The sequence below is a fragment of the Dromaius novaehollandiae genome, chromosome Z, assembly GCF_036370855.1.
Source record: "Dromaius novaehollandiae isolate bDroNov1 chromosome Z, bDroNov1.hap1, whole genome shotgun sequence".
NCBI classification, from domain to species: Eukaryota; Metazoa; Chordata; class Aves; order Casuariiformes; family Dromaiidae; genus Dromaius; species Dromaius novaehollandiae.
Window position 1 is genome coordinate 64309552 of NC_088132.1, and position 144179 is coordinate 64453730.

A 144179-nucleotide genomic window follows, 5' to 3' on the forward strand; every position below is an offset into this window, starting at 1 on the left:
AAGGTTACAGAGGGAGGAGTGAAAACGCAAGTAGTATGTACATAGATAAAGCTAGTAATGATTTCCCTCAAACAGTATGGCTTAAGCATAGCAAGGGCTTAGATGAGGTTTAAAAGTAGCTTCAGAGTAACTAATCACTGCAGTATAATGCAGTATCCAAGCCACGTGGTAAGCTCGGGGGGGCGACTAATGCTCCCATTCCTTTGTATGAGAAAACTTGCCCAAATCCTTAAATCCACTTAAGTCCACACATCAGGCTAGATTATAGGTGTGGTAGGTGTGGATACGAAAAGTTCTATGCTCAGCCTTAAGCTAGACTATTTGAAATACTAAGAGCTTCTTTGCCTTTTTTTTTTTTTTTTTTTTTTTTTTTTTTTTGGTGCTTTCTATCAGGAGAATAGATGCTAATCCTAGAAGTAATACAGTGCTTTTCAGGGTCCAACAACTTAAGTACCAGTTCTGTCAAAGCAGTGCAACTGCCTAGGCCCAATGTCCTTGTGCAATAGCTAGCACAACAAAGCTTCAGGTAAAGAAAGGATTTATTTTTTTTTAATTAGTTTGCTTAGTGCAAGGTGATATAAATCTGAATAGCAAAAGAAGTAATTTGTCAAGTAGTTCAGTGAGATTTGCTTCCCCTCCTCCAGGACAGCTAAGAGTGTGTGTAGGGGGGTGTTAAATGATAGTTGCTATAACAAGCAAAAAGAAACTATCTACCCAAAACTCTTTGCTTACAAGCAGTACCTCACTTTTTCTAGTGGTTGAGCAGAAAGATCAAAGTTAAGTGCTGGGGCAGAGAGGGAAAACAAAAACTTTAATGAGCAACCCCATCTAGCCCTTTCTTGTTTTGAGACAGCTAATGGTTAGCCATGCAATGTTAGAGGCTTTAAATAGCTTTAGTATCTGTAATTCAAAATGTCAAATCCCCACTCAGTAGTGACTTAACCACCTATATTTTCATTAAAAGAATCCCAGGACATAATCACATCTTCCTCTGAAAAGGTTCTCAGCCTCTGAAGTCTGTATGATACTTAGCTATTCTGTAAGTCTGAGTTGTGTCCAACTGTTGTGTCCAAGGCAAAGACTAGACCTTAACTCCAGTTTGCTAAAGCACTTTTTATTAGTTTCCTGGATTTTTTTTTTTTTTTTCATCTCTGAAGAAAAAACATAAGTGAAAAGTAATTTAGAGTTTCTAGCAAATCTTGGCCTGCTGATATGGAAGGAAGCCAGGGTGCCTCACCAGAAACATGCTCTCCTGGTGCCTTGGTGCTGTGCTGAAGTCTTGGGCCCCTTCCTGCCCAGTTGGTCTTTTTCCCCTGCAGCTGGTCCTTATCCCCACTGCCTGCTTTGCCTCAGTTCTAGCACATGTCTGACTACTATGCAAACAGATTTGATTCAGTATATTAACTTGGCAGAAAAAAACCCTCAGCTTCCTGTTGGTGTGGTTATTGAATTGGCTGTGCAGTCAGGTGAGCTCCAGAGATAGCACAGGGAAGGAATGTGCAGGCAAGGAGCACTACCCACAGGCAACTAGGAGCTCTCGGGTAACTACTGCTTCACCTGTATGCACCAAATGAAAGCATCCTGAGGAATCACAGTGAGTCAAATTAGCAACTCTCAGCCATCAACTATAGACTTCTTGCTTGCCTGTTCTTTCTGACCCCTTTAGGAGCTGTTTCAACTCACTTGAAACATCAGAACAAGGAAAAAAGTTTTGATTTTTGTTGTTGTTACCACGTTAGCAAGTCAGACTAGCTCACCATAGGGGCTGACGAGCAGTCACATGGGAAGCCATAACAGCTTTGAGAGCAAGGAGGAGGAGAGAAGGATAAGTGTAATAGCATTTACACACATCCACATACACTTCAATCACTCTTCGTGTTGGAGCCATGGGAGTTGCTCGAGTACCTGGGGAAGTGTGGCCCCAGTGCTTACACAAGTGCCAGTTATATTTTATTTTTATATATATATGTATATGTATATATATAAATATCTATATATACAAAATATATATACATTATATATAAAATATATTGTATATAAAAGAATATATATACAGCCTTCAGTAGCGCAACCGCTTTTTTTCCAGTGCCTGCCAAACTGAGTTTCGGTACCCCTGCGTCTAAAGCAGTGGAACATGGTTTGCCCTGCTCACACACACTCCGCTGACACACGCAGTGGTGACGTTTCAGAAAGGTTAAGAATGAATCTCAGAAGAAAGGTGGCCACTGAGCTGCAAGCAATTGCCTCCCAGCCCAGTCCTCCACAATGAGCTCTCATCACGGGAACTCCCCACACAGTCCCACTCAGACAGGGATTTGAAACACGAGTAGAGTAAGGCAGGAAAACTGACAAAGGATTTTTCATGTCCAGCTACTCTAAATCATACTCATGGCTGTACACTAGAGATCAAAAATCTCATCAGTACTTTTTCAACCCAGGTAAATTAATACTAATACTGGGCTGAGCTGTACTTCCATACTTTGGCTCTTCTCTCTATACAGTTCCAAGGGGCATCTCCCCTTTTCTCCCAGCTGCCTGAGGTACTTTCACCAGACACCAATGTTCTGCTCTGGCTTGTATTAAACTATTATTCATCCTTTCTGTAGGCAATTCTGTTAGTGCCAGCATTTAACTAAACTGCCCCTCTGTCACATTTGTTCCCTACTCACCTCACTTTGTCAACTGTCTTTTTCTCTCTGCACCTAAGCAGGCTGCGAGTGGGCTTACAAATATTGGAAACTCATAACTTTGTGCAAGCTCCTTGGCTGCTGTGACCCACCTCAAAGGGGGCTGAGTTCTGGGACCTTTGGGGTTCCCTTTCAGACTCAGCGCACCTTGTGCCTCTTCAGGGTTAGCAGGCTGGCCAAAAAGTTGTCTCCTCTGTTCTATAGTAACCTTTCACTAGCTTGATTAGAATTTGCTTTTTATAAGTGGTTTTCCAATTCTTGTGCTGACACTTTGCAGCTCCTTCCTACAGCAGCCACCTCCCCCCCTTCCTGAGACAGGTCCTCTCTCAGGTCTTTCCAGGAAATCTCCAGCACTCCTGCTGGGTTTGTTAGCTCATCTCTTGATTCTTCAAGCACCTCTGAATCAACAGGGATTCCAGTTAACAACTTACCTCCTGGAGAATTACAGTCCACTGTTACTACCACCTTTGCCTTTTGTGAGCTAAGCAGCCAGTCAAAAGTCAGGGCCTCACCGACCAATTTTCTTCAAAACAGACTGATGAGAGCAGCTGGGTGTCTCTTGATGCAATTATCTTATTTATTCCAAAGTCTGATTTCACCATCTGAACAACAGCAGCTTCCAAACAACAGTTTCCAAATCAATACTGTACCGTTAAGGGCTCCATCCTTCTATTCCTGCTATGGATGGCACATGCATGGCACGTTGAGTCAGCCGGACAAACACCCACCCACAGGGTGGCAAGCTGCACTCCAGCCACTGGGGTTGCAGGTGAGGAACCCCACCCACCCACAGCACCATGACTGCCAGGACATTTACCACCAAGGTAAGGAGTGAGCTTGGTTAAATACAGAAAAAAATAAGCCTAAAACTCTCCACACAGTGGTGAACCTTTCCCTTTCCCCACACACACTCGGTCTTGCTCCTATGGTGGTGTCACCTCTCTGAACTTCCTCTCTGAATTGCTTTCATCCTTTTAACAGGGTGAGGAAATGGATACTTGGCCATTATTAAACTGGTTTAGTTTATTACATTCACAAAAATAAGAAGCTAGCTTGTCCTCCCTCAACAAACTGAGTTACAAAGTAAGTGCAAGAAACCAACACCTGAACTAAGCAAGTAGTGCTACAAAACAAGCTAACTGCAGTTTTTAATGCAGTAAGGATTCAAAAACTAACAAACTGGTATAACCATTAAGCACATCTGTAGTTATTTAAACTAAAAAAGACATAGGTGGAAAGACAGCAAGAATGAATCTGATATAGGTTTAGGTAAGCGTTAGAAGACGACATAATTAGAACTGGGGTTCCAACTGCAGTATGTGAAAAATCCAGATGCAAACTACATCTCTCTGTAGACATCAAACTAGGTGATCGGCTAGATAAAAATCTGCTTACAGAGTCTGCCAAGCTTCAGTGGCACACAGAACAGAATTCCTGCAGGATCATATGCTCTGTACAAAGCAATGGTTACTGCCAACAACCTGTCTCAAGGAAAGTTGTACAAAAAGAAGTACCTGCTCACTGAAGTTCCCAAAACCGAGTTAGGGAGCATGACAAGATGTTTTACGTATAAACCCTGAACAGATCTTGAATTCTAAGTATAATGAAAAAAGCACTCCACTCCAACAAATAAATGATAAAAGAACTGTATTTGTATTGGCAAAGTGGACTGGAGGCCTTTCATGTGTGCCATCAGTGGAAGAAAATCCAGTAGTGTCTACTTCACTCACCAGAGCTAGCTAAAAAAAGTAGTGCCAGTGCTATCCTAGTCCCTTCCTTCCTTCCTAAGGAGGGAATCTGAATCAAAAACAATGACATTTAGACCAGCCGACTGAAGATTCCCCTCCACACATTGAAGTAACTGCTTAAAAAAACCAAACAGAACAAAACCTCTTCAAAAGTTGGTTTCTTCTTCCCAAAAGAAAAGGTGACAAAACCAAAAAGAAGTGCCTACGATTCTGTCCTTCTGATAGTACTAACTGAAGCTGGATGAATGAAAATTGAATGGGAGCACAATGCCAACAAATGATCAAAAACATTCTCAGATAAAATAGATTCCTTCTCTGGAACATCCACAGAATCACAGAACGGTTGACGTTGGAAGAGACCTCTGGAGATCATCTAGTCCAAGCCCCCTGCTCAAGCTGGGTCATCTAGAGTAGGCTGCTCATGACCGTGTCCAGACGGCTTTTGATCATCTCCAAGGAAGGAGACTCCACAACCTCTCTAGACAACCTCTTCCAGCGCTCAGTTACCCTCACAGTAAAGAATTTTCTCCTCATGTCCAGATGCAACTTCCCATGTTTCAGTTTGTGCCCGTTGCCTCTCGTCCTATCGCTGGGCACCACTGTAGAGTCTGGCCCTATCCTCTTTACACCCTCTCTTCAGATATTATACACATTGGTAAGATCCCTCCTCAGTCTTCTCTTCTCCAGGCTGAACAGTCCCAGCTCTCAGTATTTCCTCATATGAGAGATGCTCCAGTCCCTTAAACATCTTAATGGCCCTTTGATGGACTCTTCCCAGTAGCTCTGTATCTCTCTTACACTGGGGAACCCAGAACAGGACACATCTCATTTTAACTAATCAAATCTTAATTTGTCACACTGCATGCACATCACTTCTTAAAATCAAAATAAACTGTGTTGTATGGGTGGAAGACTTACAGATGGGCTCAGATCTTCAAAGGCATTTAGAAGTCTAACATCTCACAAAATCAACTGGAGACTGGTGCCTAAATGCTCTCATTGAAGGTCAATGCATCACAACTGGCATTAAATCTAAACATTAATTATCTCCTGAACTACTAAAGTATTTTAACACATGTGCAGACTGTAAGTTCACATCTGGTAGAAGGACCTTACAGATTCAGCACAGAAGCAAATGAAACTGTCCTCCATTTTAGCTCAGTTTGATTTTTCTTTCCGTTGTCTACCATTAAATGTACAGGCAATATAGAATTAGTTCAGTCAGTCTGTATTTTTAGGGAATTACAATGAAAATTCTCAGGCAAATCATCTTTGAAGACAGATACTGTCTTTATTGTTCATTCTTCTGTGCAGTCCCAATGTCATGCTTCTTGCTATTTGGAAGTACCACCTGACTGTACCTCTTCCTCCTACCAGCTTTTGGCTTTCTATAGCCAGCAGCAGACAGAAATCAATTGCTGTTGTCAGTCCCAGGCCAGGTCCTGCTTCCCTTCATGTTGGATCAGTCCCTAAGGCAGGCTGCTGGGCTTCAGGATTTCAGCAAGGAGAAACCAGTCCCATGTGTCTTGTTTGCGATACACAGCCTGCATTTCAGCACTGTAATCCTCTACTACTGTGTGGCATTCACATCCAGGAGAGCACAACCATGCTTAATAAATTAGTTGTAAACATAGGTACCTCAGTTGTCAGACAGGAGTATACTTTCAAATCTGGTCACTTTAAAATGATTAACAAATGTATAAGGGAGATAGCTATAGCAATCCATGCCTTTGCATGACAGCATCTCAGCCTAGAGAAATGGCAATAGCACCGGCCAGCTGAAACTTGCATGTTGAAACTAGTATCCACCACCCACCCATAAACCTTGACTAATATGCAAGCAAAACAAAAGCCACAGTAACTTTTATTGCTTTGTTACCTCCTTGAGCTAAGCAACACTGCAGGCACCCTGACAAACAGTCTTCTCTTCAGAGATCAAGAGATGCTCAATAAGCTCCTCCCAGAAGGAGCTAAGGGGAAAAGGCTCTGGAGAGAAGGGACCTTCCGAGTGGTGGAGGATCAGTGTCCTCTTCAGTGGATTGGAGATCACCACCTGCTCTGATCTGTTATCACAGTGAAGACACAATAAGAACTGTCACTAGAAGTGTCTCCAGCATCTCCATAAAGCTTGTACAGCCTGTGCTGAGCCCCATGCCATGGTGCCATAGCTCTGCTGTTCAAATTTGCCTGAAAGAGCTGGCCTTCTCTGGCTGAGGACTTCCAGATGAGTATGAAAGACAAGCTGCAGGTATGGAAGTAGACCAATAAAGGTGCTGAAAAGCTTTGTCTTCTGCAAAGGGGACTAGCTGCTTCTGCAGCTAAGGCCCCCTTGCCTCCCTGGTCACCACCAGTTTGGTTAGAAGACACCACTTCCCATTCCTCTTCTCTTGTGAGCTTACGCCAACCTCAAATTCATTCAGAGGCTTGCTTAGACTTCTGCAGCAAAGACATGGATTATTTTTATTTCCCAAGAAAGCTGTTTAGCCTGACCCAAAGATTGACAAGCTGCCTCTTGTTTACTTTGTGAAAACAGTTTGCAGACAGCATCAAGAATTAATGTAGGAATGCCTGGCTCTGCTTATGCCAGTAACTCATTAAAAAATACATAACATTTGTTTGGCATCACTTCCTCTAGTTACTCTGTAACATGAAGTTCTCCCTCTCTGAGAATAAAAGCTATGAAAGATGACACATGCCAGGAAACTTCAGCTGAACCACAGAAATTAGGGTTGGAAGGGACCTCAGGATATAATATAGTCCTTCCTCCTGCCCCAAGAAAGAGATAGGTAAAGTAAATGGCTTAAGTCAGCCTGTTTGTGACAGTGCACCATGCAGGTACGTCAGAAGTGCATACTGACACTCCTCCAGAAGGCTTCATACAAGATTCGGGCAACTGGGTACATTGAAATACTTTCTAAAAGAGAGAAGATAACAAAGGGAATGGAACCAACTCCAAGGAAAACTCAAACAGGAACTAACAATCACCATAAAATGCTGAAGATCACCTGAGGAATACATAACTAAAGGGGGGTGATTTTTACAAATTATGTCCATTGTAAGCATGAGAATGAAACGGCAAAAGATTAAAACTGAGTCACAGTTATGGACAACTAAACAAACCAGAAGATGAAATGACATGTCTAGAACTTACATTTTAACTCTATGAGCTGTTGTATGGACAGCTGAAAACCAGTAAATTTTAAATAATACTGGGCAGCTGAGAACGTAATGATGCCGCTGAGAACATAATGATGTAAACAGCTTAAACCTTCACCTCTGCATCAAATGTGGAGTATTTGCAGAGAAATACAAGCCTGCAGCTCACCTTCTAAATGGCAAAGCACAGCTCTCCATTATACTAAGATGCTTACAAAGCTTGAAGTACATACACAATTAATTTATTTTAATAAAACAGATTTCTCCAGTCCCTCAACCTATTAATTCAGTTGACAACAGTGAAGTAATTGGAGAAAAGTTCTTCTCCTTGCTTGATGTCTCTGAGAGTAACAAGCACTACACACCTCAGGTGGCTGTAGGAAAAAAAAAAGAAAAGCAAAACATGGGAAAGTGAACAATTAGATTTCACTTTTAATTTCTTAAATTATTCATACCAAAGAGCTAAAACAATGACTCCATCTAGATTATTTCTGAGAGTAACATGCATAAGAGGCAAGCCATGCAGCCTGTGAAAACAATGTTGATATAGAGATTGCAAATGTAAGTAAAAACGGTATCATTACCAAAAAAAAGCACAGCCCACGTGCGTACGGGCAAATAATGTTTCCACTCATACAGCTATTCAGAAATGAAATGGACTAGTCAAGACACGGGAAAAAGACACTAATACTGTCAGGATAAGAGGCTACAGGAAGGTTAATGGAGCAGAAACCTTTCTTCCAAACATGCCTACCCACAGGTGCTGGTTGGCTAAACCCACTCTTAGCCAAACAACATCCAGAAAGACAATTCTGAACTGAAATCAGTCTCCTGCTGTAATGTACACTGACGGGTGACTTCTCCATAAACGTTATGCTAACATTCGCGGCTAGCAAAGTTTTTTGTATGACCAATTTAGGAATACCTTCCTCTTCAAGTTTCACAAATAAATGAGCATGTGCTAAAGCTGGAAGATGTGATCTAGGGAGGAGGGTACACTCTTCTGATGATGCTGGATGTGAAAGTGAAGAACACCATCACCCCAGACAGTCCCCACTATTCAGAAATGTAGTGCTCCCCCATTTTGAAACAAATCAAACAAGAAGATTAGCAAGGACTACAAGCTCCTTTACAAGAGAGAAAAAGATTTATAAATTAGATTACCAAAGTTATTAGAACTCTAAACATCAAGATGAGCAGCTAGAAGCTATCTACATTTGAAATATATAGTGAAAAACACTATTATGGTAATAAAAGTAAAATATAAGTAGTGATTTACAGGATTCACAAATCACACTGTAGTGCAACCATGGCTTGTAAAACTGTCTTCTGATCTATGCTGATGTCATTTGTGAAGCTGTAGAAAAAAGGAACAAAAAGAAATAGGGAGTCCTGTAATTTGCTTAAAATGGGTCACCCTGAAGAGCTAACACTTTTCCTTACATATGCACACTTTCAGGTAACTCATCTTTATATAGGAAAACTTTCCTCTTCAACCATGTTGGTCTTCATATACAGCATACTTTTCACCATGCAAATCTATGAACTCTTTGATTCACTGCTAACCTCTGCATGTCATGGCTGTAGAGGATGTTCGGAAGATACTGTTTCAGTTCTACTGGAAAAGATCCTGGCACATCAAACTCCTGATAACAGACATTGGCTGCTTTTTCTAGGAAAAAGAAAAAAAATGACTCTATGATACTAGAGATTTAGAGATGTGTAAAAAGATCAAATATACTGCTGCAAAAGTAGCACCTGCTTCATCAGGCCTGAAAACCATGCTGAAGTTACTTGTAAGTTTGATTGTAAGTTTTAAAAAAAATAGTAAAAATAGTTATCCTGGTGTCAATTTTCATGGTGGCAAAAGGTGTCATAAAGACAGCCAGGGAGAAAAGCACCATCCATCCAGCAGAGACAGGGGAGTTTTCTTTACATGGACTTTGGACCAGGAAGAAACAGTTACATGGGACAGAACTTTGTCTCCATTCCTGTCAGCAGCTGGTTCAGTATTCCAGCTGCCTTCCCTGATGCTAATTTGGGGCAGGATATTATGAGTGTAATATAGGCTCTGCAAGCCACTTACAGGCTAGGTTTGGTAGCCATTAAACTTTCAATATTTCACAGCCATACCCATGAGCCACTTACTCCCCTAAACCTCAGGACCAACATATTTTGTGAGGAGGAAGAAATAAATAGTTCCTCTCTTCATGTCCCACAGCTATGCCATAACAAGTTTCCTACATTTTGTGTGGACGCTGTTTATTTCTTAAAGAAGTCTAAAAAATGTCATAATGCAAACTTAGCAGTGTACATGTTGTTTTGCATATGGCTTTCTCAAGAAGCCTATAGGAACGACACTGCAACTCTGTGGACCACCTCAGTCCTTCCCTAGATATCCTTTCCCATTGTCTCACATTTTGGGATGAGTCCCTCTTATTCTGCAGACCAGCAGGGTGACATCTTGGGGAGTCAGTGAGAAAAACACAAGGATATTTGAAGAGCTGCTGCACTGAAGGATTCTACCACCCAACTGTTTTAAGAAGCCACAGAAATTCTTTATCCCATAACAGTGGTTTTTTTTTAAAAAAAAAACAGCCAAACAGCAGTTTTGCCCCCTGACATCAGTTTCTGACTCTCCATCTCACTCCCAAAGTAATTTATACCCATAAAGTCAAACTCAAGTCTGGGAAATCTACCTGGCAACTTACCATGTGAGCAGTTGTTAACATACTGTCCCACCGCCAGTGGGTTTTGCAGGGCAGCCGTGAGCCATGTCACATCACTCATTTGAAATGGGCCAAGTTGATCTCTCCTGCTGCAAGACCTGGAATGACCCACAGCATTAACTTGAATCACTGTTCCTTCCCTTGACAGGTGATCTGTACTTCTACCTGAAGAAACAGCCATGGTAGCTTGGTAAAGTTACAGCTGTCCAATCCACTGGTGGATACAATTATACTTGAAAAAAATCTTCATGATACTTTAAAAAATACAGTAAAACCTTCCATCAGTGTGTGGTTTCTATCTGACTCTACTGGAGAAGCCAGCATGAAAACACCATGTACAACATCAGAAATCTGTATCAAACATTACCATTATGGAACTGTCAACACATCTTGTTCACCTCTAGAGGTGTGAAGACTCATTGCAATACCAATTTCAAATTCATACCAAGAGTTCAAAACAGGTACAGATAGGCCCTCATTACACTTTTTGCTTTTTATTCATAAGATTTTAGTTGTTACATTTGCACTCTACACATTACATTTGCTACACATCACATTTCAATGGGAGCTAGAACAGTCATGTACATGGCAGCCTTAGGCTTGCTGTGAAAGCTTACTGCTTCCACATTATGTGCTGTTCATCTCTAGACCAGTGCCAGAGTTGCCAGACTGACCCTTTAGGTGTTAGCAAGTCCATACAGAGGCTTTTTTTCTTAGGAAAAAAAAAAGCTCAGAAATATTTTGAAAATGGTATGTCACATTCCACTCCTATTAAAACTATTTTTTTCTACAAAAGACAGTCTCTGTACATTGGTTTTCATCAGAAAGCATCCTGTTGTATTTACAGATGGAGATACAAGTGCTGGGCTGTTTGTATTACAACATGAGACACACAGAAATGGATGATATTCACAGAAACGTATCCCAATTTAGGGTCAAACAGCATTATTAGTACCACCTTTTAAAATATCAGCTGAGTGACATTCCCCTGTTTCTTTTGAGGACTTACCTGTACACTGCTCTGGATAGTCCTTTGTCATTCCCATCAATAAGAACACCATCTATGCACCTAAAAATAAAGGGATTGCCAAGGGACTGGAAAAAGATGGGTTCATACTTTCTGTACACTGTACCTGTTACAAGACAGATATGATTATTTCAGAAGAAAGTAAGTTAAACTGTCAGAATAGGTTTACCCAAAGGAGACAGAGTGGGTAGAAGAAAACTCTTTTTGCTTCTTTACTACTACTGTGTGAGAAAACACTTTGCAAAGTGCACAGAGACAGCAAAGATCCCCTCACCTCCTCCCCCTCCAAATCAGAGGTTTTGACTGATACAAGAGAGGGAAAATGCCAAAACAAGGAGGAGAACAGGCAAACCATTTCAGCAGAATATGCTCCAAATATCTGGACAGGATTTAACCTGGCCTGGCTGGGTTCAAAGCGCAGACTGAACAAGTCAGAGGGAGAGGCTGGCTTGCAATTTTTCATGACATTGTAGCATCCTTCATACCCATTACCTCTTCAGCAACCCTCTGCAGAAAACCTGGGTTGAAATCTTGCAAGGAGCTAGGTGGAGAAGGCCCTGCTGGCAGGCTACACTTGCTGCCAAACAACAGGCAGGACAGCACAGACCTGTTATCTCCACAGGGTCCCTCCCACAGCCAGCAGCCCTGCAGTTTCTTTCCTACCCCTGAAAAAGGAAGGCATTTCAGCAGCTCATCCTCTTGTTATGTTAGATTTTCTGGCAGGAATGATATGCTCTCAGTGAGTCGATATTCACTTTTAATGTGTGTCTGAAGAGGGCTGCAGGGTTGCAAGTTAATTCCCTGTGATTTTTAGTTGATATTTGCTCAGTTTACAAGTCAAAGCTAACAGCCAGATACTCAAATGCTCAGACTGGTCCTAACCCTGTCCCACTGGCAAAAGCTACAGGGACCACATATGGTGGATGATTCTGTTGACAAAATGAAACAGAAACAAATCCAAAGCATTTCAACGGAGCTGTACTAGCTCAGCCATACTGACAGAATTATAAATCCCTTTAAGCAATATAAGCAAGTAGAGTTCCAAGAAATAAGGAGAAGGAACAGAGAAGTGCTGATCTGCCAAACATACTTTAGGGAGGAGAGTTTCACTGAATAAGAGTTTTACTTTCATTCTCTAATCTGTATTTCTGTGCTTTGAAAAAATTGGTAATCTGACTGCTGATCTGTATGGAGACCTCAAAACCCCAGTTTTGCAAGCATTTCCCCAAAAGAGAAATCCCAAAGAATCAAACTGTTTTCTTCATCTCTGCAAAATTACTCCTGCGCATTTGTTTAAGGAATCTGGATCAATTTTCAATCAGCTAAAAATCACACCTTGAGTATTCAAAGGTTTGTAAAAAACAAAACAACCTCCCCCCACCAGAATATTGCTTTCCTTATTTTGAAAATAACTCTAGTCAGTTTATACACAGAAATATTCACCATAACTTGTGATTTTGTTAAAGAATGACAGAAATAAAACCTGTAAAATAAAAACTGGTGTGGAACTTTGGCAGTACAATTAGATGGTTGGAAAACACACCTAACTTATTCAGAAATAAGAATAACATTTCATTACCAGGATACATAGACACAACGGTCCCTTTTGGCACAAAACCCTTGGTAACAAAGACTCCAGTTCCAGCAGAAACCAGTGAACTTCGGTCTCGAGTAATACTGAACCCCAGTGTATTAAACAGAACTTCCTCTGGACTAAACATGTGTTGACTCTCGTGGTTACATGATTTTACTTTTGATCTCTCCAGCTCAACAGTCAGTAGTTCCAGATATTTACATTTAATTTCAGGAAGTAAGGCCAAGATACGTGTTTGTCTACTAAAGTCATTTACAAACAGAGCTTTAAATACTTTCAGTAGTGTTGCAAAGACATCTTCATCAGTGATAATTTTGTCTTGGGAGTTTTCTGGAACATATCGGAGGGTCCTGTAAAGAAAATAAACATTTTAAGATGACATTTTTCCTGAAAGAAATATAAGAGAGATGTTTTACAGGAGCAAAGAAAAAGTTATCTGTGCGATTGCTTTAAGCAAATCAAAACCGTAGAGAAGATAGTTTCATACCTTTCCACCTACAAAACCACCATCTGATGTATTTACAGCAACAGATAAGCTGGTTAAACACCACTGAGATCTTAGTGACTGTCTTATCAAACATTCATTATAGTTTCAGTGAAAATTAGCAATAATTTTTATACTGATTAGGGGAATTTTAATTTAAGCTACATATAATGATATTCTAGCCATTTAAATTCAAATTAGAACTATCTTTTACCTTTAAAAAGAGACCAGACATATCATCCCGTTGTAAAAAAAATAATAATAAAAATATCCATCTGGCTACTTCCAGCATTGGTTTTAATGTTAAACACTATTATAAATTATCCAATTTTTATGCGAAGTGACACAGAAAACTGAAACAGTTTTTCAAAGAAACTAAGCCCTAGTGAAAAACTAAACAGACTGTGTTGCTGCGGACCCTCCAATTATTTAAAAAAAAAAAAAAAAAAAAAAACCACACACAAGAGGAATTAACTCAGGGTCCTCGACAACCTTCAGTAAAGAAAGGCCCCGCACCGGGGGTGCGCAGCGGCTTCGCACTCAGCGGCGCTGCGGGGCCGGGGCCGCCTGCGGGCCGCGCCGCTCCCTCCCGCCCGCCGCCGCCGCGCAGGGCCGCGCCCCCCGCCCGCCCGCCCGCAGCGGGCCCGGCCGCCTCACCTGCGCTTGCGGCGGAGGTTGAGCGCGACCCAGGGCACGAAGCGGTACTTGTAGGAGTCCCAGCGCCGCCGCAGGGCGCGGAGCATGGCGCGGCGGCGCAGCCAACCGCCGCCCCGGCGTGCAGGGGGCGGGCGCTGCGCAGACGTCGGCCGCGGCTCGCAGGCAGCCGGGGCGGCGGCTGCAGCCTTCCCTAGCGGCTCGGCCGCGGCCCCCGCCTTTGCCTACGCGTTGCTAAACGCGCCGCAGCGGCGCGTGACACCGGGCCCCGCCGCGCAAGATGGCGGCGGCGCCGCTGCCCGCTCACCGAGTGCCGTGTCAGGTAAACGACAGCCGCGTCCGACCTGCGCCAGCCGCGGGCACAAGCAGGCAGCTGCTTTTCCCTCGCTCGATTTCTCCTCAGGACTGCAGGACCCGTAGCAGCGGGGCTGTGGGGTGCTGGAAATACGCTGCAGCCTTTCCAGTTGAGCCAGGAGTCCCACACACCGTACATGTACTGTGTCATGGGTATTGACTGCAACGGTCTTCCTAAATACACTCAGGTATCTTTGGAGGTTTACCTTTCTAAGGCCCAAGACCTGCTTGGTGCTCTTATGAGCAAGGTATTTCATTCTGCTAAATGCCCCCAAATTATTCTTTACACATTACAAGTCGAGGACCTGTTACAAGCTCTCAAGCTCAAGAACAGCCTTATCACCGCCTTCGCCGCTGCCCCGCACAGACTGTTGTAATCGTCTTCTACTTGCAAGCAAGGAGCACCAAAGAGTCAGACAGCTGCTCCGTCCACACACTCCTAGCTGCGGCACAAGCCCTGGCACCAGGGCACAGTAGCACAGAACAGCATTTCATCAGGACAGAAAGTCAGGACTGTCAGACAGAAAGTAGAGACGTAGTGTTTCACTATTACATTGGAAGCAGCTCTACAGCAACCTTCAAATTGGTTTAAAACAGCCCTTGGTATACTCTCTCATACACCCACTAACTGTTTACGTGAATACTGACTTCAGTGATTAGCTGAACTCCAAGTTTGCCCTTCCTGTAGGCAACAATGGATTAACATACTTTAATTTGATTTAAAAACTGAGCACCCTCCTTCCACTACTAACTTCCAATACTAACTTCAGGCATGGGCTCCACAGCGCAAAATGGGGCAGAATTACCATAGAAAGAACATGACAGCAGTGGCATAGGTACTAGCCAACTCCCTAGTTATTTATACTTCCATGTAGCAATAAATACACCTGTACTTGTACTGCGCATCATTTTAAAGGCCAAAGGTACATATTCAGTTCCTCTGAAAAGATGCAAATGTAGAAGATACTATTTTTCCTGGAGTGATGGATAAAGATACATTGCTTATATTATGGATGAAATAGGTAGGATGATATCCTCACTGAATGAGAGGGTAGAGAAACAAATCAAGTCCTGTGCCTTAAAAACATAACCCTGCAAGCTGCACAGCCAGTGAAGTCTTGTATTCTGTAGCTATGTGACCATCTTAATGTTCAGGTTCAGTAAAATGTGAAAGCTCTTCCACTCCCCCCACCCCCCAAAATCCAAGACAAAATGCACTCTTTTCTGTAATTAAGGTGCTCCTAGTAACTTTCTCTTTTTCCCCTCCCTCTTATGCTTAAGGATTTGAACTCACACTGCAACAGCAGGAATTTCTTTTTTTTGGGGGGGGGGGGGGAAGACAGACTGATTTGGTCTCCCTTCTCTACTAAGGTATCAACTTTCATAAAACTTGTATCTTTGGATACTGATCCTAGTTTGCAATTTTAGTTAGAAACTGCCAAGGAAGTTAGAAGTTACTGGAAAAATAAGACAGAACATGACAGCATGCATTTGACTTTCTTAGGAAACCAGTTTAAAAATTAATCATAAGGGGCTTGCATTTGAGAATTGGTTTGGGGGTGAACAGAGAAAGCAAGCCTTAAGTTACTGTCGAGGTTTATTTTCCTATATCTGGATCTGAACTTTTGCCAAGGGTTCAAAATTTTGAGAGTCAGGCCCACCAAAGTGGTAAGGCAAGCAAGAAGACTCACTTCTAGCATGAGCCTTGGAAGTATTTATAAATTGCTTCTTGATTTACTGCATATTCACTTTACTGCTATCCTTGGTCTTGCACATCTTTTCCAAGAAAGGGAACTGAACAACAACGTACTACAAACTGAATTCAGGGGAATAAAAGGAAACAGCACAGTATGTCAGACTGAGCCTCAGCCCTAGGCTGGGTGAAAGTGCTTTCCTGCCATCTTCTGGACTTTCTTGGTAATGACATGGAAAAAAGGTCAACTTGCAACTGAAATTCTAAATTTATGCAGCTATGTATTAAAGTTTTAATGAGAAAATAACATGCACTTATGCCACAAGATATGCAAGAGAACACTGTATCGTGGCTCTTAAAAGAACAACTGTCATATTTGTGATTCAGCTCATTTAGGAACAGTGAGAGGAAAATTTAATTAGGGAAAGACTGTGTTCACTTTTGAGAGAGTGTAAGGGCAAAATAACCATGTACCCGAGTTAACCACTTGGGATGTGTAAAGAGGAAATACATTACCCTCATGACATTCCAGTGAGCTCTGAAAGCAAAAGTTCTTCTCCACAAGAACCAGCAGAGATGACACACTGTCAAACCAACCTATAACCACCAGATAGAACACTGAATGGGGTTATTCCCACCACAGATATCAACATGAGCACAACTCACTGTCTGCCTGTAGAAGAACAGAGTGTTTCCTTTGCAAACTAAGCCATTTAGTTCCCTAAGTATGCATCCTTGACACCTACTGCCAACTGCAGGGGACAGGTGATCTCTGCCTTCCCTTGTTCCTAAAAAGGAGCCATTACAGCAACCACCAACAAGCAACATTCTAACTATCACAGTATTGTAAAATTCAAGAGTTCTACAGTAGATTAAATGAAGGAAAAATATCTCACTTGATTTATCTTTTATTTAACCCTTGTCATATATTTTTCCTAAATTCCTGTTAATGTATTTTCAGCTTTTAAAAATTGGATATTAGAGCTTAATTAAAGACTGCTGCTGCCAAGTTTTACTGCTGAACTGATACATTAATCTGTATTTACAGAAAATCACATGAGTAACGGAACATATAAAAGAGACCGTTCCTTCAAAGTGTGGAGTTCAGTACAAAACAGACTGCAGAATGCTTAAGCTTAATTTTCAACTTTAAAATGTAGAAAAATTCAAGCGAAAGACAAGCAACTGAAAGAAGTCCTACCTTTGCTATACATTTTGGATTACCTGAATATGAGAAAGGTTTGTTATGATTGCTACTTAAATCAGAAACAATAGAATCACTTCACTAAAAAACATAAAACAGCACATTAACTTCCAAGACATACCTTAATGGCTCCAGAACTGGTGTAAACCAAATCCACTCACCTGACTTGGCAATGAATAACTAAACTTCTGTAGCAATGCAGAACTTAATCATTTAATGTTTGATCTAAAGACATAAGCAAAATAAGGTTCATAGAGAATTATTCTACCAGAAATTCCTATCTTTATTATCAATTTTTTTTTTTTTTAGTCTTTGTTGCAACCCTTTATCTCGGCCATCTTAGGTATACTAAGAAAGAAATACATCAGCTTATATTCATATGGATCATTTCATATTAGACACTAAATTTTACTGTATCAAGTGTCGCATATGAAGTGTGTAAAAAACAATGAAGTGTACCAGAAATACTTTATTCACATTGGTAAATTGAAAATATTTACATTACAAACAAAGAACATTTTTTTTCCAAAAACTTTTATTTACTATAAAGACAAAACCACCAAAATAGGTACAAATTATACTATATAAAATTGGTTCAATGGGGTAAAAACTTTTAATTAAAATATCTTGATATATTTAAAATAACAAAGGATACAATGAAGCCAAATTTCTTAACCCAGAGATTTCTGTAAAATTTGCTTGCACAGTAAGGTGCTAATAGAAGTTAGCCCTTAAGCCCTGGAAGTCTTAGGAATCAGTCACATAGCAAATATAATTTCATTGTGAAAGTGAACTTTGGTAGAAGAAACTCTATAGGACACCTGAGGTAGTAGAAACTGGAATAAACAGCAGTAGACGTTATTTACAACTTAAGTACCAAATAACATTAAGAACACAAAAAATAATTACACAATACAATTTTCAGTCCAGCTTTGATCCAAAGAAAATAAGAATATTACATCACATCTGCATTTTAAAAACACCACAATTACCAGCAAGCTGAGGGAAACGCAAACAAACTCAAACAAAATGCATTTGGACATCTAGAGGCAGTTTGAGTTTGAAATGTGGTAGGCATGGTGATCTACAAAGTAATACTGATTAGCTGAGGTTCATCAGTTTATACAGTTTACATTTCTGCCAGAAACAGTATTAATCTGACAACTGATCTTCCAGTACATGAATTGGCAAGAGTGCATCCTTTAAAGCTTGCACGTAAGAAAGACTTGGAAACAATCTTATTAGAATGAGAAATTCTAAAGTGGTCAAAAAAGTCAAGTACAAAACAGTTAGAGCTACCAAACTTCACATTTCGGTATTATCTTTTTAACTCTTCAAAGTCTGCCAATCTTCCAAAACAAAGGAATGTAAAATTTCCAAAAGAAATACACATTCACAACTAATGACACTGCTTTTTATTAGTATGAGCACTATCATTCCTGTAAACTTATCTTTAAGATGTTTTACTTCCAATTTGTATTGTACATTTTTAATGTACTATAGCTTATTTAGCTTGTCCTGAGTCTTTGAAAATAACCAATTCTATTTCAGTCCAACAATTCAACTGGCTTCTGAAGAGTTAAAACATGAACAGTATTTTTTTTTAAATGGATTAAACACAATCAGTACTTGATTTAAAAAGATCCCCCCTCTTAAGCAAAAGAAAAGCTGCCATTTTCCTTCAGAATTACATGCATCAGAATCTAAAAACCTGCCTTTAAAATCATTTAAAAACTGTATTTCTTTTTTTTTTAAAAAAAAGACACTTGCTAAAAAACACGAGTTTTGTACTACAGGTGAAGCTTTACTTCACATTTTACTTTATCTTGGTTTTGAAGTCCAAGCATATTTCTTGTTAAAATAAATACCTTTCTTATGGTAATACTTTTAACATTTTCAAATTAAATGATCGCTAGTGGCTACAGTAAATAGATGATGTATGGCAGAAGGAAAACAGCAGGTAAAATTTGTTATCAGTGGAGAACATGACCTCAATTTTGTTGCACAAAGAATGAGATATACTCATAGTTGGCACCTGGTCCCACTGAAGTACAGGAGAAAGCCTCCTGTAAACTTTAATGGGAGCTGGTTTTGGGTGCTTTGACATGGAACTTGTCTACATATTTTGCCAGAAGAAACTGCTATATGAAAAGAAGGCTCAACATTTAACACGATTCAGATTGTAAGTTGTTTTATGCATAACAATCTTAGTTTCTTCTGTGTTTTTTTTTTTTTTTTTTAAATAACCTGCACTAGCAGAGCTTGAAACACTGACCTGAAGGTGGCCTCTTATTTTATTCCAGATTTCAAGCAAACCTTTTTCAAAACTCGTGTGTCAGCAAGATGTTCAGTGACACCGTTTGCACCTTTTTATAAAGGTTATTTTACAAGATCACCTTTCCCTGAACATTAAAAATACAATGAAAATACAAACCTTAATTTCAAAAGAAATTACATGGCCAGCAGTAAATGCACAGTGAACCACAACAGCCTCCTCTTACTTTAATGAAGGCAAAATGTTTTTAAGGTATCTATCAATGCTTTGTTATCCAGAAAACTTACTTTGTATAATGAAAAGGGACAGATACAAAACTTTCTTTTAACCAGTGCTGAAAACCCACTGTAATTGCAGAACCCTCTGCTTACATCTACATGATGTGAAATGGAACAGTGATTGCTATATTAAAATAGATCCTGAGCCCCTCAGCTGCTAATATTGCTGAAAAAGTGCTCCAAATAAAATAAAAATCACTTATCTGCTAAATAATCTTGCAGATTTAAAGAAACCTAGAGCCGGATGTTTAAAAAAGGCACAGTTTATGTTTTTCTGCTCAAGTTGTGAAATGTTACATACAGAGCTTAGGTAAAGATCTCGATTTGTCAATCACATACTTAGGTAGGGTCCTCCACTGGCCTTAAGTCCTTGATGCATCATTAAGGCCAGCAGAGTAATACAAGCTGCTGTGCTTAAGTGCACTGAAAGACAGGTATTGTATATTCAGTAGCATCTTCTTCAGTATATCAGCCTTTTACATAATTAGCTACCACGTAGTACGGAAGACTGGGTGTTTCAGCAGCTCCCTTGATGGGGGTCTGTCCTGAGGTTGAAGTTCTAAACACCGAAGAGTCACATCTCTTAAACCAGGAGACAGATGTGAAGGGATTGATGGAGCAGTAGTTGCACTAGCAATCTGAACAAATGGCAAATAGGATTTAGAAGTCAGTACTTCTTAAGAACCATCAAAATACGTCTCAGCAAGCTGATAGTTTTCAGCTAACCTCAGTTATACTATGAGCTTTTATTGACATATGGTATCTCCTACTGCAGTTTCTCTGCACATTGCATTATTGCTTCTGTTTTACAAAATTTACTTTTGGGGTCTTAAGTTCCCTTTATGCCTCTTTCCTCAATAACATATGCTCTCTCCTGCTTTTCATGGTCTCCATCTCTCTCCTTGCACTTTTCTCAAAGTTTTTTTTCTACAGCAAGATTATGCTGTAAACATCTGCTGAGCAGACCACAAGAAATACTGTTATGCCACACTTAGGTGTATTCTTTAGTCTACTACTTGACATCAGCCTTAAGTGGCATAATGCAAGCAAGCATGGAGATACATTAAGTTAAGGGATATTATGTTACGGTACGTTAAGCTGAGTATGCTCTCTTTCACTGTCTTCACTATATTTCTGCTACCAAAGTGCAGTCTTTCTCAGACGGAAGCGGCTCACTCTAAATTGATTTTGTTTTGCTCTACATCAAATTAAGAAAGATGATGCTTTATTGGGAACGCTAGGCTTTATTGGGAACACTAGGCTGACACCACCAGATTCACTCAGACACAGAATAGAGACACTTAAATCTCTTTCACAAGTGATTTGTAGTAAATTAGAACATTTGAAAATTGCTGTGCTATATCTGTTTTGTCAAAGTATTTTCTTCATTCATTCCTACTGTTCAATTAGATTTTTAAAAATAAATGTACCCAATTGATTTTAGTAAGAAACATGAATGCCAAAAACAGGTGAAAATACAATATTTATGTGGCATGTCATAATGATAAAACTCTTACAGCAAAATCTGAATACTAAATATCAGGTTTCACCAAAGGACATTCCCCATTAGGAAGTACAAATATACATATAAATGCTTTATGCCACTAGGAAACAGATCACTTCTCTTAGGCTCCCCTATTTTACAGGATTGCTCAGAGTCAGCATCAACTTCATTCCTATCTGTCTTTTTTTTTTTTTTTTTTCCCTGTTACATTATGTATTCATATCTTAAAAAACCTTTTCTGGAAATTATTGTTGGCAGCCTTTTTTTTAAACAATCAAATATAATTATGTTTGTTTTCAGTACTCATTTTGTACTAACAGCTCCAGTATAAAGACAGGGCAATTGTAAAAATCTCTGCTTGCAAAAGTTTATGAAACTTACATTGCTGTATATGAAATTAAGACTAATATCAGTGTCTTCTGTAGTACATTTGCAGCAACAAAGTACCTCACCTTAAATATCAAGGCAAGATGATTGGAGTGTTTTTCTGCATTCCAAGGAGGTTTAGCACAAGCCATTTCTATAACAACACAGCCAACGCTCCACACATCACAGCTCCTACCATATTGCTGACCTCTCAGAACCTGAACAGATAGACAAGTCAAAGCTCAGGTTAACCATTTCCAAGGCTCCAACTCTGATTTTTCAGTATCTAACTACTGCACATACAATCAAGTGCATTTCAGTTAATATTCTGGGTTAACAGTGACCAGTGATATAAATGCAGGCAAGATTTATATATCTCTACTGTAAAGTAGAGAACTCGGAAATAAAAAGGGGCCAGCAGAGAACTCGGAAATAAAAAGGGGCCAGATCAAGGGACAAAGCAAAGTATCTTGCAATTGTTAGCTTTTGACCAAATTGTCATTTGTGCTTTAGTAACAATACTCATAATACATCTCACAACAAGATACTTAGAACAACATGGGAAGCAAGAAATAGAAGTGTCCTTAATGCCATGTTTGTATCATTCCCATTCTTGAGGACAAGGACATTCTAAAATACATTTGAAACATTTACAGCAGTTTCCTCTGTTTGTATAAATTAGTGTAGAGTTCAGACAAACTTTTTGATGCAACTTCCAAAACTGGTTTCTTACCTCTGGTGCCATAAATGCAATAGTTCCCAATAACTGTCCCTGAAACTCCCCAGCACCAGTTCCTTTTGATGCCAGCCTGGCTGCAGCTCCAAAATCAGCAATTCTTAATCTATGACCTGTGCTGTCAATTAGCAAATTGGCACCTGTCAACAACATAAAAAACCCTGCTAGTTGGCTTTCTATCAAAGGCAAAAGAATGAACAGACAACCTCCCTCCCTCCCTCCAATTCAAAATTGTTAATAGTTTGATATTCCCCACCCCCAGTAGCAAGGAAATCTAGAAATTAGGGACAAAGTCTAATAATATGCCACTTTTCTGTTCTGCCTGAATGATACTGCACACAGCTTGAGGCCATCTGAGAGATTTAGAGAAGCAATCAAACTTTCAAAGTAGGGCAAACACAAGATTCTGGAATGATGCCTGGAACTGGGAGAAACAAAGAAAATGGTGATCCAAACTGCTCTGCTGCTCCCTATGAAATTTAAACTTTTTATCTGATCCTTAAGTAACCTTCTGAGTTGTCTTAAAAGGGAATTAAAGGCATAGAGAGATTTCCTATTTTAAGGAAAAATACAAAAAGCCGTAAGTTTGCCATCATTGTGTTGCTAGTTATCTGGATCTTTCTACTTTGTAGATAGTTACAGTGACATTAAAGGGAGTAAAAGGTTTCAAGACTGAGATTTCCTAGTAAAGTCCAAGTTTTGTTTGTTAAACTAAATCTCTTGGATATGCAAAAATCAAGTTAAACCCAAGAGTTTATACAGTATTAATAGGCCATATAAGTATCTCATAAACAAAACTCTATTTATGTTTAGTTAGGATGAAGGAAGAAAACCTACCAGAATATTTCTATGCATTAAAAACTTGACCTCGTTGTTTTGTCTTGTTCACAGATTTTGCTGTTATTTCAGGGTAAATATTTACGTGAATCTGACTAATCAGTTATTAAAACTATATGGTAGCTTGATATTTTATTTCAACTAGTCCAGAAAGCCAGTTTTCCTAAACCTTTGGCACAGGTAGCAAATATCCTCAAATATGCTATGAGCATTCTGACTAATTTCCATGGATTAAAGGTTAAGTGTGGTGAGATAAATCCAACAAAAATCCCACTCTTCAAATGGTATCCAAGAGAAGCAATAGGTCTTAAACAGGAAAATACACAGTGCTTTCTGAATACTACTTGTTAAATGACATTATAAATAATTTTTACCTTTTACATCTCTATGGATTATCTGATTCTCATGGAGGTAAGAAAGGCCACGTAACAGTTGTTCTGTATAATTAATAATTACTGATTCTTTGAAGGCTCCGTATTTACTTAATAAATGAGCGACTGAGCCTCCTAGAAGATAAAAATGGTACAGTTTAATCAACATTTATACTGGAGATTAGTAGAATGTAGCACTGCCTCCTAAAATTGGAGCTTGATATTGGTATTCTCAATTGACAACTAACTAGCTTTCTTACCCACCCCCACAAATATGTTAAAGAGTTCCACAGGCAAAGAGCAAAATACTCAATTACTTAGTTAACTTATACTCTTCTAGGTAGAAAGTAAAATTTTTAAAATATTTACACATGTGTGTGCACATACACACACACAAATATGTTAGTGTACCAGGTACTGTTGATGATTAGAAAAAACCCTACATATATTTATCCAGATCTTGCATTAAGTTTTTCAAGTAGTAGAAAACTAGCTCTCTCTAGGTCAATATATATGTGCAGCCTCCAGTGTATGTTCCCTCTGAGGATCTTAATTTGCTTTTGTTACCATTTAAGTATCAATATATATAAGTCTAGTATACACCCTAGGAAAAGCAGCATCTTCCTCTTTCTTTTCTAGAACTGATAAATAGATTTATCAAGTTTTTGGAGTTGCACTGTCCTTCTTAAAGTACTCTAATATAACCTAGGCTCAAATGATGTAACGAAATACCAGGAATTATCCTTATCTAAATAATACTATTCCAGAAGATCATATTTTATAAACATTTATTTTTTAAAGTCAGCTTGAGTTTCAAGAAAGTATTTTCTGCACCACTGCTTGTAACAACACATAGTTGGGCCTGCTGGTTAGCACTCTGTTATTACTAAGTGGTTTATGCCCCAGAAATGTGTGTTAAGGTACAATGCTTTATTTTGTAAGAAATAAGGATGTATAAAATAACAAATCTGGTCCCTTGATAGACTAGACAACACAGTCTCACAACATATAATGTCATTCATAAAGTTAATAAAACTCCATCTTAAGGTATATGTCCCCTGCTCTATACAATAATTAAAAGATCTCACAATTTACTAGTATATTACTACTTAATAGATTTAAGCTAAGATTTAAACATGTTCTTCCTGAAGCCTACTAATTATTATAAAAAGGTGACTGAGTTCTCAAATGTCTTTGCATGTCCTCTCACACAATTTTAATGAAAATGTTTGGGAGAAAAACAAGTGACAGGCATTCCAAACTTTCAAGCAAAATTATTTTTAATAATCATTTAAGATTATGCAGCTATAATGAAAATGATATAGCATAAAAATATATCAGACTGAAGCCTCCCTCCCTGCTCGTTTAGATTCATAAATTCAGGACAAGTAGCAGAATTTTGTTCAAAGTTTCCAACTATATTAGCTATATGACAAACTAAGCATGGAAAAGTCCAGATTTCCCCCCCTCCCCCCAAAAAAGATGTCTGTGAGAATACCTCTGACCACTTAAAGCAATAAAATTGTCTGTAAACTAAATGTCTGTGCTGATTATCAATGGCAATGAAGATGCTAATAAATTTGCAAACTGAAGTGATACATGGAATATTTTGCAGTGTGAAAATACACAGCTCAAAATTCAACGTCTGCTTTCATTTTCTTTAGCACATAATCTTGTTTACCTGCCATCCATTCAATAAAGAGATTATAGTTGCTCTTCTCACATGTAGCACCCAACATTCGAATAATGTTAGGATGGTTTAGATGACTCATCATCCTTATCTCTTCTCTCAGTGCTTCAACTACCTCTTCTTGCTCAGAAGATGTGTTCCGGACATATGTCACCTGTTTCAAAAATATTGTAGCCAGATTTACCTTTCATCATTTTTAGACTGAGTCCTATAACCAACCCCTGCTTCTGTACAGTAATGAGAAAAGATGTTGTCCTGCCCCTGTTCACCATCTGGAACTTGCAAATGTTTTTACTCTCAAGGCTCTTCAGCTGAGAATGTATCTCCACATGGGACAGTCACAGAAATGCAAGAGTAGTCTCCTGGGGAAAATACCAACAGAATCTCTGCAAGTGTGGAGCAGGAAAATCTCCCCCTTTTGCTTAAACTAGGAAAGTGTTTTTCTGATGTTGAAGAAAAGGGAAAAGATGATGCCTGAAACAGGGTTCTGACAGTGATGCTATTTGTGAAGTTCTTATCATTTGAACCACACTATCTATTTGTATTATGGCTAGACCTATTATCCCAAAAAGCTGAGAGGCAAAAGCAGATCAAAAGTCCAGAGATTGACTTGGAATCAACGCCAGCTCTGATCCCTACTAAATCTGAAATAATGGTATGTGGCGGAGAATTTCCTCTGGGCCCCAGAATTATCTCTTTCTCCAGGAAGCACCTCGAGGACCACATAGATAGTCACACTCTTTCACAAGCAACAGAGATGTAGAGGAAAAGTACCTGATGACAGATATTCTGTCCCTGATTAAATGATTTGAAACTTCAAGTCCATAGCTGTAAGTTTATTTTAGAGCTAATAAGAAAATGTTAAAATTAGGATTCCTTCCATGTTGGCATCATCGATTCAGACCTAGGTCACCTTATGCCTAAAAGATTTACTCAGATGTAGAGTCTTCCAAAATTCTGCATTAAGCATGTGTATTTGGACCTTTTTTTCCCCATTCACACCTTCACATCTAAGCATTTAAAAATTAAAAATAGTTGCCTTACAAAGCTGGGTGCAGAATCAGAGGAAACAACCATTAAACTGTATTTTCCACTTAAAGTTTTAAGATAAAAATCTTCACAAGTAAATGAGGGGAAGCTACTTTAATATCTAACCAGCAAATAGGGGATAGATTTGGAATAAAGAGATTCGGTTTTTGTTCTCAACTCTGTCACTGATTTGTGACCTTGATAAAAGCAAGAATGCATTTGAAAAATATATGAAAGGGTTACACAAAAAGCACAGTATTTTTTCACTTTAAGGGGAAATGAAAGAAACTGAAAATATTATGTTAATACTGTGCACATAATTTGTATTATGCAAGTACACACACACCAGGAAGCAGAAGAAGTAGGGAACAGTTTGTGAAAGCAGAGAGCTTTGATATTTAATATTCCAAAGAAATATTTAGGATCAAGTAGAACATACTCAAAAAAGTGAAGTATTTACCTGTTTTACAGCCATTAATGTCCCTGTTCCTACATCTTGAGCTTGGTAACAGGAAGAAAAAGCTCCAAGGCCTATTTGCTGCCCTTTAAGCCATTCTGCATCTTCTCTGTAATGGTGTTTTGCTTTGGTATGTCCAGGCAGAGTTTCTGGTGTCTGGAAATTAAATTCTAAATCAATTCCATGTTTACTAGCATGCATCTAAAATTTAAACATTCTGGAAGGATACAAAATACTCAAGTTGATATGCTTCTCCTCTCCCTTACGGTTATTCGCACTGCATGTTATACATGTTTCAGTTGAGATCAAAACACCAGTCTTCTCTAATCCACGTACTCTCACTGTACTTAAGAAGAGAGTGCCTCCTCTAACTTACTAACTGAGGTGAAAGGCAAGCTTAAGTGCAAAACATTCTGGCATTTTATGCTTCACATATTGCTACCTCATGCAAAGGATAGCAAAAAACAGCATACATCTTCCCCGTTTCCTCCTCTAGTAGGAGGCAGCCTCACAAGCTTCCAACGCTTGTCTTGCCCCCTCTGCTTTTAGTAGATATACCAGCCACTCTGTCAACTTTACAAGAAAAGCCCAGATCCACTCCTTTCTCTCCATTCTTATCACTTGTGCTTTTGTCTATTTGCTAACAAGTAGATCTTTCTTCTGACTTCCAAAGTATCTCACAGCTTCTCTCTCAAGATGTGCTGGCAAAATAATCTCCTCCTGCACTGTCCACCTTTTCTTTCAGATATAATTTGGTTCTGCATGATTGCCTTCAAAAGAAAATCAGCATTGCAACCCAGTACATTTCTATTCCTGCTTAAAAACATCATTCTCATTTCCTGTGCCTCCATTCTTCAAACCCTCCATTGCCTTCAGCATTTTTTTGTATCCTCCTTTTATTTTTGCTTTTGTACTTTGTCATTTTAAAGGCTGTTACAATGACATGATGCCTCTCCTCCAAATACCTTCCCTAACTTTTTAACAACAGCCATGGATAGATTCTATTAGCACCCTGAACTGGCAGGCTCTTTATACTGAAATACTTCTCTTCATATGCACATTCCAACTTCTAGGAGAAGGCACTGAGTCTCTATATTTGTATAATGTTAAGAATACAACAGCACAGCTTTATAAATTTAGTGAACCTCCATTCAGACTTAAGAAAGTCAAAGTCTGTATATTAAATTTCCAGTATACTTACATCCTGCTGAATAATTATGATATCTTCACCATTTTCAACCTGTAGTTGGGGTACTATTGGTAGGGCATCTTGAGATGCTGACATTGCCATAGCAATAGCTAAAGCTTCCTCTTCTTCAGCTTCCATCTTCTCCTTGCATTTTTGATTATGATTTACATCATCTTTGTAAGTATCATCATTTTCTGCCCGCTCAGGAGAAAGCACTGCAACTTCAGACTTGAATGTAACTGTGCCATCACTTGTTGGCATAGAGGCCTCAAGTAGATCCTCAATACTGGAATTGAGTTCTGCGTTAACATCCAGTCGACATTTCTCATCTACTGGCGTGAACACTGTCTCTTCACTTGGTATAACCGCATTGCTATTACTACTGTTGCCATCACATTGTGAAATATCATTCAGGTCAAGTGTCATACTGTTTTTTGAGGTTTCTCCCTGCTTGTTCACATCACTCAGGGTGGGTCGAGATGGCTTTGGCCTGTGTATATGACTGGATGGCAATGGCCTGGCTTGGGTAAAAACTGGAGAAAGTTTCTCCGATTCTTTATTTTCAGAACAGTTTCTTTGAAACTGGAGAGAAAGTTTCCGCTGTGTTTGAGGAGAAGGTGAAGGGATTTTGCAGGGAATGAATCCCTGAGGTCTGAGTTTAGAGACATCTGTTACAGTGCCAGCTGGTACAGATGGGTTTGAAGGAGACTGAAGCATTGGGAATAGTGACTGGGAATGACTGGATGAGGGAGAAGAGTTCAAACACTGACTGTGGGGCTTTCCTTTTGTTTGAATGGCTGGCTTTGGTTGCTCAGTGGTTACTGCTGAAACAGGAAGTCCCACAGCAAGGCCAGCCAGTGTCTCAGATATGTCCTCTGGACTGGCACATTTTTTATCACCTAAACCTTTCCCACTTTTCCCTGATAACTGGACAGTATTGTTAGGAGTATTACTTTCTGTAGCTTCTGGAGAGTTATCTGGTACAGGCAGCGGCAAAAAGTCATCATGTCGACATTCCCCAGAATGCATTTCTTCCATGCCTAGCTGGATGGCTTCTGCAATTTCCATTTCATCCGCTATTGCCATCAGACGTCGACGCATCCTTGCATAATGAGTAGAGCTTGTCACACTCAGCATTTCTAAAAGTTTTACAAAAACATGGGGCACTCTTGCAACCATTCTTGCTGCACTCAAAAATACTCTCCGGGATAGTTTACCAACCATCGAGTGTGAATTGTCAATTGACTGCAAGGCAAAATTCAAAAGAGAGAGAAGCTTCTTATACCTGCAAGTTAAAAGAAAAAAAAAATTGTCGTATACACTGACAGGCTCTGCTTAACTAGTGCCAAGAAAGCCATCTCAAGAAAGTGTACCTGGCTGTCAGTTCTGCAATAGCAAGGAGACTCATTGCTGCACTGGTGTTTCAGAATTGTTTAACAGGTCAGAAATTTTTTAAAAAATGGTAACTGTTTACTCTGAGAAGTAGGCCCACTTTTGCATATAAAAAAAAACAACTACTTGTTTAGAGTTAGTTAGAATGGCCAAAACAACCGTTTTTGAAGAAATCACCAAAAGCTTTCAACTATAAAGATAAGTCAAACAGTGTAAGCAAGTACCTGTCTACTACAGTATCAGCCTGTAAAACATCCCCACAGACAATGTGGGGATAAAATTCACCAGGGAATTCCAACAGTAGTCTGTCTATCAGACAAAGTCTCCCCAGCAGTGCTTGCCAGTTGCTAGATTCAGTTTGGGTTCCAAGAATGCAGTTTAGGACATAATCAACACCACCAATACCAATGGAACCTATTAAAAAAAAAAAAAAGTATTTATAATCAACTTTTATTTAATCTGAATTCCACAAAGATCAGAACTGTATCATACAGAAATACATCTGTGCCCAAATTAACGCCCCCCACACGCACTCTGACCTCCCACCAAACTCCTAAGAGCAACACTGTTCTCTGTGCCATTTTGATTTCTGATAAATTCTGTATTAAGTTTTAGGCACTTCAGTATATTTGCTTGTACTTATAATTCATTTATATATGAAGAGCTATTATTACCAGATTTAAGTATTTCTCTCCCAACTGCCAGCTCTCCTGCTTGACCTTTACACATCTCCAGTAACGTTGAGACTGAAAGTTGACTTGTTCGGCTATGAGAAATTAAAACCAAAAGTAACTCTTAGCAGATGCTTCTGAGGAAAAACATTCTAATCATTACACTTCAATAATCATTAGCAATAGCTTGGAACTCTGCTTGGAAATTGGTTTCACATAACTTTATGCCAATACACTTATATAATCCTGTAAGCTACCAATTGTTGTGATATTTTTCCAGGACACTTCCAGAAGCTTAAGTGTCTATTGCGAATCAGTAAATAAATGAAAAACAAATAGAAGTCGGTTTCTCGCTTAAATCATCACATCCATGCTTCCCAAATTCTTTGAGACTTTCAGGGAATAACCTCTTTATTAATGGAAATTCAACTACTTGTTAGGAGCTCATCCTCTTGCACAAAGCAGCTCAAATCCTGGAATACCACACCACTTAAAACAGAAATACAGCTCTATTTCACTTATTCTATTGCTAGACAGAAGGAAAAAAAACCCCAAACATCTCTGGCTGTAGTCTGAGAATCAATGATTCTACCCAATACTGCTTAGGAACTAAACTGAGAGGGATAAAAATCAAGCTGAATCACTTCTGCACCTAGTTCACAGCACAGCTGCACAAATGGTTGGTCTGGCAGAGCAGACAAGGCAGCCTGGGACAGAAAGGCAAGGCCCTATATAAGCCAGAACTGCCAAAGACATTCTCTCAGAATAGCCATCCCTTAGCAAAACACTGTTGCTTTTTATTACATAGCATTATGTTAAGCCTTAAAGAAACAGAAGTACAACAGCTTTCATTGCAGTGGGAAACATGTACAAATATACCAAATATGTAATTTGAGGGCAGGTACTTTCTGAAGAGTTTTAAAGGGCAGTCACAAGAATTAGACCAAAGCAAACTGAGGGGGAAGGAATGGTTGATGATGACATCCAATTTTTTCCCCCCCTTTTAAATGGGGAAAAAGGCCTATGAAAGGAGGACATCATTTAAGATCTGCAAGTGCTGGAAAAGAAAATATAATCATGTGCCTTCAAAAAATAGAAATTAGAGGTCTTCTGAGACAAAAGTTGGTTGGCAGCAGCTAGACTTTAGTAAAAACATACCATGATTTATTTATAGTCATGACCCATACGTTTTATTTTATCACCACTATTTGGTTTCTTAGATCCACATAAAATAGTGACAAATGAAGTTTCAAGACACTTCAACAACAATCTAAAATGGATTTGAAGTTAAGGAGTCACCATACCTGTTGGCATCTGCACATTTAACTAATATTGTCTCTACAACTGGCTTGAGAAGTCGCTGTAGTTTAGCCCTCTCTGCCAAAGTATGACAAGGAGTATATACCAGCATGGCTCTTAAGGTTTTCTAAAAGAAAGGAGAAAAGCAATATGTATGAAGTTTAATTAGCTATGCCAACGTTTTTTTTTAAATGTTGGAAATGGGTTCATGCAAGTTGCATTAAAAAAATACCAGTGAAATATTCAAAGGATAAATAGCGTACTATATATTCAGTTTTAGAATTACTCTGAGATTGCTAAGAATCTGGTCATACAAGTACTGTAATACTAAGCACTGTAGCATGCATTTTCTTATATTTGGCCAGTACAGTCAAGCCAATTTGCTCTTTCTGAGGACTTTATTCATCTCTCTTTCAGATGATGGTTAGAAGTTAAGAGCTATTCAGTGGTGCTGAAAAACAATTGCTAGGATTCTTGTCTTCATGTCTCCTCCTTTTCCCCTCCCCTTCAAAAACCAAGTCCCTTGGAAATTACTAGAATACAATGAATAAGCAACTACTTACTAAAGCAGCAACATACACTTTGTAGACAGGGTCAGCACAGACCATGGACAGCACACTGCAGCAGGATTCCACTACAACATCTCCTGAGATACTGGTCTGAGATGACCCACTAGCTGCTCCCAGAGCTCCAGCACTTGTGTTGTTCCCATTGCTGCTCCCAGAATTTCCAGTGCTTTCACCATTAGCCAGTAATAGAGCACCACTAACATCATGCGAAAGACGTCTAAGTGCCATCTCTCGTATATTCCAGTTTCGAGAAAACAAGCAGCCAACCAACTCCATTCCAAATACCTGCAAAGAGAAAAAGTAACATTGTAAGAGTCAAACTCAACAACACTGCAACTTAAGTACTTAAGAGCAGCAAACAAAAAGAAGTGTTTCAGGTGAAAAAAAAATCTTACGAAGTCTAACAGCAAAAACACGACAGTAGATACACAGCCTTAAAAAAAAAATCTTGGAAGGAAATGAAGCATCCTAAATGATCATGCATCAGTCCTCCAAATACTCTGCTATACAGAAAGGGGAGGGGAAGGTCTGTACAGGCATTCATTAGGTATGGAGATGTGATGTGATTCAGAATAAGTTTTTCAATTGTTACAGGTACTCTGGAATGGTGTCAGAGTTAAACATTCATACATCAGAAGTCTGTCGCAGCTCTACCTCAAGCTTATTTTCATGTCTGAGCAAAGACAAAAGACCACCCCATTATAATATTCTTTCACCAGGTGGAATTGATAAACACAACACTTCAGTAACCCTCTTCAAACAGAATTAGTAGCGTTAAGAAACTCATTCTTTCCTCTACACATACCAAAAGTCACACTCAACTCAAGCTCCTGTGGGTGGTTTGTAGTTTTTCTGTTTGTTTGTTTTAAGTGAAGCAAAATTGGAGGTGTAAAACAAAACAGAACTCTTCTTATTCCAAACAGTTCCAGAAGAAAGCTCCTCTAATGACCAAAAGCAGTAACAGGTAGGCATAATGATTTTCAGTGTGTTTCATTGCTGGCCAGTAGGCACAATGATCACAGCTTCTCCTGAAGATACATGTAGTTTTCAATTAGAAGCTGTAGGGATTGCCTTGTAATTCACCAAAAGTGACAAAAACAGGAAAACAGTTCAAAAACAACTTTTACATTTGAAACTCCTTTCACAAGGTAAAATTACCTGAATCCATGGCTCAGCTAAATCTTTATAGGCAGAAGGGATCTGCTGGACCCCATAATGAGTAAGGTTGAAATTACTATCTTGGGTTCTTCTTTGTGACCCAACCATAGATTGCTGTTGAGTTTGTTGCTGAACCACACGAAGAACAGAAGAAGAATCCACAGGGCTTGGCAATTCATGACTACAAAGGTAGCAACAAATAAGGTGAATTAATAAAGGAAATATTTGCTGAAGTAGATGCTTCAGAATATTTAGGAACATCAGCTAAACATCCAGAAACGAGCAACTGACTACACTCAGTAAAACTAAGTGCTCACCTATAGAAATCATGCGATCTCCATTTAGATCTACAAAGAGGACATATAAGTGGCTCTCTGTTTCTTCTGCATTCTTCTGCCCCTGAGATACAACAACAAGAAAATAGGTATTTTAAGTTTACAGTGTATCAAGCCAGAAAATGGCATTACTATTTTTAAATTTATTGAAAAACATCAATTTCAGGAAAAACACTCATCTGAATTGAGCCATCTGCAACAGCCAGTTTTATAAGAATGTGCACTTAATTTTTTTTTTTTTTTTTTGAATGCAGAAACCTTTCAGTTTTGGCACTATAATTAGTATTTCAAATTGTTATTAACTGAAATAATACAGTTCTTTCTATACCTCAAACATAAGCAGGATTTTTTCAAAAAGATTAAAATATGGAGGGTGAACTTCTATTTATTAAAGCAAACTGTGTAACTATTTATGTAATGTAGTACACAAACATACTCCATAATCAACTATGTAATGCACACCAATGGTGGATGGTTTTCATGGCTTTGAATGAGAGGTCAAAGAGGGGTAAAAGTCTGTTCCTAACCTTGCTCTAGTTGGACTTAATCTTCTCTCTCAGGTAGCACAGGTTCAAACCTCTAGCCCTGCAGTTCACTTTTTTCCTCAGAGCATCATATTACAAACTTGATTTGTGAAAAACTGATAAACCAAGAACTATCAATACCTAAATGATGTCAATGTCTCAAAGAGCTATACTCTCCACTTAAGAGCAAATTTCTTTTTTTAAACAAACCACTAAGAACTAATACTTCTGAGTATATACAGTTACAGAATTGAGACAAAGATGACAACATACATATTGACATGCAGTGGTGGTGTAACTTGTTCCTGCAGCCATCTTCACATACAGTCAGGCTCTCTTCATCCAGCATCCCTAACAAACAAATGGGGCACATCTGTTCTTCTTCATCCTTCATACTATAAAAACAGATATTTGAGACTGTAAAAATGGTGTATCAGAATTCAGAACAGGCTTTAATACTGAAAAAGATCAGCCTCCAGTTTGAAACAATCACCTCTGAATAGCAATATGCTGTTTAAAAAACATCTCCCACGTGTTCTGAGTAAGTGAGCAACCAGATTTTTAGAAGCACTGAGTACAGACAATACATTATTGAAAATGAAAGGGAAAGTCATAAAACACACAACATTTCTTCAAACTAGGTCAAATACCAATTAGGAATTGAAAGGCCTAGCCTTAAGCACTTGCATTTTTTCTCCCTAAGGCTTCTTTAAACAAGCAAACCTTTGCTTTTTTTACTTATAGGTTGGTTTTGAAAAGTTAAGTAGTTCAGATTTTGAAGGCTACACACATTTTCTCATCACATTCCTTTCAGAGCATCAGCTCACAAATCAGTCTTCAACTCAAAGAACACTAAATTCTTTTTTTTTATGAAGGTGTGAAATTAAAAATATTAACAGAAGGCAACAGCCACCCTGTTTTCTGCCATACACAGAAACAGACAAAATAGATTCATATACACACCAAAAGCACCTACATATCCCATATAGGTTAAAACACCCAACTCTGAGTCTTACATGTTGTTTCCATTTTATTTATCCCCACTAAATAATTAAGGTAATTTTAAAATAGATATAACCAGAGATTTTTATGAGAAAAAAATATTCAAAACTTAAAGGATACTTAGCAAAAACAAACACGCTTAATCTTCTGTAAAACTATTTAAATGTGGAAGACAGTATTATTCATAAAAAAATTAAGTTACAATTAATATGTGTCTAAAAAAACTTGCAAGAGCCATATATTTGTTTAGCAACAGTAATTTTTAAATAAAAAGATATTTATGTAGAAGTGAATATAGAGACACAACGTATTTCCTTGCATTTTGAAACGGTTGGCAATTTTTTTCCTTGAAAACTCCACAGAAATAAGCTTACAGGCAAAAATCAGTTCCACAGCATCGAAAACACAAATATTAATTTTGTTTTATTTTTTATTGTTGTAGAATTGGTAGCAAACCAAGAATAACTGCATTTCACAGTAATTATCAGAACTGACTAAGTTTATCTCAAGGGAAACCAATACTCAGTGTTCTCTAATACTTATATCATGCAAAATTAGACTGACACAGAACGGCAATCTATCTCATTGAAGCAATAATGCTATGAACTAATCATCAACTGTACTAGTAAACAACTGAAAAACCTTTTCTCCTGCCAAAAATTTAGAACTAATGCAATGAAATCCATAACCCAATTAAGCTATTCCTATGCAAAAAGTCTTCCTGGATAAGATACCTAAATAGAAAGAACAGGCCTGCCAGTAATTCCAGAGTACATTTTGTATTTAACCAGTTGGTTTGTATCATTTATTTACAGTGACATGATTTGACATTTGGAAAAATAAGTACAGGACAGTGGGAAATTAAAGCCACAATCCAGACATCAGAATTACAAACCTGTCTAAATACACTGATCTAGCTACATGGCTACTGTTGAAGTAACACACCAAGGTACTTCTTAAATTAGGTTTCACTTTCACTAAAGAAAGCCTCTGTTTGGGTTGTCTTCCATAGGTAGGCCTCTGTGTGCCTAGTTCACTTGTCCCACTAACAAATTAATGCACAAAACACTTAAGAAGTTAACTAAGATCTTTGCAAAAAATCAGGGGAAAGAACACAAGCAAAAGCACTCAAGTAGTAAAAGTTAGGAAAAGCCCAAAGAATCAAACATCAGTTAAAATTGAAAAATAAGGCATCTTTTAATATTGTACAAACTATAAAAATCATGACACACAGTTTAACTCCCTTAAAATAGTTTAATCATTCATTCTACATGAAGAGTGTATATATATATTTTTTAAAAAGTATTCAAACACACACACAGAGTATGTTTACCTGGAAACTTTTCAGTATATTGTCACAGGCACATAAACATTTCTCCAAAGTAGTAGAGCTTGCTTTCAAAAGTTATCAGGACAAGAGAAAAAAAAATGAAATCTCATTTCTTCATTTGTTAACATTTGCATGCATGCTGTATTTGAACAAATGCACACAAATACATAGGTCTCCAAAGTTAATATATGCTCCAGGCTTGAAGATGATGGCTTACATTTCTAAAATTTATTTCCCAATTCCATAAAGCGTCCAAAAAATTCTTTTCACAACTCTACTTAATTTTTTTTCAAACATAAGGTATAAATTCAATATGCCCACTTGGTAGCAGGATGATTAATGTATGCTTGACTCTTGATTATTTGCAAATACAAAGATATCACGTGACTTGAAATGAAAGCAGCTTTGAAACAAAAAGAATAATGTAGGTGATTCTAAACCTCCAAAATTAGAAAAAATTGCAGAATAAAGTTTTTAATTCCTTTAGAAAAATACTAACCTGTTTTCTGAACTAGATGTAGAAGTACTAGATGATGACAATGTATGAGAATTTGACATGCGTGAGACAAACTTCTGGATGGTGTTACGAGATGGAGCTTTGATCCTCGAGCTACGCCTACTGTGATATTTCTGGAACAAACTCTCAACCTGACATCAGAAAAAGATAGCAACAGTCGCATTTATGCTATGAATAGCTTGTATGTAAAGGTAATGTTACTGAAGCTTAAACTACTGCTATTAAAAAAAAACTATTCACCTTCACAATAATACATTAGCTGCACAGCAGTAGCAGGAATCTCAGAAGCCTTACTAATAAATAGAGTGCAAGAAACTTTGTTTAAAACAAAAAGCTATTTACTTATTTAAAATTAATAGCTTCAAGTATACACATAAATAATTCTGAACATCCTTGTTCTGTTTACCTTTCAGTGAGACAGACATACAAATTTGAGATGAAAACCCAAAATCTGTATCATTTACTAAACTAAAGCTCTCTACTAATTCTTTCAGTTATTCCTTTTATTTGCAGATTTTTTTTCTGCTTACAGAGGTCTTGAAACTGAATTAAAAATATAATTAAAAATATATATGCTTGTTGTTTTGAAATGCAGCAATTTATTCAGCAATTTTAAAATAATATCCTAAAGATTTTCACCTGGATTTTATTTTTTAGATCTACTACTAAATCTATTGGACATATATTACCTCAAAGTTCTTCAGTGTCTTTCTCCACAACATTGGGTCTGAGGGTTCTAGCTGGAATACTCGCAGCATAACAAACAGGAGATGAATGCAAAATGTTCCACGTCCACAGCTACAAGTCTGCAAAGAAAAGTATCATATGTTAGTATGTGAGGGCCATGTTGCTTTGTTAATTACACATTTAACTGCGTAACAGATAAGTGCACAAGGCCAACTGCTACAGAGAGAGAAAGTAGTTAGTGTGAAATAATATTTTCTATATTGGGCACAAGTATCTTACATGAAAGTGTGAACTTTCAAAACACACAAGAAACAGATGACAGTCAACTGGAAGCTATTGCTGCTACTCATACTGAAAGGAATCTATGCAGGTAATCAGACATCTGTAACATGATGGCAATCAAGTTTAAATAAGATGCTTCTATTTATGCAAAAACTTAGGTGTTCCCAAAGGCAGAGTCACAGCAGTACTAAGAAAGTCTATTTGGACCTCATTACGGGTATTAACGACATTATCACACCTTTAAAAGAACTGACGTGTTTGTTATACATACATACATATTCCATGAATACAGGAAATAAAAACACATTTCTGAGTGAGAAAGTAGGAAAATGAAGTGGCCAAGTTTCTGCCAAAATACTTTATAGGATCCTTGGTAGGAATGAGAAGTATGTGGAATAAGCTAAATATTAGTAACGACTTCCAAATTAAAGTCTATTTAAGAGGTACTCTAGATAAAAATCTAATACTTGCAATATAATTACCAGATTATATTTTTGTCAAATATGAAGCACGTGCATACATTACATCTTTTAAATCTTGCTTTACACAACAGTTAACATGGGTTTGTGACTCACTTCATCTACTCTGGTTTTGCACAGTTTTTCAAGACTGATTATAAATTACTAAAAACTGCATACAACAAAGACATCCTCTACCTGAGGCCCAATAAACACTCTGTATTTATTATCAGGGCTGTCTCCTCCAATTAAGAATGAGTTGGGTCCTATCTGCTGCAGCAGGTACAGCCTGGCTCTCATAACTTTGTTGACACGGCGATTTGTTTCCTCAGGGCTATATGGAGAGAATCCATCTGGAGAAGGAGCTCTTCGAGGTGGTGTTATTCGTCCACTCTGAAACTACAAAAGTGATTCCATCAAACATTGCCAGGATAACAGTGAATTTAGCTATGTATTTTATTCTTACTGACAAAGAATAAGAGTCCCCCAAAACGTGAAGAAACTACAACCTGCTTGGACTATATGAATTTAAAAGAATTAACTTTCTTCCATACCCAGAACTAGCAGATTCCATACTAGCAGACTGACTAGAAGAAAAACTGAAGTTTTGTAATAAGCTGTTTGACATTATGACAGAAAAGGAGTCTCTCAAATTGCTTCTATTTTCAAGTCTTCATCAGTAGCCTTATTGTATTATCAAATTAACAGGTACAGTTCAACCAGATCATCATCGTAGACTTGTGACTAGCAACACAGGAAGTAATTATATGAGATACATTTCACAAATAAAGAAATCGTATTAGCATTATACCCTTATGACTAGAGTTTATAACAGTGGACATATGGCCAGTGAACAATAGTGTAAGAAATTCCAAAGAGAAGGAAAAAGGATACATCTTCCCCTCCTTTTCACAATGAAAACAACCTTTAGCTCAGGATGCTATTTTTGACTATGGGAAACAAAAGTCACCACCACCAAATGAACCAACCCTTTTATTCCTTTCATTAAGATTTTCTTCATCTAAATGTCTTACATTTCTAACATGAGTTAACAACTCTGTCCAATTTCAAATCTTCTGCTTTGATTGATATCTGTTTTGATTTTTCAATCATGACAAAGTTGTAATTGACTCACTGTCCATCACTTAATTAGAAGACAGCACTTTTTCACATGAAAAGTTAATATAAAACAAAAGAGAACATCAACTGAGCAAAAGCAAAATTAGATGGTTTGGTGGAATTTTCTTTTTTAAATTTGAATTTCTCTTATCAAGAGGGAAGGAGCTGTACTATGAGTTGTAACTTCTCATTTGTCCCTAGTTCGGTGGAACGGCAGTAGAATGTTTTACTTGATTTTGGAAACCTAGACTAATGGGACAGTAAAAGCAATTAAATCCTATTCTTACTCCAATTGCACTGTGAAGTTGTAGATGAGTCACGTGAAGCTTAACTATGGATGAACATTTTTATAACAACAAACTGTTGCTCAAATATTCCATTCTTGATCGTCTCTAAAGAAGCCAGTTACTATAGCTAAAAATACTCCAGTCTTGATCTTCTTGAATGCAATGGTATAGATTTTAGAAAACATTCTAATGATGCATATACCTAAAACTTCCCTAATACGTACATGAAGAGCAGCCCTGGAACAGAGAATCACAAATAGCATACTGGTAACTCTTTTCTTCAGAAATCTTAGTCCATTATCAACAAGCCATACCCCTAAGGAACATACTGACATTCAAGACTAAGGAAAAAAAGCAAACTCCTGGCATCTCTTTGTGCAATCAAGCTAACAGAACATAGGCATTTCCAAGACTGAGTATCTACATATCTTCATTTATTTCCTACAAAAAAACCTCAAGAAAATGACTGAATTAAAAAAAAAGGGGGGGGGGGAATGATAAAGTTCCATGCATGAGAGAGAAATGTAATATGAGATATGCTGTGCAGACTTCATTCTCTTACGTGATACCATGTGACAAGCCCTTTACATAGGCATCCCGTCCTCTCCAGGAGGATTAAATATCAATATCCTGTCTTCTTTAGGCAAAGTATCACAGAATATAGCTAAATTAATAATCACACCATAATCTGCAACTTACAGGCACTGGAGATACCCTTTTTCTTCTGACACCTGGTGATTCAGATTTAACAGTCCTAGAGGATGACGAAGAGGAGCTACTAGGGGAAGGACTACGTCTTCCTTTCTGAGTAGGTGAAGAAGCCATGTTCTGTCCTTCAGCCTGAGATTCTAGAGATAGTTTGTTCATTTCAGATCCATCTGCTTTCACGGGGATAGGTTTCACCACCTTGCAGGAATTAAACCACGTGTATTAGAGTTACAAAAATAATCACTGTACATGAAAACAAAACAAATTCATCAGAACTTAGCCTGGTAGCATTATATTCACACATACCTAGTCTGCATATTCCTTAGGTTCCAATATAACAAGATAACCCCTGTTAGATGTTAAATCTATAAGCAATACAGAAAGGCAAGAACTTTCTTTCCTGTCTATTTGTGCCACTTGTTAGTTTGACTGATTTGACTCAAAGTGTTTCTCTAATTGTCATTCACAGTATCTCAAAGGACAGCAACTCTGCCAGTTGAGTAGCAGGGTTAAAAAGAGATGTTCTACTATAGGCACTGCCTGCCTATTATTTTTATTCCATATCTGTTACATATAGTATATATAAAGTCAAGAAATATTAGAATTACTACTTCCATAGCACAATATGACTGCTTATTGAAAAAAAAAATTGCTTTAAAACCTGGAAACAATACAACCAAATTAAGGTGGTGCTGCGCTCTATAAGAACTATGGCCAGTTTTTCTGCCTGCAATGCAACTAAAACAGCTATGCCACTTCTGGGATTTGAGTTAATTACTATGCACAGTGCTATTCTATCTGAATAGGCACAAGTACTCACTCAGAGCTAGCATGTACACTTCTAACATGGTGCTTTATTGCACCAACACTGAATTTAGTCACTGGGATATGGAATATTTCAACACAACTTTCAGGTGCTTGGACCTCAGAATACAAGTTATGCATTTACTTTAAGCATCTGAAGGCCTAAGTAACGCTTGAGAAGAATAAGGCCCTCAATAGATTTAAAAGCAATCACACCAGGCAGAGTGGATTTTAATTCTGCATTCCTCCATGATTTAGAGGCTTGACTCAAAGCTAGAAGGAAGCTTCAAGCAATGTAGGGGTAGACGTCTCCTAGAAGGTTGCAGAGATCTCTCCGAATGAGGCAAAAAATGGAAGGGACCCTCCCTGCTAATGCCACTAAGCAAACTGACTATGTGACAGCTCAGGGTTTGAGAAGGGGAGACATCCAGGTTCAATTCCTTTCTACCTCATGATTTGGACTTTAGCTACAAGACTAAATACTATTTTGGAACAGAAGCATTTAACTCATCCCACTAAAGCTATTCCGTTATCAAGATATGCACTCCAGTTTAAGCAGGTTATTCAGAAAAGAGAAAAATTAGGTGTTTGTGGCTTACCAGTAAGGGCACTGCCTGAGAAAGGGAAGACCTAAGTCTATATTCTTGATCCAGGCACTGTTTATTTTACTTTGGGAAGTCACCATATTGAATGCATACTCATTGCAAACTTGAACCTCAGCTTTTCAGAAGACTTTGCTATCTTTTTTTTTTTTTTATTAATTGCCATCTGATTATGAAAGTGAACAGGCTAAAAAAGTAAGAAAAACAATGCAGATATTTTTCCTTCCTACCAATTACTGTAATGCTTTTCATTTCCCGAAAGGTCAGAAGGCAAATGTATGTGCCTATGGAAAAGTTACTGTTACCAATTGCTAGTACTTGAAAAAGAATGTGAAGTGGTAGTAATTAAGCATTGGGAGCACAGAAAATTATACTAAACCCCCAGAAACCTCAAGGAAAGTGGTTGAGCAGGGAGCTACAGCTTCAAGCTATGCAGTAACCAAGACCCATTAAAAAAAAATTTAAACTATTTTGTCTAATACGAGCTTTAAGGCACTTCCAATATTCTCACGACAGAAGCTTCTTAACAATAGAGCCTTCTTTTCCACTTGTGTTCTAAAAATGCTGATCCCCAACACTTGATCAGATCTTAACTTTACATTAGCACTTCCAACATGTGTTACATGGAGTCATAAGGCAGATATACTGACATGAAACTAATTATTCAGTATAACCCTGGCTAACTAATAATACATTAATATTACAAAATTAACTGTGTTTAATTAAGTTTTGGGTTCAATCTGTCTGCAGTTTCTTAAAATGACTTCTGAATCGTTTATACAAAAGCATTACCCAAAAAGGCAAATAGAAACACTGGCATCTGAAGTTTAGCAGAGTTGAGAATTATGTGAAGCAGTTACTCAGATTTACTTTTTTCCCCGGTTCCAGGAAGCTCACAGTTTGTTTTTTCCTCTAGCAAAACTTCCACACTATATACACACACACATACTATGACATGTGGAAAAATTTAATTGAACATTTTCAAACTCAGAAAATATGAAGTCATTATACCCTTAAAAATGCAGGCAGAACAAATCACTCCAGTGCAGTTTTGCATTCACTGTAAGTCAAGATTTTACCTAAAGAACAGTTCCTTTGGTTGCTGACGTTAGAGGGCAGTGTTGATACAGCAATGTTTTAAATTAAGCACAGCTACTGGCTTTTTTCCCCTCAGTAAAACTTAATACATGTGTACATTTCAGAAAGCTGCCCACAATTTCCTGTTAAACATCTTATTAAAGTGAACAAAAGGATCCCAAACAAGAGTCCATGAATTGCTTAGATAACGAAGTTCCTAAAAGAATGGCTGCAACTTTCAGTGACTTTGATTTGTAATAATTACAGATATTGCCCTTCCTTGAATGCCACTTACCACAGGGCCTCTCCTGCTTCTTCTTTCCAGCCATTCATGCTTCCAGGCTGGCATACACGTTGCCTTAAGTTTCTCCCTGATCATGCGCTCTTCTGGGCGGTCATCCATTTTCTGCAACCCCCTGAGGGTTTCTTTATTCTCCATGTCACGGCTACATGAAAGAAAAAAATTCATAATCATAAATACAGTTATTTTTAGTTAAAGCATAATACCACAGCATTCTTGAATCTTGCGCCATTCTGCCCTCCCTCTCCTTGCAATGTAATTACTAAAACACTAATTCCAACTGGCTACGGCAAACCTGTTAAGTATTACTGTGATGAATGTGCTATTTTGCACTTTGGAGCTCACATGTTTAGAGGCATACTTCTTTAAAATGTGCCTACTGCTTGGAATATTGGACACCCAATAAGAAGGAAGGTCTTGGCAAATATTTAATCAATATAAAAATTACCCCAAATATCATTCCCCAAATGTTTCACAAGTGTTGTGATTATTCATGCATTTACTGGCAATTCAAGACTTGCAATCTCATATTTTAGAACAACTTACATAATGCATATAAATTAATGCTAAGCTTCCATCTTCATAGGATGCACATGCATGCAATTATGTAGTGCTTCTTCCCACACATGAACTCCTCCTCAGAAAAGAGGAACCTTGTAAACTATTACAAAGTATGTTTAAACTAGAAGTCATGAAAGTAAGGCTAGTGTCCTTGAGAGCTGCTTTCTGAACGACTGATGACTCGAATGCACTTTTAGTCAGCTATAGCTATAGCAAAATTCACAGCAAGTTCATATCTGTAATATGAAAGTGTAATCCATCTGGCTCATAATTTTTTAACCTACCGCAAAGTAGTTGCCTGTGATTACTGGCAACAACAACAAAATCCCCAAAATACTCTCAGACATTGAACAACAACTGTGAACAGTCTGGAAGATTTCCTGATTCTGTTGAGCTATCTGCTAAATCACCAAGAAAACCGCACTCTTAAACAGCAGCACTTGATCCCCTGCCATCTTCTAGAAGTTTGCTGTCTTTTAAAAGAAGCAAGCTTTATTAAGCCAGCTCTCAAAGCTAAATTAATTTTAAAAATAAATAAAATTGCAAGTCAGAGTGAAAGATAAGGATATACAGTAATTTAGGCCATGACAGGCATGACCTCTAACATATGAATAACATTCCCTGCAATAAAAAGATATTAAAATGCCTATCTTCATCAGCAATGTTTTAACAAGGTTCACTTATTACAGTTCTTTAATTAGAAGAATGAGAAGTTTTCATTGGTCAGAAAGTATATTCATGTTATTTTTTTCTCTCATTGTAGAGACAAAGGAAACAAAGTATTCTGAGACAGGAAATAACTTTTCCTGTGCAGTGCCGAAATGTAATAAGCAGATGGACACTAAACAAAATACTTTTTTTCTTTCAAGCAACATCTAAATATATTGTTAACAAATTGTTAACAAGTCTGATTTTAGACACTCAGAATGGTGTCTAAGGATTAAATACTTTCAGAAGATTGTAAATAGAAAAAAACTATCCACTTAAATAAGCATTTTTTTCCAGAGGTTAAGTGGTAATGCTGGTTTACTTTTGAAACTTATATTAATGATATTCAAAAAATGGAACAAAAATGATAATTTAATTTTGTACTATTGCTTCCTAGAAATAAAGACATAAAAATTTATAAAGTGAAAGGCATTTCAGCAGGAGGAAGACCAAATTGAGAATATGCCCAAAACCTTAAAATGTGGAAAACAGCACTGTCTAAAGTCTTATACAAAGTCTTATAAATTTTTTATTATTTTTTTCCTCTTCTTCCTCTTTGCCTGCATAAGAACTGCAGGTACAGAACAGTATACCTCCAAAATATAGGTGCAAGTATAAATAAAAAGTTAGTCTCATTTTTATATTAAAATTAACTCCATGACATGAACCATTTCAGTTGTATGAATACTTTGTATACAAGACAGAAAGCACTATCCCAGCAGGGAAAGAATAGCACAGTATTTCATTTGTTCATATAACCATGATTAACTTCCCAACTGATATAAAAAAAGTCTTTTAGAGGCCCTTGGACTTGAATTCATGAACAATGTAACACAACAGAAAAGGCTTCACAATCTGTACTTGTTCTCTAAAAAGCAGAAGCAACTATCTTCCTCTCTCATGTGATAGTTAAACCGATCTACTCTTGCCTGCACAAAGAACTCTTGTGTTTTTCTGCCATGCAGGTGGGAAAGACCAACAGAGTTTGAAAGCTTTTGCCTAGTAAACTAAGATTTTTTTTTTGCTATTGAATTTAAGTATTGTGCACTTTCTTATAAAAGAGTTTCTGAAAAGGGTTCAAGAAAATTTCATATTACCTCAAGCTTGGGTAAAAATGATAATTTATTAATATTCCTATATTGTTAGGTCTGTGGAAAAAACTTTTTCCCATGAATGCATAAAATCCTCCTGCATACTGCAAGTCATTTCATAAAACTGAGTTTGTTCACATTTTATGGCTTGAACCTGCAGTTTTTATCTAAAGCAAAACCCTCAACTACTCCTATCAATTTAAATTTCGCCTCGATGACATTTGCTGGATTGCTAGTCCCCACATCACTGCACTTCAGCACCAAGAAAAAAACAATAAAAATCCCACAGTGCACTTCACCAAGGACTTGACCTTGCAAGATAGAGAGCATCCTGACTTTGACATAGCAAAAACTACCCACGAGTCAAGTTAAGCATGTGCTTAAGTGACTGCCAGGTGCTGGGGGTACTTGATCTGAAGGGCAGTAACAGGACTAAGCAGCAGGCAAAAAAACCTAAACCAAAACCAACAGCTCTTCTTCCCCCTCCCAAACAAGAACTCCGAGAAGATGCTAGCTTGGCGTAAGGAACCTGGTATTTCTCCACATCCCACCCTTCTGCTTAAGCAGGGAGCAAGGATTTTGCTTGTGTTTCAGCTTTTCATGACTTGAAACAAAGGATACAAGAGGTTTTTTTCAGATACATTTTAACTTTTAAAGATTCTTTCCCTCAAAACAATGGTAGCATTAAGCATCTTTTACATTCTTTTAATTACTATACATCAGTTTTAATCCAACAGATGCCAGTTCCTATATAATTAATCTAGAAATGCCAGGGAAACTGGAGCTGAATTGGAATTCTAAAGTACTGAGCCCCTGCATTTAGGGCAGTAAGGGAGCTGCACAGCAAAGCTAGCAGTGTGGTAACTACTGTTTTTTAAATAAATAAGCCCAACTGTCTGCATTAATATTTGCATTATTCACTTTGAACTATTTGCTTCATGAACTAGAAAACTACATATAGTAAGATTAGTGCACTGCATGGAAACAGTCTAATGCAACATCTTGTGCAAGACAGGCAGCAAAATTTAGCCCTCCCCCCCCCCATCTTAATTTTGAAGACTCACAAATAGTAATTGAACAGTTAGATTATTAACAACTGGTTCTCTATAGATCAATGATTCAGTATTTTAACATGAGGTATGGAATACATACGCTATTTAGCAAGCCATTGTGAAAGACAAGAAAGTTTTACTTTTGAAAGACAAGCAAGCCTTTTGAAAGGCTCAGTAAGTTTAATGCTAATTTTCTGGAAGTATTTTTCTTGAAAAGGTAAGTAACAGTCTAAAAAGGTGAACGGCAGCTCCAATCCATTTTCCTGTGATTCTTAACATTTAGAAACTGTTAGTTACATGCCTTGGCTTCTCTGCTATCTTATTTGGACAAACAACTTTTATCCATTATCCACACTGGACCAAATTTTCTTACTGGCTGTGAGAAAACAGGAAAAAGGTCTGGCAAGTTCTGAAATAGGAAAGAGCCAATTCGCCAGTAAGAGGGAAGAAGCTCTGCCTTCCATATCCACAAATATCTGATTGTAGGGAGGAAAATAATAATTAGCTGTTGTTATAGTAATTTTTTACATTTGTCTGAAACACATTAGCAAGAGCAACTTGCAAGACCTGTGGTGGTCAAACCACAGCCATAGTAAACACGCATGAACAAAAGGGGTCGCACAGCAGCTCTACCAGGGAACAGCGTGTTTAACAATAGGATGTGAGGAAAAACGCACAAGATCAGAGGGAAAGACAGAGATCAAGGCTGAAACATTATCAGAGAAATTGCATACTCTGCTCAGTGCAAATGCCAGATACAGTGACAGTCAACGCTGCGGATGCACAGAGCTCACCTTGGGAACAGTAAGCAAGAATTAAGAACATGGGTGCCCAGCTTTATGCAGCCCAACCCTCAGCAGGTCGTGAGTGCGCTGAGCTCATTCAGCTGGCCTGCAGGTGTATGGTAGGACAAGACTACAGAACAGGGAAGAGGGATTAAAAAGATAACCAATCCCTGAATTGAGAAGGTGTGCTATTAATGTTTTAGATCAACTTCTGGCCACTAACATTTCCAATAGTGCTCCAAATTTTTCATCTGAAGTTTTTTAAAAAAAAAAAAAAATTAACTGATATCAAGGTTTCGGTAAGGCATGGTCTTTCTGCCAGTCTACAGTTCTTTTTCCTCCTGCTCCACTACTGCTGGCTTTATCAGAGAATGCTGCACCTACCAGGTAATCACTTGTGCCCATACTGAGAAACCAAAACATGAAGTATGGCACACTCCATGAAAATGAAAATCTTCACAGGGAACTTCCTCAGCTTGATACTAGATGGCAGCAACTGCTACTTAATAAGGAGAGTATTTAAGACATTACTTTATAGAGACTAATGGATCTGGCTTCTTAAAACAGTTAAGGAGAGTTTAACCAAATGTTAAATAAAAGTGTGAAACTAAGTTCTACTGTTCTTCTGTTAGACTAGCTGACAAAAAAAGAAAAATTCATATTTATTTTTTTCTAGCTGCCTCAGCTTCTGCAACAGCTGTTCCATCACCTTTCCTTAAGAAGGTAGATTCTTCATTTGGTCAAACAACTGTCCACTGAAGCTCACAAGGGGTGTGCACCAAATGTCACTCTACATCTGTTTGTGCTTCACTCTCGTTAAAAAGATTACCACTTCTTACTTACAGTGTCATTTAGATTAGCCACTAAAACATTCTGCATTATAAACTCCTTTCAATTTACATCGAGCAAATAACTTACATAATATTTTCTATGTATATTTTGAAATGTGTATTTACAAACTATAAGTACACATTAGTTTGCAGAAAATGAATAAATCATGTCTGGAAGAAAGGAAACAGACAGAACTTAACACCAGGTAGGTTTCCATGGGGCTTCCTGCTGAAAAATAGGATCAGGTGATAGACAGTGTATCTTTACATCAAAATAGTTTTTAGGAGCCAGAGTGTATCCTATTTCTTCCAGCATCTTCCTGTAAAAGGGAAACAAGCCTGTAGAGAACATGAAAATATGGAAGAAATAGTAACTTTGTTACTTGGCCCTAAACCCAACCTTATTCAAAACCTACACCTCCAGTAGTTTGGCAACATTCATTACTTGCTGGAATGTTTCTTCTCTCAGTTTGAGACTTCCCTTGTCTTCTCTCTCTATAGCCATCTGCCCTCAAAGAGCACTGCAGTCGAGCACACCTCTGCAAGTCTGGCACGGCAGAAGGTGCGTTGTCAGAGAACATCTCACTGATAAGGGGACAACACTCACAACAGAAGCACTAACTCCACCAACTGAGTCACTGTTAACTGTGGTTAACAAGAATCATTCACACAGTGATGAAGGCAAGACTCGGATCTTCAAAGCTGGATGTCTAAAGTTAAAGATATATAAGCTGCCTGAATTTCCCAGTTAGAAAGCAATAGTTTCTTCGCTCTTATGAGATCAAATCGATTTACTTGAAGTATTTAAAGAACAGGTTGGACTGCTTGCTCTGAACCCATGTAGTCATGCTTTATTTGAGAACTATTCAGTACACACTGAAAATGAGTCCTCCTACATAACAAGCCAACAAATACTGGCCTCTATTTACACTAGATATTTACAACGAAGCTAATGAAATGGGCTTCAGCATGCTTCTTACAAAAGCTAACTGAAGCAAATATTACAACAGATCCTAGCCATGTCTAATCCCTCTTGTTAAATCTCCAGTACTAACTCAGATGCATCAAGGTATACACACACTACAGTATTTTCAAAACCTACAGATAGCTGCTCAATCACATGGTATCTCAAACTCTTTGCTTTCAGAGCAGTAAGTTTGGAAAGCGTCTGAGACTTTCTCTCTATAGAATTTATATTAAAAACTTATTCCTTTATAGAGCAGAATTTCTAGAAATTAGTCTCACAGAAAGTACATAAATCATTTATATCAATGCATGGAGACCTGCAGCCACTAGTAACTGTATAACAGTTCTTTTTGTAATACTATTTAATTGTACTAATATCATATCTAAATTATGATAATACAGTTTGCACAAAGCTTTAGTAAGATTACTGTATGGCAAACTTCAGATACCCAGAGAACAGAATCCAGTATGCCCAGTTCATGCTGGGGCCACTGAAGTGAACACCCTGGCCCTGCCCCCATCCCTGTCTCTCACACTACCATGAATTACTTTGAGAACTGCAGTAGTGTCATTAAAAAGAAAGGATTGCAATATGAATGTTCACTGACAGTGAGCAACACAGTTAGTTCATCTGCACACCATTAGAAGGATCACAAGCGTTAAGTATGATGAAGCGATTTTCTTCACCAGGTTGATCTGCCAGAGCCCTCCTGTATCTCTTCTGAAGTATAGGACCAAGTTTCCATCTGGCCGTATCTCATCTACTCAACTCCCTGCACTTACAACAGCATCGAATTCTTTGAATGTGGTGCACAGTTTAATCTCTTAAGCGCCAAACTGAATTTCACATTCAGATTCTTGAAGTCTGTCAAACCTAAAACCAGGAGAATTGGGTGAAATGTAATCAGTTAACATTTAGAAGTGGTCAGGTCTGAACTGGTAACACAATGGTCCTTGCTGATATGAAGACCTATGAAGCCATTAACAGAAAATTGGGATAAAAGTATGATAAAATTCAAAATATAGATGAAACAGCTCTCAATGCAGATTTATATGTCTGTATACTGACTATATGATAAAAACTGTATTACTTTCAAAGTAGGCCAGAAACTAACTCAAAGAGGAAATTGTTTCGGGCATGTTGGATGACTGTCAAGACAGAATGAAACATCTCCACACAACACACAGAATAAAGGGTTTCTTGGACAATTTAACTTTGCTATCCCCAGAAGGGAAGAACAGACATTTTATATAAAACATTGATAGTTTGGATCAACTTAAGACAATAGGGATAAGCAGATAAAACCATATAATATATTCCTATCTCCAAATAGAATGGATGGAGTGATAGCATACAAACAACCTGAACATGAAGAGTTAGGCAGATTTTCAAAAGCTACAGCATACTAAATCACTGTTGGATGAATTATAAACAAAGGGAATTTAGACCATTCTGGCACTGTTCAAAACAGCAGAATTATCAGCAGAAATCAAGTGTTTAAAGACTGCCACTGGAATGAGAATTTTAAGTTCTCTCAGAAAGAGACACTCAAAAATAAACCACAAAGCAAATATAAAAAAAGCGTATAAAAATTTCTAGCAAAGAAACATAATACAGCATAAGAAATTTAAGTCTTAATGATTCTTTAGACAGTAAATGGCAGAAAGGGAAATGAAAAACCAGACTTACTCTTTTCAAAACAAAGAGTAATTCTTTAAACTATTTGAAGCAAAATTCAAAGTTACAAAAAAATAATAATAATAATAATAATAATCTGACCTTACAGAAGGAGACCAGAGACCTAGAAGGACAATTTTTTTTTAAAAAAGAATCATTTGAATGCCAAGTTTCACTGCTAGAAATCAGATTTCTCCCCAGGGTTCCACTTGTTTCATAATGTATACTGCTGACAATTGCAACAAATTATTACTCTCATGTAGTGGTTGTATTGAGGTAGCATTCAGGAGCTCACTTGGTCATGAACTAGGACCCCACTGTGCTAATCATCCTCATTTATTTATTTTTTTTTATTTATACAGCTTCTCTGGGTTTGGTTTTATTATTGGGTATTCTGCTTTTTAAGCTAATGTCCCATTTGACAACTATGTGGGCAAGCTACGTGAAAAGGGAGGAAACGCCAATCTGAGTTATATTCAGAATGAATATCATTAATTTGATTTATTATTGAAATCCTTTATCATAACAAGTTACATTAAGTAAGCAGTACACCTTGCTGTGAGATGTCTGCACTATCCACTGACACTGTAAACATCAGAGATCTCAAAACGTCCTTGTCCTGCAAAGACTCATGCATATACTGAACTTTGGTGCCATGAGCCAAAGGGGACTAAACAGTTCCACATGTATTTCTGGATCAGGCATAAAAAGCTTTCCTGGGGTCCAGAAATAAAGCCAAAAGTTCCTTGTAAGCTTATTCAGAGTAACTGCAAGCTGTAGAAACACTGCCCTTTAGCAACATATTGGATCCCTTCATGAACTTATGATAGAAAACTGTAGCCAGGATATTTCTTATCAGAAGAAAGTCATGGATAAATTAGGTTCTTGCCATGAAGGCCCAGAGTTAGGATCTTCAATCCCCAAACTCTTGTGCGTGCACCACCCCCGTGCCCTGTGCTGCACAGCCTCCCCGTGGAGCAAGCAGGAGCACGTTAGCGATGCCTGTCCACTCGTCTAGACACGGGCCAAGCACACAGTAACTACACCCACTCTAACAATGGCAGCTACTCTTAAAAGTGTTTATTATTGTAAGATAACAGCAAGCTAGCATGACATGAAGAGAAAATGGCAGGAAAAGGCATTCAAAACCTTTGCTAGCACATGGCTGAAAATGGTTATTGGTTCAGTAACTCCTAATGCAGTTTTTTTTTTTTTAATCCAGCCTGCAGAGACAATAATGCAGGAATCTTAGCTGCTGAAAAGGAGAATATTTAGCGAAGTAACCTTAAAAACACACACCAATGTAGCTGGTAAACAATAAAAATCCAATAACAACCAAATCAGCCTGTGATAACAAAGCAAGGAAGCAGCTTACAGGACAGTAAGCATATGGAGTACTCCTTAACAAAATACAATGTTTTTTCTTAGAGTCCTCAGTGTATTCTTGACTGCAAGGTTTTATTAAAGCTTTGGTGTATTCACATCTCACTTACAACATAGAGTACTTTAGCTTTTAATTTATATTATGCATACTGCAGTGTCTCCATATACCTTTGAAATATAGTTGCTGATACTAATCACAAATTATATATTGTCAGAGGAAAAAAGCAATGAGTTTTCATCCCTCGCAAATGGGCCTCAGTAAAGGAAAATGGACCTCTGTACTGGCTTAAAAATAGATTAAAAACTGCAAAAACACTTTCCTATAGTGGTGTGAAAGCATAACATTATAGAAACATCACCTCACAGAAGCTCTAGGCTGTCACCAGTGATTTTTGAAGAAAGACGCACAGAGTAAAAGCCACACATTCATCCACCTCCCACTATTACATTACCCAAATGTTCTGGAGCACGCATTTATATAGTGGCTCAAACAAATCAAACTCTAATCTCAGCTGAGACTTTGAAACCCCAAATATATTGAAAATAAGTAGTAGTAGTTAAAATAAATAACAAACATTAGATCACGCCAATTGCATTTATGCTTTAGCAGAACTATGAATCATTTCTTACTGCTATCAAATTCTTTCAAGAGCAACAGGTGAAGTTTTCCAGAACTGGAGAGGGAATCTTCTGGTACGCTTTCTAATCGACAGAAAAAATTAACAGAATAATTTCAATTCATAATTCCATTATAAAATCTCCTCCCCCCCACCCTGAAATGCCAGCTTTCAGGTATCCTATTCCCAGACAAAAATGGAGTATCTGAATTTACCTATGCCATCTTTTACCGATTTAGAAGAAACAGGGAAGGAGAAAAAAATTGTGAAGCATAAAATGTATGAGCAGGAATAAGCATAGACAACCTGGAAGAAAGTTTCGTGAACACAGAGGGTTCAGAAAACTACAAGAGTGGAAAAAAGATCAAACAACTGAAAATTGACAGAGTCCTCAAACACCACTCTTGTTAACAAGACTTGTAAGGAAGAGTCTTCATTCATCACAACCCACCAGCATACAAAAGAACCATTCTGTTTTAGAAGAGGAAGTGGTTATATATTGCTCAAGCTATAAATAAAGCACGATTAGATAAAAGCATGTACTTGCATATTGAGAGAACTATGTTCAACAATATTGGTTAAAAAGGTTGGTATTTTCAATGAGACACATGCCAAGCATATTTGTATGTGGCACTAGAATATAGAGACAAATGTATACTGTAGGCAGAGGAAATGTTTTCAGAAACAAGGATTTTTTCCTCTCTCTCACAGTGGATTTCTTCAAAAGAAGGGAATTAAGTAATGAAATTACAATGATGCTTTTAAACTTCAAGTTTGGCCTCATTTGGGACTCGCTTAAATCTTTAATACTAACATCAGAGAATAAATACCTATATCTAGTACTTGCAAATGATGTCAGATCCTTCTCAAACTATCTGCCCCTTTAAATTTCTTATATTAAACTACTTTCAACCATTTTTGTAACAACCTAGCATTTTATGAGGTTCACACAGCAATATGCCACCCTAAAATGAAACCATGTTTTAAATTGTGGGCTATCCTGTTCATTAGTGCTGGCAACTGGTTACTATATATACTGTTTCTAGTATAATTTATTTTCCATTTTGCTTGCTACCCATTTACTACCTTTGACTTTTACTCAAAATCTCATGATACTTTAAAATTGTCTTTTCAACTGTTTATTATAGCCACCTTCTCTTCTCATAGCATTTACTACTATATATAATACTGCCACATAACTTCAAAAGAAGTTACTTGTTTCTATACAAATAAAGATACCAAATCAATTTTAACTGGCACATTACAGTAGTATATTTAGACTGGGACAATCCAAGCAAACAGGCTTTCCCTTCAGTCAACTCTGCCATGGTTGATGATAACTTCTGGCACTGAGACACAGAGATGGGACAGTAATGCTTTAAATTGCTGCAATCCAACTCTGCTTGCCAGAGCCCACAGTCAAAAAAAAAAAAAAAAAAAAAGTATAAAAACTCTCACAGAAACTAAAGAGGAGCAAACATCAGATTTCTGATACGGCAACAAAAAACAAAAACAAAAAAACAAAAAACAAAAAACACACCACACACAAACCAAACATGCCAATTAGCCCAAGCTTCTTCAAATCATTGTTTACAATATTAGAGTATAAATCCTCTTTCCAAAATTCTTGCTGATTTTGAAACATAAAGCCTGGGACGTAACTAATCCACTGAACTGCTGACAATGTATGTGTACCACTACTCTGAACATCATTCAAGTAGCAGACAAGTAAGGCCTGGGGCCACTTAAGCTTTTCAACTAAGATAGTCTAGATAGATCTGTGAGAAAGACTCCAAGCCATTGACTAGACAATTCTTAAAACCAAATTTTTCCTGATATTTGCACGTAGTCAATCCATGCTAAGGAAGCCCAGAAAGGTATAGATAGGAAGCAATCATTATGCTTCTCTGCAGTATCCTCAGACATTGCTTCAGTTGAGATAGCAGCATTCACTGAGGTCCACAGATTCAAAAGACAAAAAAAAAGTGAAAATTTATAAGTGTGCTTTCAGATTTTTAAATTGCACTCCCACAGAGCTCAAAGACAAGACTGCATTTGTCCGGTGATACCACACATCAGGCTTTTGTCGACTATTCATGTAATCTTACCAACACAACTCTCAAACAACCATCATCTTCACACAATTGTGTTGCTCCGTTTACAGTTCAAGTTTGAAATTTAACAGAGCAGTTCTCTGGAATTCTGACATCATCAATAAACTTGCATTAAGAAATCTAAAATAATAATAGCAAGACCTTTTCATGAATATGCCCAGTCTCAGGAGGAATGCTGAGATGCTCTGACATGAACTCCACACGGCCTGAACAATAGCAATGAACAGGTTTCCTTGCCTCATCTTCCCCCTCCTCCCCCCCAAAAAAGAAACTCATTAAGAAAATCTGATATAAAGCAGTTGTGTTCAGTTTGTGATGAGACATTAGAGCTGACTCGAGTTTCACACTGAAGTGAAAGCAATGTATTACTTTTAGACCAGGAAAAAAAAGATGCGCAAATACTTTAAACATTAACTTTACTAACAAACGAAAAAAAGGTCAAGATATACATAAGGGTAAGCTGTTTCCAATATGCCAAAATTAGAAAAAATATTTTCACAAGATAAATTTAAGCTATATAAACTGTGTTAGTCCCTGTATCAGGAATGTCTCATTTACCCGGGAAATCTTCACCATAATTGTATTTTTTTTGCCACCAATACATTAAACATTTTAAAAATCCACACATTTTTAAGCAGAGTCTGACACATGAAGTCCTATGTACGGGACAGCACACCCTTAACTCTGTCAAGTTCTACAAGAAAGACAAACAAACTTTAGACGCTGCTGCTGAAGGCATATATTGCATGTACCCATATAACATGACAAATGATAGGAAAATACGATCTTGCTTACAGTCACACTTATCTGCTCTAGAGGGATACAACAACATTGCAGCCCTCGTCTGTAGGGCCTTAGAGCAAGCTAGCTTTCATGTAATTGCTTCTCACACTCAGTACAACCAAGATGACAAAATTCAGCGTAGCTTAAAAATCCACCCATGAAGCTTTGCAAGCACTTAAGCAGTTAGCACAAACTAGCAGTCTATGCAACTGTAAAATGTCTTCATTAAATTTAGTTCAGGACAAGATGCGGTTACAGTGTGACAGACACATTTAGATTCCTAAGGACTGTTCTGTTTCCCTTTTCAGGAAAGGGGCACAGTTAAAGACAGTATGTTATAGATATATAGTAAGTACTCTATGAAAGTAGAAGATTTCACATTGAAGCCTAAATTGAAAACTTTGTTTTATATGAAGTTCAGTCCAAGATAACTACTTCCTGATGGCAATGCTAAATTCAACTTCATAAAGTTCAATTTATGTAAAAATATTAATGTTAAGCTATTAAGAAAAGTCCCCATGTCATGCATGTCATCAACCGAGATGCAACGTTTTCCCTACTCAGCCCATTAAAAAAAACAAAACCAAGTAAATCAAATAGAAATGTTGGATTTTTAGCTCCAAAACCAAGTAAAGCTGACCTTTTTAGTGTTCCAAATAAAGGATGTACTCATACAATAAAAGGGAAACTGGACATGTAAAGTCCATCTCTATTTGAGTACTAGAACAAAATAATAGCCTATGAACTATGAATTTTAAACTGAGTTAGCTTAAATAAAATGTGTATCTAGCAGTTATATGCATACTAATGAATAGGCCTACCCAGTATAGCGTGTTCTCAATATAAGCTTTTTATTCCAAATTATTATTGGCAGAATGGCACAACAAAATCAGTTTCCATCAAGTCTGGGTCACCTCCACAGAGACGTGATTTGACTTAATCCTACGGTTATACAGACACATGCATACAGCTAGAAAATAAGAAAGCATGTGTGCAAGAATGACAGCAAGCATGTAGCAGCACCGTCATGGAAAGCAGCAGGTGCTTCCTCATCAACAAATTATCTATTTTTAAGCCAGAACAATTTTGCAATTCCTTTTACTATGTAGCCACATGAACTTATGTGCCAGAGGAAGAGGATGATACAGGGATAGGACTGAAAGGACCAGACTGCGATGGTACTGGTGGCAGTACCATCTTTCACCACAGTATGGCCTACTTCTGTGTACCACAGAAAGAGAGAATACCCTAAAGCAGCCTACAAGATAGAGACTAACTCCCTGTTGTTTCCTATGAGAAGGATGAATTAAACATGGACAAACTTCAGCTTTACATGAAAACGTCCAGTTTCTCTACACCAACATATACTACACTCATGTAGGCCAGAGCTGAACTAGATCCTAAAGCAGCAGTATCAGAAATGCTACCCTTTGCAACATAAATCAGCTCACAGTGGGCTGCAATGATGTTCTGAAAGTTTCTAGTCTACTAGCAATGTGACAGGGGTATTAAGTTAGTATACTAACACTATATTATTGTGTTTTAAAATATAAACTGAATTAAATCCTAGAGAAGGCTATCAAACTGAGGGTCATATAAAACATTTGTAAAATTAGAAGTCCAGTAGAGAGATTACTGAAAATTTATTCTAGGAAGCAACACAGAAATAGTAAATACCACAAGATTTTTGTTTGTTTGCACAGTAGCTTTCAAACATTCATATAAGAAGAAAACAAACAAGCAAAAAAACCCCCCAAAACACAAAAAGCCAAGAACCCCAGCATTCATCTGAATCAAACCCACATAAGCAAGGCATCAGACTCCCATCTGTTACCACTCCTGTATTTGCTACGAACATTCCACATCCGTTAATTTAAAGCCAAATTATAGCTGTCATGGAAACTAAGTTTTTCAGTTTTTTTCTGGATATAAATCTCTACCACAAACATGCAACAGTTTTGTACATTAAGATGCTTCTAGGCATGAAAAAGTACACTATTCAAAAACACACACACAAAAAAAACCCAACCAAACAAACAAACAACCAAAAAAACCCCAAAACACAACCCCAAACAGCAGAGGCAATAAAATACTTCTGTGCAAGTAGAATCTTGGATTTGCTGTTAGAATATTCTTATATCATGCACTAATATTAGAACTAGTGATAACAGGCATGAAAACACATCAGGTAATTTACATACCAAGGCTCTGAATAAAGAGCTATACATGTCACTACAGAGGAAGAAGGGACCAGGAGTTATCCTAACCTGGTCAGCTAGCTTGTTGAAACAGTATCATATCCCTTCTTCTCAGCAGCAACGTCAGTTTAAAGAGTTCCTATTCCACACCTCAATTATTCACTTCTCTTCCTCTCCTCTATCTGCAAGTTTTGTGGGAAGGAATAGAAAATGGCAAATGCTAAACTGGATTTGTCCTCCAATCTATTTCATAGCATGGTTCCACTACAGATGCCCAGGAAGAGCAAGAGGCCGGCATTTCTGATGAGCAGGCTTCAGTCACTCTCTTAGCAGGCAATGGCGAGGTGCTCCAGTCCCACACAGCACGCGTGCACTGCCGTCACACATTTGATCCAGCAAAGAAGCTGCCCCAAACGCAGCAATTAAACTTAAAGAGCTGGACACCACTGTTTCACAGGAGGGAGAGAGTTTCATTATTAAAATATATGCACTACAGAAGTAGGGATTACAGTCCCCAAGTTCTGAAGATTGTTTTCCTTCAACCCAAATTTACTCAGCAAGACAGCAAGGTTATGACCTGAAGCCATGAGGTTCGATGTACTGGAAGACTTTGCACTCTGAAAGCTATCAACAGTATTTTCTTGATTTTTCTATTCAAGAGATCACTCCCCAAAATAATTTTTTTCCTAATGTATAACAGTTATATTTAAGTTTTCAGGATGGACAGGAACGACAAGATAGTATGACTTGAAGACAAGAGTAAGAATCAGAGCTGATCGGAAACTATAGCTACTGTGCGTTCACAAGGCTTCTAGCTGCACACTTCTATGGCTCTGGGGGACCAAAAGTGCCCCTAGTTCTATATCCTATGTCAAACAGCAACTATCTGCTGATACCATGGCAAGAGTACAAGAATAAGTAGAGTGATACCTTCCCCCTTGCCCTTGTATGTTATTTCTTCCTTAATTACCAGTACAGAGCCACAGAGAATTAAGGGAATACTATCAAATGCAAGCTAGTCAAAAAGCAAACAAACTGCAAACATGAGAATACTGAACACCAAAGACAATGACACTGAAATTTCCCTAGAAACAACTTGATAAAGCAAACAAAAGGGGAGAAAAAAGCCTATCACTGACCTAAATATATTAAATGCAAGAATGGAATGGTTAAGAAGTCCAGTCAAACACACAAAAAATTGTAGATGTTATAATCAGCTTGTAGACTGTCAAATTCTTCCAAGGGTGATAAAATACCAGTTTCCTCACAAATATATATAGCAGAAATGCTGTTTGTGTTTGTATCTTGGAACATGTTCCTAGGAATCTTAGCAGCTCTTCCTGCTCCAGGCATTGAAGTAACCTACAAAGCCTAAGAAGCAGTTCGCAACTTCCTGCTCTGCAACATTATCAGAACTGTTCAGTCACTTTTTCAACATTTACTAGGCAGACAGGAACAGAATACTGTATTTAGGTACTGATATTGTTTCATTATCATGCTGAAAATGGTACTTCACCTTTGGAGGGAAGCTTGCATCAGAATTAAGAGCAGAAGGCAAAACAAAAAACCCCAGCCCCAAACTCCTGAAGGCATTAACAACAAAAAGGCTCTCTTCCCAAGGCCTAAATAAAATAGGATATGCATTGAGAAAGATGTCTATTAATTGAGAAGATGATTTTCTATGCAATAAGCAAAATACTTGTGCAACTCTGCTCATGAAAGGATTTTATAAATCCAAAAAGTGGTTTTTTTTTTTTAATTTTTATAAACTGCAGTCCTAATGTCTGAGCATGTTTTATGAAGCAGTTGCTTTTTGATGGATCGTTACATTCAAAAAAATAAGCTCATTGGTATGGACAATGTAGAAATACAGCTCTTTGTTTTAACAATTATAGAAAGGGAAATGTGTGGGGGACAAACAGGATTACGTGACTTCTGCCAGTGAATTGTTATGAGTATCAGAGTACACTGTTGACTAAAAGTACATAATAGTTAAATGAAGTTAGTAGATAGGATCAGCACAGAATTGAATTTCACTATACCATACTATCTGTACCATTCCAGCTCCTCCTTAGATGATTCATTTAAGTAAGAAACATATTTACTATGACAGAGATGTTAAGAACACAACAGGAAAAGATAAGTTGGGGAACAAATACTTAGTTTCCTTGCACTACAGGATACAGTCTCTGGGACTGTTCTTTGCAGTAAGCATCAGTCACTTTGCCTCAAGCCCATGGTGAATTTGACATCAGCTAAAGATTCAGCTACATGAAGTAAGCTAAAAGAGTACAAGGCACTTACTTCTTGTCTGCAATTTATCTCATAAGACTCTTACAGTGGTATTCTATAAAAAAAGTCATCTAGAAGCAGCAAACTCAGATTTGCCTAGTTCTTAAAGACAGTTATTTTACAGTTTACAAAACAAGTTATTTCTCCCTTACAAAATCATCCACTCCATAATAAAAACAATCTTGTGCCATTCATATATAATACAGCCAGTTAAAGTGTAACAGTAAAGAAAAATGTTAGCTGATTTAGGAGATATGAGTTACTACACAAGTAGAAGCAGACTGTTCATTCTGCTACTTATAGCAACTTCAGTTTTACCAGTATTACACAAACAGGAAGAACACATGTGGAAGAACACAAAAGAACAGCATACCATGCTCCCTCCCCATGGCAGGGCCCAGTAAGCAAAAAGAGGTGTTAACACACATAACAACACACATTAATTAGCATTAATTTTAAAGTGACATTCTAACTGAGAGGAAGGCACAGCATGAAATCTAGCTCATGCACGAAAACGTTGCCAACAGAAATTATGATCAATATGTTAAGCTAGTTAGTTATCCGGAAAGTTCTATATCAGCTTATTGAATCAAGTACCTGTAGTTTTTCTTCCATATAAAGGACGGCAGAATTCAACTGCATGAGGACAATAAGCAAAAATTCTATGTCTAATTTATCACAAAGCATAAACTCCTCCACTGTTGGGGAGGGTGCAAAAGTTTTCCTTGTTTGAATGTTCAACATCATCTAGTTTTATTTATTCATCAAGTAGGACAATAAAAAGCAAAAAAGGTGACGTTCCACTGTGTATCCCTACATTGCTTCACAAGTTGATTTCCTCATTAAAGGTAAGGCTTCTAGTGTAAGACATACTGTTCACTTGCAGTCAGATTAAAGGACATCAGATCTACGCTGATATTAACAGTAGCCCCACAAATCAAATAAGCAATTCTATCTAAGCAAGACAAACAATCAATACTAGATCTGGAGAAAAAATGCAGCAAACTAAGAAAAATAGTCTTGAAAAAATATCACAGAACATTAAAAGTAGTCAGTCTGGTACCCATTTTTCCAAAAGACTATGTACTCTTTTATCTCACTTTACTGCATGAAAGTATTCCCAAACTTTGTGACTAACATTAGATTAGATTAAAATAAATTATCTTTAAGTTATTCACATATCTCATAACTGTCACTTGTGCCACAGAGGTATGCACCAAAGATTACTGGTATTCTACTTGTTTATTAATTGGCAATGAAATGAGTTGAGATAGGAGACTGAAGCACTGTTTCCCCAGGAAGTGCTGAAAATCAGACATGACACTGATCTTTCAAGACTATTTAGGCCTGTATCAGGAATTACTTCACACAAAATGGAAAGTATGCCATACTATTTGACAGTCAAATGTAATTTAATTACTACGATCTCCTCTCATATCTACTATAATAGAACTACTTTGCTACATTTCACTTGTGAAACCAACCTATACTGCAAACCTGAAAGGCCTCCTTACTTCAACTGGGTCCAAAGCTCTGTTGAGGAGCACCAACTATGAAGCTGCCTAGAAGCAGAAAAGGGGTCTGCCTCAATTTTTTCCCTTCCATTCATTTGGAATAAAACATTTCAAAGCTTAAAAAAGGAAAAAAAAAAGGGGGGGGGGAGGCAAGAAAAAGAGGAAATACTAGGCTGAATCTGTGGAATATGTTTAAACTCCCATATTTGTTTCCTACATTCTTTTTAAGTTTTACTCTTTAAAAGTAGCTTCCAGATTTCTCATTTCATAGCAACTCTTGTGTGTTTTTATGCTACTGATTCTAGGACACCTTTCTAACTCAGATATGAAATACAATGTAAGCGGCAATTTGATGGAAAACTTCGTATCAACCTGCAGGTCAAGATTTCTGCATCTGCAATGAAAGCCAGCTCCATAATTCTACAGTCTCTCATTTTGCAAGTTTAAGAAAGTATCCCAGAAAATAAAACTAAGTACTCTGCAGTACCTCCTTAGTAGTAAACACCATTCAAAAATGTTTTACAAATGCAAGCTTTCCTTAACTCACAGTATTTGACCTAGACATGGGTATAACTAAGGAAGAAAAATATAAAGTATATTTTAACTTTGTGTTTCAAACCCATCTATGTAATTTTGCATCTATTAGCCTCATATTTATTCCAGGGGAAATTTTCAGTCGATTTCAGCAACATTTAGATATAAAACTATTGCAAGACCCTTTTCTCTTGCAAGAGTAGTGTTATTTAAATTAAGTGATCCTTAAAGGGCTGTGCTTTCAGAAAAGAACTAAAAACAGAAATCCCCCCCCACACACACATCTAACACAGATCCTAATTACAGAAATATTTTGTCCTTAACTTTTATCCTGCTGTTTACTGCAGTGAAGAACAACTGGGGAAAATACTTGAAATGTATGCATACAACAAAGGCAAAACCAGAAGAATAGACCATAAATGACAATGTTGAACCAGCTCCACAGTTTCATTAAAGCCAGGACCTGTCTCTTTTCCTCTCCACCTCCCACTATTAGAAGCAAATCTCTGCAAATGCAAACCACGAGTTTTGAGGCTGGCTGAGAAACCATTTTCTTTTACAAAAAAACTCCAAGAGCCTGATATTTTGCAAGTTTTACCATTTCACTTTGGGAAAAAGTCAGAACAGAGTTCCTCATCCACTTCACAACACAAAATTCACCATCATTTGAGATACTCTTTTTGTATTTTGGTTTTAATATGAATTGCTGGAACTAGTGCAAATGTTTCTGCAACAAGTTTTTATTTCAATTCATTAATAGTTTCTCACAAAAATTCTCCAGTAGTTTTGACACCATGATATGCAAAAATAAGAAAGAGACTAAGTGAATTTGTGCTTTCAAGCGTGTTTTAATCTGGTTTCTCTAACTTCTCTAGTTCATTTTTTTCACTGGTCTGTAGTGAAGTTATAACATGCTTTTGAAAATGAGATTCTGTCAATGTTGGTTTAACTTCTTAACGGAATATCAAAAACTGATCCTTAAAAAAAAATACCCCTAAAACACCCTATTGCTTTGCCAATAGTTGATGAAAAAGAGTCACCTATTCTCTCTTCAAAAACAAAGGGTTTAACAAAACATCAACTAAATTACTTATTTTGAGAAAATTAAACAAGTTTTGGCATTCTTGGAAGACTCTTAATTACTTTCAACTTCAAATTATTAATGCAAATGTTTAATTTTGTACTCTCAACCCTAAATAGAGCCAGGATAAGCTACATCACTTAGGGCAAACTGGCTGATAAGCACTGTCTTCAGTAAATATGTTCCCACTGCCATCCTGAGAAAAAAATGGATTTACATTTCTGAAGGTGAAAAATTACCAGCAATTGTTGTTCAGGATTGCTCCCCTTCCCCCCCTTCACAACTGTTTCAAAAGCTTCCCAACTCATATGAGAGTATCCATAAATGCAATTTTGTTTTCCAAAACATCGAGCCTCCAAAAGCTGTTAAGCGTTTTCCAAACTTAGGCTTCACATTTAAATAACTAATTCTAGAGCTCAGTTGTATTTAAAATCCAATCATCACTTTCTACATGTGCAAATGTAATGTGTACACCGCAAAAAAGAGCAGAAAATGCATTATTCCTCAAGAAATGTGCAAATCAAATACAAGGAGGGGAATACAAAGCTATTAATTGAATACAAAGCTATTAATTGAAATTCAGAAGAAATCTGAGTAACTTTGATCAAGAGATTTATTTTGCTTGAACATTCAGGTAGAAGCACCTGTCTATTGATGTTTCCCAGAATGCTAAGAATATGGTGTTCTAAAACTCCAATGTTAAAAACAAACAAAAAACCCCCCAAACACTGAGCAAGGAATATGATGGTTACTTTGAAAAAAGCCTAACCACAGGAAAAGTGAGACAGCTATGAATGAAAGTCCAATTGGCTATGGAAAAAATTGAGCAAGAAACATGAACTCATAGGAGTTACACCTATTCAGGTACAGTATAAGAGTAAAACATTTTCACTGGTTGCTACTTGTTGAGAATGGGAAAACAACCAACCAACCCAACTCTTCTTCCCCATTACCTAATGACAAATTACTATTAAAAAATTGCTTTCACTACATTCAACTCTCTCCCCTGAGGTCAGAATCTACATTTTAATGACCAGTGTAGAAGTGTTTGGCTTATTACAATATTTTTTGTATGGTTTCACTGCACTAGCTCAAGAAAGAGGAGCTATATCCCTCATAACAGGAAATATTTTCACCCAAATAAAATCAATACCAACAACTGATAACACGAAGCCTTTCCCTGAGATGCCACTAAGAAAGCCTTTACTCATCAGCTGTGCTTCAGCCTATGAAAGGATGAAGAAGCAACAAATTAAAATCAGGAGACTATCAAGTGCTCTCACCACTTCAGTAGCTGTCCTAGTCTGCAGTCCCATTTGCAACCGCCCTGCTTGTGTTACTACTTTAAACCTTAGAGTCCAAAACAACTCACATTAACATGACATAATAAGAAATCTACTCCATACCTTGTCTAACGCACCCTTATTACAAACTCCTAATCCAACTTCATTTTCCCTACTTTGCTAGAGGATGTAAGTTCTATTTAGAAAAAAGGGGGGGGGGCATCCACATCTCTTACAACTGTGGAAGTGCTTTAGTTTAGTGGCAATGTCACATATAAAGAGATTACAAGAGAATGTCTTGAAAATTTAGAACTTTTCTGTCATTGAAAAGTATTTGAAATATGCAGATTTTAAGGCCAATGAAAAAACATACCATTCTGAAAGACCTTTAGACAAGACTTAAATGTCTTTAATAAAAAGGATGTAAAAAGCATTTACTTTAACACGCAGATAAGTCACGTGTTAAGCTATTATAGTATTCAAAGATCATTATGCAAACATTTGTGATCACCAAAGATGGTTTAGACTCATTTTACTTACCACAAGGATTTATAACACAGTAGCAGCCCCTCAGAAATGGGACCATAAATTTTAACTGTCAGAGCAGCAAGATTTACTTCTTTAAACAGGAGCATAAGTGCTTTTCAGATCATTAGGAAACTACACTGCATATGTAACAAACAAAATGAAAAATCACTTTCCAGAAAATACTGTTTGAAATGTAGTCAGGGAAAGTCTGTGCATGAAACAAGTCATGCCCTGGTGTCTTACTAATGGACTGTTTGTGGAAGTATTTCTCTGAACAGGTTAATCTTACACTAGGCACTGAAAGTGGCCTGGCTGTTAAGCAGAAGCAGAAGACTGACATTACCCATTGAATTAATTGCTACATTAAGCTTACAGGCAATAGGATACAGAATCCATGACTAAGGTGACTGAACCCTAGGTCCATTCAGGTGTCAGAAGATAAAGCCCTTGAACTGAAACAAGGTTGGTTTCAGTCCAGTCTATGTAGGACAAATGAAGAACATCAGTCTAATAATTCTATCCTGGAAAACCAGAGACTTTATATTTCAAATACTATCTGAATATTAAGATACAGGACCAAACTGTATCTATTTGACCACTGCAGACAGAAAAGGGCAACACTTTCAAGCAAGAACTCTCATCTACTTGCTTAATATGCCTGGATTAAGCACTAGCCAGCCAGCCACTTATCTGCACAATTAGAAGCAACAAACTGCTGTAAGATTATTAAATAGCACAGTTCTCTGCACTTAAACCCTGACTGCCCATGCATAGCAGCTGAAGGACTCTTGTAGTTAAACTGAAACAGTTAAACATGTTTACTCATGAAATTATAGATTATTTCAGTAACTGCAAAAAAGTATATAGTAACCCAACAAATCCTTATCAAAACTTGCCATGGTGAGAATTAGCTATACTAACTGCTTCCCTCATGACAGCCAGCTTTTTTCCCCCTCACAGTTACAAAAACACGTGTTTTATTTGAACATGGAAAGGGAGTAACAGTGCTAGACTCATATTGTGTCATTTCCCATTTCCTTCGAGGTATCAAAATGCAGACCTTATCACAATAAGGCTCAGAAACACAGTGAAACAGACACTAGGACTCCAGGAGAGAAAGTAAGATGTTTGTTTTCTAAAGTGAGCTGGGGGGGGGGGGAGGGGGGGGGAAGAACATGTTTGTGTATTTTATTTTTTGAAACTGACTGCAGGCAAAATTGAGAGAAGACTGGATAGACTGACTGACTGCTATACTCAAAGGCAAAAAAGCCTTGGCTAATTATTGTAACTACAATGAAAACTTCAATTGCATTTATGCTTACCCACTAATTATTTGCAGTTTCATGAAAAAAAAAGTTTAAAAGGTTTCTTTAAGGTAAGATCCATAGGCCTGCCTTGTACCTTCACCAAATCATAAATCGGTGTGTCATCACTTTGGCTAGACATGTTGAAATCCAGAGGCAGCTGTATCTTCTCCACCAAAGGCTTACTGGACATACTTAATGAAAAAGAGCTTGTTCTGCTTAAGGTATGAGCTCCCATAATGCAAGCTATATTCTCCCCACAGAGGGGAGACAAAGTACAGCTGGTCCCACTAGTACAACCAGTGGAGATCTTTTGCACGGATAATAATACTTCACTGATTTGAGGATTCAGCTATTGCCCCCTCCCCCCCCCAATCCACACCCCGCCATCTATTTTTGGCTCTGTTCCAAACCAGTTTACTTAACGGTTGTGCAATTCAGGGAAACGTGTAGGCACCTTGGCTCTAAGATCAGAGGCACATTTAATGTAAATTTTGTACAAATGATAACGTAAGAATGTTAATTTATTCATTAGTCTTTCTTTTACAAAGATGAACAGAGCTGAATTATTTCCCAATAAGCAGAAACAAGCAAACTGAGTATTTTTTCCAAGATGCTATGGCTCCCAAGGTATAGCTATTTGTAGATAATAAGGTCCTAGATGCATTAAAGGGGAAAAAAAAAAAAAAACCCCTACATTCCTACTTTTGACAACTTTCACTGCTGTATTTTTTGAATTGGGGTCTTAATCATAAATAGAAACTCACCATTCTTAGCATTTCACAAATGAGCATGTACCAAAACACTATTGGCATAGCCCAGGCATAAGCAGCCTAGGCATGCTAACTATACCTAAATTTATATTACACAATAACGTGTGGAGATTCTGTTAGACCTCAGAGGTCTTGTCTTAGTAATTCAAGCTTCATCACCCAGAGATCTTGCATCCTCCTCTCCCCCAAGCTCTGTAGGGGTCACCTTCCCAAATCCTCCTGTTTCAGGCATCCTGTGAAATCTCTTCCAGACTGTTGGCCCTGTCAGGGCTCTGTGTATACTTTCATTTCCCTCTCCCGCAATTCTGTGTTCTCTATCTAAGCTTTCACTCCCTCCTCTCTAGCTCCTTTCTTCCACTTCCAGTTCTGCTCAGGATGGCTGCTTCTCCTATCACCATCTTTCTCCAACTCTCATTATCTTGTAGATCGCCAGCTTACTCCTCACCCACTCATTCCCCTTCTTTCCATTGCCACTTTCTCCTTTTCTAGTCTCAGCCCCATTTTTTTCTTCAGGCTGGTATTCTGCTACCCATTATGTTACCTCTTTTTCCAGTTTCCTTCATCCTCTTTTAGGTGCCATGCCTCTCCCCACGCACACACTTCTGTCCTCAAGTCTTTGCATTCCTACTCTTTGGAGTTCTCTTCTTGTCTGAAATACAAATACACTGCATAAAGCCCTTACTTCTGCTAAAAGTTCAGACTATACACGACAGCCATCACTGCAAGATTCCTCTGCCTGAAATACCAGAAATGGCTTGCCTCACTAATCTTATGAGTCACATGCTAGAAGTTTTTGTATAGCTGAGGGCCACAGGATGCACAGCACCTACCTAGGGTTTGTGAGCACAACCACCTTCATTTCTAGCACAGCCCTGCTGCCTGCAGCCTGACAGACTCGATGAGCAGAGAAGGTGCACTCAGAACCCTGCAAGAGTCACATGCAACTCAAGAAGGTGGAGATAGTGGTAATGTGGGTCCTAACTCTTCTCTGAATTGGGATTTAGGTTTTGAATTAAATTCAGACTAAAGAAGTGTTATCTACTTAGTGTTAAACCTTCATCTCAACCTAAGGCACCAATACTACAAATAGGATAGATCCACCAGAGGTGGTCATTCACTCACAAAGAATACCAATTACATCTACAAGACTCCACAGTTGCATGAGGGTTTCACCAGAGGTTCAGTCACAAGATCAAAACCTGTGTTTTTGTTTTGGTCCCAATCATGTAACTATTTAGGAACACAGGAGTATTGTTAAAGACAACGGAGCTACTTATGCATAGAGCTAAGCTAATGCAGCAGTCAAGATGAACAGCTAGTTCACTGTCACAAACACCAACTATAAATCAATCCTAGACTGGTTGTGGACCATAGCTACCTGGAAAGTAGTAACTCCCCTCACCCCAGGTTATTTGTCTATTCAAAAAAGTCAGAGACCCATTTTGATGAAGTTCCTATGGAACTTCTCATACACGACAAAAGCTGGCAAGTTTCCTGCTAGTTCCCCTTTGTAGCTCCTCAACAATCCACTTTGTAGGCTAAAAGGAAGCCAAAAGCCTAGAAGTCCTAGCAGTGCTCTTCCCTGCAGTTTTGGTTCTCAGGGTCTACAAGTGGTCTGCCCAGACACCAGACTTCTATTCCCATTTGCAGTGAATTTTAAAATATAGGAATTCGATTGCTATATAGTAGATTTCAAAATATTGAAGCCATTATCTTTCTCCCCATAGCATCACTGTGCATCTTTACTAACAGTACATCTATAAAATACTGCCACACATGCAGCTCTGAGCAAGTCAGAACAAGCAAACAGTAAAGCATACTAATTTTCTGCTGAGGTACTAAGGGGAAGTATATGCTTCAGCATGTTTATTTGGACAACACGGTGTACCATTGCTCTTGAACATGCTGAAACTTAACTACATGCTTAAAGAAAAGACTGAAGATACAGTAGTACTGTTTCTCTTACAACATGTATGCATAAGTGTTCCAAAGACTAAATCTATACTTCAGAATTTTCAGTGCAACAGGTATGATTTCAAGACCAAGTATACTTACCCTGCAAATGAGTATTTCAAAAAATAGAATGTTAAACAATTAGTTTAATATCATTAATTACAGAAAATAGGTAAGAGATTTGGGTAAAGATATCTGGATCTACACTGTCTTTCTGAGAAATGCCACAGTTTTCACAAAGGCTTTTGATGTTACTAGTAAACTTACATTATATATAGCATTCTAAGAGCAAAGGTCAAGAAAGATTACTGACACTGGTGTACAGAAAGTAAACATTTGAAAGAGAAGATGTCATCAAGATCTTTTCTATGGGCTTCTGGTAGGGCAACTCTCAGCCTAAAGCCTTCCAGCTTCCCTACTTCCCCCCGCCCCCAGAAAGTCCAGATTTCCACTGTAGAAGAGAAACAAAACTTGTAGGAGAATTTAGGATGGCAGTGTGCAATCTCTGATCTTTCTCAGACAGAAAAAAACCTGTCCTGAGAGATTTTTTTGGGTTGAAATTACGTGCAACCAAGGTAAGCACTGTTCAAGAAAACAGGAATAATAAGGGTATCAGAAAACAGTTCACATTCGTTTATTCTACTGATAGGCTGCTTTCTAACCTTTTACCCCATGTTTTCCAATTCCATGGAGAATCACTTAGCTGCCCAAATGGAACGATCTGCCTTTGAAGTACCTAGGTAAGGAAAAATTCGTTCATTCTTCTTCTGTTAAAATCAAGTCCTTGACTACCAACAGTAAAGCTGAAATTAGTGACAACAGTTTTGAATGGAGCCAAAGAAGTCTTTTGGCTTCTGAAAAGGTTAGATGATGGTGCCTCAAAGTTATAAGCAGTAGTGGAGGAAGGGGAGAGAGCTTCCTTACTGTTTGATGATCCTCTCCTATCTGACCTACTGTTCCCTTCGTCACTCCATAGATCTCTGCTAGGGTCAGAGACAACAGACCTGCAGCAAAAGCTGGAAGCAATACTCTGATATCAGGGCTCTGTAACCCATTCCAGTGATTGTAATTGCTCTGTATCACTTGAATTCAAGACTTTTCCAGCCCTTATTTCTCCTCACTCAGCCTGTTAAGGAGATCAATGTATGTCAGTTTACGATACTTAAGCACATCCGTACATGTAAGCATCTTCCAACTTTGCACAGATGTTTTGTTTAATTTGAAATATTATTACTTAATTCTCTGATGGGATTGATTGCCTTCTTCCCACAAAAAAGGCGGTCTGAGTGTCAGTTTGCATGTCAATTTGCACAGCGAGAGAAACCAAAACACTTCAATCGTCCAATCTTTTCTATATGCTTCTATATTATGAAGAGTATCTGCACTGCGGTCTGTCAGAGATCCGTGTGGCTTAAAGGGTTTCATTTCATGCCTTCTTGTACACAAGGCAAAAGGAGTAGGGAAGAGAGGGAGCTCCCGCTCCTCCTCCCCCTTCCTGTAACACTCATTTAAAACAGACAGGTAACACTCTGCATGTCGTCAAGACGACTCTACACGGCAGCCCTGCTCTTCCTCCTAAGAGACTCTGGAAGCAATGACAAACACGCAGTTACAACTCTGAGCAAATTCTTGTAAGCAGATCAAACTGGAACTCCCACTAAATTTTAGGCAAATGTTTGGAGAAGGTGTGAACAAGCCTGCATGCAGCAGAAGATACCAGTGCAGGACCTCCTGGCTCTGACCTTGAAGACTGGCAAGCAGTACTACTTTTCCCTTTAAAAGTGACCTTGCTGGAAGCCAGAAGGCACAATAGCAGGGCAGGCAGTGAAGAGGGGCAATATTTGGTTCACAATACGTAAGAACTAATTTCCATGATGGGAAACCTAATAGAAATCTCACTGCCCCTGCTTCTCCCACTGGCTGGGGCCTCTGCTCTACCTGCAGAGCTCTGGAAATGTACCATATTGGAACTGCTCGGTAGGAGTACGTGGAGAATTTAGAAACAAAACCACAATAAATTATGTATATTCTGTATTTACAAAAGAGTTCATTTTCCAGAACTATATAGAGACATTGTGGAAATAACTTTTTAAAAATAAACTTATGCATATTAATACAGTTTCAGGAGAAACTGTGCCCAGACCCACTCAGTTTAAAATGTAAATGGCAGCAGCTGGATTCTAAGTCTGAACTTCCTGAGATCTGTCTCACTTCTGCTCTCAAGAGGTCTTGAATTTTACACAAATATAGGAACCATCACAAAAATTATTTATATGAATAATCCAACAAAATTAATAAGCAATATGGGTCCTTAATATGGGATGTTCTTTCCAAATTTATTATTTTCTTTTTGGAAAGCATTAGCACTACTTCAGTCAGTTTCTATACTAATTAAACTGCAAAGCTTTCTTACATTATGCAAAGTCTTTAGTCATAGACTAGGAATCTGTAGAGATAATTACTAAAAAAACCCTCCAAACATTTCAAATATTTTATGGAAACATTTAAGATACCGATTACATATCTGCTGATAAAGTTAAAACTTACAACACAAGAAAAATAAATTGAAAGGAGTCTTAGCACCACAGACAACTCAGTCTAAAAACATGAAAAAAGAAAAAAAATTTAAGATATTGGCAAACAAAACTGTCACTGACTGCACATGAATTTTATAAGTACCTATTCAGCAAACAAATTACTTTGTCATAATTCAAAGCAATTAAAATATTGTCTTAATCAAGGCAATAAACAAACACCCTTCAACACTATAAATATTTGTAGTGAGCCCTATCAGTATCTGAGAGGAATAATTTTGGAGATACAAGCATGATGGTCATAGGACATACAAAGAAGATCCTCAGGGTAGTAACAGTGTATTTGACAGACATAAGAGAAAAGAAATGCATATCAGTGAGTTAAAACAAGAAGTTCTGGTTGCATACCCTTAAGGGTTAACTAACAATTCACAAAGGGACCTGATCATCATTGCTGACAGCTGAGCAAAGACTCCGTTCAGTTTGCTCAAAAGCAAGATGACAGGATGCTTAAGAAAAGCATGGAAGAGGGCTCAGAAAACAAAGTGTCATTAGATATCAGTGTGATCTAGGGGCACAATCCTTTTCTCCAGTACTCTATTCCCAGTTTGGCCAATGACTTCCAGTGACCCTGGCTGAGTTAGTTAAAGGGAGCTGAAGTATGCACCAGCAATAAATAGTGTGAAAACTATTGATGAGAAATGCTAGAGATGAACTGAGGTCATCTGGTGAACTATGTATATTAGTAGCCATTCCATTACAAAATAATACATTTAATACTACAATAATATTTCAGAAGGCTATTGTTCATGCTTATGATTCCAGACAACCATGAGTCAAGACAACCTCTATCATGAGAAGATCTAGGAGAAATAGGGTGAAAGTGTCATAGATTTGGATTAGAACTATGTTCATTTCATCTGGGACACATATTGTCCTGTGTTTTTTGAAACATTCTGTCAAACACCTTTGCTGATGCTTCTGAAGCAGCCTATCAGGAGAAGTTTTCACTCAACTTGGTCTGTTAAGTATTTAATTTAATGCATCTCCATCTTTTATTAACACAATTAGAAAAGCATTTCATCAGTCTCCAGAAGGTAAACGTTTTCCAATTTCAAATGATTCTTAAGTATCAAGTAAACAGAGCTGCTGTTTTTCAGTAATTTTTCTGTCAAGACCAAGAAAACTGCTGATCCAAAAAAACAAAAACAAAAAAAAGGCAAACTCCCCCAAAACTATCTTCAAGAAAAAGAAATTAAAAAAAAAAAAAAAAAAGATTCACTATGGAGCAGGATTCTCGAGTTCTCAATCCTGATCGGACAGGAAACAGGAAGCGTTCTGGAGGCAATGTGCTCAGCCTCGGAGTAAAGATAAAATGGGAGGGAAGCAACAGAAAGCAACTTACCACTTAACAACATTCTCCTAGTCACCTAGAGATGAGTAATGAAAACCTCTTAGAAAGGCTTCTGTCCGCTTTGCCTCAATCAAAAGAACAAACTGTAATTCTAGAATTTTAAGTGAGAGCAGAGCAGATAAAAAGTGAAATAGGATGACTCTTGGGTTTTGACAGAGAAATCTCTGTGAACACCAAGATTAGCATTAGAAACTCCAGAACTCCAAACAGATCAGTTCTCTATCACCACCGCTGCTAAAAACTAGCTTTAAAAGTTTGTTTAAAGAACAATTACGTGGCAGCACATAATTTTTATTTTAAACAAACTTAAGCCAAGTTTCACGAATACTTTAAGCCAGCAAAAGCCAACAGCAGCATTCCCACAGTCACCCCACCCCCAATCATTTGTTTCCTTTCTGCCTCATCCTCTCATGCACCAGCACAAGCTTTTGCACAGCTGCGCGGTTACCTTTACTCCAACTTCAAACAATAACAAATGCATCAGCACACTAAAAGATCCAGTGAAGTTCAAGTCCATCATATAGAAGGAAAAACTGATCTTAAAAACCTTCTTGGACTACATGCTTGAGTTTTGGGCAAGGCACACATCTACAGCAGTATCTTAATGAATAGCACCTGGACTCCTCTCGGTGACAGCGAAGACTGAACCTTTAGTATCACTAAATCCCACGAGACAGAAAGCTCCAGATTAGTTAGTTACAATCTATTTACTTTGCATAGGAACAAAGAACTGCCATACCAGATCAAACCATTTAAGCAGAACCCTTCCACTTGCAATAACTGAAAGTGATAAAAATCAGACACTGTAGAGGGTGACCCTCTTCCAAAACTACTTTCAGGCCACAGAGTATAGAAGAATCCACAGAAAAGGTAGAAGGTGAAACTTCTCTCGCACTAGTATTCAGCTTAAACTAGAAGGAGAAAATTTAGGGGCTTATTTAAGCAGCTAGTAAAACAAAACAAAAAAATAAAAAAGCCCCACACCATTATGGACTTGGTTAAAACATACAATTTTATATTTTACCTTAGCTATATTTAGCTAAGGTAAATAGCTAGTAAATTAGCTATATTTTGACTACATGAATTGAGACAGCTATGCCAAGAACATTATCATTTCACAGAAGAAAGTGTCAAACCTTCATCCAGCTGTGTTTTAACTGTTCCTCCTCTCCCTCTGTTCCCACCCTGCTGCCCAACCCAGTGCTCTGTTAATGTATTTGTCCTCCTTTGGAAGTCACAAAACAAGGAAGGTCCTACAAACTGATAAGCAGATCCAAAACTGACAAGCTTTTACTAGCGTTCCTGTAAATAGAGCTGAAACGTCAATCTCCTGGTGTGTTTGTGGTGTCTCTACCAGTCTTCAACACAAACAGCAACTGCGGAAAACACAAAACTGTCTACAAAGGTTTTCTTGCAATCTGAACTATACAGCAAGTCTGCTATACCTAGTATACACATTTTCAAATTCAAATCACTTACACTGACCATGTACCGTGTGATTTGCATGAAAGTTTATGTAGAAAAGATGAACCGCAGCATTTCCTGCTTTTTGTTTTTATAAAAATGAGGCTGTTGGCAGTATTACAAATCCTGTATTCAGGAATGTAAGTTAATAAGTCATCTACATTAATTTCAGACATAAATAAAAATCAGTTAGATGGTTTGAACATTTTAGAAGAAACACACAAAAGGAGATGCATTTTGCCCTCATAGATTTCTCCTAAATCAGCAGTTATAACTTACGTTACAAGAAATCATACTGTAGTTATCACCAAACTGTTACGAGCTTTTACATAACCCAAATCAATGTGCTGTCAGTACGAGACATGGAATAAAGGATCTGAAGTGCTTTATGTTGAAGCTGCATTTTCCTATTAACTCTTCTTCTCTTACAGTGATATGAAAAGATCACTTACAACAGTCACAGCTTTTACTGAAAATATTGATCTACCATCATGACAAGCAAAATGCTTGACAGCTTATGGAAAAAGATTATATTTACATTATTTATTACTTAACAGCAGAGTCGATTTAACTTTTCAGCTTCATTCTAAGGCTCACGCGTGTCTTCCAGCATAAACAGAAAATCTATTTAAAAAAAAAGTGACTGTAATACCAAAGAGACTGACAGGGGGACTTTGGAGCAAGCACAGTATCTTTCTAAGCAATAGTAGATCCTTATAGGAAAGTATAACTAGCATATTTAAAAACAGAATAGAAAATATTCATATAATATATTATTTTGATTATGTCCTTCAGTCTGCCTCTTTAAATAAAGACTGTCTGGACAACAACTGCAAGCACAAGTTTATTTAGTGCATAATATACTGTGACTGTTACTCACATACACATTAACCTCCCTCCTTTGGCTAGATCAAGTTAATTAATATTATAAAAAGGGCGCAGAGATGTTTTACATTCTTGATATGGCCTGACAAAGGAGTACTCTGTCTAAAATCTGTTTACTGGTAGCATGACATACAGAATTATTGAGATACTCTACAAGAAGATTTATAGAATATTTCTGAATAATCGCTATTAACATTGCCGTATATTTTCAGCCATACTCGTGATAAAAGCTAAATTCAAAATAGCTTATCTCACTGAGATATTAAAGAGTAAAGCACTTGGCATTTAACATTTTTAAGAATTACTACATTCCTACTGAAATGTGAGAGAGCATTCTTACGGTGGGGAGAGAAGGAAGGGGTTTAACTTGTACACATACTCAAAACACTAACTTGTCCAAATGTAGGTGCTGGAAATAAGCAAAGCTATCCATGTGAAAGAAAAAAATTCCACAGCTACTCTGTCATTGCTGCTGCAAAATGGACTAGCAAGGATGCAGTCAGTATTTCAGCATCGACATGACATATACTGACCTTCCTCTAATATCCAGCCTAATTCCCACTGAATATTGGCATGAAAACGCTTAAGTTGTTTTAAGTGTGTGTTTTGACATTGTTTATTTTCCTGGAAAGTCATACAACTGGTTACAACTGGTTACAACTGTATTATGAGATACAGTACCATACAGTTCCTTAACTTGATAGAGAAAAAGATGATGCTAAAAGCCATAAAATACAAGTCATTCACTAAAACTCACACCAGATTTCCCTCCTCTCCCCGAAACAACTAAGATTTCCTACTAATCCTTCTGTAACTAAAGCGGGATTTCTTATCTGTTAGGACCACACCACATCAAGTAGCTCTTACACTGCCCTAGAAATAGACCAAAAATGCACCAAAAATGCTTAGAATTCATACAAATAGTACAAGAATAGGTCCAGGAACCATCTTTAATTTCTTATTACAGTATTCCCAAGATAAGTTAACCTTTTAAAAAATATCCTTGAGGTTTTAAGTGCCATAGGACATATCTAAAGAGTAGACAAGTCATCACTTCAAACCAGAAATAGATTGCTTATGAGGTTTAAGTAATCGGCCAGACACACTCTCAGTTAGCAGCATTAAAACAGGTCTTTTGCTGTCAATACTAGGTCCTTAAACTACACAGTTCACGCCATATGAAAGCTTACCAAAAACCCATATGAAATTACCAACTGCACATCAAAATTACAACATCACTACTGCAGTGCTTTGCCACACACGTAGCGGTTAGAGCTAGCAAGTGCATATCACAGCTAAAATGTGCTCTGAAGAACTGAAAGAAACTGCTTCACCAAGCACATGCTCACTTTCATTTTAAGTACTTCTACATATGTCAAATACTCATAATATAAACGGTTCTATGCAACCTCAAGAAATTGGACTTATCAAATACGAAATGGAAGGCAAACAAGCACTACAAACACACGGGCAGTGAAAAACCACTCAAAGGTATTATCTAGACTAAACAATTATAAAATTATTTTTCTCTCTCCGAGAGGAAGAGTGGATATGCACGTTTGAAAACATTTTTCTCTTATTATTAACCAAAGAAATCAGTTCTGCAACATCATGTTGCTCCAAACTGAAATAAGACTTCGGAGAATTCAGTCTTTTTTTTTTTTTTTTTTTTTTTTAAGAAAAAGTTTTGTTTAACGAGCTGCTAGGAAAGCGACGAAAGCCGTGAGGTACGTGGTGAGCACCGAGGCACAGGCACAGCTGGGGCAGCGGGCACGGCAGAGCCCGGCCCCTGTGAAGCAGAGGTATTTCCAAGGCGCCCCGCTCCGGCGGCAGCGCCGCTGCAGGAGTTCGGGGCTCGCGGGCTGAAGCCGCGCCGACCCTGCATGGCTGACACATCCGGCCCCGGTACAAACGCGCACTTCAAAGGCGCCCGGAGCCCCGGCACACGGCGAGCGCGCAGGCGGCCCCGCGACGGCGCCGGGCACCGCGGCACAGCGCGCCGACCCCGCCGCGCCCGCGCTGACAGCTCCCGCCCGCGCCGCCGCCGCCACCCCCGGCAGCCGCGCTGCGGGCCCCCCGCGAGGCCGGGCCCGGCGCTCCCCGGCAGGGCAACGGGGCGCCGCTCGGGGCCCCGCCGCCGCCGCCCCGCATCCGCTCCCGTCGCCCGGCCCGGGGGCGCCCGCAGCCCTCCCGCGTGGGCGCAGCGCCGCGGCGGCTGTCAGCCGCGGGCGGGGGCAGGGGCGCCCCGGCGGCGGCGCCCCCCGGCCCGGCGCCCCTCACCTCGCGGGCGGGGACGGCTCCATCCTCCTCTCGGCGGCGGGGTCGGTCCCCGCGGGGCTCCCCGCCGGCAGCGGCTCCAGGGGCTCGGCGCAGCGGCTGGGGGAGGCAGCCGGGCTGGCGGGGCTGGAGCGCGGCCCGGGCAAGTAGTGGAGCAGCAGGGCGTCGGGGGGCTCCGGCGAGGAGGACGGGGGAGAGGCGGCGGCGGCGGCGGCCGGGGGGGCGGCGGCGAGGAAGAGGGGCGCCTCGGGCAGCCGGTCCAGCTCCACGCTCCGCACTTTGCGCAGCTGCTTCCGTCTCCAGTCGGAGCGCTGCTCCCGGCAGCCGCCGCCGCCGCCCGCCTCTCGCAGCAGCCCCCCGCAGCTCCCGGGCGCGCTCCCCGCGCCCGGGCCGCCCTGCAGACTCCCGGAGGCGGCGGCGGCGGCCGCTTCCGCGCCGCTGCCCGAGGATAATCCCGACGACGAGGTGCGATTCCCCGCCGCCGCCGCCATTTTCTCTGGCGGGTCACATCAGGCTCCCGAGCATCGGGCGGGGGGAGGAGGGAGGGCAGAGGGGGGAGCTACCGCTCCGACCAGCTGCGCCAACGGCGCTGCCTGCGCAAACGGCGTAGGGGGGGGTGGGAGCCGGGCGCGGATTGGTGGCGGCGGCGGGCGCGGGGCGGGGCGGCCGCCGGTAGGTGCAGCGGGGCGGGGCCGCGCGCCGCCCCGCCCGCCCCGTGCAGGTGTTGGCGGTTGGAGGGCGCCGCGCCCGCGCTGCAGCGGCAGCGGCAGCCCCGGCCCGGCCCGGCCCGGCCCGGAGCCGGCGGCGGCGGCGGCCGAGGCCGAGGGGCGAGGGTGCCCCCGCCCCCAGGCGGCTCTTTCCACGTGCAGGAGAGGGCCGGGGGCTCCGGCGGCGCACCCAGGGCGTGGGCGAGGCCCCGCCGGCAGGGCTCTGCGGGGAGCCGAAGTTCCGCCGCGGCGGGGGGCGGGGGGCCCCGGCTAGCGGCGGCCGTCTGTCGTCCCCGCGCCCCAAAGTCCCTCCCTTCGGCCCCGGTTCGGGAGCGGGGCCAGCCCGGAGAGGAGCAAGGGGAAAGCTCGCACGCAAAAGGCCCGCGCAGCGCGCCGTGCGGGTGGGGCGAGCCCCGCCGGCAGCCGCCGCCGTTGCCAGCCGTACCTGTTCACTCGTCTGGGCGGCCAGCGCCAAGCGCTGCGTGCATTTTTGCTTGCAGACCGCAAAGGTTCCTCTCCGAGTTGCCCTCACTTGGCGGCCGCTGCTTCACCCATCTTCCGATATTTTTCCAAGTCTGTAACTACTTAGAAGCGTTAATGTCTCGGAGTACGCCCATTTCCATATGTGCGCACATACACGCATCTAGTTCAGATTATAGTCTGCCAAATATACCTACCGCTGCAGCTGTTTCCCAAGAGACCGGGAGAAGGAGGAAAGGCAGGAGACAGCACGTGACCAGAACCTTGGGGAGGTCCAAGTAAAATTTACTCTTGGTCTAGATTTCCACTCAACCACAATTGGATAATTTTGCCTTCACCTTCTCAGCTGTTAGAGAAGGGCCTTTAAGATTTTCCAAGAACAGAAAGGGTTATATTGCTGTCAGAAAGGTGCTTTCCTGCTACCACTAAACAAGTCTGTATCTATTTGATTGCCAATTCAGTCTGTGGCTAGAAGAGGAAAACTAAATGTCACTGTGTGTACCAGGTCCTTCTCAATTTGCTATGACTTTGGATAAAAGGCCCTTTTTTTTTTTAATTGAATAGCTTAGACTTATTTCTCAGAAGTTGCTGTGCCCCCCCAGAGTAATGTTAACCAGCCAGTTTGTCAATGATATTCAATGTGGCAGCTTGCTAGGACTGCTGCCTTGATCTGAAGCAGTAGTAGCGTGAGAAGTGCCTCCTAACAGAAGCAGATTCTTCCTTGTCTTGCATATTTCATCAGATGCTGACCTAAATGTAGACTATCTTTGCAGCACATTAAGAAAGAGTTCTTTCCCTGTAGACTTGTAAGAGCAAAAGGCAGAGATGACTATCAAATGATATTCCATATAACTGCAGAATAGTATCAGTATGCACAAGGCCTCAAGGTCACACTAAGTAAATCACTTAGATGATCTGTCAAGATGCCACAGTATCATTATGAAAGTTTTTCGGTGAAAGATGCAGTGACGAAGTCAGCGTCATTCATTGTCACGTTGTAAGCGGGGTACCTTTGGGATACATAGGTCCTCTAAATATCCTCTTGTAATGCATAACACAGGGATATACATTTAAAGAGAAATTCATCCTGAATTTCATAATATTTCTTATTTTTCTTGTTTTCTTGTTTTCTTGTTTAAAATCATAACTATACAAACTTAGGGACAGTTTTCTGGCAGGTTCCCAAACTAGGCCTGCGTGGAAGACCACAGAGAAGTATGTGCTTTGTAGAAGTGGGAGGAGATTAACCGCATGCAAATTCTGAAGCAGATGGTTGAAATGAACTCAAATTATTACCAGTTGTTGGCAGTGTAAACTGCATGTACGCAGAGCCCTTTAGTCTTCAGTAGGAAAAAAAGTGCAAAATCCTATCTTTCAAGATACTCTTCTGTACCATAACTCCCTTTCACAGAAAAAGAACCTATGCCTTTAAAATAGTCTGAACAGAAAAGCAACTTTACAAATTTACAAGACTCTCTAATGCCTAGTCTCTCACATGGAGAATGAATATGCCTTTGAATAGCAACCGCTTGGTTAGAAAGGGACACAGAGAAGAAAAAGAGTAAGTCTCTGATAAAACTAGATAGAGGAAATAGGAATGCAGACACATCTTTTTGGTCTAACAGAATCCTAGAGGACAGATGTCCCAGAATGCCAAAGCTCCAACAGGGCTTGAAGGAGAAGGAAGCCTGTGGAATTAGAAGCAAAATGTCAGAATGAGTACTGAGTGCATGTGTACTGAGGAGAATTTTTTTTCTGAAAAGCAGCTGAAGAAGAACAGGGCAAAACCTGAAATTCAGGGACAATGGGAGGCACCTGTGTAAGAAATAATTAAATATGGACAAGTGCCATCCCTGTTAAGTTGCTGCTGTGCTACTTGAGCAAGGCCCGTTCTATCAAGGTTTTGACTTAATTTTTGGGTAAGATGGAAAATGGAAAGACCTCACTATTTAGTCATTAAACAATCCATGGCATGCCTTATAGGGGCTGTTTATCCCCTGATTAGTGGCTGAAATCCAATTCTAGTAAACTATATTCATCCTATTGTTTCAAATGTTTTTTTCTCCACTCTGCCTTGACCAGGGGAACACAGTGGCACATGAGAAAATACCTGCCATGCTTCTTCACTCCAGAGTGCAAGATAAAGCAGTGCCTCTATACAACAGAGATTTACGCAGAATACAAGGACTCTATATGGTAGAGGCACTACTAGAAGCACTAAAATCTGTGAACATTAATTGAATATTCTGACTTGAATGTTTTCTTGTGATCTGCTTTTAAAAATCGTTTTGCATTAAATGAATATGAGTGGGCCTGACAGTAAAAAGCATATAACTTACTGAAGCATGGAGAAAAAAGATATTGAGATACCTCTTGCACCTATTCTTTCTTAGTTTGTCAAGCTGCTGAGTTCCAATAGACTAATTTAAAATATGGTTCAGGAGGGTAATATGAAACTTAGAGCAGTTTTCAGTGGGCCTTTTTCCCCTAAGTCATAAGTAGCGGCACACAGGGTTTGTTATGAAACAGAAGCCTTTAGCCTCAAATTAGCATCGTGCAACATTTGGAACATCAACTGTTGTAGACAAAGAAAGTTCTGTTTGGGAACACTCTAAGTTTTTGCAAGCGAAGGAGTTTCCTTATTGCACAAAACCTGTAACAGTGTCATGAATAACCAACAATTTTCAACATGCTAGAGATAGGAATCTGCCATGCCTCTGAATACATAAAGTAGGCATCATCATCCGCAAACAGAATAAATTTGAGAGATAACACAGTCCATAGCTTCTGGTCCTGACTAAACATGCAAAAAGAGCTTTAATACTGTATACAAACTAGATTCTCCCTTCCTTATTTTTCTTTGTAGAAAGAGTTATCCCCACCTCGATCTTCTATTCATTCTTTCCATTATGAGAAAGGGGAAGCAAACCTATTCCTAAGCCATCATTCTTTTCTGTTTAATTTTTTGTGTAAGGGAGAACTCAAGCAACTAAATGAGGACCTAGAGACTGAGGTCCTTTTGGTCCTTGTTTGCAAGGACCTGCTGAGACTGCTGGCATTTCTGTTGCTTTTAAAAATGCTGTTCCACCTTACTGACTCTCAGCTCTTACTTGGTAGCATGACAGGTGTGCCTTTTAGAAGCCGTTCCACTTCAGAAACCAGGTTACTGTATAACTTTTCAAGAGAGAGAAAGCTAGGCAGAAACAGACTCTGTTACGGGGTGTCTCTGCATTTAGTTCAGACATTGACATAGACAGGGAATGTCTAGCCTTACTGTTTTTTACGTAAGTATTTTTCTTGTTGGCTGTGCCTATTAATTTCAGCATTGATTTCCAAGGAAAATGCATTTAAAGGTTTCTTCCCTCACATTTCACTTCACACAGAACTGAAATCCTGTTAAGAATGTACTCTGGATCAACAAAACTTAAGATTACATCTTGACCTAGGTGTCAGACACATTATGTAAGAAAACAGCTGTAAATAAAGCCTCTTTTTCTCTGCCAAAGCACACAGTTCTCTGTTTCTCTTTAAGTATTGACAATACTGATATTTCTTCTAACAGCCCTGTACTGTCTAGTCACATTTGTCATTAATTTTCTTCCTGTAGCATCTAGTCATGAACTGGGAAGCCTTTTGCTCTATGCACCATATGATCCAAAGTAAAAAGGTTCCCAAAGGATTTGTAGTAGACCGGCAAGGAATGGAGCAATCAGCAAGCTACATAGCAGTCCCTGTGCAGCAGAAGCCTATCTGCTATCTGGGACTTTTTGTCAGCAGTTTGTACAACTTGCATTGCCTACTAAAATCAGTTCATTTTGTGATCTCAGATAGTCTTTAAAATGGCAATAATTTGTGGATATTCTTCCTGGCTTTGCCACAGAGGATTTTTCTGACCTTTGATAAGACACTATCCTTTTGTGGTTCAATTTTGCCAACTGTAATGCAGTAACAAAAATATTTATCTACCACAGGCCTGTTAGAAGACTGAGGGATTTAGTATTGTTGTGTTTCCAAGTGACCTTTTGCTCAAAGGAAGTGTAGTAATGAAGTGGGCAAGACCCGTTAAACCTATTCTTGTACATCACTTGGGAAGAGCTACCAAAACTATTACAGCCATCAGCTCTTTTTCTGATGATCTTCCAGGCTATTAAATTGACAACATAGCTCCCATCCTGATCAGCAGAGTTACATCTATTGCGAGCACTGCTATCAGTGCTCTCTCCAAGGGAAAGCAACTGCACCATTTTGGACTCAGGAAACTAGCAAAAGCTTAGTGGTCCTTTACCCTGCTGCTACCACTGGTTCTTGTGTCTCTTTCAGTCTGAGTGCTTATTGTTCTGTTCTATAAGACAAAGGCATAGGGAATAAGCACAGCTATAAATACACCATGGAGGCCATTCTCCATTGGTAGCTATAGATTTCCAAATTACAGGGGAATAGATGCAAGAGTTTCACTAATTTTGGCCTCTAAGGAGAATATGGCAACCTACTGAAAGTGAAAGGGAGCGTGAAAGGTCAGGATGGAAGAAGGACCGCTTCTGCCCTCCTGCCGAAGAGGACCCCCTGTTATTCTTTTCCTCTGTCTGCTGCTCTGTCGTCCTTCTTCTGCCAACAGCAGGATCATGCAACACCAACTGCAGTTACTGGAGGACAGTGACATGACACTAGCATAAACATCCAACCATCAGCAAACACAAAAACTAGGCCAAGTCTTGCTGGTGTGTCACAGCATGGCTGTGAGCTGAGAACCACAGTCTAGTGTGATGGGTATATTCAGCATATACCACACAAGCTGTATGAGGAGCCTGTAGAAGGGTAGCAGACCAGAGGGACACAGTTTGACAACTATGTCTCTGGACAATTGCCTCGCTAGATAATTACCAGACAGGCAAGGAACTGCCAAGTACACCCTCCACAGAGTACCCTACTTGCTATGTCCAGTGCCAGGGCATATCTGAATAATCATTTCTGGGTACAGTAATGGTGGCACCCTGCCTGACACATTCTCTCCTTTTTATTTCTGTTCATCCCACCCTGCCTCTCTAGTAGTATTGTCCGTATGCTTTCATTCATAATGGCTAGCGATGGTGGCAGTGCTGTTCTTCTTCTTAAATCCAGCATGCACACTCTGCCAAGGCCCTCACAGCTGTCAGAAAGAATAAGAAAATCCAGCAGCGACATTAGTGCCTACTCCATCATGTGATTCCTTCATGCCAAGCCTGTCAATTTTCTGGCACTATGGCAGGAGTAAATCAAATAGCTTTTTTCCTGTAATGATGACACAGAGTCCATAGACCTTTGAAATAGTTATGGAGACTAACTTTTAGGAATTTGCTGAACTTTTGTGTCCAGACAGTCAGATCCTTACTATACCCACCTTCTAGAAAAGGTTGCTTCATATTTTTCATAGACTCTTAAACATCTTATGCCCTCCAGCAATTATACTATGTCCAACACTGCTTTATTGCTTGCATGCCAGTGTCAGTCCATTTGAGCAGAATTTCCAGAGCCGCTTGATCACAGTGTCTCAAGCTGTCATCTAAACTGAACATTCTCCAACTCCAAAGATGGCCTGGACATGATTATTAATTATTTACCTATCCTAAGACAAAATATTTTCAATACTGTATTACTTCAACAGTTTTCTCTCCTGTGCATGCATAATTACCTGTAAAACAGCCAGTAGTCATGCAAAGTTTTCCCAGGCAGTGTTTCTGGAAGAAGAAATATTGCACCAGAGAATTTTGAGAAAAGCAACCTTTCAGTCTTACTGTTTGATTGGTATTAAAACCAAATATCTTACCTTTATACAACATGAGCAGCTAGGTCCATAAGAAATACAACAACAACAAAAATGTCTTTGCAGAACACAGGAATTACTCATCTTGAGATCTGATTTACTAATAAAAAGACATTTCAGAAAATATACTATGTATTGCGAAGTATAAAAATACTTCTTGAATTTGGTGGTTGTTCCTGGGGTTCATTTGTCATTCACAGGGCTCTTGCTGCCTTATACCATAGTTTCCTTTGCCAAGCCTGATTCATTTACATTTTTATGACATTTATAGAGATGAGACTAATGAATCTCACCTATGAATGAATCATCAGTAAACAAATCCACAACTTTCTGCATACTTACCTTCATTTTGTTAGATATTGAAATCATAAAAGTAGATGTTATGTTAGCTGATCATCTCTGACATCTGCAAAAATAAATTCCTTAGCATGTATGACAAATGCATGTGCATACTATAAGTAGATGCATAAAATATATATGCTTTTTATCTAATAGACTGTTTTTATACATTGCATTTTAATTTTGCTGATTTCATTTCATCCTGCTGATGAAACCTAAAAACATGGTAGGGTATAAAATTGAGCTGACTTCTCGTGCTATATCTATTTTCTCTGTGAGAGGCCTTGAGAATGACCTTGACTGATGATGTTTGTGTGGATTTAGGGGAAGGCATTAATTTAATGCTTACTGAGGTAGGGTACCTAATTTATTTTGACAGATTGCCCATCTTCATCATCAAAGAAAATGATCCTTGTGGTCTAAGCCAAATTTTTTCAGATTCTGAACAATAACTTGCAAGTCTCAAGAGCATAACTGACTACTTACTGTTTAACATATTGATCATGCAAACCACTTCCTTTAAGTTGCATAACTGCTTTTCAAGAACTGTGCCATAATCAAGTTTATCATGCATGGTGCTAACAATGCAAGTCAGATCATTATTAAAGTAGGTATTACTATTTTCTCTTGAATTTTGATAGAAAATCAACACAACTGAGCTGCTATTCTTAATTTCTCATGCCCTAGACACAAGATTTGGAGGTGACTTTATTTGCAAGCATTAATACCAATTTCATTATGTTAACTTCATTAGGTAGTCTCTAACGTCTTAATCATAAAGCTGCAGGCATTTTCTGCATTATGTTAAAAAGACCAATCTTCCTTTTAGTTTTTATCCAAGATAAGAATGTGTATTGACATATTTACATATTGGGCACAGAAGTTTTGATATTGTAACTATTTGTTTGCTCTGTTTAATCAGAACAAAAAATCATTCTTAGAATGGTAACATACCTTTCAGTCTACTACTACGGGAACTTCTGCAGGCCCCTTTCCAATGACTTCTTGCATCCTGTGGATCATACCCATTCTGCTGCAAACATTTACATTTTAAATATGGAGAGATATCAAATATAAAAATAAGGTATGGGCTGCAGGAGCTAAATAAAGCTAAAATTAGCTCCTCCTCTTATTTTCCTGTTCCTTCAGCTAGAACTTTTTGAGTTATTCCCTAAATTTCTTTATATATTATAACTCCCCATCGTTACTACGAACTATGGCAATATATATTCCTTCTCCCTCTTTTGCAGAGAGCTCAGATTTATGTGGTTTTAGTTCAGGAAAAGCACGATTGCAGCTACACCTTACATTAAGTACCAGGAAAACCTTGCTCTCCATGTCAGTTAAGATATAGGCAGGCATTAAACTGTTAAGCCATAAGAAAACATTGATACACTGAAACAGCCTCATCAACCTCAGGTTAATCCTTTATTCTCTTATCCTACCAATTAGATTTTAATAGAGTAGATTGCCATTCACTGAATGATTATCAGTAGATATCTCTTTCCTTTCCCTAATAGAGTCCTTGTTCTTTTACACGCTTTCACAGATCCTCCTAGAATTTCAACACTTGGCGTCGTTTTTGTGAACCTCCACTCTCATCACAATGATTGGGTATGTACTTCTGTAGTGCCCTATACTTGTCCCCTAAGATCTTGGATAGTATAACCCAAATATATGTAGTATACTCCTACATGAGAATCTAGATATCAAATTTCACTCAACTCATCTCTTCACCATCCTAAACTACCCTGTGTTTGAAGTAAGCTGCAAAGCATTTGAAAAGTATCACTTCAGAAAATTGCATAGGAAGAGTGTGGCCAACTGGACATGACTGCAGGAATGGGAGAGAAAAATCCTGTTTTGTAAACCCAGCATTTCCCCTAATATGAGTGGTATAAAGCAAATCATTTACCTTTTCATGTCTAAAATAAAACAGCAGTATTTCTCTCCCTCATGCAAGCCTGTGTATTAATTAGTCAATAAGCGTAAATTCTTTGTAAATAATTATTTTTTTTTCTTAAAATTATCTTTATTTCTTGGCTTTTAATTTTAAAACACTTTCTAATGCCAGCATATTAGAAAGGTATGTAGTATAAGCTCATGTCTCCTTCCGCCTCCCCCTTTTTTAAAGTACTGAAAGAAGAGAAGCTAAATACCAATGCATTTTGATGATGTCATGAAAGCCAAAGTTATAGCTATGAAAAGAAAATGCTTCTATCTTTTTCCCCAAACAAAGCATGACATAAAAAACTACTGTTTGAAAAAGAAGGATTCATGTATGTGGATTAGAGTAGCTTTATAAGTCTGTGAGTGAATTTGCTTGAAACCATAACCAAAAGTAGATCTGATGTCAGATGCCTGTTACAGAGCTGTGTGAGTGTGTTCATAGTCTGTGTTGGTACATGGAAAGGCATTCCAACTATCTTATTTTAGTAATTGTACCACACCAAAGACAACAAAAGCTTTCCTGAGATTGAAGTGTATGATGCTTTCAGAGCGGGTTCATTGTGAATATTCAGAAGGTCGTAGGTCTGAATTCCTCTGATGTCTTGCATTCTGGTCTTGCTGCAGAAGATGGGAAAGTGTGAATGAAAATTTTGCTAATAAGCTGAGGCTTACCATATGATTTACTGAGTATTTTCGCATTCATTGGTCTAGAAGAGGATACATGAAGGCTCTGAAATTACAGAGAAGAGGCAAAATTTGTCCACATCTTTTCACCCCTCCAATCTCAGCTAGGGTTTTGCAGGGTGGCAGTCACAGTCCCAATGGCTCAGCTCCACTGCCTGGGAAAGGATGCTGTTACTTTTCCTGCTAAGATCTTTGGATCCAGTGAAGGCAATATCCATCCGGAGCCCAACTTTAAGTGTTTAAAGATTGCTATGTGAACTCCAAGCTCAGAAAAGCCTCCTCAAAAATGGATGGTATTTTTCCACATGAAGCAAAAATAAATCAAAATACTGTGTGTCAATCCACGTGTCTAATGATAGGTATATGGTGGATTATATTAATACTGATATAGAGATCTACTTAAGCAGTATCACAAAGCACGCCTTACAGGGGAAGAGGGTTAAGGTTGCCCCACAAATGTAACATGTCATTCTCTGAATTTCCAGACTTATTTGTACAACAGCAATTCTGAAAGCTCACCAATCTAAATAACTTGCTTAACATCGCACAGAAAACTCATGGCCTAAGCTGGAAATGAGATCAGATCAGACCATCTGCTCTGGTCACCAGGCAGAGGCACATATCCTTGCAGGGAGAGGAAGGAGTTACTGGGCTTCCATGCCATGGCTTAGGCTGCCTTTTTGCCTCAGCAGTGAGTGTTTTGAAGACAGAGATCTAGTGCTTTGTTTGGTGCTTCTTACTCAAAATACCATTGATTGCAGTAACATAGCAGGTTGGCTAGATATTGTTTCTGATTCAAGCATTGAGATACTCTTACTGGAATCCTTTGAGACTTATCTAAAGCAGAATGTGTTTAACTCTCCTTGCTGCAAACACATGCGCTTCCCTCCAGAATTGATATGAAGTCTTTGAGGATTAAATTAATTCATCTAGGTCATTGAATTCTAGTATGCTTACTTCCTTTCCTTGTTACAGTCAGAAAAAACACATTAATATTTTTAAGCTCTAATAATTTTTAGATAGCATGAATTGGATAAGGGGGGTTGTAACAAAATGTTGTAGTAAATAGCATAGCTTTTTTTGCATTTCAAGAACAAACACCAAAATTACAACTGCAGTCCCAATACACGTTGGACAATGGACATAGCTCAATTTTCACTTGGTCCAGGTAGTAGAAACCATGACAACGGGGCTAGGAAGTCTGCCGAAAAAAGAGGCTGCAGTGGTCACGCCCTCCTCTTTGCCGGCACTGGACTCAGCAAAAAGCGAACAGAGCTGGCCAAGAATGAGTTGATTCAGCATGCTCTGCTGAAAAGGCTCTTAAGCTGTTCCAGACAAAACTATGAGGAAGGATGACAGTGACAACACCATCTATCCTTCAGACTGAGTCCCCCCTAGGCTTTGGACTACTGCCAAAATGAATCATCCCTGCTTTAAAATATTCTAGGAAGTCCGTGTCTGGCACAGATTGTTCCTTAGTTCTTTGTAATTGTCCTCCACAGCTGCGCAATCCATTGAAAGTTGCAAATATGGTTTATATTGCAGCACAGAATAACATGTGGTTGAAGTTCAGGTAAAAAGACTGGATCTCATTTGCTATTACATCCATTTGCATAAAGTAATACCAAATTAAAGCAGAAGAAGGTCAAAGCCAGTGAGAACTGGTTGTGACCAAAGTGTTTGCTTCAGATAATTTTGCTCTGTCCTGCTTGACCTACCGATATATTCCCTTTCCCCTGTATGATTGCTTCAGGCTTTTTCTTTGGTCTTTTCTGTACACAGAAGCTATATTGATTTAACTAAATCACTTTCTAAAGGAACATATCTAAACCAGAGCAATCCCTTTGTATGAACACTCAGAGCAGTCCCAAGTAATTCCAAGAAATATGACCTTGCGTGTAATATCAGTGAAGTCTCTCATTTACTATTTTTCATCAATAGATCTCAAAACACTTTATAAAGTATGTCACTGCCGTTTACTCTGTCTTGCAGAAGGGGAACAGATGAAATGATTTGACTATTGCAGGCAAATAGAAAGCTGGGAATAAAAACCTGTGTCTGTCCAATTCAGTGCTGTAGCCACAAAGCCACATGGGGTTTCCAGGTTTCCCTGCCATGACTGTGCTTTGAGGATCACATTTCTGCTAACCTTGTAATGATGTACCAGTGATTTCACAGTAATCACAATCAACTTTAAAATACTACAAAATAATAGGCCTTATTTAATATAAAGTGTTTTTTTATACATTGATAGTTCCTTCCGTCTCTTAGAACTTACTCCCAAGGCATGAAAATATTGGAAGCATCTGTAAAATGTCTAGAAACTCTCCTCCCCCATCAAAAATGAAGCCATAAAAGATTTGTCCCAAAGATATGTTCATCCGATAAAAAAAACATCTAAAAGCCAAAAGGCAGTGCTATAGCAGTAAATAAATCAGCCAAAGTATGAGCATATAACAAATTTAACAAGGAGCAAGAAGCAATAAAAGTGGTTGTATTGAAACACCACCCCATTTTCCATCCAGCCTTCAGGATTCAGAGATAAGCTTAGCTTCCTTTTACAGTAGGGCAGTCTTCCTCTGTCACTGGAAGAGGATACCAATGGATGTAGTGGAATCTCCATCCTTGGAGGTTTCCAAGGCTCAGCTAGACAGCGCCACAACTGACCTGGTTTAATGCTGGCCGTAGTCCTGCTTTGAGCAGGAGGTTGGACTAGATAACCTCGAGAAATACCTTCTAAACCCCATTTCTGCAAGTCCTGTGGTTTTAAACTCGGTGTGAATGCAATGGATCTTATACTGAGATTGGCTTGTAGTATCTGAGAAAGCATGAGAGTGGATAAGCTGTTGCTAACTGGCCAAGTTAGTAAAATTCTTGATCTCAGAAACAGAAACATTTCATTTGTAATGGTGTGCTATCTGTTACGGTAGGAGAGGAAATCATCTGTTTTTTATATTAGTTAACTGTCATATTATATATAAGGAGATGCCAAAACACTTTACAGATAGGTCACAGTCATTAACCCAGTTTTACAAATGAACAAGAAGGTGAGTTCCTGTTACAAACGATACTTAGCCCTTTTCTAGACTTTATCTGGTGTTCTTCTCTCCCTTGGCAAGAAAATTGCAGATCAGCCCAGGCGTTGTCACGTGTATCCTTTACCTTTGTGCTGCCTTTCTGCTCAGTACTGCTAAAGGCTAACTTGCAAGAAGGATCCTGCAACAGGAAAGGTACTGCGGTCTCATTTTATTGTTAATCCCTTGCTAGACCTGGGAAGGCACTTCTGTTTATTGTCACAGGGAAGAAATGAAAGCAAGAAAAGTACAAACATCCACATTATATGCTATGTAGGGCATAGCTAATATGAAGGCACCACTTTTCAAAAGTTATATGTATTATGCATTGCTGCTAATTCAAGCCAGCCAGAAAGAATTAAGGGAACCATTATTTACCCAGAAGTGTAATCACACCTAAAACAGTGTTTGGCATGTAGTTATTTGGCTAAATTTTGTTTGGGTAAAGAAGCCCCTGGAGATTTCTGATGATGTCTAAATGTCCTGTTCTGCAGTTTTCTAAATTAATTTTTCCTGTGCATTTTAAGTTACTTATAGTGTATAAATTGATCACATGGGGAGTAGTCAGACCTGAAATAATCAGAACAAAATGCTTGTGTTGATTTCAAGTGAATTTTTTCCTTAAATTTTTCACTTGAAGTGTTAAATAAAGTTTTCTAATTCAAAAGAAAGTCAGATTTTGAAATGAAGAAATCCTTCCACAGAGAGAATTCCCCTGCTCAAGTCTGTTACTAGGCACATCCACAGGATTCTGCAGAGCTCTTACAGAAAAGTGAAATTTTGGTTCCATTTAGGTTATTGGGAGTTTTTCCTCTGACTGCAGTTGTAAACTTTGGGTAAAATTATTTTTTAAGCAAATGGGGTGCTCAAGTACAAGACCTTTCTTTGGGGACACCTTAGATATATTTGGGTTCAAACATTTCCATATATCTCTGTATAACTGCAAACAATCTTTGTATGTTGCTCAGTTTTCCCAGAGCAAGTAGTCAGCATGATGAACAGTTGCTGGAGTGAAAATAAAGCAGAATTAGGATCAACATTCATCAAAGCTATCAAGGTTATTTTGCTTAGAGTGAAAGTTAATGGTATTTTTTCAGTGCTTCCTGTTAAGCTCATTCATAGAACAATAACTTACCAGAAAAAATATGTATACATCAATAGAAAGTCAGAAGCAGACCGTATCAACACTAGCATATTGGAGTTCTTTTTGTTAAACTTGGATTTGTCATGGTTATTTTACGACTCTGAAATCATCACTTTAGATATGGAAAAGTAGCAAGATGCTAAAAAGAAGCTGGGGCTGAATGAAATGATGTATATAGCAATAAATGCAGAATAGGCATTTTTCAAGACTGTAAGTCAAGGGTCCTGCTGATTTTGTTGCTACATAAATAGTATTAAATCTTTTCATGCAACTGCACATACTGCTATCAACAGCTGAAAACTGACAACTCATGTATCTGACCTGATGCAAAACGTCAAGAAAACTGGATATCCAATAGAATTAAGTGAAGTACCAAGTTCAATAACCATATTTTTGTTGGAAATTCTGAAAGATACTTCAAAGCACTTTGACAATGGAAAAGGACGTGCAGGCTTTGTGACATTAATATATATCTAAAGAAGAATACAATACAGTAAAGGAAGATATGTATGAGAAAGACCTTTCTGCAAATAAACAGTTGCATATAAATGAATATAAGTAAATAAAAATATAATATAAATAAATAAATAATAAATATAAATAAATATTAAGCAAATAAATATTTACAGCAATAGTCCATGGATTTCTAACTGTTCACATTTAGCATCTCCTAAAGTGTTGATGTGTGAAGAAAGATCTTTTGCTGCTTAATTTCTAATTAAAGAAAACTGTTTCTTATTAGTTTCTTTTGCTTTAATTTTTTTTATACACAGTGATTTTTTTTCACCTATGAAAACCGGAAAGTTTTGGGAGCATGAACCTGCAAACACTGGCACTGGAGAATGCATATATCCTTATAGCTTTCTGAATCACAAGCCGTGTCACGCTCAGATCCTTTGCTCTGATCATAGTTACCTGTGCGTCCAAACTGGATTCCCATTACACATGACTAATCTGCTGGGAGCAGATCTGTTCAAGATATTACCAGGCTTCTGAGCCCAGCAACTTGGTGTCAGCATCCCAAAGGTTACCGTCCGCCCAGTTGTGCCTGTTGAGTTTCTTATATGGCTGGTCTAAACCAGAATTGTGAAATGACCCTGCTTAAAAACCAAACAAACTCCTCTGAGAGCCCTGACTCCGAAGCAGATGTGCCTGGCTTAGGCTGGCGACTCAGGAACTGCTCGCCGTGCGCCGAAGGCTGAGCTGCTTACGGATCAGCCGCCGGAGCAGCGCGGACTGCAGCATGGCACGTGTCCTCAAACTCTGTTGTAAGCTGCACCTACACTGACCTTCTGTCAGATGGGCTCACCAGCAGCCTCAGGCCCTACAGGCATTTCCAGCCTCCTCAGTAGTTATTATTCCTAACGAAAACCTCACTAGAGACAACAGCACGTGTGTGCAGAGGACGGCAACTGTGGGAGTCCCTGGCAGGATGAAGTCCCAGCAGAGTCCAGTACTGATGTCACTGGGAGGAAGCCTGGAAGAGCTGGGATTTATCTGGAGCTCTGCATAGACTTACTCCCCACATCAATGTGTTCTCGAAGAAGGGGACTATCTCGCCCACATGTTGATAATCTGCTCTCCCTGCTGTGCAGCACTGATCTTAAATGGTGCCTTGAGGCTAGGGGTGGCCAGCTGCTGGCTCACGAAGTTTAGGGCCATCCACCTGGCCAATAGTCCAGTGTGGCTGCCATACTTGGGAATTTTGATCGGCAGCGTCTGAAGTTAGCTGATAGCAGGGCTGTGCTGGCAGGGAGCATGTTAGGCCATCACATTCCTTCCCTGTGGAGCGAAATGAGCCAGCGCAGGCTGGTGAGAGGGCCAGGCACAGCCCATCTTACCCTGCAACAGAGCAGTGGGACCTAAGAAATCACCCTTATTTCTGTCTGAACTACTTCTAAACCTCCTTGCTACTCTACTTTGCCACGATCACTGATAAACAGAGGTTAAAAACAGAGAATCTGCTTGCATTTTATGACCTTCGTTTAAACAAGTTGCATAAAAATCATCTGTACAGTGTTTCAATAATCACTTTGATGGCAGACTCTTCAAAATCAGAAGTGCCATTTCTTTGCTGCCATCTGAACTATGTAAAAAAGGCGATGTCTATGTGCATTTAAATGTAGTTCAAGATCTTATTGACTTGAATGCATGATGAAAAAAAAGTTAAATTACCTGAGATCAGGACATCAAAGACCTTGCAGAAGGCAATACAGATGACTGGCACCACAACACTGTTCATATTTATGACTTATAATGCTGCAGTCAGTCCAATAAAAAGAAAAACAATTTAGTTTAATGTCTGCAGACAAACATATCACCCTATCTGCATGCTTTGGAGAGACAGGAAATCCTCTGGCCACGGAAGCAGTAAGAAAATAAGGGCCAACACAAACTCACCATGGAGGGCAGGCAAAGGATGGACAGGTCCTTGTTATAAACATATTGGTGTGTTATAAACATACCCTTCTCTTAGCTTTCAGCTCAATGATACGGCCCCAGTCACCGGACCCCATGTTCATCAGCTGAGCTATCCTGTCTGCTGCCGGTCGGATGGTGAAACCCCAGGAATCTCATGTACTTGATGGGAAAAAGGTTGAGAAGTTTGAAGTAGCATCAAGATTTATCCATTTTGCCTCCTATCAAATTCTTGGAGTTAATAAAACAAGTTGTCAGAGATAAGTGTTAGTTTCATAACATTATCTACCTAACTCAATGGTAATGTTACTAAAACCTTTTTTATAGCAAGCCCCCTCCTCCCTAGTTTTCCAGCAACGTTTAAAAGGAGATGTAAACTGATAGCACTGACTGTCGCCAAGGCAGACTCGTTTGTGTGTTGCTTCAGTGTTGTGAAACTGGTGTTGTGAAACCAGCAATTGAAAGAAACCTCTCCCAACACAAAGAAAGGGGGATTTGTGCTACTGACTTGAGAAAGAAAACTCAGACACATTAAAAATAAATAACGGACTGGGATGTTTTAACTTATTTCTGTAATTATTGCCAACCGCATACTGATTTCAAATCTTAATACTATACAAAACTGCCAGCAGTGAAAGTTGGCAGGGAATTAACAGCTGAGACAGTGCTGCAAACACAATATACAGACAGTATAATTTGTAAATGGAGAATAACCATGCAAGAATTAATTATTCTTTCAATTACAATGCATTCACTTCTTTTAATAACCTGTTGCTTAAGAACAGTTCTAACAATGCCATTTTGGAGACCAAAATTCAAAGATCTGGAAGGGAATATATATTAGAGTCGCCTAGGCCAATTAATATCTTGTGTGAAGCAAACACTCCTTCTATGGGCAAGCTGAACTGATTTCAACAAGGATTAAATTGATTTAAAGGTATGCACACTCAGGGTTTACACTGTTAATACTAAGCCAACTTTTAAGTCTACTTAGATCTATATGATCTATACAAGCACTTGTCAGCTGGGTGCTGTCTCTCTTCCGTAAGTATAAAATGAAGGCAAAAGATACATTAAAAACATGTAAGACTGTCTAAATATGATAGACATACTTTACTATATATAAGAAATGACCAAAGGAGTTGATAATATTCTCTTTACTAACATGAATCATCTAAGACTACCTAATTAGAAAAATCAAGTTCAAGACATGTCTCTTGTATCATATTCTTCTAAAAGAAAAAAAAAGATTATTGATACTAAATGAAAGTTTTCTTTTGATTTCTCTCACTTTTAACATTTAAAGCCTCTCTAATTTTTAATGATCGATTCAGGAAGTACAAAGAAATGCACTTTAATGCTTGTTATAAAAAGAACAGGAAAAAAAGATTTAAAAAGTGTTCCACTCGTGCATTTGAATTACTATTTGTTTTCTTCTTTTATAGCTTTATACTCAGAGAGTCAATTTAATAAACATTTCGACAGAAGTCAGTTATGGCTGACCATGTCTGAAAATTCAGAGTGAAAAGTATTGATCATTTTGCACACAATAGGTTAAAAGTTAGGATAGTTTCCAGGTCACTAGTTCAGCTCTGGCATTGATCACAATAGTAATAAAAGAACTACTATCTGATTTCTAAATGTCCATCTTCTTCCATTTCTTAAGGGCTACATATCCACATCTCTACTGTTACACAGCTGACAGTCTGAGGAATGACCATGAGAAGAGATCATCTTTTGAAGTGAGAGGTCAAGAGATTTCCAGGGCAGGAAAGGATTGCATCAGTAGGACTGTATTCAGAAATTGGTACCATAGTTACTTAACCTGTGATGTGCTGCTTAGATATGGGAGCTTGATAGTTGGTTCAGTCATGATAGTAACATAGTAGTTTTAATAAACCCTGAAATAGCTTTATCAAAAAGAAACTTGGAGCCTAATTTAAGTGGTTTATTTTCTGACAAATCATGTATGGCTTTGTGGATAGCAAGAGAAATTTCAGGCTTAATGCATCTCTCTTCTCAATTTGTTTCTCACTGTATCAATTACCTCTAACAGAAAGTTGAGGTAATGATTATCTTTGTGTCTAGAAATACAAAATAACCCAAAGGAAGTCCCCCCCCCCCCCCCCCCGAAATTCTGTTTGTGGCAATTTAATGCACAAGAAAGCATTATGTTGAGGGAAAGGAATTTACCATTTATATAAGATCACAGTGTTCTTACACTTATATCTTACATCGCTGCAACACAGTGTATGGTGCTTTGTCCCAGTTCTGTTGTTAGATCATATTGGCTACAGCTCCATTCTTTTATAATGTACCAGATAGTGGTAGGAGTGGAGGGACAGAATCAGGAAATATCCATCTTAATCACAATGTTTTGATTAAAATTTGCACTGGAATGATTGCAAAAACATATTCCTATGGCACTTACATTAAAGACAGAAGAAGGTTAATTTTCCTTTAAAAACATAAAGTAATACATAGATAGAGACATGTGAGAAGGCAGAGATGTTTAATCTAAACGAAAGTCTTTCTCATATTGATGTGATTGTTTTAGGTGAAACATGCTTTCCTGGACTGAATAAGAGAATAAAAAATTCAGAATCTTCCATTTTGACAGGATGTATTTTGCAAAATACTGAAAATGGCTTATAAAAACTTTTGCTACTGCTTTATGTTGTTGGAATGGGCTAAATTAGTTGAAGCTCATGGTGATATCTGTCCTCAAATGCATCCTGATGTCCCATTATGTGGGGATCATTGGACAGATTAGTGGACTGGCCAGGAAAACTGTCATATCACAGTCCCTTAGGAAGTGCTTATCACATAAGGACATGCAGATTTTAAGACTACCCTGAAAACTCTTCAGGACTGTCTATGAATCAGTTGTTGGACTTAGATCCTCAGGTCCTGAAGGATTATAGAGCACATATATCTGGATTTCTTTAACTTGATTTAAATGCAAAAGGCCCTCCAGTTAGCTGGAGTTTTAATGCAACAGGCTGTTTTATCTTTCAGGAAACTCATCATTCTCAGCAGGTTCAGCCTGCTCTGCTGAAAGCACTGTTTAGGACTTCAGGTGCCGCCATGCATAGCATGCTCCTAGTGGGTGTGAGCCAAGGGGAACAGCGTTGCTCTCATGGACTCTAGCTTAATTGATGTACATGCATGATTAAATATCATTAATCTTTTAGTTGCTTTGGAGTAAACCCCTTTGCATTTCAACACGTACACTTTAAAATTTATCTGGGGGCACGTTTGTGGATACCCATTACAAAGATCCACTTAAATTTATATTCTCGTGCGCTGGAGACACGATTATTGGAAAATTTGTTTCAAAATGTGCATGATTATAAACGTGCATTGTTGCGGATGCAAGGCTGTAGCAAGGGCATGCTGCACAGCTACCAGGGCGTTGCACCCTGACTGATCACAGAGAAGATGGGATAGCCCTAGGAACCGGCAGCTTATACCGAGCTGTCGAATTGCCTGACTGTGCTGTGTTCTGCAGTTCATCTTTTCCTGTCCTTAGACGAGAACTTACCTAAGGGCCTTCAGCGCCCGGAGCCACTCGGAACCCGTCAATACTTAGGCGAGAAAGGACAGGAGCAGAAAACAGCACAGATAAAGGAGACTCTGAGGCGATAAAATACCAAGAGAGAAAAACAAAAAAACACTAGTGGAGACAGAAAGCAGGCAGAGCAAAGGCCTGATTCTTGTCTTTGATAAGAGAACGTGTATTATTTCTGCGTGTTTTCAACTCATGTGCTGTGATCACAAGCATATGTTTACAAAACTCAGGGTGTTGTGTGCCCACACTTTGGAGAGCAAAGTTGAAAGGAATAAAAGAGAAATGTAATAAAGAAGATGTAAAAATGTAACTTATTCACACTTGTTGTGTATTTACTACTTGCCTGTGATTGATCAGAAGATGCACTTCAAACTGTTTGCTGTTTTCTCTTCCAGAATTCTGTAGAAAGATTGATCATGCCGCGTTGTTCTAAGCAGTGGTAGGAACTCACAGAAAGACTTTTAAAAATGTGAGTGCCGTCAGAAACTTTTATTATAAGAATGCCAGCAGTAAAAGCCGTAAGAGGTACAAAACAGGCTGTTAACAATCCTTATGATTAATTTTAAATGTTTTATTATATGAGGAAACAACACAATCTACTGAGGATGTCAGAACATCAGAGGCTTGTATGTTTGTACTTTTCTCCTCATTCCAGCTTCTTTGACACCAGTGATCTACTTACATAGCTCTTACAGTTAGAAATTTTACAGTCTATGTATTTCAGCCAGCAGTTTTCCCTAATTGCAGTGAGGGGCTGTGGAAGTTTTAGCTACGCATTTGGGTTTCCACAGACTAGACCTCTGCATCTTTACGTTAATTTAGAGACAATGGATATTTTGAGAACTGTAGTAGTAATTCTATATCAATAGAAATTAGTACTTGCAGTCTTTTTTAAGGATCTGCAAGCTAACCGGCCCCACAAAATGGAGACAGCTTTGTGTTTCTCTTCTCTGAGGGTATTTGTGTGCTGTAAAATATGAAACAGAGTTCACACTCATCCTGAGTTGTCAGTACTTACATCAAGTGCCTCAAAAGCAAACGGAATAAAATAACACTGCGTGACCAGTAATAGAAATGACATGTTGCTAAAATGTCACCATATGTTACTATTTTGTACACTTCAAAAAGCAGCACTCTAGCCTTTAGAGGATAAAAAATAGAGACATTTGTTTGGCTTTCAAAATGTCATTTTCAATTCCCCACCCATTAGAAAAAATGAAAATTTTAAATTAGTTCAGAAATGCATCATATTTGTCTTTTAGCGAACAGTACTTTGTCAGACCAAAAGCTAGAAAATATTCCGACAACTGGAAACTGTCAATGTGATGAACCAAACAGCCTGACATCTATTTCTATCTCTAACTTTTATGATCTGAGAAAAGATGTCTTCGCAACTCTCTGCATTTAAGACCACTGATTTCTGAAGTGCTTATGCTTTGCCAAAGTCTAAGCAATGACGGATAGCATCATAACAAAACACAACAAAACTGCAAATCTCTTATTGCTTCAGACATATGGCCTAAATGTCTCTTATTTTACCTGATATTACAGATTAAGATGAATCTGTCAGAGAGCCACCCTTGGGACTGTGAGGGACCCTTGGCCTCCAACCGATGATCGGGTCTCTGACAAACATGAGCCAGTGCCATACCTTGAAAAAGAAATAAGGTGAAGGGTTCATCCAGAGTCACCACAGTTGAACTGATGGACTGGTAAGAAGTGAAGAAGTCCTGATAATTATTTATCAGTCATTCTTGTAATTAGGTAAAAATACTAACTTTTAGGCCCCTTTGAGGAAGACAGGTTTTATGGAAACACAAGAAAATAACTGTGAGGCACACAAAATAGGATTAAAAGACATTGTGACATACTGAAATGTAGGTGAATCCCCCGCGAGGGTTTGTTGTTGACTGTTTGGTGCCCACTGGAAGACTTTGAGACATATTCCTATCAGCCATAACAACCCTTCAGCTTGTCAAACTGATGGGTCTACAGGTGGTTTCCAGCCTCCCCAGGCACTGAACTCTTGGCAGCTTTATGACTAAACCAGACCCAGAGAATGAGATTACTATGCAAGGCATGAAGTCCTATACAGTATGATATCCTCACTTCTGATGTACATATTGGACCATTTGGTCCTTCAGTGTCAAATGTACTGCTGCGGCCTTTCCTGAAGGTAACTGAGGCATATGACTACCTGACCACCATTTGATCCGTATCTGAAAGGGCCATATGACTTAAGATTTCCAAATATATGTTTACATTCATGCACCTAAATTCATATGTAGCAATTAAACAAGTAGCCTGATTTTCAGAAGTGAATTCATTTGATCTTTTTAGTGCTTACAGTCAGTAACTCTTAAGCTGCATATCTTGTAGATATGTTTTTTTTTAATGACTGTGTTACAAAAGTCTCTATAAATTGATTTGCAAGTGTTTTGCTCATTATTAAAGAGCTAGATGGGATTATGCTTAGCATGAAAATCTATGACAGCCTTTGGTTAGATTTAAGCCTATAATTCCACTTTGATTCAAATATCTTAAAACATGTTAATAAGGGCTAGTCTGCTTAGTTTCAGTCCTCATTCAGGCACGTACAACTAGATCCTCATTTGTGTTTGACTGTCCTGGAGACAGTATGTGCAAGGTTACATAATATATAGCTTCTCCTTCAGACCAAGTACAATTAAAACAGAGGTAAAGACAGAATTAGCCAATTCACCCTTAATAAAGCTCCACTCTGTATATTTACCTGCACAAAAAATATCCGTTAAAATGCAGCTTGTTTCAGTTAACTGAAAACAGGTAAGTTTTAAAAAATTAGAGGGCAAAATAAGTGGGTAGACTTTATACTTGTTACACAACAAGGAACTAATAATCCTTCTGCCTTCCTTGAGAGAGAGTCAGGGGTTCAGTAGCTTTATGTGGGATGACTGTCATCATTTGTTGTACTGTGGTGCTTGCAGGCTCCAGCTGAGAGGAGGGTCCCACTGTGCTGCACAGAAACAGGGAGGCAATCCCTGCCCCAAAGCATTTACAGTCGGAGGCTGCAAGGGTACAAGGGCTGTGACGGTCTGCGCTCTCCTGCTAAATACCTGGGTCCCAGCACAATGGCGGTGGCTGAGCTGAGTTTTCCTGGATGTCCTTCGCTGTCAGTCTATTTAGCAGGACTTTGAGGTCAAGGTGCCCTACATCTTAGGGCCCATGCTAACATTTCAGGTCTGTAGTTTAAGCTTTCTAAGATTTTGATCAAACAAGTGCTTCATCTCACTGTTTTATCTCTCCAGACAAATACTAGCTGGCTCGTATAATATATGTAATTATTCTTTCTTTGTATGGATCAATAAATACATAAATCTATATCGAACTGTAGTTCCTTTCACAGTTTCACAAATTTAGATTCAGTACTCTGAGATCAGGGTCTCCAGTGAGTAAAGAATCACTGACTGAGTCTCTCACTCACTTTCTGGATGCAGTCTCTCTCTTAAAAGGTGGGATCTCTCTAATCTTTTCTGCCTCTGAGAGATTACCTTTTTTATGACCTCAGGTCTTCAGATGACTTAGGTTCATCAGCTATTTTATTGTTTAGTTACTTCTCCAGAGAAGTTGAGATTTAAACTTCTTTTGTCTGTAGCTGTTTCTTTAACTGAGGCCATTTCCACATGAAGAAAGATCTCATAACTACTCACTTCACACATGTCTACTCAGTTCATGTGCTAGGTCATCTCCACGGGACACTGAAGCCTCTGTACCATGAACCAGGAGAGGCCTTTCAGCATTTCCTTGTCCAGATAAAACCTATCATCTCACAGTCTGGGCTCACAAGAGGATGCCTTACAAGAAATAATCTAGCCCACTACCCTTTTACCTTGGAGCTCTCTATTGCACATTATCATCCTACAGAAATTATGCTGGAAACCCAAACTCCACCTTGACTGCAACTGAAAATACATCTTTCCATAATAAATTTGAAACTAACAAGGTACATGCTTAAGTATCTGCTCAAAACCAGAAAACATCAGGTGATCCCCTGCTACAGCCCTGATGAGAGCTCAAGCTCTTGGGAAACTTTCTGGGACAATTTCCGTGACAGCCTGGTTCTAGCACAAAGCTGCATAGTCCATGTAGTCCGTGTTTAAACCTGGGTCTATGTTATTGAGCATAAAAATATTTTTATGCTGTAACATTTCCTTTAAAACTGCAAATCTGTGATGGTGTTTTATTTCCTCTCTTTCTTTGTTCAGGTCAATGTTTCAAATTTTAAGGCTGTCTAAAGAATCTTAAAAGGTAATATTAAAAAACTGTTTTCTGTTGAAAATGACAGTAAATAACCAAATTCCATTTCCAAAAAGAGTCCAAATGGCTGCAGAATAATGCAGAAATTATTCATGTATCTCTTATTCACACTAGTTGTTTTAATTTTTTTTTGATGATCCATAGAAGTATCTTTATACAACAAAGTCACTATATATTAAAATCCTTCCAGCTTGTTTCCTTTCCATTTCTCAAAGCAATATTGATACCATTCTTAATGAAAAATGCCAGGAACATGAAGACGCAGAGAAAAGAGAAAGGGACTATCCAGTTGTAACTTCAAAAGTTCTCATTAACCAAAAATAACCAAATATTTTAGAAACCAAGCTTGATTACTAATGCTAAAGGCAAGAGGCTCTTTTGCTGAAATTCAGTCTAGTAAAAATCTTCTTTCTATGATTCATCCTGGGAAAGAATCACAATTTCTCAAAGTTCACAGGAGCAGGGCATGTGTATACAGGAATTAAATCTTTACCAAATATTTACCAAAGAAAAATGCCTCCAGTGTAGATGCTTCTGGAATTTTATTGTGCTTAAATAAGAAATAGTACTGGAATCTAAAATTCTCCCAAAATGTGAGAAAATGCTCCCGGGTGTCTAGTCCTCTAAATACGAAGGAGAAAAGATGCATACCGATCAAGGCTTTTTCTTAAATAAGAAATGATTATTTGATTATCATCTGTGTCCTATATCTCAGAGAGGACATGTATCTTTGTTTTCAAATGCTCAGAGGGATCAAACACAGATAGGACCATTACTAGATAAACTCAGAGGGAAAAATAGAAGTTGACAATATTTGCTCCTCATATTTTAAAAACAAACAAACAAATAAATATTCAAAGACATAAATTGTTCCATAAATACAGTCAAATTATACAACACCATTCAGCCAGGCCATAGGTAGGTAACCACTGAGTATCAGAACTAATGTTAATTAATACAGAGCATCAAGAATCACTGTCTGAAACATATTGTCTCAGCCCATGATCACAGGACATACCAAATTAAGTGTAACTATTACTGTGTACTGTCAAAAGATACCAAAAATTGAGGCATAATAATGGGGCCAAAAAAGCCCCCAAAAGCATGTGATTAAGCATGTCATTGCTCAAAGAAATATCTTTTAAGTGGTTAAAATCCTAATAATTGAGCCACGAGACATCATAAAGAACTTGTGGCATTTCTCATATTCTTGAAGAGGAACGTCCGTACCAATGTTCTCACTTAGCAGTTATTTTTCTAAAGGGTTAGTGAAAAGTAGCTCAAACACAAGTACGTTATTGAGAGGGTTGTTTGCTAAAAAGTGGCTTGCACCCACCGGTAGATTTTAGTGGCTTCCAAGCAGAAAGAGACTGAAGAACATTGCTGCAGCTAATTTCCCACTATATAATTAACATTTTTCTTACTTCAACCATCTTCTTTTTCCCTAGTGTTTTCTGCTTCCTGTCACAATAAAAAATGTAGTGTTGCAGTAAAGTGTTGGTTGAGTGCTTCTTACAGTCTTACAAATAAAAAAGTCAAATCAGAATTAAAACAATATTGATTCCATTCTATGTCAAAGGAAAGTATAGATCAGAGACTGGCCTCACACAAATTCATTAAAAATACTGAAATGAAGAACTAATAGTACAGCCCACCACACTCACAAACTGCTAAACTTACCACAGATGTTAGAACGTACAAGCTTAACTTTACATACTGATTTTTAACACGGATCTCAAGAGCCATCTGGGTTCCTACAGAGAACCCCAAGGTGACTTATACTGAAGATCAGATGGAAAGGGTTTTTCACAGTTAGAGGAGTAGAGCCATCAGGCCCTTGAAGACTTTCATAGCTCTGCTCCCTGTAACTGTAAACCAGCAGCCTGAGTGAGTTAAAAATACAAGAGAAACCATGATTTGTTTTTTTCTAGGGAAAAGGCTAAGAAGAATCTATACTGATCTTTCTGGCTTTTTCAGTGGAACTAGTTGCAGAGACTGAACAAAGCTTATTACTCTAAGCAAGGCGAGACCACTTAGCATCTCGTAAGATTTGGCCCTCAGACTTCAGCTTTCTACAAGTACTCTTGCTACACTTATTAGTCTTGACGTAGAGCTATGTCCAGACTTTCTGGGAAGCGAGTGTATTTTCTGTTTGATCCTGCTAATGACCCTATTAGTACAAGATTGCCACAAATGTCTCATAATTATAAACATCCTTCTTTCAACAGTCATATGAAGAAAGGAATAGAGTGCTACATGCTGTTGTATACTTACAGAGCCTCCTTTTTATAGATCATGAAAGTGGCTCCTGGACTCCAGGTAAGATACGTGGCATTTTGTTTGGGTAGTAATTATGTACTAGCTGAAGAAAATACCACACACTGATGCTTTCCATGGGAATTTGGACTGCATTAACTTTTTGGCTGTGGTCTGACACTATTTTTGGAAGCTTTATTTAAAAGAATCCAGGAAATCAGTTTCATTTTAGTAAATGCTTCTATTAATGAAATACAAGTGATTTCAGTTTGTTTAACTGTCTTGTATGTGAACACTATATGGGAAAGATTTTCTGAGTGTGGCCAGGTTACAACAAGCTTAGCTAGCAGAGTTAGCTTTCAACAGGCAGTCTTTCTGTCTCCATGTAATTAAGGCCTTTCTCCTTCAAAACCCACCAGGCCATATTCACTTCTTCCATTTGCCTTATGACCTTAAACAAGAATATCTTCTGGGGCCCCAGGGTTCAGAACACATGAATAGCTGTTTATATGGAAAGTAGAGTAATAGCCCTGAAGGGTCTCCATTCTCCCCTAGATTTAACTTTGGTCAGGCTACAGGTCTTTCACATCCCTGCCTACAGTTAGATCTGTTAAAAGTAGACATTTCCTCAGACTCTAATTTTTCATATTCTCTAGTAAGGAATTTATGTCAGATCTTTTCATAAGAGAGCTTTCTGTCCCTTTTCCTTGCACATCTGAGATCACTCCGCACAGATGGGCACAGGCTAGTGCATAAAACAGAGAAGTAGTACTGAGAATATCCAAAACTGCAATCATAGCAATACTACCTTGGGTGTTTATTTCAGGATTAGGCAAGCGACTTCACTCTCTGCCACGTGTTTTTCCTCATTTGCTGAGTAGAAAGAGTCAGTTTAGTCTACTTATATCCTTCCATACTCTGGGAAAGACTGCCCTGTAATTTACAGTGAGCTGTGTTTAGTTTTGCCTGAGAGTTTGTTTGCCCTTACAGCATTAAAATAGTTTGCTTGAGGTTATGTTTCCTTCTAGGAGAGTTTCTTCTAAACCTTCAATTGGCATTAAAAGTAGACCAAGAGGTATCTTGCACTTCACTGTGTTTATTTCAAGGTATGCTTACTATTCCTAATACTGGTATTTTTAAACTACTGCCAAATTCCTCTGAAAGAAGATTGAGATTCTGTACAAGAAAGAAAAATGTTGAATACTTACTATCAGAGGAAACAATGCAATCGAGTACAAGTCAAGTATCTAGCCAGAATTAAAAAAAAAACAACTAATATTAAATTCCCCCCTTTTCTTCCCCCTTAAAGGCTCACCCCCTAGGAAGGCCTGCTGGGAAAAAAAGTGTCCTCTATATATATAAGCAAGAAAAACAAACAAACAAACCACTTCTATTAGAAGGAGTAAGGTCAGAAAATGTTCTAGTGAATACCTTGAGGTTTTGATACAGTAATTTTTAGGATTTGCTGTTATATTAGTCTGCTCTAAAACGAAGTATGTTTTGCTTACTCTGCTGTTGGACATAACATTGTTTTCCTTTTCCCACAAGTAAGTAACTAGGACTCACTAAGAACTATTTTGTAGCTATAACATTTTTAGAGCTGTGTGGAGAATTTAACTATAATACCTCACTCCTAGAAGAAGGTCTTCTGACTACTTACAAATAGGAAGAAAGCTGAAGAATTTAAAAAAATGTTTTTATCTTATGCATTTTCATAGCCTTCAGCCAAATATGTTGCTTAGGTGCATTAAGAAACCCGAGTAAGTACTGTGCAAGGTAATAGGAAAACCTATCAGAGCAAACTGGCAGCTAGATTTGCAAGCAACACTCAGGTGTTGCAGTAAGTAATTTCAGAGGATGAATAATGTTAGTGCACTTACTGCTCCAGAGTCAGTCCAGGCTCCTCCCAAGGTATATGTAGTCACCCAAAATGAAATTCATAAAGGTCAGCGTGCTGTGGTTATTTGTCCTTAGGTGGGGAAGAGCTGAGGAGCATTGCTTTTAGCTTCAGATGGCTGCTGAGAAACATTGTCTTCCATCTGAACCTCCTTATCTGAAGGTATCTAAAACAGTCACTTTGTTTCGCCTTTTCTTTCTTCCTGTCTGTCTGCCCTTCTTTCTGTCTCTGTTTTTCAAGTGTCATTTCACTCCACTGCCAAGACGTGACAGCCAGTGGTAGACTGCTTACACAACAGACTTAAGTTAAAATCGTTATTCTGGCTGATGCAGATGAATAACCTCGCCTCACATTCTCCATGTTCCAGTTTGACAGACTGAATGTGGCTGGTGGCTCCCTCTGAACTGCACTGTTTTGTTTAACGAATAAAACTTTCTCTTTGAGATGGGACTCTAACATCAGTGCTTTTCATCTCAGGCTGCTGCTGTAACCATTCGGGTACAGAATTTCCATCACTCACCCAAAAATACATAGTCATTTAGACTAAAGAACAGTCACACCAGGGGACTGAGAGGCCTTTCATCTCTCCTCACCTTCCAGCTACACAAATTCTCTCACCACTGGACTTCTTGGATGGTAGATGTCTGCACCCATTTTGCACAGACGGGTGCTGATTGTGCCTAAAGAATTAGGTCACCTAAGCAGGAAATATTTATTTTAAGACTCTTGCTTTGAATCCTGTCAAAGATCCAGGTCTTGGCTGTGACACAATATGGCTTTGTGCCAGGGCACTGATGGGAGGTGAGGTGCCCGGAGAATGGAGGTGCAGGTTGGTGTAGCTGCGTGGAGGCTGTGGGCAGTAGATGTGGACAAACAGGCAGCTTCGGGAATCTGTGATCAGTTCCTTGCCTGTCGTATAGAGATAAGGGTATTTTTGTACTTCAGTGAGCTGCTGTAAGGGTGAATATGTTGAAGAGTATCAGAGATTCATGTGCTGTGATGGGTCTTGCAGGGAGAAGTAGCCAGCTTCTCCTTATTGTGTAAACTCCCACAACATTGCTACATGTTTTTACTTAAATAGAAGTAAAATAATACCTTGCTCTTTTCAGCAGTTGACCTTCAAGAACCATGAGGAAATATTGGTAGCTCTATTTCAGAGACGGTGAAACTGAAGTACGGGAGGTGAAGTGAGGTCTGAGGTGACCCAGCAGGCTGCTAGCCAAGTTAGCTGTGAAGGAAGCCTAGGTTTCTGGAGATGTGTCCCAATACTAGACTGTGTAGAGGGTGAATTAACATGGCAGGATTTAGCCTGTCAGAAAAGACTTGATCTCACAAGCTATTCCCTGATCTCAGATGGTGAGATTGGAGCCAAACTGAAGTTCTTACGATCTGTTTCTTTCAGTATTTGAGCTGAGCACTGCCCAGAAGGCAAGCTGCTGAAGACGTCTATCTTTTAAGTGTGCTGCACTGTTAATTTTTCTGTTTCTTAAAAAGAGGCATTTATTTGCATGGGAACCATTTCTGCAGCATTTTGAAGCGTGTTGCAAATCACTCAGAGTATGCTACTCACAGTATGGGTATCTCTGTTCTCTATGGGCAACATAGGCCTGATTCTTCCCTATTGCTTTTAAGGAAAGTTGAAGCTATGAAAGTTTGGTATCATTAGAAGCAGCATGCTCATACAGCCTGAACAAGGAAATATCATACAATATGAAACTGGGTTATAGTAAGAGAAAAGGAAATAAAAATTACGGGAATGAGGATATTAATTCTTGCACATAAAAATGTCTCAGGGAAAATCCAAGGGAGATTTGAAAATCAGGGCTACCTATTCCAAATCGTGATCTGAAACATGCTCTGCGACACAACATGAACAATTGCATAGGCACATGTCCACTGAGTGAAGGTGCATATTAAGGCCCAAGCATACCCATCAGCAAATTCTGTACTTGCAACTGGCACTGAACAAATATTAGAGGTCAGTGGGAGCCATTGCATGTCAGCATACATAGATTATATAGCATGCCATCCACTGAGATGTACATATGGAAATATGAAATATGAAAATGAAGTGTGCACTGAGCACTACTGACCCATTTGTGAGAAAAACTGGTATTACCAAATACAGGAAAATATCATCTGTGCAATATTGACTCAGTGACCCAATGGTTAGGCTCTCAGCCAAGATCCTAGATGAAAATAATGTGTGAAGATGCACGTACTATTGATTGGAGCCAAAAGCTGCAATCCTTTTAAAGGACTACATGCCAGCACAAGCTGTGTGGCATGAGTACAGGTATCTGTCATGTCAGTACAATGTGACAAGTAAAACTGTGTCCTCTCAAATATCTAAACACACTTCAGCTTAACCCTGAAAATCTGAATGTCTTCAAGTCTGCAACAGTTTTTTGTTCTCTGTCATTGGATACCCGCTGGACATGATTCAACAACTTATAGGTAGATATGATTTCTTTGGTGTATTTCTCTCATGAATCCATTCCAATATAATGACTTCCAGAACAGTGAATATTTATAGCACTCTCTGTGAAGATGTATTACTTGATGCTTACATGCACTCTTTGACAATCATCATATTTCCTGTACTCCCCATGTAGTGGGCCAAATTTTTGAAGTAGGTCATGTTCGCCAATGCTCAGCCCTCAAACACAACGGGAAAACACTTGGAAAAAGTGCTCACTCAACAGCCAACCACTCCCATAGTGGAACTGATGGCCAGATTCCAAAAAAACCCTCCTGACACATATTGAAATATGCTTCTTTTCTCTATATTTATTATGCAGAAGAAATCTAAAAGTAAATTCAGAGATTCAAAATACATTTTTAGACCTTGATGTTCCAAATTGAGCCATGTCTAATTTTGTTCTAGTTAATCTGAAATTTTTTTACCACAAGTTTTTGAGCACTTACAAAGATCTGAGAAAAAATTCTAATAGGTATTTGGCAACAAACCTAATCTGAAAATACAGTTCTAGTTGTGTTTTCTAAGTTCTTGCAAACATTTTAATGTGCATCACTTTGCCTCAATGTAAATTTTCTGAACCACTTCATTGATGATGAAGATTTAGTACAATCGCATTGCTATACTTAGTGTTATTTCAGGAATTAGTAAAGAAAGAAATTTTAATTACTGGTGCTAAAACAAAGGAAAACAAAGAAGTTCATCTGAAATGATCCTCAGGCATGAGAATATTGTAAGTAGACTTAAGTGTTGCTGATGAAATGAAAACTTACTGGCTTCTTATTTCAGTTTGAAAATCGCCTAAAGCTGCAATGTGAGTATTGCTTCCTATCCACGTGACTCCAACTCTTTACTGACAATTAATTCTTAGCTGTTCTTGGGCTTCAAACGTTCCCTTTTTCCTATATTTGGTAGCAGAATACAAATTCAGATCTGCATAATCTCTCTTGACTACTAATCCATACTCAGAAAAAGTAAGGCATTTTTAGACCTCTCTAAGTGCTTAGAAATGATTTCTGAAGTCTGAAAAGCAGATTTATAGTGTGCAAAATTGGTCTTCCAGTGAGCTTGTTATGGTTCTTACAATACCTTGATTTGAAAATGTAACTGCAAAAGCAAGTAACATTAAAATTAGAGACAAAGTGTCCAATTTAAAACTTTTTCAGATTAACCAGAACAAAATTAGACATTGGTCAATTTGGAACACAAGGTCTAAAAGCGTACTTTGAGTCTCTATATTTATTTTTGGTTTTCATCTGCATAATAAATATGGAGGAAAGAAGTGTATTTCAAAACTGCATGCTAAGGTCTGGGTCATATGCTTAAGACAATATTATCTCAGTGTTTTAATTAACACCAAGGAAATCTGACAAATACCTACTTTCTTTTCGTATCTTCCCCATTATATATAGAAACCCATTTGATTTTAGTGGAAGGGAACAAAGCTGGTAATGACACAGTCCGCACCAATGGATTTCAAGGCAATTTACCGGTGTTTCAGAGGAACCTCAAAGCTCCCTGCCACAGCAGAGTCACGGTGCCCACCTGTCCTGAGCTAGGGGCTGTCAGTGGGGACCTGGCGGTGGATGTGCACTGCAGCAGACGGCAGTGCCTGGCTCCTGGCCGTCCCTGGACACCGGCTGGCCCAGCACAGAGGGCCGAGGAAGCCGCCAGCTGGCTCCTGCGAGGTGACAGCTGCCAGGGTCACTAGTTGGCTGGTTGTGCCGGCGTATTGCACCCGTGCACTGCGCTGAACCTTGTCAGATCAGATCTTTGCCTTCACCTTTTGCTGATAACTTTCATGGTTGGCACCTCCTGGGCCAACCAAGTGCAGCCCTTTGAGTGGGGACTGAAGATGTCTCAATAAGTTGTAGGCACTGGGAATCACTTCAGGTTTTATACCCGTGAGTCCTTTTTCTAAGGACCACTCCTTTAGTCAGTCAAGAAATCCTTCAAATCAGTGCCGTTATGTCTAAGAAAGGAGCGGTCCTGTGACTTTGGCTGTGCTGGATCAGGCCCAAGAGCAGCAGCCATGGTGAGAAGTTGCTGTTTAGCCTCAGGGGTGCTCGCTGGCCCTGCACATGCCCTGCAGCAAGGAAGGATGCATGACTGTGAGGCATTTAGGGACTGTCATATGTCAGTGGTGTTCCTGCGGGCCACTCTTTCTCTTCTATTAGACCTTGTTAGATGCTTCTGAGAAAGGGTTTGTACAAAGTTTTTTCTTAACTCCAGGAATAGGCTGGATAATGCCTTGAAATGTGAAGGTTTCTCTGCTATCCGCTGAGAATTTCAAGTGTAATTAGAAGTTTGCAGGAGCGGCACAAAAGCTAATCCATTTGGAGTCTTCTTGAGCAATTGGCCTCCTTTGATCTTGGGGCAGGAAGCCTCACAGATTAAAGAAGTGTTGCAAGACTGTCGCTCTTCGGCATCATCAGGTCTTTGCTTCTCTGAAGACAGACCAGGAGGAGCAGCCTGTTCATGCGGTGTGGACGCTTCCTGGGTGACTGTGGCCCAGCTGTGAGGAGGAAGCGCTGCAGCACTGGTAGGCTGGGGTCATTGGTCAGTTGCGGAATCAGCCTGAACTAGGCTAAATGACTTCCACGTTTGGAGAATTTTTATTCACTAGCATTTTGTGCTCATTTTGCACTGCAGCAAATGAGACAAACTGTCCAGAGAGAATCAGAAATCTGTCACATTCAAAGCCCACATGTCATGCATCTTTGCATGAATTCTGACTTGCCTACATGAAGAAAGCCATGTCATACTCTGGCAGCCCCAAGTTATTACAGCTAGGCCTGTAAAGTGTAAGCAAAATTACTAACTCCCATAAAGAGCAACCAGACCAAAAAAAAAAAAAATCTCTGAGCCCAGTCATTCCTTGTACATCCGAAACCTCTCCAAAAGCCCAAACTAATAAACGGGTTGATTATACTATGCCTGAAGGTCAACATTTTGGAGCTATTTCTGACCAGCCAGGGAGGAGGAATGAATTCCAAAACTGAGTAGCCTTTGCATAGCCTGCCACAAGCCCTCTTTGGGTTGAAGGTGCACCAACCCGAGCTCCCCGCTCTGCCGGTTATTAGTGCCTCTGGGATCCCTGCCTTTGCAGACAGGTAGCTAGAATTTTGCTCAGAGTTTGCTCAGGGTTTGTCTGCTTTTGTAGCAGGATCAGGAGGGTCGTGCTCCCCGCTGCATGGACACACTGTGCTTTAGGCTAGTGTTTGGGCCCGCTAAGCAGTGCAGCTGACACAGCCCTTTTGCATTCTCTGTTATCTGTAACTGAGCGCTTGCTCCTTGCTGTGTCAGTACCCTCTGAGTCAGGGAGGCTGGTTAAAGGAAGGGGTGAACGAGTCTGAAGAAAGCCAGACACCTCATATTTTCCACCTGTGAGTTGAATATCATTATATTTAGGTAATAGGAAAATTGCAAATCAGTTCAACTCTACAGCAAAAGATTTAATGGGGATTTTTCTCAAACGGTCAGTCTGTATTCATCTTTAACTGCTGTGCAAATGACAAAAGTGTGATGCTTATGCAAAGGGTGATATGTTCAGTGCCCAGTAGATCTGCTACTTTATTCTGAAAAGGATTACAGGACATCTTAGAGCTCCTCAAAAGCAATTCTAGTGGCTTGTCCAGTTTGCTCACGACAGCCTAAACTTGCCCTCGGCAATATCAACAGGCTGTTTTAACCCTAGATTTGATAAAGGGTTGGACATAACTAGTTAAAGTGTAGAGTGGCTCTCTTTGAGATATATTCAAGCACTTGGCAGCGTGAGGTGTCCATAGCAGGTGCTGGATTTGCTATAAATGGACAATTTATAAACAGAGCTGACAACTGGGAAAACAGAGCGGTGGGAATGCTGGCATTCCTGAGCCCGTAGCTGCTTTCCTATCAGATGGTCCCCGGCGCAGTTAGTGACAGCTACTGTGCTGAAAGGGAGCCAGCTGGCTTACATGTAAAAGAGTGCTACCTCAATGCATGTGAGAGCTACTGCTAGATATTTTCAACAGGCCAGTGCAAATTAGTTTTTACTTTTGTCCTTCCTTAGGCAACAGTATATATCGGTTAATTCCTGCATTAACTGCTCTTTACTATCTGTTTTGCTAGAAGGAGGAACCCCAAAACAGTTTTACTCAAACTTGCTTTTAAATGTTATATAGGGTTTTGTCATTATCTCTGTAAACAGTTTGGCTAGACATATGTTTACACACCACACATTTTTGGAACAAATTGTTTTCACCAACAACCCTTAAATTAGACCAAAGCCTTCAGCAATTTAAAAATACAGAGCATCCTTCAAAGAAGCAGGGCTTGTGGGGCTTATTTTAGCAGATCTAGCTGTGAGACATTGCAAAGCAGCCAGCTGAAAGCCGGGGGCCCAGCCCATCTTTCCACTCCATTCACGCTTCATGGATTAGATGATCCTTACATTCGTTTTGCTTTCTAAAGCCAAGCGACTCCAGCAGGAACACAAGCTTCCCACCACTCCTTCCATAGGTCCTGATTTGTTTTCTTTGATCACAGACAAGCCAAGGAACAGAAAAGAAATGGAGAAATAATGCAAACTCCCTTTTTTTTTCCCCTCTTGCTTTGAGTAAGGAGATCATCTGGGCTGGGGAAGAGAAGAGCTCTGGGGTTTCAGCCGTTTCCCTCAAAGCATAGGTAGTAATGCATATATTGTCACTTCTCCCGATGTGCTTGCAAACTCACTGTTTCTCTGCTTCAGGCAGGGCTATGTCTGCTTCTGTTTTGCAATCAGCTCTTCTCCCTCCTTCTCTTTACTTCTACACTCTTCCAGAGTTCAGATATACATAGAGGTGCAATCTTTTTTTTTGCAGTCCTGGCTGTAATAATGGGGCTGCAGAATTTACCTTTTTTTTCTTTTTTTTTTTTTTTTAACTCCAACATACTCATCTTAACACTATATCAATGGCAATTTTTCAGATGACTTCTCCTTTCTACTGTTTTTCCTTCTTTGTCCAGAAATGGGGAGGTAAAACCTACCTCTGTGATTCCTACCTGTTCTAATACAGTAACTCACTTCCTCCTCAAAGCACCCATTTAGGGTGCTGGGGACACAGGTTCAAATCCTTGCTCTATCTGATTCATACTGGGAATTGGTTTAGAAGAGACTTTGTTCTGTTGAAGTTGATTCACACTGTGTAAGTAATTAAATATTCATTGGGATAGAAAGAGAAGTTTTGCCCTAGGCAGTAAATCACTCACAGCAGGAGGTTTTTCACTGTCCAGGTGGAGTGAAGCTCTGAATATCAGAATATCCGTAATACCTGTGATTCTGCAGCAGGGGCTTGTACATGTGCTCTCTCTTTCTTCCTCTTTGTCCAGAAACTCATTCTGGGATCCAAAAAGCATTTACTGATGCAGCTGCTATTTTGATTTGCTGCTATTTTTGATTTTAGCAGTCACGTTTTCAGGGAATAACTTTCAAATAAAAGGCTCCTAAGCAGTTGTAGATGTGCTAGCCAGGATACTGATGAGCTCTGACAGACACTAATTCAGAAAGAGTGATGGCAGGTTTTAATGATGGAAGTTTGGGTGGTTAGTACTCATGGTATTGCTCTCTCTCTAACTCCGCTATTTATAGTCCTAAATCAGTAAGGCCTTTAAACACAGCAATAGCACTGTGATTTAATAGGATCATTTACTTGCTCTCATTTCTGAAGATCCTTATGTATTTTGCTGGATCAAGGCTGTGGAGAACAAGCCATGAAGATTTTATCTGAAGGTTCACAGATGTGAATCGTGTGAAATGTAGATATATTTAACCTCCTAATATACCATGGATGTGGTGCTGAAGTATATAACAGGTTATAGGCTGAGCATCCACGGTGTCACCTATCACAATGTAACAGTGATGTTAAGTAGATGCTTCATCTTAAACATATGAGTAATATCTGCTAGCAGCGATTGCTGGTTTTGTATTTTTGTGACTTCTTTTCAGTTTGGTGCTAGAGGCAGCTGGAAATCATTTAAAGATGTGCTTAAATTCAGCCCTATTCTGTAAAGTTCTTAAGCATGTGGTAAACTTTAAATATATGTCAGCTAGCTTTTCCAAGCAGGATAATTTCCACAACTGATCAAATTCCACTTAAAAAGGAGAATGACTATGATAAAATTTTCATTCAGCCCATGTAGTATAGATCTGTGAACTTTCGTTGACTTTTTGGTGGTCTCATGCTGTCAGTGTTTCAACGTCCTTGGAATTTTAAGAATGCCTCAAAAGAGGTTATATTCAACCCTGGGAATTCTGTATTAGACCTCTCATGTTATCAGATGAAGAATTAATTACAAAACTAAAAGTTAGCGTTTGTTTAGACAAAAGCGATCAAGATACATGACTTTGTTATACTACATGTAAACAAATTATACGTATATAATATTTTTATATATAAAACCAAAAATATATAGTCTACCTATTTCGGTCATTTACAAGGGACTATTTCTCAAAATTGAAAGTAATTGTAAGTCAAATCAGTCAGAAAGAAAAATAGAAATAGGAAACTGTGGCTAACAACTGAGAGTTACTTAAGAACATATGTAGCTTAAAAGCTAAAATCAAAACAGAAATTTAAAGACAGCTTGATAAAAGTAAAGTGAAAGAGCAATAAAAATGAAAATGTAAAATTAAAAAGAAACAGGTTGTTATCAAACAAATTCATAACAATGAATATGAGTAGGAAGCCAGATGTAGAAAACTAATAGGGGAAGGAAAAAGACATAATAAGGAATATAATGTAGCAGCAGATGTTCAGGATCAGAAGTAACTGATAAAATACTGGATTGAAAAGAAAGAATTATCAATAATTATGAAGGAATCTCACAACTGGTCCATATATATTGTAAAACATTATTCATTCCTGATAACAACAGTGAAATTCCTCATTCCAAAGATAATAAAGGATAATATAAAACAAAAGCTATTAAGTCATTAGTAAATCATGAAATCAAGATAACTTATATGGGAACACTAATAAAGGGTTGTGGATCAATGCTGCTCATTTTTAATACATTCTGGAACCCTGGAGATATTCCATAGGACTCAAAGGCAGTTAACGCTGATCCAACACTTAAAAGGAGAAAACAACAAAATAAGTCTAGGGCTTACCCTGATCTTGATCTTAGGAAAAATAATGGAATAGTTGATACAGGTTTCAGTTAGTAAAAATTAGAGACCCAGCAATATATTTTAAGACCAGAAACACAGATTTGTGGTAAATCAGTCTTCCCAAAGTAGGCTGCTATTTTTTCAGGATAGTATGCTGAGTGCTCATGGTAGAAGTGTTAAGATAAAAAGGCATTTAATTTGGTTCTATGATATTTTTAATAACACATTAATAGTATATCAATGCATTAAACAGATTCAATATTCTAGTTAATATGTCTCAAATGTAATTCTGTGTGAGGATTTACCAAGTAAGTGTACTTCCACTGGGGACTATGACATTTTATAGTTGGATCAATGGCTTGGAAAAAAAATGTTATATCGTTGCAAATTCTATTTGCAATGACATGAAGATTAGGAAGTGGAAGAAGACGGGTTGCTGATACAGAGTGCTCTGGAGGGCTCTGCAGTGTTGGCAGTGGGCAAGCAATGTGCATTTCAAAAAAGCCAAATATAAGACCATGCATCTGGGCACAAATGCAAGCCAGGCTTACAGGACAGGAGAGCAATCGCTTGATAAAGGACCAGGAAATTATGGTGGATAATCAGCTACACAGGAAATCTCAAAGTAGAGCAAGAGGTTCTAATTGTTTTGTAGTCAAGGTCAAAGCCTGGGGGCAGAGCAAAATCGGCAACCTCCCTGCAGAACGAGGCCTCCACTTGGAGGCCTCAGTTCCCTCTCAGCTGTGCGGGGACAATATGCCATCCCTAGACTGGTTGTGTGGGGCAGGAGAAGGTCGTGGGAGGAGGTGCCAAACTGCCATCCACCGCCACAAGTCAGACGGCGCTTCTGTCTGTATTTTGTATTAGTGCATCTCTTCTTGGAGTGTTAAGCCTTCTTTGAGTAGCCATACTCCGAGAGTGGTATTGAAGAGGTGAAGGTAGCTCGGAGAAGAGCTCTGAGAGCTAGTAAGGGACAGGAGAGCATGCTCTGCTGGGAGACACTCCAGAAATTCCTCCTATCTAGCTTACTGAAGAGGAGGTTGCCTCTTCTGCATGTCTTCCAGTCCTCTTCCAGGAAGCTCTGCTCTCCTTCAGTGCTACTTCAGAATGTTTTCTTGCTTTTCTAGGTCTTTTCTGCACTGCAGCCTTTCTTCCTCAGACTGCTGCCCTGCTCTTCCAGCCAGCTGAGACTCCCCTCCACTCCTGCACAGCTCAAGTGCTTCTTCAGCTTCTGCTCTAGCTGTGACACTCCTGCAGTGTTTTGGAGCTTCCCCCAGTGCTTTCCCTGCACTGGAATACTCTGAGATTTCCATATCCTGTTTTTAGCCTTAATCTATTTAATTTTTCAGCATTTTTAAATTATGTAAGAAAAAAAATCTCCATAAAATCTTGCAAGTTAACCCACATAGGAAAGAAGCAGTTGTATGTGACAGTAATGGCAAGCGGCTCTGCATTGAAGGAAGCCAAGCAAGCTTAAAATGAGTATAGCTAGGTCATAGATTATATTCGGTCAAGAAAATCTGTTCTGTTTTCAAGTGGAGCTAGCATGGACCACCAATGGGAATGAGAAGCTATGACAGTCAAGGGAATGACAGCACTTACATTGCCTTTTAGATTGATGTCCAGCAACCTTCCTTCAGAAGTAACAAATTACCATATTTATTCATGTTTAGACCTTGAATAAAATAATACACTGGTTGCTGCAGGTCAAAAACTGTTCTGAACTGGAGCAACAAATCAATAATTATCCCAAAGCAAATCCATAGTACCTAATTATCTGATGCTAAGATGCAGCAGTCATTTGTCTTCTCTCTGGTAAGACTAAATTGCTGGTTATATGTCATCTCACAAGTAACACTTTTTCCAGGTAACAAGAAAAAGTGAAGTACATGAAAAGCATGTACCTCTGTTAGAGTAGAAATGAGGGCTCAGTAACCAGCTATACAATGCAGACTCAGTGGGTTTGAATGTCAGGGGTTGCAGCTTTGCTTCAGGTGTTGCTCTTCCAGGTTTTAGTGAATGACTTTATGTCACCTTAAGTTTGATCTAGATAATCTCACAGATCAGTTAGTTCCTGTTATTAGTATCTTTCCCTGGAAAAAAAATATGAGGAAACAATGCATTCATGACCCTTGTTTATAATGGCAATGCAGTTCACTTTAGGTATTCAACTTTGGAGGAATGGGAAAGATAATATGGTCCCTAAGTGAGTTTCTTGTAGAACCATGCAGTTACAGGAAGCACTGGGTTTTAAATAGTACATTATATCTCTCAGGATCTCAGTATGTGAGAAGACCTGGTCTGTTGGCACTGATGAATGTTAGGAGTGATTCTGATCCTACAAGCTTAGTGGATTCTGAATCCGAATTAACTAAAGCTGTAATTTCAGGATTGAGAATGAAATAGCTTTTTATCTTTCTTGTAAGATAGCAGCTTTTCAACTGTTCGAGTTCTTTTCAGACCTGTCGATTAGCACAGGGAAACTAGGAGATGGCACAGCAGAGGCTGCAATTACCCAACAGGTTGCTGATGCCCAAAGCACTCACAGACGTCATCCCGGTGAGGAATGTTGCTGAACACGAGTGCTTCCTGGGGGCTGAGGGTGAGCACAAGTGCTCAGGTATGCAAGGGCAGTTCCAATCCCAATGTACTCCTATGTCTCTTCCATCAGAGAAGCATAAGAAATAAAATCAGAAGAGTGTAGGAGATCTCAAGGAAAGCACTGGGCATTGTCACACTTCAGACTCAGATATGCAAGCAGCTGAATGTATCAGGCAACAGATATTTTCCTTAATCCACCCACTGCAAGAACATCAGTCTTTTCAGTATCTAGTCTTCTGCAGCTAGACAGCTGAGAAGAAATCCACCCCTGCTCCAAGATCCTCCACTAGTATGTCTTATCCTAGGATATCTCTGTCTAAATATTTCTAGTGTGTTTAATTATTGAAGACAACCATTTAATCCTTTACTGCAGCAATATACATGCTAACCCCTCCTTCTATGCCCAATAGTTAGTCTGGCAGTTTTTGATTTGGAAATATTTTTGACCAGGTTACTCCAAGGAAATCTAGACAACATCCTTTAGCCCTGAGTAACCTTTTCATTGTGTGTCTGTAATCCTCCCATGGGAATATGATGATTTCCCTGCAGGGAATGCTAATTCCTCAGTATATGCCAAGTCTCATATGAGGCAGAGTGCTGGGCCAGGGAACTGTAGTTGGGATCCTCTGTGCTCTCTCAGCGATAACACTGAACCCACACTTCCAGATGTCTGCTGAAGGAATCCTTCTACTTCAGCTTATGAATAGGCAGAATTTGGGATGCTAAAGGACTACTTCTGTAAATCAGATTCCTGCTATTAGCATTCCTGTGCCTGTTGCCATCTTCGTGATGCCTTGCACGTGAGCAGCTGGTAGAAGTAGCATGCCTGATGTCTCATTAACATTGCTTCAGTGACACTCTAGCCCCAGGCTAGGAGGGTTCAGCTACTTTGTGCAGAAGAAAGCCCAAATGGTTCCAAAACAGCAACAGGAAGTCATGGGGGGGGGTTTTTTACTTGGCAGTCAGGATTGTTTGAACATGCCTGATCTTTGTTGTCCTGTTGCAGGAGGAGTGGGTAGGACAACCCAGAGCATGCCTCTGTACGAGCTTTCCTACCCTGAGAAGGAAAGAGTCGTCCCTCTTCTTTTGTTTGCTGCCCTGGCTTTGAGAAGGGAAAGATGTGAGGAGTTCCAAACCCTGAGCATTCTTAGGTTTGTCTTGAAAAGACCCTAGAAGAAGCTGAGATGAAAGTGAGGTGGAATTTATTAAATAACAGTGCTGTAGTCCAAACTTTGTCAAGAAAGCATGCTGAATTTGTGTAGTTACCTGTCTGGTGACAGATATCCTCAGTTATACTTGAGGGCTGCTGTTTGTATGAGGCTCTTTAGATGTACTTATAGATTTATGAGCAGACATTTCCTATTACAGGTCTGAACAAGTCCAAGGAACATAATCACTTAGCAGTTTGAAACCTCTGTGCATCATGTCAGAAATAAAGCTGGACATAGTTTCAGACAGTGAGTGCCCATGTCTCCTTTGAACATCTTGTTCTCCTACTTCTCAGACCACAGTGCATACCCTTTCTCTCTATGGGTTTTAGGAATTGCTGTGTTTACTTACAAGACTCTGACTGTGTGCACTGAACTCTGCTTAAAATCCTACCCCACACATGCAAATGAGATACAGCCCTAGGGCTCCTGGCAATAAGCCATCGAAGCCCTCCGACTGCGCAGCTGATGCCCCAGTGTCCTAAACTGTGCTGCATCCTACTGGGCCACGAGTACTTGAAGGACAGGCTTTGTTTTGGAGTTTTGCCTCATGAATAGTGATTTGTTCTGTGGCAACTTCACAGTTGTTTTTCAATGGGTGGCATGTGACAACATGATGTCTCCAGTCAGCCGGAGGCCTTCCAAACCTGCAGCCATGATGAGGGAATATTTGTATCTCACACGCATAGCAGGCCAACATTTTCTAAGTTGTCTTGGCTCTTTTTCCCCACCCAAGCGTTCTGTGTGCACTGACTCTTTCCAGAGGAGAGGGAAGTAGGAGCTGACACAGAGTTTGTCGGATGTCCTTTCATGTCCGACATCCTGCCTCTGAGAGTGGCTAGGTGTAAATACTTCAGAGGAAGAAGCAAGAAACCTTAAAAACAAATAGTATGTCTACTAACCACCCTCTGTATTTGTTAGGTGATGATTTATATCACGATAGATAGTTTACCTTTCTCGATATATTTTTTTCCTATCTGAATAGGGAATACTAAATTTCTGCTAGCTCTTGACCACAATAATATCCTCCAGCAGTGAATTTCATAGGATAATACTATGGAAAAAGACAATTTCCCATTCCTCCATTTACAATTGTTTGTCCTTCCATTTCTTAGGCATGACTTCCATTATAAGAAATGTCAACAGGCCCTTCTAGTATGCCCTCCCAATCTAGGGAGCTATTTATATGCACTTCCAAATTCTTGCCTTTAATTTAACTGACTGTAATCATTCAGCCACATCTCACATGCTTCAAACTCCCACTTCCCTTTGAAGATTTCTTTTGCTTTCAATACACTTTCTCTGACTCCTCTCATTAATATTTCTGATGAATTAGACATTCATTTAAATGCAGTTTTAGTGTACCCATTACTATATCATGGATATTGCCCCACAATTATATTATCTACCATATAACCACAATTAAAGGTAGTATCAGCCTAACTAAGAGGATAAGTACTCCCTTCCTCCATCATTTTTTAAATGATTTTGTTGGTCCTAAATCTCCTCTATTTCAAAATAGGAGTTAATAAATAAAATCCATTTTAATAAGATTTTCATGCATAGCTACAGAAATATCATCGCAGAGTTCTTCCAGTGAAGTCTTCCCAGTGTGTTCAGCAACATAAAAATGTGCATATTTCATTCCTGAAATGCGCCACTGAAACCAATCTTAACCAATGCCTTAGTTCACTGGAGGAAGAATGGGACACTTCTGTACAGATTCACAAGGCAGTTTCTGTGGAGGGAGGAAACACCCTTCCTCCAAGTGATACTATTAAAGCTCATTAAACTTTGAGCAGTACAATGGTAGTTATTATGAAGACATTGAAGAAAATGCTTGAGCTCCTCCTCCTTGATCTTTCTATCCAATGTGTTATGGACTATTTTAAGAAAGGAGCTGTTACTGCATCTAAACTACCTTGGCAGCACAAACAGAAAGCATGTAATAGGCCCAATCCTTGGTTGTGTTCTTATACACCATTGACTTACAAATGGTGTAGAAGGATGAAGAATAGGCTTTTCAATATATTTGTAATGTGGCATGTAAGAAATGACCTGCTGAAAGATTGTAAAGATTGCACAGATTCTCAAAATGTTAAGAAATGAAGCTATATTTCAAATATAGTTTGTTAAAAAAACATAGAAATAAACATTTTTTAAAGTTTTAGTGTTGATGGGAAGCTTTCCCATATCCCACTTTACTAAGCCCAAGTCTTAGCGATTAGTTTCAGTAATCAAATCATTGGCCAAGTTGCCTTCTCTCTGTTTTCAATACCTTTATTGGCAAAACAATGTGCACCAGGTCTGCCAACGATAATAAGGTATGCTAAATACCTGGCTACTGAGCAAACTTCCCAGTAGTCATGGAGTTTCACACAACAGATTCATCTTTTATGTAGGCTATTCCTGAGAAGGAGTTGGAGATCACTATAATAACACATTAGAGTTAAGCACATAATGATTTTTTGGCTTTACGATCATACTCATAAATGAAGAGAAATAGATGTAAGATAGGTCAAACTGAAATGGAATTTTTCACTTTTCTCAAAAAAAAAAAAAATCTCCACAAAATGCTTGGTTTCCTTTCACCCAAAATGTTCCATTTAGTTTCAAGTTAGACATTTTTGTTGATCTTTTTCTTCAAGTTTAGGTCTATTTTAAAAGGAAAAGAGCTTTACCAAATAAAAGGTAGAAAAACAGTTACGATAACTTGGAAAAGCAGTTTTTTTTTTTTTTCAGAATGAATCACAGCAATTCAACATCTTCAATGTGAAAGATTTTAACTTTTTTAAAAATTCCCTTCTTTTTTTCTAAATGAAGAGGATCACTGAATCCAGCCAAAATTTGCAAATTGCTCCATTCTCATACTGCAGTTTTCAATGAATTTGCTGTTACCTGAAATGATTTCACTCCCTTTCATTCTTCTACATTTGAAGCAATTTTTGAAGTGCTTCATCTTTCACCCAATTACATTCTTTTGTAGTCTTTCCCTCCTAGCCTTCTAAGTTCCCAAATTCTTATTTACATAGCCTAGAAAATATTCATTTCCTTTTGAGAACATGGAAGCCTTAATCACATCTGATTGTGCAATAAAGACCTCAGGAAAAGAGTTAGTTCACCAGAACCTGTAATTCTTAAGCAATCCACTCAGATCAGCCACCTCAGAAAGCTCCCCGTGTGCCGGGAAGGCACTGCTTTTCCAATATGCAGAAATCCATAGCTTGGAGGATGGTGCCATGCAGAGCCACCGGTACCTCGGCTGACCTGAGTTAACACTAATTTGATGTGACCAAATTAGAATGCATAGCTGTGGCCAAAAAAAGAGGAAATGAGGTTCAGCAGCAGCACATGATCCAGAAGACTCACTGACTGGCAAATAGTGGATAATCTGATATGAACAGTGAAATGTCCCAAAGGATGGAAGAAAAAAGACTGTTTGCAGTAACCCTCCTAACTACATTTCATTGTAATATATATAGTGATACATCAATAAAGTATAGAACTAACTGACAGAGGGGAGCCACTTTTCTGCACCTCAAATTGTATGCCTGGTAACTATATGCTTCAAAGGCCGTCTAATGGCAGAGACTATGCTGGTATCTATATATCTAGGTGTATTTATTTGAGAGCATGCAAGTGCTCAGGGAAAAAATCAGTCAGTTTGTGGGGAATGGGGTCAGGCTATTCTAGAAAGGCCAGGCCATTTCATGGCCTAATTTACTCTAAATTTTGGGGCCTTGCTTTATGATTTAAGGTCCTATACAACAAAACCATGATTTGTGAATACTCTTAATAACTTCACATCACATAATCACCATATAGGCACAATCCTTTCAAGAGAGTGTTGTTTTTACCTCTTAAAATGTGTAATTCCAGTTCTGATGAGGTCAACCCTAGATAGCGGCCCAATCCTGCGGGGACTCAGTACCTACTGGAATTGCCAACCACAAGATGAGAGTGCTTAGCACCTTTCAAGTTCAGGCCCATGTAGCACAAATATCTCTGAATCTCTGAAAGGCAAGTGTGTGAGCTAATCACAGTAACACACACACATGCTCCCAGCAGTGCAGTCCAAATGGCGTTATGTTTATGAAAGATGTTTGTTTAAGGATTGCTGACTTTTTTTCCTAACAACTTATGCACTCTGTTTGGCAACCTGTGCTAATTTCAGTTTTGGCCTCAAATGCGGCAGACTCCAGAGACTTTCCCTGTTTAACCGCTAAATATAGTGAGAAGAAGAAACCACCTTTGCGCTGTGCCCAAAAGCTATTGCACCTGCGCCGTGGGCAACCCCACCTCCTTGGCTGCCAGTGCGCAGATACGTTCCCAGCTCCTTATATGGAAATCAGCCCATGCTGATCTTGCACAACTCCCTTTATCTTGAAAAGAGGAATAAAAGATGCTGGCACAGTGAGATGGTTGCCTGAGCTTAAGCTATGCCTGATGCACAAGCAGATAAACACACAAAAGTATTTTGCCACTGTATCCATTTATGCTGGCTTTCTTCTGCATAGAAGGGTACTGGCCTTTCATTTATCCCCAAGTTCTCTACACTTAGCCATTTTGCTGTGCTCACCTATCATTATTTTTTCCCCTTCATCATCAGTCCCATCTCTTCTTCGCTTATGGTCTCACTGTGCTGAGCATTTAGCAGAAGAAGCACTATGAAATTCCCAGGTGCATCTCTTTCAAGTTTGCTCTCTCTTCTCTTTTTGGTTTCAAGCCAGGCAAATCTGCTGTCCTCTGTTCAATTCTGCCCCTCTTCTGCTGTTCATCTTTGACATTCTTTTCCCACCTCAACCATTGTCAAACACCTTTCCATGTGCCTTTTATCCTTACTTCTGGCCAGGATCTTAAAACAAAGACACATGTGCTTTGGTTTGCGTCTGCCATTTGCCGAATGCCTTCCTTTCTGCATACTGTCCTTCCAAGGCCACACTTTTTCGCTCTCTCTCCTTCTCTTTCAACCAGGTGATCAAGTGCGTCCTTCAGGGCAGGCCAGGGCACCTTTCCGCTCTGTTGCTGGAAGCCAGGTGTGGAACTCCACTGGCAAAAGGCAAACTGTGGCCTGTTCCAGCTGCAGAACGTGCTGTTAACTAAGAAAATATCTGCATAAAAAACCCCAGCAGAGTTCTGCGTTTGCCCTTCCAGAAACCTCCACTATACATTAATATATTTTCTCCAAACATTTCCACTGCAGCTACTCCTGTGCCTGTCTTTATACTGCACTTTTAGCAGATTTTCCTCTTCTTAGTCTTACGATATTTTCTTTTCTTTTTCCTTTACAACCTTTTCTGTCATTCCCTGCCACCTCCTCTTCTTGTCTTACCACCTCATTTAGGACATTATTCCGCTTAGAAGTCTTCCTTTTTGCTCCTCCTTCTGCTCTCCCACCTTATTCCTCTACCCCACTCTCCACAGAAATACATCATTGGGCAGATTGGCCCTCCCTGGAGTCTGTTCCCCTCCCAGAAGATGCTGATGTCAGGTGCCTGGGGTTTAGCCCCCGGGAGGAAAGCCCTCCCCCTGAGGCTGAGCTGCCCAGAGAAGCAAGAAGAAACTTCCACTCCTGGACTGCTGCAAATGGCTCAAGAGCAAGGAGTGGGTAGGAGAGGCCAAGAAAGGACTAGGCAGTCCTTCAGGCCTGTGCTGGGGTGCTTTTTGGGGGGTCCCGGCTGCTCCGAAGCAGCAGGAAGGGGTTGGAGAGGGGCTCAGCTGCCTCCCCCAGCCAGCCGCCTTGGGCCCTCCCGGTCCCAGGGCCCTCTGCAGCGGGAAGCTGCAGCCATTCTCCCCGACGGGGCGGCAGGAGAAGCTGCTAGCTGGGAGATGAGGTTGCAGGGTATGGGCCTGGTCCACCGCCTCAGGATTTGGCAGCCTGACACTTCACCCTTAAGTGACAGATCTGTGTTTTTTAATGTAACAGCTTGTGCAATAGTGTCCCTTAACCAACATTGGCCTTTGACTCCACTGAAACAAAGACGATGAAACAGCAAATAAAAATAAGAGGACTTGGCAGAAACTCACCAGCTCCTACCCACATCCTTCATCTATCTTCTTTCTTTGCTGTCTCCAATCTGAGAAGATTTTTATTCAGAAATGTTCCCCCTCTGTCCCCCTCTTTTTCTTAAAAAGCCCACTCTGCTCTGGCTTCGTTGCCTCCTCACTCTTATATACTCGGTTCCCAGAAGGGAAGCCCACTTCTGCCTTCATCACAGTATCTATACTGTCATTGCTAATCATAAGGAGGTCACTTTCCCTACTTCTTGTTCCCATTGTCCTACTTTCTTATCCTTGTGCTCTCTCCTTAATCCTTCCTAGGCTGAAAAGAAATGCTATTGTCGATCCTCAACTCAAATGGCTCAGAGCAGAGCTCACAAGGGGGAATTTCCACATCTCTGCTGAGACTGAGGTTATTCATTAGTCCAGTCTTTTGTTGAAGGAGTGCTGAAAAGTTTTCTCTACCATAATTGCAACGTCAAACATAGAGTGAAACACAGTGGTGCAAAAAGACATTCTTACAAACTCCTCCTCATGCTTCAGGCCAAATCTTCCAGCAGTTTGTCATTTACGCATCCCAGAAAGTGGCCATTCTCTGCAGGCTTTGTGGTGCCACTGGGCCTTCCCAGGCAGGACATGGAGGGCAAGGACTTCTAACATACACCCTCTGTCTTTGGAGCAAATCAGCTGAGATCTACAGGAAATGAAGATCCTTTCTAGTCAGGATCCCACTTTGTATTTTGCAAGCAGAGGTGCCGCCTGAAGCTTGTGAGAGTCAATAGCTGGCTGTTGCTTTTGGAAAGAAGGGCACTCCTTCCATTCTGTGAGGAATGAGCACAGCTCATTTCAACATATTCCTGTAGCTCTAATCTGTCTGTAAATGGAAAAAAACAAAACACAATTTAATAGATGAAAATACCACAGAGCAAGTAGTGGTAGCCTTGGCAGTAGGCAACAGGAAGCTGGCAAGGGAACTGTGGAGATAATTTCCATATCATAATTGCTGTCCTCAGTGCACTTCCAACTGCTCTGAAAAATCAAAATGTACATCTCCAGTTTCTATCCGAAATCTGAAATTTTATTTTTGTTGTTTATGCTTAAGATTAGGGGAACATGATCTGAAAAGAAATGATATTTCTCCACACCCCAATTGATCACCATCATCACTAGCTGCATAGCCAACACTCTCTTACCAGCTTTCCTTTTGGAGTCATTGTATTTTCATTATTGGTTGTGCAGAGATCCTGCTTCAACAAGCAAAAAGGTGGTGATCTCTGCTATAGTCCGACAAATAGGGATGTGATCTTGTGCGTTCAATTCTTTCTCCTCATTCTCAGGTATATGCCCTAACCAGCAGGCTGGACCCTACCAGGAGCATCCTAAAATAGGTGAGAGCCATCCTGAATGGAGCTGTCTGACTACATCTACACAAATAAACGAAACAGGGCCAGGTCTAGGCCTGAGCAGCAGCACGCTATTGCCCATATGGTTAAACTGCTAGAGCTGCCCCAGCATGGTTTTGGCTGTTAACAAGCCACACTGTCGCTGGCAGCCCAGGTCCGGTTCAGGGTCAGCACGGGCCGGGGACTGTTCCCGGTAGGCATTTGAGTGAGGCCACCCGTCCTTGGAGACAAACAGAGTGAAGCCATATAAATGCATGCTGTGCTGTGCTGGCTGGCCTGAGGGTTAGAGAAACATTTTCTTTACTAGAATAGATGTAGTTTCTCAGTTTGTCTTAGGTGTGTTCTAGTATGCATAAAAAATCATGATCTTCAGGGGATTTAGGCACAGGGGCACTTAATTTCTGAATCTGAAAGAGCCATAGGCAAAGAGATAGGTAACTAGATAGACCAGCCAAGAGAGTAATGCTATTGGGCATGCAAGATAGCACAGCTACAGTTGCCTAAGGATGTTTTTACCAGAAACTGTAAGTGCTTATGGTATTTCAAGTGCCTCAGCAGGTTAGTCAGGTTTTTTGAAAAATTGTTTTCTTGCAGATAGGCACCTGAAATCCATGTGTGTTGCACTGAAGCTCCTCAGTGCTGTTTTGAGTCTCACCCAAATCTTTCAACCTGGTTTGGATATCTTTGTTTAATGGACTGATCCACTCACATTTAGATACATTCTGAAATTCTCCTTGTAGTATGTTTCCCATGTAGTGCTGGTCTGGCAAGTTAACAGTCTGTCTGTCACTGTGGCATTAAAATGGCTCTTTTTCTTTCCCTTCAAGATGCTGTGGAGTCAGTAAAGGAGGTCTGTGTGCTGTGGAATTGGCAGCTGGAATTTCCGAAAACGTCCATCACAATTTTTGCAGCACCACTGAGCATCCTGGCCTGATTCCTCATCTGTTTAGCATTTGTGTGGCCACGTCCACAAAAGGATAGGGTGCATTATGCATCTCCACCTGTAAATTCATAAGGCAAACAGCTGCTGTTACGATTTCCGTCACTTTGAGTGATTCTAGGATCAGCCTTTTTGCTTTTCATAAGGGCAGAGCTAGATAGGTCTCAGAAAGCTCGTCAACAGTGTTAGCAAGATATGCTATTTCACCTATATATAGACAATTGTCTCCTGATCTATCCAATTGTCATGATTTCTGGAACCCATCTTAAAATGTCTCACTAGTATGATCGTTGTCAATATCTTGTTCTAATTTGATGACACGTATGGTTGTTTTAAAGACATTATTATATACCATGGAGGATTTTGGCCAGACATTTTTGCCAAAGATTTCTTGTGGTGATCTGGGCAAATCATTTAATCTCTTGGTGCCTCAGTTTCCCCCCTTTAAAATAGAATAATAGGATCTCCCTCCTGGGAATGATGAAAGCCAGCACAGTAAATATTGTGGCTTGCTTCCATGGCTGGTCTAATGTGACACATTTAAACATCCCATCCTGGTGGGAATCTAAGCATAAAAAGATCTGGAACATAAATCTTAACAACAATATTCATGTCTCCATTCTGGAGATGGGGACTTTCCCAGATTTCTCTCTCCCTGTGTTTATGATCCTGCCCCACTTAAGTTAACAGAAGTTTTTCCAGTGCCTGAGATGGGGTCAAAACCAGCTCCTAGATGAGAGATAATACATATTTATGTTCAGTTTTTCTAACAACACTTTTCAAGTAACAGCATGGCTATGATTTAATGTATGTATTCTATCCTCATGTTGAACAATATTGGTGAAAATGAAACAAGAGATTTCTTTGTTGATAAGGCCCTTGTGGATAAGTGCACAGAATACAGACATTCTCTATATATTTAGGCCTCGGACAATTAGTCATGGGCAAGAAGAGGAGATACACTGGATTATCCTAGGAAACCCGAGAGAATTGAAATTGATATTGGTAAGCAGCCCACAAATTAAATATTTAAGTAATTTAAATATTTATCCAGTTCAGTTGTGAGCTTGTTGTGGACAGCATCTCACACTTATGCAAAACTAGTTTATGGAAAATGCCCTGATATAATCTGACACCATGTCATAGCACATCAGTGGTTTAAAGAAATATTTCTTATTCAGGGAAGCAAATTATCAGGTTCCTACCCGAGACATATATCTACCCTACTCATGTCAGGTACATGTCATAAGGTAAAAGTTGCCACTCTGTTTGCATGGCAACATAGTCTTGATCTTGGACTCTCAGGCACCCAAATCCAAATGATACTGCACCGCACAGTGTGGGCCAAATTATTCTCTGAACACACTTCATATACCTCTGCCTTCCCCAGCTCAGAGCAAAAAGGCCGTGCAGGGTTAAAGCAGAAGAGACTCTAGCTTTCTGAAATTTCATATTTTTATCTTCCTTCATTTTTGTATGCTATCACCTTTTAAAGTGTGGGCAGCTAAAAATGGTAATAGCTCTGGTTTGTCTCCTTCAGAGTTTCTAATTATCTTATGTGAAATAGAAAGCAGTACAGCATGTTACTACAAAGCAACTTAAAGGATGCATTACAGTATGGACACACACAGGCATTCAGGAGGGCAATGAATGATCTGTGGAGATGTGTTGGCCAAGTTCAGCCTTTCATTTGGATATTGGATAATATATAAGGTGCAGTGTAAATGTTGTCCCCTTTGAAAAAGGAGCCATATAACAGTCAAGAGAGAAGAGATTGACTTTGTTTTACAGGGCAGGCAAAGGGAGATCAGCAATCCTCTCTCAACAAACCACAGCAATTATACAGCAGGTGAAAGAGGATGAGTAGAGCTGGTTAAATGAGATCTTTTTTAATGGCATAATATTATAGAAATAACAGAGTTATATATTATTTATTAAGAGAAGCAGAATCCTGCATGCCACAGACCTCTGGAGAGTTGTTGGTAATAAGTACAATATTCTCTCTGTAGCGATGTTCTGCTTTATTATTAATGGACAAACTTATGAATTAACCATATCTATACGTGCAGACTGCACAACTGGCTTTAAGAAGTTACTTTGGTATTCACAGAACCAGAGAATATGTGGCTGGAAGGAGCTTGGGAGATCATCTGCTCCCTCCGTTTGCTAGAGCTGCTTGAACATTTTCAAAGGGACAAGCTTCAGCCTTTCCATTCTCCCCATGGGACAAAAATTTGGTTTAAACTACCTTTCTACTTCCTGACCAACTGTGATTTATGGCAAGGTGTTTTTATTTTCCCCTACCTTGAATAAACTGTTTTTATAACTTTAAAACATCAGCAAATGAAGGCAGGTTTGCAAGAAGTACAAGCAGCAAAACCAAAAGATTGGTATCCTCATCATAAACTATGTCCGTGGCTTATTGAACTGTTAGCTGTCGTAGGTGCCTTTTTTAGTGAGTGAAATCAATTGTGCACTGCAGGTTTAACTGCCACAGGAAGGTCTACTGAAAACAGGCAAAATGCTCAAGGTGCTCTTTGCAGCAACAGGACAAGAGAAGAAAGCACATTTGAGAGAGGTTCTTGCAGCAACTGAATGGTGGACTTAGCGTATGGCAAAATATTTACATCTATGGACTGGCACTTCCCTGCTCAGCTGGCTGGCTTGCATGTGGGATTTGCTTGAACTCAATGCAAATTTTGCACATCCACAACCAGCAAGCCATTTGAAAACACTGTGCTGCCATTCCCCGTGTCCCTGTTAGATCATTGATCTGCAGCAGTGTCCAAGAGGAAGCGCTGGCAGAGTGGAAGGGGTCTTTGAGAGCAGAGTTTGCATTAGTGCAGGAAAACCCCTAAGGCACAGGGAGGCTCGAACTCCAGCCCACAAGGATTTCAGCAGTTCCACATGACAACAGTGATAATCAGTCACTTCTGTCAATTCGTCTGTCTCAAAGTTGTCATTCAGAGGTGAGTTTATAGCATGCTTGCTGTATGGTGCTCACTTTCTGCACTGATGCAGAACCAGCTGCAATTTACTTTGTGGCTAAAAGCGAGCAACCTACAAAAGCCAGTTCCATGGGCTGCGATTGATTGCTCCAAGTGTTGGCTTGGGTAATTGCCTGCAAAAGAATATGCTTATCTGAAAGACATTATTGACTCAGCTGCAATGTTCAGAAGGTCTTCAGCAGAGGCTAGGCGGCATTTAGCCTTAATGTGGTATCCAAAAACAGCTTGCTCTGTTGTTTTTCTCTAGGTGTGTCTTTCTCCTTTGTTTCCAGGGAAGGACTGGGGGAGCTGAATTTCCACTTGTCTGGCTCTAGTGGCTCAGCATGGAAATGTGATGACTGCACTTTGTGTATTATAAACTGCTCCATATCTGCCACATTAAAGATGTAACATCAGGCCTGTTGTTGGACAGTACATTTTTGGAAGATACCCTGATTCTGCAGTGCATCTGCCAAGGGTAATCTGTTACATCAGTGCAAATTAGGAGTAAAATTCTGCCATTCTGATGTTTTACACATCTAATGATAAAAGGAGAAAGGCAAGAAGATAGTTAGCTGGGTTTTAAGGAAGCTGGGTGCAGGCACAAACCACAGTGTTTATGAAAATGAATCAACTCAGAAGCGATCTGGACTGTCTCCAAAGGGCAAAGTAACGTACTGTATTGACCTACTGATTTTCTCTGCCCATGTTTCTATCTCCAGTGGAAGTTCCTCTGTTTGTATAGCTACATAATTCCTATACTTTTGAGGATGAACCAATTTAGTTGGCAGAGTATGTGTCTAGGGGCCAGCAGTTACTGAAAACTGCCATGCTGTATGATTGTGTCTTTGTAATTTAAAATGTACTCAGTGGGAGCAATAGGACACCCAAAGCCTCTGCAAATGGGACTAGATTGTAAAGTTTCTTTTGGGTTTCCATTTTTGATATGACTGTAAAACATTTAAACTTCACCTGAAGCTGGTGAAAAAGCCATGATTATTGTGCTGTTTGTGCTGATTGCTCCTGGATGACACAGGGATTGGTCTCACCAAAAGCAGGGGTCACGCAGATGGGCAGGGAGCTCTTTGGCTTGGATGTCCCTGTGCACTGGCACTTCATGGGATGGTGACAAAGTCTCCTTTACCTTTTTGATCACTCTGAGATAGCTTCCTTCCCTGGCATAAGGAGGGAGGAAAGGAGAGCCGTGGGGCAGATAAAGCCTGAGCTACCACGCTCAAGGCAGGATGCAGACAGAGAAGGTCTTTTGCTCCCTCCCGTGCCCTGGTGCCCGGCCCTGCTGCTAGGTCACTCCCAGGCTTCGTGCTGCAGAGGGTCTCACTTCCTGGTGCAGGTCCCAGAGTGGCTGGGGCACCCAAAAGTCCTGCGAGATGCAGCATGAGGTGAGCCTGTCCTTCCTCCAAGGGGCTGTGGAAGTGCGGACTGTCATGTCATGACCTCAATCCTTGCTTGCTGTGGCGACTACTATAGAAATTAAATAATGCTATTATAAAAAGCCTGTCTGGGGATCATTGTGGTCACAGCTCCTAAAGGGATGTCTTGCAAGGCAGCTGCATTGGACTGAGCCTGTAAGGCAAATACCGTTGGTAGGAGGGAGGCTGCTACCCTGAGAGGGGAGGAATGAGCTGCAAAGGTTTGCTATAAGGAGGTGGAGACAAGAGCCTGGTCACCTGAAGGCCCAAGAAGAGACTGAGAGGTCAAAGATCCAGCCAGCCCTGAGCTGAGGCCAGTGCAAACCCAGTGACATATGTCGTATTTGAAATTCACTGGAACACACTGGCATTCATGAAAACAAAGTTAAAAATTCAGTGACTGTGGAAATATTGGCTGCCCCAGTATGAGAGTTTTGGGATTAAGCACACAAATAGCAATGGATAACTTCAAATGAGTTTACCACTGTCTTTTTTAAAGCTTAAAATACGATGAAAATATAATGAAAATAATCCTTATTTTCAACACTGCAATAGTGTTTCTTTTAAAGAACTGTTACTCTGTGTTCTCTCTCTCTTGCTAATGTAACTTTCTTCCTCACATAATAAGCTAGTTAAGGACATATGATGTGCATTACATTTGATTCATAATTAGCTGGAAAAGTTGTATTCAGAAATATTCCATCAATAGTCTGATCTTAATTAGATGCCTACAGCGGTCTGTACTAGACCCTCTAAATTCAGTATTTTCAGTTATAATTTTGATGAGGGAATAAAACACATAGCTACAAAATAGGCTAAAAAAGATTGCTCAGACTTTGGAAGACTTTGGAGGGAAAGAGAGAAAGAGGGAAAGAAAGAAGATAGAAAGAAAAGACAGACTTGCTAGACTGCAGAAAGTATTGAAAATGAGCAAGATGACATTTAGTAAGACAGGTGTGACACTATAGTTAGGACACAGAGGTCTGTAAAATGCAAAATGGGCAGGCAGTAGCCTTGCCACAGGATATCAGGGTTATAGTGGAGTCAACAGTGTGAGGCTGTTGCAAAAATGGCAAATATTATTCCATTATATATTAACAGGAGCATCATGTGAAAGTCATGGGAGGTAATTATTCTGCTGTATTTGCTTGGGTGAGGCCGCTCAGCTGGAATGAAGTTTCTACATTTGGACGCAGCACTTAAAGTTGTAAACAAATAAGAGAGAGTCCAAAGAAGATCAGAGATAACAAGAAAAGAAAACACAGTTTGTGAGGCGCTGGAGTTATTCCGAATAGAAAAAAAGAGCATTGAAAAGGGACATGTTAGCTAAACATAGAACAAAAGACACGAATCAACTGTGTGCCAGCTTCACTAAGAGTGGAAAAAGATGCAAGAAGTTTAATTTATAGTCAGTGAAGTTAGATATGAGGAAAACTTTTCTGACTATAGGGATAGTTAATGTCTGAATAGATTACTTAGGAACATAGTGGCATTCCTATCATCCCTATTCCTATATCCAGGGATATCCAGGGACATCCCTATCCCTCGACAAATGCTGTCTGGGAGTGTGCTTGATACTGCCTTATAGCATGGGAATGTAACTGAGGTCCTTTCTGATTCTACATTTCTGTGATTCTATGTTACTTAAACTGTTTCTGTGCAAAACCTCCTCCACCATGTGATCCAGAAGACACCAGCTACTGAGACTTAAATTTAGGTAGTTTCCTTCTTGCATATATCACAACCAGTCTTTTCATTAACGATAACAATGATAAGAGTGTAGGATGAAGATAACACCTTTTACCCATTGCTCTCCAAACTCCTTACAAAGGTGAAGTTATTATCGTATTTATTGATAAAGCAGGAAACTGAGACACAGAAAGGTTATGTGATTTTTGAGTGTTCATAAAGTAATCTGGTAGCAAAAATGGGCACAGAATCTGGGAGATGTGTCTCCCAGCCCTTTCACTAGCTGCCAGACCACACTATTTATCCAACAAATTATGCAGATGAAGGAGTACCCAATTTGCAGCTCTGACACAGCTTGTTTTTTCTTTTAATATATGAAATCATAATTCTCTGAATGCAGAGGAAGTCTTGGCTGGTAGAGATCCAAGGTAAAATTCATTCCACTAATCTCTCACAGAATGTGGGTTAATACAACCTAAGAAGTGGGGCCACGATGTTAAAACATAATTACCTATTTTTTCTCTAGTGAAAAACATTTTGTTCTGATTGCGAAACTGTCTATAATTTGACTTGGTAAAGTAGGAATACTTGATGTCAACAGAAACTAATATTGTCTAATTAATTAAACCACCTCATGATGCAATATGTAATATAATATGTTTTCACACAGTATTATGTTTTCACAGTGCTGTCACTCACTCTAAAGGTTACTATCTTTCCTTTCTTTTCAGTACAAAAGCTAACTGTAAATCTTGAAATCTTTCTGGGAAATTGTTTGGGTACACAAAGAACATAGGAGCCTGTTTTTCAATTTTCCGTGCTTTCTGAACTTCATATAAAAACTTTTTTGTCAGTTCCCTTCTGCTCATAATGGAGTAGATCTACAGAACCAGGTCCTCTAGGGTTGCGGTTTATTTCACAGCTTTCTCACAACCTTTATAACTGCAGATGTACATTAAGATAAAGCTCAGCTCTTTTGCAGGAGTCTGTTATAATTTATAGATTCTTGTGTTGCTCAGTTTGCTGTTTTATAAAGAATGCTCTGTATTCAAGAGCAAATCAGGTTAATGCTATGAAAGTGCTGCCTTTTCAATGTCTTCTTGTTATCTGTTTTTTACAGTGTGCTGTATAAATGGCTATGTGGCATTTTACAAATGAGTAAGGAGAAAATAGCCTGGCTATCTTTATTGATTATTTTTGTTTCGATATGACTATCAGTGTTTGCACTGGAAAAAAATATCTAGAAGTCACATGAAGAGATGAACACTTCGTTATGTTGGATGTTCTCTACGTATATGACAGCTTAGTTTGTGCTCCACTGATATTACAGTGCCATTCTTTCTTCTTGCTATCTCCTTTTCCTTTTTTTCTTCTTTCTGTATCAATTGCAAGTAGTCTGTGCTTGACAAAAATAAAGAAAAGCCATACACTACAGTTCAAAGTAATTAGACTTAAAAAAACTTCTTTTCTATTTTCTAGTTGCAATTAAATTCTCAATATTTCAGTAAAAATGTCTGTAAGAGAAGATGGTAATCCAGTATGTTAAGTGAGCAACCTCATAAAACCTCCTCTCACTTTAGGTAGATTACTCGCTCACAGGAACCTGACTTCCCCAAAATGTCGGAGCACAAAGTGATTGCTAAACCTGAATGCCTTGAGGAAAGGCTGTTCTCTTTTGCTCCAGAAAGAGCTTTTCTCAGGTAGCCATGTCCAGAACCCCTACGGGCTTGCAGGGGTTAGCAGCCATGGCAAGCTAAATTTGGCCTCTTCCCTGAACTGCATAATGCTTAATAATCAGCATTTTTGAACGCACCACTCGGGTTGGTCAGGAAGTGTTTTTTCCAGTCCCATAAAGCTTTCTGAGATTTCAAAGCTTTTCCTGTACCTCAGACGACAGACGCATGACCCTTCGGGGGGGGGGGGGGGGCTGCACGCGCACATGTGTGTGAGACTTCAGCAAGGGAGCAGGCAGTCTGGTGGTTTGTCATCTCTACTGATGTGAGGCAATTGCAAACCGCACGAGTTGTTCCCCTTCTTCTCATACCACTCACCTGCCTGGTCTGTGGGCTCTGCTCCCGGGGTCGATCCAATGGCTCGCGGTCGTCACCAACACTAGCCAGGTCTCTGCGTGAGGCCCTGACTCACGGCGACGCTCCCCTCCCACGGGGGCCGGGGCTAACCCCATGGCTAGAGGTTCGGCTCTTAGATGAACAAGAGGGCAACAAATCCATTGGCTTCTGGCACCGAGTCTTTTCCTGTTTATTGATAAAAGAAGCCTGTTTTACCAATAGTGTCACACATTGCAGATGGTACAACCAGTTCATCCTGGAAGTCCTCCCCAGGAGGTAACGGCGTCTCACCCAGCCCCATCTGCTTGGTGTGTGTAAAAATCAGTACGAAATACTAGTCAGGGCAGTTTTAGTGTTATCTGCTATACAACACATACTGACTCAGGATAAACAGACTCTGGAATCGCCGCCCACCTGAGTTGACGCCTGGTGCTAGTGTCAGCTGATAACAGCAAGATTAGCTTAAGCGCGGATCAAGACCTCATGTATGTAAATATAATACAGAGGGGAAGATGGGCAGAGAGCATCATCACTGGTTAGGCTGCTTCAACCACTTTCAGTGTGTTTTCAACAACTTTCGGTGTGTGTATGGCAGCATGAGACAGTGTGTGCATGTACATAGCATGAACACACTGGACTGTGCAAGACATGCATGTTTGATGGACGTGAACATGCACACAGCAGCAGAGCTTCAGTGCTGGGCAAAAATATGTCTAAGAAACAAATGACATACATTTGTGCACTGTTTAAATGTGGTCAAATAACATCCATCATTTCTTTGTTAATATAGTTTATTCATCATGTTTTGTTGCCATTTGTCACTCAAATTATTTGACTAATAATTTTTCACATTATAGATCCACCTCTATAAATTAGTCAAAAAGAGTTTGTTTAATAATTTAATCCCTTCAGTGTTTCAGGGAATTGATGATTAAATTATTGATGGCTTTTTCTACATTATTCACTTGGCCTTACTAAAGCACATGAAGTGTTGGCTAAATAAAATTGCTCCCACTGATTTCACAGCAGTGTAATGTACATGCCTTAGTCTGTTTTGATGCAGCTTTCTCATAGTATTTGATTTATAACATATCAATTGATGAGCCTGTTTCCAAGTGCGTGCTCTTCCTCTCTTACAGTTCCCTTTCCTTGATTTCTAATTAGTGCCTCGTGAACAGCATAACTGTTTTTGCATTCATTTATAAAACGTCACCAAGCAGCAAGAATTAAGTCTGATACAAGCAGGAAATCACCCATGGTTTACAAAGAGGCTGATCACAATAAGACAGCCCAGTTGGAGGCCAGTTTAGTGCGTGAAGCTACCTGCCACAGCCCAAATCAGCTTGATTTATTTATTTAGGTGAAGGAAAACGTCACTCTGTTTTCAGTAGGTTTCTCTCCACATTTACGTGGAAGTTTTCCTCCTGCAGGACGCCCCACTCCTTCCTGCGCCTGGGGCGAAGCTGGGGCCGCTCGGGGGGTGCCGGGCGGCAGGGGAGGGCGCGGGGCCATCCCGACGCCATGCCGTGGGTGCAGGGCCGACCTCGGCCCACGCGGGGACGCCTGGGCAGGGCACAGGCCGCAGCATGTCCGGGGCCAACTTGGGCGCCCGGGGCCCACCCGGCCAGGGCGACAGGGCAAGCGCAGCCGGCAGAGCCGCGAGGCGGCCGGCGCGCTGCTCCCTGCCGTTGGGTGGGACGCGGCTGGGGCACAGGGAGGGAGATTATTTTCCTGGTTTACATAGCCAGGTGGAGGGAAAATGAGCACCGCTTTCCCTCCCGTCTCCGTGCAGGGCAGGCCGAGTGCCCCCGACGACGAAGCTCTCGTCCGGGACGAGGCAGGCAGCGCTTTCCCCACGTGCGCATCTTCTCAGCAGCAGGAGCCGGCTGCATCTGTTTTTGTGCTGCTGCACAGCTGAAGGAGGACGTGGTCACAGTTTCCAAAGCTGTCTGGTCTCTTGCAGTTTCTGTAAGCCACCGGGAAGGAACCCGAACAGGAAATATTTTCTTGAGTGCAAGGTGCATTTTAGCAGCAGAACTGAAACCGCCAATGTCAAGTCTGAAAAACAGATGGCTGATAAAAGTAAAATATAGTCCATTCAGGAAGCACATAAATTGATGCAGCATGTTAATATTTCAGTAGTCGAGGCAGCTGCACTGTTTCTGATATGGTGAGACCACCCCTTTCCTCCTGCACGCAAGCCGAGCTGCAGCTCTTGCGAGCTGGAGACAGTCAGGTTGCTGCTCTCTTCCTCTCAGTCTGTAATTTTTATGTACCTTGGTTGGCCAGGGTTTGGCCAACAGTGGGAAAGAAAGCACTGAATACTGTGAGGAAAACTGTTTTTGACACAGAGCCAGCAGCGCACCTCAGCATAGGAATGGGCCTTTTGTCTGGACAAATCCTGAGCATCTCACTCCTGTGAGCAATTGCATCAAAATCAGTGAGGCTGTCCAGCTACTTATCCAGCCCTGAGAAAGGGTGGCTCTTGGCGCCCTGGAGCAAGTCATGCTGCTGGCCTTCCTGCCCTTGCTCCGTGTGGGTGTCCCGGCCCTCCCGGGCCAGCCTGCCCTGCGGGGTGTCGCCACGGGGTGACGTGCATCCATACAACCCCGTGCACCCTGCCAGGCGTCTTCTAGCCTCACCTGCAGGCTCGTGGCACTTAACGGGGGTGGATCGCATCTTCAAGTCAGCCTTGAAGCTGCCCCTTACCACAGAATACAGACATGAACTGTGTTATCTCTACGCTTTTATGCAGAGACTTGTTTTTCAGATTTTTTCAGCAAAAACTTGACCAATTTTGACAGAAGGGTTCTTTAAAAAGTGGTTTGTTTTTCACGTGGAGGAAATTTGCTCTTAAGGGCAAAATCACTTCCTGGTTTGCTCCGCTCAGCGGCAGAGATGCGGCTGGCTCTGCAAAGCAGGGGAGTGCGGTCAGCAGCTTCCTGCAACTGAGTCCAAGCATCAATAGTTTAAAAGCGGGAGCTACGCCAGCAAGCCAAAAATATATTCCCATGTCCTTGTGAAAAATCCTCATATCCCCTAACATGACCCATTAAAAATCACCTACAGGGGATCACAATTTGATGCGGCTTGTGTACTTAGGAGTTGCGTGGATATAAAATGTCTCAGATTTAAAGGATGAGTAATAATCCAAATTCCTGCAAGTAACTACAAGTCCAAATTCCTCAGCAATCGCTGAGCGGTTGCAGCCTGCTTTGAACATGCTTTGCTCAGGATGATGAAACCAAGAAGGCTTACAGCAAATTTGACTCTCAAAAAAAAAAAAAAATGTTTTTCTTCAGAACTGTAGATATGGGCTAATACCACAGTTGTTTGGATCTGGCTTTAGTCATGAAGTTTTCCAAAGTCCAAGAGGAATGTGGGCCCTTTGGGGTTCAGTGTTGCAAACGCGCTCTGAGGTCTGGATTCAGACTGAGCTCTCAAACGCCCGGTGGGAGCTGTGCGCAGATGCAAGGGTCTGGCGCTCGGCAGTGCACCTCTCCGCAGGGCGGTTGCTCCAGCCCCCAGACGGCTCCTTGGTGCTTGTTTGGTTTGGTTTTGCTAAGTGCTGCTGCTTTCGGTTCCTGTACAATAGCAGAGCTTGTGTACAGAAAGGTCAACTTCAGGTCAAGCCAGGATCTTTTATCTTTTTTCAAACCTGGTATGTGGACAAGCCTTATCCTGTAGAGATAAAGCAAATTTAGGCATTTGAAAGAGATGCTAGAAAATATTAGAAATTAATTATTGGACCAGTATCTTTTAGATCCATTCTTTTTATGTGAGCATCATTAATACATTTTAAAAGCGGACTAGATGCCCAGCATCTCTGAAAAGAACACAAAAACATACCACATCTGGATCAGAGTGTGTTTTCAAAAAGTGTTATTAAAATGGGCTGACAGGATTAACCGCTGCAACTGAGGAAAATAAAATCCACATTTTCCCACTGAATGTGAGCTGCACTTTTACCATATAGGGCAGTATAAGTCTCTCGTTTTCAGTTGCTAGCAAGAATCAATCCAAACATTTTATCCTGATTTTAACTTCAAGGCTAATCAGTGTAATCATGTCCTGTGACGATTCAGAGAGTGCTGTGGTGGTTATGGCTGTTGTTTTGCTGAACACTTCCCTGAGAAATAGATTTTGGCCAGAGGCAATGTCATGTGTTGTCCCCCCCCTCCCATGTCTCATTGCTGTGTATCTAAAGCCTGTGCCCAAGGGCAACTTTTTTCTCCCTGGGTATCTGAGTTTCTCTCCATATTTCATGCTGGGCAAGAGGTACTAAATAATTCTGACCTTGCTGCTGCTGTTCGCTGATTAGACAGCCATACAAAGGGGTGTAGCAATGGCACGGAGGATTTATTTCAGCTGCCTGTGTGCTCACCAACGATGTCTCTTGGTCAGTCTGCTGGAGCATGTTATGGAAACCCCTTTAGACTCCCAGCCAAGGTCCGCTCTTGTCATGTTGGGGCACTGTATAAACATGTAACCAGAAAGAGTGCTTGCGCCAAAGATCCTCAGTTCTGCATAGAAAAAGTAGATGAAGGGCAGGGGTGGAAAAATGCTCAGATAGATGGTGACTAGAATGAATTCACCCCAAAGCATCAGGCTTAAACCTGGTGCCCTAGGCAGCGTGTGGTTTGCAAGGCTGTGCTGCACTCCTATGTGAGTGTGGGGCAGGAGGTTAAGGCAGTCCCAAATTACAGGGTTGCTGGTTCCAGCTGGGCACCCAGTTTTATTTCCAGCTTAAAGTGCCCAAACTGATCAACTGAGAGGAAATTTGCAGTTAGCAAGGGAAAAGGGAGTTGTGGCACTAGCTCTGGCACACAAGGGCCCCTCTTTCTGGCTCTCCCTGGCCCTCTGGTCCAGGAAGGGAAAACTATGTTGGGGAGCCCAGCTGCATGCCCCCCTCCTCTTGGAGGACAAGGACACTTGTTCCATCATCAAAAAATAGTAAATTTTTTCACTGATGCACTTTTTTTTTTTTTAGTTATTAATTAAAGAAGTGCCCTGGCTTGCTGAGGTTAAACTTTCATTGAAGGTGTCTTTTTTGTGAGAGTTAGAAGAAGCCTGCACCTGTATCTACTGAAAACAACAGGAGTCTGTCATGGACTTCTGCAGGAGCAAGCCTGTAACCGAAGTGCTACAGCCCATCTATGCACTTTGTCTTCGCTTGCCCAAACCTGGAGGTGATAAGACCAATCCTGGAGCTGCCTATTGAAAGCAAAGGCATTTTGAGGACCATAAAGGACTCCAAATCTGACAGGATCGGGCCCTACAGCTGTAATAACAAATTACCAAGCATAGAAAAGAAGCTTGCATGGCTAAAAAGCTGAGAAAGTAAAAAAATTGCATTATGCCAACAATTGAAAAGCTTGAGTGAAGACAGAGCAAATGGGCTGACAGAGTTAAAGGCAGCTCCCTGGAGGGCTAAACATCCATAGCTCATCTTCCTTGGAAGACAGCAGTGAAACAGCCCCTGCTGCCTAGCCAAGATTGCAGCTTGTGTGTCAGATTTGACTTACATGCTGGGGACTGACCACAGGATACCATCTGAGGAAGGATGTAAGGGCTAAATCACAGCATGCCATACAGCTGCCCTGGCCATGTAGTCTCCCAGCCGTCCCTACCCCAATGGATAAGTTTCCAAGTCCAGGAAAGGTCCAGCTGACCCCAAACAGAGCCTGGCGGGCTCCAGTGTTGGTCTGCAAGGTGGAAAACACAGCAGCAAGTACTGGTAGCTATCTGCACCACCAGGCAGGACAGGGCCTCCTCAGGGTTCCTTACTACCCCTCAGCCTCATGATATGGAGGGTTTTCCAGGGAAGGGAAATGGCAGGGTGCTACGAGTTTACTCCTCTCGCCTTTGCACTCCCCAGATCCTTTGCACTATATAGTCTGGGCAGTATCCTGGGATAAGCATGAACACATCCATGGAAGTGCAATGAGTCAAACCCACCATCCATCTTATTTTGTAATTACCTTGATTTTCTGGATCTCCAGCATGTCTGAGCACCTGCTTATAGACTCCCATTTGGCATGGGAGTGTAAAATGATGGATCCCTTCTGTATCTCTGGGCTTCTTTAGAAAGTGCATGGAATCTGCATAAAATGAGATCACCAGCCAGAGCCTTACAGTGGGAGACAGCTGAAGTAAAGGATATACACCTGCACCAGGCAGTTAAGGGGCAAATAATGAATAATTACCTCTACGTCTGGTGGTTATCTGCCACTGGCATGATGCCCAGGAGGGACAGGGGGAATATTTTCTTCTTCAGACTGTTGGTTGCCTCTGCAGACTGCAGATAAGGTAAGTACCAAAGGAAAATGTTGCTGTCCTAGACATCACAAAGGTTCCCCTTGGATCAGCCCTCTTTGTAAAGGACACTGTGAAGCCTTTGATTTGCTAAATCAAAGCACCAACAATCCTATATAGTAGGTTTGCAATTTAAAACATTGGAAAAAGTATTTCATGAGCCAAAAATCTAGTTGTCTCTGGTGTAACTCGGTTGAATTGAATAGAGCTACATGGGGAAAGGGTGGAGGCTGTGAATTTCATCAGTCTGCGAGATCTCTTTGAATCTGTCACATTTTCATCATAAAAAAGGAACATCTGGACATATTGTGCAAGGGCCACATTCTGCTTTCAGTTGTGTTGAGACAAACCCAGAGTTGTCCCAATGGGATAATTCAGGATTTACCCCAGGATAAACAAGAGCAGTATCTGTCACCGTATTTTTGGCTTTATTGATTTGTTCTCTAAGCTTAACCTGTTTTTGGCCAGCTTGCTCTGATTTTCTACATCTTCCTGTTTCTGAGTGAAACACAGAAGCAGAAGGGAGTATCTAAGTCTCCAGTCTTTCATTCTTGTGAGGATTTTATCATCCTTAGCATTCTCCAAAAACTCTGTCCTTTATCACTGCTTCTGACCACCTTTTCCACCTTTGGCAACCTATAAATTACTCCTGCTCTCTTCTCTCCCCCACAAACACACACTGCTTATTCTTCTTTATTTCTCACTTTCATTTAGGAAGAGTGAAAATTAGAGGAGTTTGTTGTTGGTTTTTTTTCCCCATTGGCTCCAAAGGCCTCACCGTAGAAAATATCACAATGCAGCCCACTCAGGGCCATGCTGGGAATTGTACTTTTCAACTAAATGCCTTTAACACTCTTTAGATATGAAGAATTTAGGGATCAGAAAAATGCTATCAAATGTAGCAGTCTTGCACTTGTTTAATTTATCTCTAATTCCTTTTCTTATTTTCTGACCATATCTTCAATCCTGTCTTCTCTTGGCCAGGGTGAAAATCTGAAGCTACAATTTGTAAGATTGATGAGTGACTTTAAGTGCCTCCTGCAAAGGGCATAATTTTCAGATATTTGTTCTAAACACCTTATGAAATTCAAGCTTCCTCATGGGGCAGCTCAAATGCTTTCTGCATTCAGGGTGTGCTGGAAGGTCTCGGTTTAACCATCCCAAAACAAAGGCACCTGAAAGCCCTAGACGCAGCTGGTTCCTTGCTTTGTGTCTGGAGGTGCCTGGCAGCCAGACCCAGCCTTGCTCTGAGCTGCCCAGGAGCTGGGCGGGAGCTGCAGTGCCCTGACTCTGCGCAGACGTTTTAGCTGCGTCCCATCAGCACACATCGGCGGCTGTGTGGCTGCTGGTGCCAAGGTGGGCTGTGTCCAGCCAGCTGAGAAAGCAAGCACAAGGAGCTCCCTCCTGCAAACGGGTGCCTTGTTCCACCTTTAGTTACAACGTGCAAAGGCTCAGCTCATGCCCACTCTGCTTTTCCTCTTTGTGGGACCAGCGCATGTTCTCTCACACCTTCTCTACTCCTTCTAC

The 144179-nt window shown here is 39.7% G+C and overlaps 2 protein-coding genes across 3 annotated transcripts; both read right to left on the reverse strand.

Moving 5' to 3' along the window:
- Positions 1-5647: 5647 nt before the first annotated feature.
- LOC112995771 (SET domain-containing protein 9) lies at positions 5648-14329 on the reverse strand. The gene is made up of 6 exons (XM_064501400.1): positions 14083-14329; positions 12927-13291; positions 11330-11453; positions 10303-10418; positions 9158-9263; positions 5648-7965 (listed from the first exon to the last, which is right to left on the reverse strand). The coding sequence occupies exons 1-6, from the start codon at positions 14166-14168 to the stop codon at positions 7878-7880; spliced, it is 885 nt and encodes a 294-aa protein (XP_064357470.1). The 5' UTR covers positions 14169-14329; the 3' UTR covers positions 5648-7877.
- Positions 14330-17779: 3450 nt separating this feature from the next.
- On the reverse strand, positions 17780-79135 carry LOC135324996 (mitogen-activated protein kinase kinase kinase 1-like). Of its 2 annotated transcripts, none has more exons than XM_064502269.1 (20): positions 78939-79135; positions 43179-43329; positions 40392-40598; positions 38485-38685; positions 37549-37665; positions 36842-36990; positions 34284-34405; positions 33469-33550; positions 33152-33332; positions 31988-32278; positions 31430-31551; positions 30129-30220; positions 29679-29868; positions 28075-29347; positions 26877-27029; positions 25379-25541; positions 23701-23832; positions 22487-22629; positions 21840-21971; positions 17780-20521 (listed from the first exon to the last, which is right to left on the reverse strand). In XM_064502269.1, the coding sequence occupies exons 2-20, from the start codon at positions 43320-43322 to the stop codon at positions 20372-20374; spliced, it is 4044 nt and encodes a 1347-aa protein (XP_064358339.1). In that variant the 5' UTR covers positions 43323-43329; positions 78939-79135; the 3' UTR covers positions 17780-20371. The 2 variants fall into 2 exon arrangements, with proteins under 2 accessions (XP_064358339.1, XP_064358338.1); XM_064502268.1 differs by lacking the exon at positions 78939-79135 and adding an exon at positions 77790-78333.
- Positions 79136-144179: the final 65044 nt, after the last annotated feature.

Coding starts and splice junctions, on each gene's coding strand:
- LOC112995771 (XM_064501400.1), bottom strand. CDS start 14,168: ATGCTCCGCGCCCTGCGGCGGCGCTGGGACTCCTACAAGTACCGCTTC. Junction 13,292..14,082: donor AACCTCCGCCGCAAGCGCAG/GTGAGGCGGCCG, acceptor TTTTCTTTACAG/GACCCTCCGATATGTTCCAG. Junction 10,419..11,329: donor CTATCCAGAGCAGTGTACAG/GTAAGTCCTCAA, acceptor GGGTCATTCCAG/GTCTTGCAGCAGGAGAGATC.
- LOC135324996 (XM_064502268.1), bottom strand. CDS start 78,277: ATGGCGGCGGCGGCGGGGAATCGCACCTCGTCGTCGGGATTATCCTCG. Junction 38,686..40,391: donor AAAGGGTATCTCCAGTGCCT/GTAAGTTGCAGA, acceptor TCACTTTTGTAG/TTTCAGAGTGGACGAATAAC. Junction 22,630..23,700: donor AATCCATAGAGATGTAAAAG/GTAAAAATTATT, acceptor TGTTGTTGACAG/GTGCCAATTTGCTAATTGAC.